This window comes from Artibeus jamaicensis, unplaced genomic scaffold (assembly GCF_021234435.1).
Source record: "Artibeus jamaicensis isolate MK-2021 breed Jamaican fruit bat unplaced genomic scaffold, CSHL_Jam_final contig_447, whole genome shotgun sequence".
NCBI classification, from domain to species: Eukaryota; Metazoa; Chordata; class Mammalia; order Chiroptera; family Phyllostomidae; genus Artibeus; species Artibeus jamaicensis.
Window position 1 is genome coordinate 2,096,911 of NW_026521834.1, and position 137,106 is coordinate 2,234,016.

General features: G+C 48.6%; 8 protein-coding genes and 1 non-coding gene across 26 annotated transcripts; 4 read left to right on the forward strand and 5 right to left on the reverse strand.

Moving 5' to 3' along the window:
- The first annotated feature begins 5,897 nt into the window (after nucleotides 1-5,897).
- On the forward strand, nucleotides 5,898-8,796 carry GLMP (glycosylated lysosomal membrane protein). Of its 2 annotated transcripts, none has more exons than XM_037132585.2 (6): nucleotides 5,898-6,049; nucleotides 6,496-6,753; nucleotides 6,947-7,147; nucleotides 7,273-7,491; nucleotides 7,935-8,191; nucleotides 8,292-8,796. In XM_037132585.2, the coding sequence occupies exons 1-6, from the start codon at nucleotides 5,933-5,935 to the stop codon at nucleotides 8,455-8,457; spliced, it is 1,218 nt and encodes a 405-aa protein (XP_036988480.2). In that variant the 5' UTR covers nucleotides 5,898-5,932; the 3' UTR covers nucleotides 8,458-8,796. The 2 variants fall into 2 exon arrangements, with proteins under 2 accessions (XP_036988480.2, XP_036988481.1); XM_037132586.2 differs by having other exon boundaries at nucleotides 8,082-8,191.
- Nucleotides 8,797-9,063: 267 nt separating this feature from the next.
- TMEM79 (transmembrane protein 79) lies at nucleotides 9,064-15,371 on the reverse strand. 2 transcript variants are annotated; one of them, XM_037132588.2, is made up of 4 exons: nucleotides 14,378-15,371; nucleotides 12,771-13,571; nucleotides 12,288-12,501; nucleotides 9,064-10,053 (listed from the first exon to the last, which is right to left on the reverse strand). In XM_037132588.2, exons 2-4 carry the CDS (start codon nucleotides 13,528-13,530, stop codon nucleotides 9,846-9,848), a joined length of 1,182 nt encoding a protein of 393 aa, XP_036988483.2. In that variant the 5' UTR covers nucleotides 13,531-13,571; nucleotides 14,378-15,371; the 3' UTR covers nucleotides 9,064-9,845. The 2 variants fall into 2 exon arrangements, with proteins under 2 accessions (XP_036988483.2, XP_036988482.2); XM_037132587.2 differs by having other exon boundaries at nucleotides 12,771-13,697; nucleotides 14,378-15,370.
- Nucleotides 15,332-43,678, forward strand: SMG5 (SMG5 nonsense mediated mRNA decay factor). Of its 4 annotated transcripts, none has more exons than XM_037132584.2 (23): nucleotides 15,332-15,349; nucleotides 21,820-21,918; nucleotides 22,429-22,552; nucleotides 22,926-23,082; nucleotides 23,596-23,676; nucleotides 25,029-25,118; nucleotides 26,068-26,157; nucleotides 26,853-26,931; nucleotides 29,096-29,221; nucleotides 29,328-29,396; nucleotides 29,859-30,067; nucleotides 30,696-30,833; nucleotides 30,987-31,574; nucleotides 32,496-32,671; nucleotides 33,759-33,834; nucleotides 34,541-34,716; nucleotides 35,632-35,790; nucleotides 39,579-39,638; nucleotides 40,069-40,228; nucleotides 40,638-40,728; nucleotides 41,555-41,629; nucleotides 42,031-42,169; nucleotides 42,335-43,678. In XM_037132584.2, the coding sequence occupies exons 3-23, from the start codon at nucleotides 22,454-22,456 to the stop codon at nucleotides 42,416-42,418; spliced, it is 2,922 nt and encodes a 973-aa protein (XP_036988479.2). In that variant the 5' UTR covers nucleotides 15,332-15,349; nucleotides 21,820-21,918; nucleotides 22,429-22,453; the 3' UTR covers nucleotides 42,419-43,678. The 4 variants fall into 4 exon arrangements, with proteins under 4 accessions (XP_036988479.2, XP_036988475.2, XP_036988476.2 ...); XM_037132580.2 differs by lacking the exon at nucleotides 15,332-15,349 and adding an exon at nucleotides 16,107-16,326; XM_037132583.2 differs by lacking the exon at nucleotides 15,332-15,349 and adding an exon at nucleotides 16,325-16,343.
- A 2,079-nt stretch (nucleotides 43,679-45,757) lies between these two features.
- On the forward strand, nucleotides 45,758-49,100 carry PAQR6 (progestin and adipoQ receptor family member 6). Its single transcript, XM_053666209.1, is given in 12 exon segments — nucleotides 45,758-45,829; nucleotides 46,221-46,351; nucleotides 46,399-46,549; nucleotides 46,552-46,603; nucleotides 46,744-46,784; nucleotides 46,787-46,868; nucleotides 47,262-47,362; nucleotides 47,575-47,667; nucleotides 47,669-47,726; nucleotides 48,069-48,195; nucleotides 48,197-48,288; nucleotides 48,291-49,100. Coding segments are annotated over 12 exon segments (1,035 nt in total). The 3' UTR covers nucleotides 48,326-49,100.
- BGLAP (bone gamma-carboxyglutamate protein) lies at nucleotides 49,101-51,574 on the reverse strand. The gene is made up of 4 exons (XM_037132603.2): nucleotides 50,006-51,574; nucleotides 49,737-49,775; nucleotides 49,480-49,549; nucleotides 49,101-49,368 (listed from the first exon to the last, which is right to left on the reverse strand). The coding sequence occupies exons 1-4, from the start codon at nucleotides 50,067-50,069 to the stop codon at nucleotides 49,239-49,241; spliced, it is 303 nt and encodes a 100-aa protein (XP_036988498.1). The 5' UTR covers nucleotides 50,070-51,574; the 3' UTR covers nucleotides 49,101-49,238.
- Nucleotides 51,575-51,664: 90 nt separating this feature from the next.
- On the reverse strand, nucleotides 51,665-77,126 carry PMF1 (polyamine modulated factor 1). 2 transcript variants are annotated; one of them, XM_037132602.2, is made up of 5 exons: nucleotides 76,929-77,126; nucleotides 55,487-55,592; nucleotides 54,227-54,327; nucleotides 52,502-52,636; nucleotides 51,665-52,163 (listed from the first exon to the last, which is right to left on the reverse strand). In XM_037132602.2, exons 1-5 carry the CDS (start codon nucleotides 77,087-77,089, stop codon nucleotides 52,124-52,126), a joined length of 543 nt encoding a protein of 180 aa, XP_036988497.2. In that variant the 5' UTR covers nucleotides 77,090-77,126; the 3' UTR covers nucleotides 51,665-52,123. The 2 variants fall into 2 exon arrangements, with proteins under 2 accessions (XP_036988497.2, XP_036988496.2); XM_037132601.2 differs by having other exon boundaries at nucleotides 52,502-52,697; nucleotides 76,929-77,123.
- A 168-nt stretch (nucleotides 77,127-77,294) lies between these two features.
- Nucleotides 77,295-95,493, reverse strand: SLC25A44 (solute carrier family 25 member 44). Of its 10 annotated transcripts, none has more exons than XM_053666272.1 (7): nucleotides 95,340-95,493; nucleotides 93,587-93,712; nucleotides 93,201-93,247; nucleotides 89,087-89,724; nucleotides 82,869-82,996; nucleotides 79,709-79,896; nucleotides 77,295-78,540 (listed from the first exon to the last, which is right to left on the reverse strand). In XM_053666272.1, exons 2-7 carry the CDS (start codon nucleotides 93,587-93,589, stop codon nucleotides 78,525-78,527), a joined length of 1,020 nt encoding a protein of 339 aa, XP_053522247.1. In that variant the 5' UTR covers nucleotides 93,590-93,712; nucleotides 95,340-95,493; the 3' UTR covers nucleotides 77,295-78,524. The 10 variants fall into 10 exon arrangements, with proteins under 10 accessions (XP_053522247.1, XP_053522251.1, XP_053522250.1 ...); XM_053666276.1 differs by lacking the exon at nucleotides 95,340-95,493 and adding an exon at nucleotides 89,844-89,930 and having other exon boundaries at nucleotides 93,587-93,627; XM_053666275.1 differs by lacking the exon at nucleotides 95,340-95,493 and adding an exon at nucleotides 89,840-89,930 and having other exon boundaries at nucleotides 93,587-93,627.
- A 1,247-nt stretch (nucleotides 95,494-96,740) lies between these two features.
- On the forward strand, nucleotides 96,741-96,870 carry LOC119039816 (small nucleolar RNA SNORA30/SNORA37 family). Its single transcript, XR_005080692.1, has one exon. It is a non-coding gene; the product is annotated as a small nucleolar RNA SNORA30/SNORA37 family (small nucleolar RNA).
- A 7,473-nt stretch (nucleotides 96,871-104,343) lies between these two features.
- Nucleotides 104,344-129,149, reverse strand: SEMA4A (semaphorin 4A). Of its 3 annotated transcripts, none has more exons than XM_037132653.2 (15): nucleotides 128,766-129,149; nucleotides 126,854-127,021; nucleotides 124,930-125,090; nucleotides 123,608-123,667; nucleotides 123,253-123,351; nucleotides 122,928-123,033; nucleotides 122,008-122,124; nucleotides 121,511-121,635; nucleotides 121,198-121,364; nucleotides 119,999-120,152; nucleotides 110,621-110,801; nucleotides 108,678-108,796; nucleotides 108,427-108,584; nucleotides 106,063-106,163; nucleotides 104,344-105,695 (listed from the first exon to the last, which is right to left on the reverse strand). In XM_037132653.2, the coding sequence occupies exons 2-15, from the start codon at nucleotides 126,990-126,992 to the stop codon at nucleotides 105,103-105,105; spliced, it is 2,280 nt and encodes a 759-aa protein (XP_036988548.2). In that variant the 5' UTR covers nucleotides 126,993-127,021; nucleotides 128,766-129,149; the 3' UTR covers nucleotides 104,344-105,102. The 3 variants fall into 3 exon arrangements, with proteins under 3 accessions (XP_036988548.2, XP_036988547.2, XP_036988549.2); XM_037132652.2 differs by lacking the exon at nucleotides 128,766-129,149 and adding an exon at nucleotides 127,825-127,991; XM_037132654.2 differs by lacking the exons at nucleotides 123,253-123,351; nucleotides 128,766-129,149 and adding an exon at nucleotides 127,825-127,993.
- Nucleotides 129,150-137,106: the final 7,957 nt, after the last annotated feature.

Below are 137,106 nucleotides of genomic sequence, written 5' to 3' on the forward strand. Positions count from 1 at the left end.
TATCATATCGTAGCCTGTACAGAATTCATCCTGTCTTACCTGGAATTCTTTTTCTCTGTCTCCTAATGTTCTAATCTATATTTTGTCTTCTTGGCTTACTGCCACAGCCTGCTTTCTCACAGTAGGACCTCTGCCCTCCCTGCTAGTTGAAACTAAATAATTTAAAACGCATTTTGCACTTTGTTTTTATCAAGTAAAAAACTTCAGTAGTGGCCCTGGGGTGTGGGAGGCTAGGTGGATCTAGCCTTTAATGTCTTCAATGTCCTTCCTCCTGGTTGTTTGGCCTTTCACCCTTTGTCCTTAGTGAGCCTTTATCCTCCTTCCTGACCATAGGACTTAGTTGTATTAAGTTGAATGCTAGGTAGAATAATAGTGCCTACTGTGTAGTAGACATATTTTAGTCACTTTACGTGGGGGCAACTTCTTTGAGAGTCCCCCTGAGTGCCACAGACACAAGAATGAATATGGCCAAGACATGCTGAGATCTGTTTGGGGAGGAGAAGTGGGCTGCGGCCAGTTTCTCGGGAGACAAAGGCCAGCAGTGGCCAGTTTCTCCTAGGAGAATAAAGGCCCTGCTCCATAGCCTTCTATTGGGTTGAATACACAGGAATACAGGGCAGCAAGGATCAAACAGTAGATAACACTTCAAAGATATCTGAGGGCTTTGGAGTCTGAGTCAGTGTCTTGTCAGGAAGAGAGTTGCAGAAACTTTGGGAGACATACTCATTTCCTCTTGGACCCTTATCATATGAATGAAAGCACTCTTAGCAGAGCAGATTTCACAGGTTTATCAGCAAGTCTTTGTGATGCCAGATTTTTTCCCCAGGACATGCTCTAGCAAAGCAAGCACCTGCACTTCTCCCCAACAGGTGTTCAGGCTTAAGGGGATTAGAGCCAGAAAGTGCTTCTCCCAGAGAACATGGGGGCTCAGGCTGTGTCAAAGCGGGGGGGGGGGCGAGAGTCCATTGCTCCCTCTTTGTTGCAGCCCCCCCGAGTCCTTCCATGAAGGCCTCCCAAGCGATGTAGTCTGGCTTAGGTTGTCCCCCTCTGTGAAGGGTCTTACCCGTCATTGACTTCCGACCAAGCTTTGGGGGCAGGGAGAGGAAACTGAGGCAGCCTTTTGCTACCAGAGACAAGCTTTGTCTCCTGTGGCTCGCCCTTAGCCACAAGGGATCGAGATACAATTCCTAAAACTAGGCAGAGCCGGCTACAACAACTTTACATGTATTAATGAATCTTCACACCAACCCTGTAAGATAGGTAATAACCCTCATTTAAATCTTTTTTAAAGATCTTAAATTTATTAGAGAAATAAGGGAGGGAGCAAGAGAGAGAAACAGCCGTGTGTAAGAGATACATCGATCATTTGCCTCCTGCACACTCCCACCTGGGAACCTGGCCTGCAACCCAGGCATGTGCCCTTACTGGGAATGGAACTGGCAACATTTTGATTTGCAGGGCAGCATTCAGCCCACTGAGCCACACCAGCCAGGGTTCTTTTAAATTGTTTTTAAGGTTTTATTTATTGGGAGGGGAAGGGAGGGGGAAGGAGGGAGAGTAATATTGATTGGTTTCCTCTTGCATTTCCCCAACCAGGGACCTTTCAGTTTGTGAGATGGCACCCAGCCCACTGAGCCACACCAACACCAGTCAGGGCACGTACTCCTGTTTCATGATGGGAAACCTAAAGCACAGATAAAGAAGCTTGTGCAAGGGTGACAAAGTGGTTAACTAGAGACCTAGACTTACTTTGTAGGCAGTCTGGCTATAGAAGCCATGCCATTAGACCTGGATATGCTGGCTGGATTGAGGTATAGGTTGGAAAACGTCTTGTGACAGAGCCTGTGGAGACTTTTTGCTCCGTTCATACCTAGTATTTAGCTTCCTCTTTATCCCAGTCAAAAGTCCTAGCTTTTCCTCTTTTGTAAGGGGCTCTAAGATAAGCCTACCTACCTTTTGTTGAAGTCCTTGCCTTTGTGATGTTAATAATTCCCTTGAGTTTTAAAACCTTAGGTTAATTCTGAAATAAGTAAAAAAACATCTTGGAACAGGTAGTGCTTGTGCCCTGACCGATGTGGCTGAGTTGGTTGGGTGTCAGCCCACAAAATGAAAGGTCACTGGTTCAATTCCAAGTCAGGGTACGTGCCTGGGTTTGGTCTCCTCGGCACATACAAGAGGCAACTGATCATTGTTTCCCTCTCTCCCTCGCTCTAAAAATAAATAAAAAATTTAAAATACCACCTTTATAAAGCAAAAAAAAAAATGAAACCATAAGAGTACTAGAACATGATTTTAAAATACATTGTGGGGGAATAATAAATGCAGCTACATTAAAAGGTTTGCATGGCCAAGACTAAACGGGACAGGGAGGATGTTTCAACAGTATGAGTTGATTTCCTGAATCAACATTTAGGACTTGGCAGTTGAAAAGATAGGGCATCTAGAAGAATAGACAAGAGTGGATTCCTGGCCAACATGGAAGCACAGGTAGATACACTTTGCTTCCTCACACAGCTGAAAGAAGAACAACAAACAATTTGGGGGGGAAACCAACCCAAAACTGCCAGAAAATCGAACTGTATGGAAGTTCAATAACCAAGGAGTTTAAAGAATGTAACATTCATCCAGACTGGTAGGAAGGATAGAGAGGCAGCTGGGGCAGAGAGGATGCCCAGCAAGGTGGTCCCACATCTGCATGTGGATAAACTGGGAGGAGCAAGTGGGGAGTGAGACCATGCTGTCCAGGGTTCCAGCGTGGGGAAACAAAGCCTCAAAACCTCTGGCTGTAAAAACCTGTGTAAGTTGAGGCAGCAGGAGAAACTCCCGGTCTCACAGGTGAGTCCCTTGGAGGGGACCCACAGGGTCTTAGAATGTACACAAACCCACCCACCTGGGAATCAGTGCTAGAAGGGCCCAATTCATTTGTGGGCAGTGGAGGAAGTGACTGAAAGTGGGGTAAGAGCCCAGCGAGCAGCACTGTCCTCTCTCTGACCCCTCCCCCCACCACAATGCCACAACATAGTGCTGTGGGCTACTCCACCCTGGTGAATACCTGAGGCCAGATCCACCCCTTACAATGTAACAGGTGCTCCAAGACAAAGAAATAAGACCCAAATGAAAGAACAGATCAAAGCTCCAGAAAAACCTGGGTAGTGTGGTACAGTGGATTGAGTGCTGGCCTGGGAACCAAAATGTGGGTTTGATTCCCAGTTTATGGCACATGCATGGGTGCAGGTCAGGTTCCCAGTAGGGTGCGTGAGAGGCAACCACACATTGATGTTTCTCCCTCCCCTTCTCCCTTCCCTTCCTTAAAAATAAATTTAAAAAAAAATTATAAAAAGAAAAACTCCAGAAGAAGAACTAGACTACAAGGAGATGGCCAACCTATCAGATACAGAGTTCAAAACACTGGTATCAGGATGCTCACAGAAATGGCTGAGTATGGAAACAAAATGAAGATGTGAAGGCTATGCAAAGTGAAATAAAGAAAAACATACAGGAACCAAGAGTGAAAGGAAGGAACCTGGGACTCAAATCAACCATTTGGAGCAATATGAACAAATAAACATTCAACTGGAACAGAATGAAGAAACAAGAATTCAAAAAACTGAGGAGAGGCCGTGGAATCTCCAGGACAACTTTCAACATTTCAACATCTGAATCACGGGGTGCCAGAAGGAGAAGAGGAAGAGAGAGATATTGAAAACATATTTGAACAAATAATGAGGAGAACTTCCCCAGTCTGGCAAAGGAAATAGACATCCAGGAAGCTCAGAGAGTTCCAAGGAAGTTGGACCCAAGGAAGCACACACCAAGGCACATCATAATTACATTAGCCAAGATTAAAGTTAAGGAGAGAATCTTAAAAGCAGCAAGACAAAAGGAGAGAGTTACTTACAAAGGAGTGCCCATAAGATTATCAGCTGATTTCTCAAAGGAAACCTTGCAGGCAAGAAGGGGCTGGAAAGAAGTATTCAAAGCCATGAAAGGCAAGGACCAACATCCAAGATTACTCTATCCAGCAAAGCTATCATTTAGAGTGGAACGGCAGATAAAGTGCTTCCCAAATAAGGTCAGGTTAAAGGAGTTCATCGCCAAGCCCTTATGACATAAATTGTTAAAGGGACTTATCTGAGAAAAAGAAGGTGATAAAAAATATGAAGAGTAAAATGGCAACAAAGTCACTACTATCAAAGACTGAACCTAAAACAATAACGACAGTAACTACTAAAACAAACTAAGCAAACAACTACTAGAACAGAAACAATCACAGAAATGGAGATCATGTGGAGGGTTATCAGCAGAGAAGGGGTGGGGGGAGAATGGGGGTAAAGGTACAGGGAATAAGAAGTATAAATGGTAGGTACAAAATAGGGTTGCCCTGGCTGGTGTGGCTCAGTGGATTGAACGCTGGCTGGGAACCAAAGGGTCACTGGTTCTATTCCCAATCTAGCGTAGGTGCCTGGGTTGCAGGCCAGGTCCCTAGTAGGGGGGGGCACAAGAGGCAACCATACATTGATGTTGTTTTCCCTTTCTTCTTCTCTTTCCCTCTCTAAATAAATAAAATTCTTTTAAAAATAGGGGGTGGTTAAGAATAGTATAGGAAGTGGAGAAGCCAAAGAACTTATGTGTACAACCTATGGACATGAACTAAGTGGGGGGATGTTGGAAGGAGGAGGGATGGAGGCTGGGCGCAGGGACAAAGGGGATAAAGGGAAGAAAGAAAATGAGACAACTGTAATAGCATAATTACTAAAATATTTTTTTAAATAAGCAAAGGGTATAAATGGCTTCAGAAAAGCAAAAATAAATAAATAAAACATGAAGAGAGGCTTAACCTTATTCATAGGGATATGCAAATTACACAAGTTTTATAAATACTTGGCAAGGATGCAGGAGAATGGGTCTCAACACATGCTTTGAGCAGCAATTGATGGGCCTCAGGGCTGTTTGACCTGGCAATTCCACTCCTGGGTGTTTATCCTATGGATTCAGATTCACGTACATATGAAATACTGTACATACTGGGATATTTCTTTCAACATTGTTTGCCACAGTGAAATGTTGGGACTAGGAAGGTTCTGGCTAAAGAACATCCGTGGAATATTCCCCTGCAATGAAAGACTTATGGTGAGTGAGACAGCTCCAAGTGCATTGATGTAGAAGAGTGTTCAGTGTTCAGGTGGAACAGCAAACTGCTGACCAATGGATGCTCTTTTATGATGTTCACACCTACATATGTAATAGGTATTATATACTTGAGAGTGCATGGAATATCTTTGGAAGGACACAAAGTGATAGTGGTTGTCTCAGGAAGGAGCCAGGTTGCTGCAGAATAGATGTGATACCCTGTGGCACCTTGAGAATTTTGTACTATGTGCATTTATTATTAGTGAAAACAATTTTAAGATTGAGAGGAAAAAAAAAGAACAAAGGGTTCATTAAGCCGGGCATAAGCTCTTTTCGACAAATAACATGTTTTGTTCTCATACCCTATTTTCAGAGGTATTCTTTTTCTTCAGCTCTACCTGGGGGCTCAATAAATAATAATTGGCATAAAGAACCTTCTAGAGTGTGCTGTCTCCCCCACAGAATTCCTTTGAATTCCTCTCTGCTTTCCCTAGCAGAGTCAATTTTGGGGATCCCATTTGGATCTTTATACATCATGCCCACTTATAGGTATCTAACTGTTCAGTGGGATCAGTTGGGTAGGAGAGGATAGGAGTATGTCTACTTGTCTCTCTAGTCTGGGATGTCTTTCTTGCTAGCCAGGTTGGAGATGACAAACTTCTAACCTCTCTGATTCTGTTCTCACTGAAGCCTAAATCTGGGTTGAGTGAGGCGGTCTCTTTAAGAACTGGCGTAATGGTCCCGCCCTTTAAAGAGATCATCTGAATGTAAGTCACATGACTCGGTGTCTTCCGATCTCTGCATGCGCAGCCGTGAGGAACCCCACCGGGGTTGGGGCCGCTGTGACCCCAGCCCCATTCTCTTCCTGAGTCTTTTGTCCACAGCTCCACTTGGCCTGCTGGGGGAAGAGAGCCGTCAGGTGAGGGGCTGGAGCAGCAGAGGTTTCAGGAAATGCTACCCTTGAAGCCCGTTTGGAATCTAGGGCAGCGGGCGGGGGTCAGGAAGTGGCTGCAGAGAGAAGTTCTTCATCTTGGGGCTGGGTGTGAGGGCTTCCTGTCTTCTGGGAAGTCTGGACCCTGATTCAGCCCTGAGTGACCCAGATGCAGCAATATTAGTTTTTTTCTTCTCTTATCTCTGTGTCCTGATCTCTTAACACGGGTCCAGGCAGTTCTGGCTCTTCCTCTCCTTCACCCACCTCTGCCCTTGCACCAAGATTGCCTTAGCCCCCACACAAATTTCTCTTGTCTAGGCCCCACCCTGTCCCCAGCATTTCCCAAGTTCCCTTCTTGTCCCCACAAGCTTCTCCTTTGCCCTGTGTCTCTTCCTAATCCTGTTTTCCTCACTCTCCACTACGTCATGTTCTAGGTGTCTCTGGTGGTCATCCCTAGCAATGTGGGCCCCCCCCAGAACCTGCTTCATATCCGGGCAGTGGGCACCAACTCCACGCTGCACTATGTGTGGAGCAGCCTTGGGCCTCCAGCAGTGCTGCTGGTGGCCACCAATACTCCCCACAGCATCCTGAGTGTCAACTGGAGCCGCCTGCTGTCCCCTGAGCCTGACGGAGGCCTGATGGTGCTCCCCAAGGACAACATCCAGTTTTCTTCTGCCCTTGTCTTTACCAGGGTGAGGATATTGGGGGAGAACCAAGGGGAAGAGGAGAAGGTTCATCAAATTGGAGGCACGGAAGCCTGGGTGGGTGAAGTAGAGTCAGGTGTGAGAGTCTCGGCATGGGTTTCAGTGAGTGCTGGGTGGGGGGCGTGCTTCAGGAGAGAGCTGGACTCAGGCAAGCCCCTCCCCACGCTACTCCACCTGCCAGCTGTTTGAGTTCGATAGCACCAACTCATCTGATGCGGCAGCAAAGCCTCCGGGGAAACCGTACCCCCCATACGCCTTGGCTGAGTTCTCCTGGAACAACATCACCGACTCATTGGATCCTGCTACCTTGAGCGCCACATTTCGAGGCCACCCCAATCATGACCCCACCGGGGCTTTTGCCAATGGCAGCCTGGCCTTCAAGGTAAGGGTGTGGCAGTAGATGGACTCAAAAGGCTGGTTTATGAGGGTGGGAGTTAATGATGGGGGTGTCTTTCAAGCACAGGCAGCCATCTGCTTCCTATGCCCCCACTGCCTCATCTGTCCTAGGTGCAGGCCTTCTCCAGATCTGGCCGACCGGCCCAACCCCCTCGCCTCCTGCACACGATGGACACCTGCCAGCTAGAGGTGGCCCTGATTGGGGCCTCTCCCCGAGGAAACCGCTCCCTTTTTGGGCTGGAAGTGGCCACCTTGGGCCAGGGCCCCGACTGTCCCTCACTGAGGGAGCAGCACTCCATCGACGATGAATATGCACCTGCTGTCTTCCAGGTCAGGCTTCCAGGGGAGAGATGGGTGGGGGGAATGTAGGTCGAACCTCAAGTAGCACCTCAGACAATCATTCAACCACTTACCAGTTAGCAACACTTTATTTAGCTCTTTTAAGTGCTGGGCGCCATGTTGATGAATTTGGCCTGGACAGAAGGCAGGCAGTACAGGTGGAACTCGGTGCTCTGACAAGTGGGATGTGCAGGGGCCTAGAGGCCCAGAGGAGGAAGTGAGCACAGGCTTGCAGAGAGCACGGGGCTAGAAAAGCACATGTGTTCGTTCACCCAGTCCAACTCCCCTCTCTACAGAGGAAAGGTGGAGTTCTAGAACCAGACCAGGACTCAGGACAATTAGTGTGACAGGTGGAGTCTGAGAAAGGGTGGGGTACAGAAGGGGCAAGCACAGGGTGGTGCTCCTTACCTTGTCCTGTGTGCCTTCCTCCCTAGTTGGACCAGCTGCTATGGGGCTCCCTCCCATCAGGATTTGTACAGTGGCGACCAGTGGCTTTCTCCCAGAGCCAGGGGAGCCGAGAATCAGCCCTTCCCTGCCAAGCTTCCCCTGTTTATCCCACCTTGGCATACATTCTCCCCCAGTCACCCATTGTTCGAGCCTTCTTTGGGTCCCAGAACAACTTCTGTGTCTTCAATCTGACCTTTGGGGCTTCTACAGGACCTGGTTACTGGGACCGACACTACCTCAGCTGGTGAGAGTTTGGTCCTGGGCAAGGGTTCGGGAGGTTGAAGGGGAGGAGGGCTGGGCCTCTCAGCCTTCCCTCCTAAGCCTACTTTCTTCTCTTTCTCTAGGTCGATGCTCCTGGGTGTGGGTACCCCTCCAGTAGATTCCTTGTCCCCGCTAGTCGTAGGAATCATGGTGGTGGCCCTGGGTGCTCCAGGGCTCATGCTGCTGGCAGGAGGTCTGTTTCTGCTACTGGGCCCCAAGAGGTACTCAGAATACCAGCCCATAAATTGAAGCCCACTCTTTAAAGGGAACCACACTACTGGACCTGTGTGCTGTGCTTCAAACCCCTGCAGGTTTGAGGGTCAGTATTCCCAGCCAGCTTCTCCCCTCTTGCTTTACTGCAGAAACTCAGAGGCTAGCCTCAAGTCCTGGGAACCGCTGGGTGGGGCTTCCTTCAGACCCTAGAGAGGGACCAGGGACAGGGTTATTGCTGGAGAGAGGGTGCCCTTAGAGTTGGCTCCCTGCCCCTCCAGCCCCCACTTCTCTAGGATGGGACTCACAGGCCGCAATGAAAGGCTTTCTGACAGCTGCTACCTTGCGGGCATGAAATAGATAGACTTTTTCCACAGGGCTTGCCTCTCTGCGAGTGTTATTGGGTTGATCCCAGGGAATGAGAGGGCTAAGAGATGGGTGTGGAAGGCAGGTTTCTGTGTCTGGCCCCATTTTCTCACCAGGTCTATTTCTCTGTCTTGACATGAGACCGAGGTTCCCGCCAGCCACTCTCCATCATGTGCAGCAGGCAGGCTTCTGGGGCAGTAAGAATCAAACAAGGAAGGGACACTTGAGACTAGGGTGCATACATGAAGAAGGAAACCAAGTAAGACTGTGGTAGTCGTTTATTGTTACACCCACCCGCACGTACACCTCACATGGGGCCGACACCAGCCATGTGCCTCTCAACCCCTCCCCGGCCACCACATGCGTGGACGCAGACAGATGGGCACACACACACACACACCTCTTGGGTTTTCCTGTCCGCTCATCTCTTCTGGGCAGTTTGGAGGTGGGACTTTACAGGGGCCTAGTTGGTTGGAGGGGAGGAAGCAGCAGCTCTGGGTTGGGGAAGGTGTAATAGTCTTGGCTGAAGCTAAAGGACCTGTGAGGGCCAGTCATGAAGGGTCCTCAACGCAGGCTCCCAGGATGGTTTTATGGGACATGAGGGTCCTATTTGACCTGATGTCCAGCCTTTACTTTTGGGCATGACCAGTATTTCCAGTCTCTGTGAGGCCCTCTGCTTAGACAACTGGCACAGAAATGGTCAGAGTTTTGGCTGCAGCTCTGCCCACTGCCTCTCAGGAGGCTGGAGAGTGGAGCCAAGTCCAGCAGGGGTGCACCCTAGTGGCTGTGGTGGGAGGCTGCTCAGGAAGGAACCGTGCTTCTCCTCCCAGTCCTGGCCCTACGCCCTCAGCATCCTTAAGGAACATGGCTGTGCACCTCCTTCCCTGCAAGACCATGTCAGTCCACCTCCCCCACTCATGACCATCCCAGGCCCAGAAGGTAAAGGGCATCCTTGACTGGGGAAGAGAGGTGGGGCAGTCCAAACTCTGATTGGATGGGACCCTGTCAGATCAGCAGGGTTCATCCCACACAGGTACCCAGGCTGGGGACAGGATAGCTGCTCAGCCCCAGGGGCGGGGCCTATAGTCCGAGCGGGCGTAGTCAGGGTAGTCCAGGCGGCTCTCTGTGGCGGTGAACATGCGCTCAGGCTCCACCACGAACATGTAGTACAGGTTCCACACTAGCATGGACAGCAAGGGCAGGAACGTCAGGCCGTAGCCAAAGCCTCGGAAGGAGCGGCCCACGGCGAAGGTCAGCCAGTATATTAGCCTGCCAGGGCGAGAAGAGGTCAGTCTACTCCCAGGGCAGCTAACTGGCAGTAGGCTAAGGTGGGGAGAACAGAGAGCCAGGGAGGTAGATGGGTGCTGGTAGATATGACTGGTACTTTTACGTGGTTCAAAATTCAAAGGTACCAATGCTTGTAGTCAGATGTCTTCCTCCCTCTACTGACCCCCAGCTTCCTGTTTGCTCCCTTCCCTCTAGTCCACTTCTACTCCCACCCCTGTCATCCAAAATTACGTACAGGTTTTTGTGCTAGACGTGGTTTTTTATGTGTATATGAGCAAAAAGATTTGTTTTCCTCCCTCCGCCCATTTTTCACATTGACTTTTTTCCCATTCTATATACCTTAGAGATTATTTTTATCAGTATATAAACACCTTCCTCATTCTTATTTCCCCTTTTGCAGATGAAGAAACTTGATTCCAAAGGGGTTAAGTGAGATTGAAGTCACACATCTGGGAAATAGCAAAACCGTGATTTGAACCCAACCCTGTTCATCACCCTCTCCTTCCATTTCAGAAAGGCAGAAGAAAAGAAGAGAGTAAGGAAGGCAGCTTCAAGGGGGCTTAAAGCCCAGAGGGATAAATAAGCCATAACCACAGCTCCCCTCTTAGAAGATCCACTAGAAATATATACCCCTCTGGGGGAGGGCAGCAGCTTCCTCTTAATATCTGAAGGACAACTTATTACATAATTGATGTACCTGTAGGTTTTCACCTGTTAAAAAGGGAAGAGTAACTGCTGTTTCTCTACTGCATCAGAACACACTGCCTTCTGGGGCAGTAGAGATAATGAAAATTCACATTTAGCAAACCCTTCCCCAGTGCCAGGCTACTGTACACACTCTACATGAATTAATTCATTTAATCCTCACAATGGCTCCATTTTATAGACGATGTGGATGATGAAACCGAGACATGAAATGTGTAAGTAACTTGCCCATGTTAGAAAACAGAGGACCTTGAATAAGGGAGGGAAAGGACTGGGATTCAAGTCCTGCCTTTTCTGCTGGCTAACCTGAACAACTCTTCTCCCCCAATCTGTCGTGATTCCCTCTCTATGAAATGGGTCAGATGGACCAGACAATCACTGAGTCGCCTTTGGCTCCCTGATGGTTCTTACTGCTTAAGCCAACTTGTATCTGAGACCAGCATCCCCTATAGGAAGGTGGAGTTACGTGAGCTGAACATTTATCTCAGGAAACATCTAATGCAGGGCTGGCTGACAGGAGGGTAGAGGGGCAGGTGACCACCAGACTACAATCAGAAGTAACAGGAAGACAAGCCCTGGCTGGTGTGGCTCAGTGGACTGAGTGCCAGCCTGCAAACCCAAACCTGAAGTAACAGGAAGACAAATTTTAGCTTGATAGGAAGAATGTGTTAGTAGTTAAAGCAATCTGGAGTTGTATATAAAAAATGACAAAAGGAAACATACTACAGAAAAAAAGGTAAAGACCTGCATTTATTTGGCTTCAGAAATTAAAAGGTACCTTCTGGGCTAACCGTAGTTCACATAAAAGCACCCCTAAGGGTTTCAGGTGACTATAAATTCTAAATGAAAAGAAAGTAACGTGGCTGCCATGAGAGCTAATGTGGATTTGGTTTGTACGAACAGAAGGACAATACCCTTGACAAGCAGGAGAATTTCCTGCCCAAAGGACCCAGGACAGTGAAGGGATCAGGGCCACTTGGCAGAGTAAACGCTAGGGCAGCAGGCTGTTGGAGTGGGGGAATTTAGAGCTGTTGTCAGATGTCCAGATTTGTCCTAGGCAATTCCAGAAATCAGTCAGGGTAACAGTTTTTAGCACAATATAAGGAACTGTAATAACGAGGACCCTTGAAGAATGAAACAGACTGCCTTATAAAGAACTGAACACTTGGATGTAGGGGGTGTTCATCTAGAGGCCAATGGCTACCTGATCAGACTGACAGGAGTGGCTGCAATAGGTGAGGGGTTGGTCTGCATGACATATGAAAGCCCTTTCAGTTCTAGATGGTATAAGTGTCTCTGAAATCAACTTCCAGTAGGGAGACATACAAGCTGATCACCTGCCACTAGGTAAGATAAGATGCAAGGGATAAAGTGAACTCACCTTTCCAGGGCACACAATTGGGCTGATGAGGGGTCCAGAGTGCTCCCTGTCCCTGGCTCTCCAGACATTCAGACCTGGGTCCCTCTAGCACCGTGACCTTCCCTGTGCCCCATCCCCATCCCCAACTCACCGGGAGACCGCAAAGAGGCCAGTGAGCAGAGGGAGCAGTTTGAGGGTATCTTGGGGCAGGTAGGTGGAAAGCACAGCCAGGTTGAAGAAGTAGAGGATGAAGAGCTGGACTGACTGGGCCACGTACTGCCGGTGGATCTCGACCTCCTGCCGTGGCTCCCCAAACGGCCGCAGCGCAGAAAAACACAACAGGCTCAGCCCATACACCAGGATCCCTGGGTTGGGGGTGGGAAGGTGGAGAATAGAACGAGGTCAGAATAGAACCACAGGCAGGAAGCAAGGGCAGGGTTTGTAGTGGAGAGCTCATGGGTATGGGCTGTCCACAGTGGGTCCTGGGAGGGGACGGGCACACAGGATGGCAGGTTGTTTGAGGCCCTGAGGATCCAGGCTGAGTGAAGGGAAACTCTCCTGCTCCCCAAGCCAGGTAGGCTCTGACCTCAGGTCCAGTTTTCAGACGCCCCCTTCTCTCAGGGCCCCAGCTCACCCAGCACGATGGGGAAGGTGGCGAAGACCCCGCAGCGCAGCGTGTAGATGAGGCGGGAACTCATGGTGGGCAGCCGAGGGGCATCAAAGGGCAGGAAGGTGTACGCTCCATATAGCAGGCAGGGGAACAGGATGAGGGCGGCTCCCACTGAGGCCACCGCCCTCAACCCCTCAGGACCCCCGCAGCTCCCGCAGCTGCTACAGGCATGTCCTGGTGGCCTTACCGCAGCCTCGGCCCACTTGCGCTCAGAGGGCTCCAGGTGGGTGGTTCGGGTGGGCAAGAAGGTCTGGTGGTGCTCTCCCTCACCTGCCTCACGGCACACAACGAGGTCCTCCTGAGGCTGCCGCTCAATGCATTGCAGGTCGATGGGCACAAAGGCCCGAACAGCCTTTTCAGGCAGCAAGTTGGCATCATCTTCAGGCAACTCCTCTAGCTTACTGAGTGGCTCTGACTGCAGGGGCTCAGGCTCAATGTCCCGCCAGCCAGGGGGGTCCGGGAATGGGGCACTGAGCTGGGGGCCAGCCCCCCAGGGCAAGGTGGCAGCCTCACTTACTGTGCTGTCTAGACCATCCTCAGCCCCCTCTCCAGCTGTGGGAGACCCAGCTGAAGACCCCACTCTAGAGGACTCAGCACTGGGGGATTTGGCCCCGCTCTCTCCTTCTGGCTGCTGGCCATTGGGGACCAAGGCCTGGGGTGGGCTCTTCTCTGGGGCCTCAGGCCCCTTCACTTCCAGCAGGGCCAGGGTCTCGGGTTCTGTCATCTTGGGACCTCAGTTCTGGAGGCTATGGTGAGGTCATGTCACTGTGGAGGTTAGCAGAGGAAAGCTCTGTCAGAAGCTCCTGTCCTCTGGCCCTTCTGATGGGTTGATAGAACTGAAACTCTGCATGCAGGGCAGCTGGCCTCAGGAGAGTTAGCCCTTTCTGGGACCTAAGGGAGAACATGGTATGGAGGAAGGTGATGAAAGAGAAGGCAGCAGGATGGAAGTAAGCAGCTGAAATGGAGACACCTTTTCAACATCAAATGCAATCCAGCAGAATAGGGTGCGTCAGGAGGCACAGGCCCTGGCAGCTTTGCCCTCAGCCAGTCCCCACCCACACCTTCTACCCACCTCCACCAAAACCCCTAGGGTCACTGCCACCCTAATGCAGGAATGGGAGGAAGAGGAGGTGTCTAGAATTTTATTAAGAGGTCCTTTCCCACTAAGGATCTTCTTGTGGACAGAGAGACTGCCCCCTTGACTTTCAAACCTCCCCTTCTCCCTGCAGATCCCCACTCGGAACTCTCTTGGCAACTGATAACAGTGATTTGCTGACAAATCTGTCCCAAGGAACTGGCGATAGAAGTGTACCCTATTCTTTAGTCTCCAGTCTGGGTACTGGGCAATCTCTAAACTCCTCACTAGCTCACCTCACCCATCTCCAGAGGGCCTAGGTCTGTGCATTCTGACTTCTAGGTTCGACCGTGGCTGTTTCCTATATCTCTGCTCCCGTCTTTCTCCTCCCCCGGCCATTCCTTGTCTCACTGCTTTTTGATGGGGCTGACCCCCTCCCTCCACCTCCTCAAAGGTCTCCTACCCCTTGGCATTTGGACCCATGACACCCTCTTACTTTCCATCTGGAGAGAGGTGGAGGGTCCCCAGCTTCTGCGAAGGAGCTGCCCAGCTCCCTGCTGGCTCTGCAAGTATTCCTTTCTTTCACTTTACCTGTGTCTCCAAACCAGTCTGACCAGAGCAGGTGGGGCCCAGATTAAAGGGGCAGGTCCTGCCCTACTGAATCAGCCGACAGAAAAAGCTTTAGAGGAGGAAGTACGTCATCCTTTCTGAAAGTGTAGGTGCAGCTAGGCATAGAAGTTAAGTGTGTGTATTAGGCAAATGGGATATATAGGAGCTCCCAGCTCAGGAAAAGAAGAGGAGGACCATCATGTTTGTGCATCAAAGGGTGTTTGGAGTAGGTTGGAATACCCAGAAAAGAGGGAATTTCTACACTTACTCATTCAATATTTATTGAGCACCTATTTTTAGCTAGGCACTATTCTAGGCACAGAGAGGGGAGAGAACAAGATGACAGGCAAGAACTCTGCTCTTGAGGAGCTTGTTCTATTGGCGTAACATAATAAAGAAGCCTAGCAACTAAATCAGTAAGATTAGCCCTGGCTGGTGTGGCTCAGTAGATTGAGCACTGGCCTGTGAACCAAAGGGTCACAGGTTTGATTCCCAGTCAGGACACTGCCTGGGTTGTGGGCCAGGTCAACCCAGTGGGGTCCTCAAGAGAGGCCACCACACGTTGATGTTTCTCTCCCTCTCTTTCTCACTCCCTTACCCTCTATAAAAATAAATAAATAAAATCTGAAATCAATAAGACTACTTCAACTACTTCAGTAGGAAAAACCTCTTTGCCAGGGTGCCATTTGAGTTGAGACCTGAAGGGAAATGAGGAATGTGAACGTTTCAGGCAGAAGAACAGAAAGTGAAAGACCAATGATTAGGAAAGACTTAGGCTATTTCAGGAACAGAAAGAAGGCTGGTGGCTGGAACCAGGAGCACAGCAGTGGAAAAGGGATTTATGTTCCCATGACAACAGGTACACAGGGCTCCCAAACTCCTAGCTCTTTAGCTTAGGTTTAAGGTCAAGGAAGCATTAGGAATCCAAGGTGATCTTTCCAGTGGGAGGGCCGGGGGGCAGAACCGTGAGGGAGTGGCTTTTCATTCCTGTGGGACCTTGCCTCTAAAGTCATTTGAGCTTTGTGAGGCCGGTAGAGTGTCTGTCTGGGTTGCTCATCTTTGTGTCTTGCGAACCCAGCATTGTTGCTGGAGAACACAAGGTGTTCAATAAATGTTTGCTAGACTGTAAATCTTTGGGAGGGAGAGCTGAAGGGCTCAAACACTTGTACAAGTCATCTCTTGGAAGGTCTTACTCATGTTCAGCCCTTTACAAGAAAACTTTCACATACATTTTTTGTTTATTTGCTTGTTTAAATAACGGGGAAAAAAAGGGAGACTTGGAATCACTCTAACCAGTAATCTGAAAGAGACTTGGGAGGAGCTGAATAAATACAGCCAATAACCACCCTGGGACAAAGCAAAGTTAGGATCCCAGTTCCCGGCACGAGCCCATCTACCACTCAGCTTCAGCCCCTTGGCTGGGTCCACTGTCCGCTCTCTGGTCAATAAAGGTTTTCTTGAGGGGTTGAAAAAGCCGGAAAGAGGATATGATGCCCCGAGTTAGTTCGGGCAACTTCCCGGGAGGGAAAATGAGTTTCGCGAGATTTGGTGGTAGCAGGCCACTGGCCCACTACTGTGTAGCTGCTATCGCGAGACTTGGTACGCGGAGGAGGAGCCGTCGCGGACAGCCGCCTCACAGCGATGGCGGCCAAGCAAGGCCGGCCGTGGTGGCGACTGGGGCTACGGTCGGAGGCGGCAGGGGTGGCGGTAGCGGTGGGTGGTGGGGGTCTGTGACCGGGAGTCATCCCCGGGCCCTGGCATCATGAGCCAAGGCCCCGCCACAGGGGAGAGCATCGAACCCGAAGCAAAAGTCCTCCACACTAAGCGGCTTTACCGGTGAGAGGGGCCAGTGAGTGAGTGCAGCAGCGGAGGGAAATAAGGGGCAGCAAGGGGTGGGGCCTCTGGGCGGGCGGTGCCTCGGTGCGTGAGGAGGTGGAGGGTGCAATTTTGGAGGGAACAGGGGGCGGGGTCTCGTAACCCGGGAAGTAGCTGAATGAAGGAATTGGGTGGGTGGGAGGTTTGGAAGGAAGCACGTGGGGAAATCCCCTCCGCGGTGCGTAGTGAGCTCGGAGCGGGTACCGAGCTTTGCGAATTTGGGGTAAGGCGGGAATTGAGGGGATGGGAAGGTAAAAGGTGAGGTCAGAGTTGGAGAAAAACCAGGAGGGGAATAGTGTTTGGAACCTTGTAGGACTTCTGGGAAGAGCTCTGAACTGAAACCAAGAGAGCCAAGTTCAGGGCCTTACCTTGCCATCTCTCACTCTGTGACCTTGGGCAGGAGCGTCATCATCCTTAAAAGGAGAGATCTGGATTTGATAACACCCTGAAACCCCTTACGGGTGGATCTAGTTTTGGGGAATCTGGATGAAAAGAAAGGCCGGAAGACTGTGTGTTGGACTGGAAAGGCTATGATGGACTTTGAGTCCTGAGTATTCTTAGGTCCTGGGAGCCCATTTAAGGGCACCTGGGACTCCTGATTCCTGCCTTCTGACCTTATGCCTACAGTCTTTTGCTAGGCAGCTTACATCCTTGGTTTCTGATTTCCACAGTGCCACTCATTCCAACATCTTCAGCCCTCTATGTTGGGAACAGGCCAGTATGAACTCTCCCACCCTGGGTCAAGGATTTTTTGTATGGAGCAGCTGGAACATGGGCTGTAGAACTGAATCAAAATAGAATGATTTTGATCAAGCATAGAGATCAAGCTGAGTTTTTTGCTTTTTAATAGGGAGTAGGGCTTGCAGTTTTCATTTAGCTCAGGCTCTACTGAACAGAACTGTTCACATGAGAAGACTACCCTATGAGCCCAGGGGCCTGTCCTGGCAGTGAAAGAGTGAAGAGCAGGTTGTGCTTTTTCCTTTGAGTAGGCATCCCGCCTTCTCTGGCTTCATAAGTCAGAAGACTGGGGAGTATAGGCTTTTCCCAAAATAGAAAAGTGATCCAATCCAGCAGCTCCTGCGCTTCCACTGGGCTGCCTCAGTGGTGAGGAGGTGTCTGGGCGTGGGTCATATGCCTTGTCATGCCGTCAAGTGTCAGTGCTGCCCATCAGACAGTATGGGCAGTGTCTGCAGAACTCCTATGTCTCAATAGTGAATGAGACGCAGGTAAAGGCAGTGGTCATCTTTCTGATCATTGTCAAATGTAGCTCTTCCTCAAGTCACAGCCTTCATAGGACTGACTGACTTAAGCTAATGTGTTTGCACATGTGGTTAACATGGGTGTCTCTGCCTGTAGTTGTGTGCTGTTGGCTTTGAGTACAGCGGGAATCAGAGTCAAAAGGTCTCTCTTTTTATTCTTTTTTTAAAATATATTTTATTTATTTTTAGAGAGAGGGAAGAGAGGAACAAAGAGAGAGAGAAACATCAGTTGGTTGTCTCTTGTATGCACCCTGACTGGGGACCGAACCCTCAACCCGGGCATGTGCCCTGACTGGGAATTGAACCAGCAACTGTTCACTTTGCGGGTTGCCTATCCAAATGAGCCACACCAGTCAGGGCTCTTTTTATTCTTCTTTTTAAAAAATATTTAATTTATTTATCTTTAGAGAAGAAGGGAAGGAGAGAGGGAGAGAAATATCAATGAATGGTTGCCTCTTGTATGTCCCCTGCTGGGAACTGGCCTGCAACCCAGGCACGTGCCCTGACTGGGAATTGAACCGCGATTGTGTGGGTCGCAGGCCCGTGCTCAATCCACTGAGCTACACCAGGCTCTTCTTTTTTTTTTTTTTTTAAAGGATTTTCTTTTTTTTTTTTTTTTTAATATTTTATTTATTTATCTTCAGAGGGGAAGGGAAGGAGAGAGGGAGAGAAACATCAATGTATTTGCCTTCTTCTCCCCTGCTGGGAACTGGCTGCAACCCAGGCATAGCCCTGACACGATCCAGGCCCGCGCTCAATCCACTGAGCTACACCAGCCAGGGCTCTTTTTATTCTTTATTATAACACGGAGGGTGTGACTTTTCTGCCAAAGATAAATTTGTTCCTAGACTACAAAACTGTCAGTCTGAGCTTTGTAAATTTGGGACATTCTCACAGTGAAACTTTTCAGAAATGAAATTCTGAGAAAAAAAATTTTTTAAGATTTTATTTATTTATTTTCAGAGAGAGGGGAAGGGAGGGAGAGAAACATCACTAGGCTGCTTCTCGCTTACCCCTAAATGGGAAACTAGCCTGCAACCTAGGCATGTGCCCTGACCGGGAATTAAACCTTTTGGTTTGCAGGCCACTCAACCCACTGGGCCACACCATCCAGGGCTGAAATTCTGAAATGTTTTAAGCCCCTCAGAAGAAAAAGCAGCTGGAGAAGAGATGTTGGAAGGGATACAAGCACCAATTAATTAATTATCCCAATTAACTTAACATATATATGCGTATATATATTTTAGAGAGAGGAGGGGAAAGAAGCATCAATTTGTTGTACCACTTATGCATTCATTGATTAATTCTTGTATGTACCCTGACTGGGTGGAGATCAGACCCATGACCTTGGAGTATCTGAATGATACTCTAACCAACTGAGCTACCTAGTCAGGGAATATTTTTCTTTTTTTTAACACTCTGCTTGTCCTGGAATCACAATAGCGAATGAGACACAGGACAGTTTTTGTGGTTTTATTCTAAAGGAGACTACAGTTTAGTGCAGGAGCTTGGGATCTGATGCAGAATGGAGAAAGATATCCTGAGTCCTCTCAGGTTTAAAAATTTGCAATTATCACCCTGGCTGGTGTAGCTCAGTGGATTCAGCGTGGGCCTGCGAACCAAACAACCACGGTTCTATTCCCAGTTGGCACATGCCTGGGTTGCAGGCCAGTTCCCAGCAGGGGACATAACAAGAGGCAACCATACACTGATATTTCTTTCCCTCTCTCCTTCCCTTTCCCTCTAAAGATAAATAAAATCTTTGGGGGGAAAAAAAAAGAACTTGCAGTTATCCCTGGCTGGTGTGTCTCAGTGGATTGAACTCTAGCCTGTGAACCAAAAGGTCGCCAGTTTGATTCCCACTCAGGGAACATGCCTAGGTTGCGGGCTGAGACGCAACACATTTATGTTTCCCTCACACATTGATGTTCCTCTACCTCTCGTTCTTTCTCTCTTCCACTCTCTAAAAATAAGTAAATAAAATCTTTATTTTTAAAAAAATGATGAGTGACTTATTAAGAGCACTGATAGAAGGAATGGCAAGGAAGGAAGAGACATAGGAAATATTTAAATATTTTATTTATTTATTTATTTTTGGAGAGGGGAAGGGGGGATAAAGAGAGGGAGAGAAAAATCAATGTGTGGTTGCCTCTCATGCACTCCCTACCTGGGACCTGCCCGAAACCCAGGCATATGCCCCAACTGGGAATGGAATTGGCAACCCTTTGGTTCACAAGCCCACACTCAATCCACTGAGCCACACCAGCCGGGTGCAATAAATAAAATATTTTTGAAAAAGAATTTGCAACTAGAATGTCTTAGAATAGTGGTTATTAACTTTTTTGCATTGAGGATCCAAGGAGAGCTCTGAAGCCTGTCCATAAAAATACATGCACATATACACACGTGCCTTTCACCTACTTTGGACTGCCCTGGGGACTAAGCTGGTATAGAATAAATCACTGATAGCTGCCTGATGCTGCCCCTGCCGTCGAGGGCCGGGCTGAGAAGTGCTTGACTCCTATGTGTAGGCATTCAGTTGGTAGAGTGTCATCCAGAAAGTGTTTGAAGAAATGCTGAGCTCTCAAGATTGCTTGTGAGAAGGCCTTGGGTACCTATTGTCCTACCCACTCATCTGGGTTCTGGTGGTCACTTTGCCCTGTAAAGGGCAACTTTAGCAGTGTACCACCTGAGGCACTCGGGGTGCTCGCCTGCTGTGGCCCATCTTCTGTAGCCCAGAAGCACATGTTTCAGTATTCTGAAACAATCTTGGATTGTTTTGGGAATGATTGCTCCTTGGTTTTTGGTTGCTTTTGTGTTCATAGTTATAGCCAGTTCAGCTGTTCTCCCAGCTGCTGTCTGTCATCCTCTGGGTTTTACCCTTCTGGAGATGACCTCCATCTGGCACTTATCAGCCATCTGTGAAGTTTCCTTGGCCTTTTCTGTTAGTGGCTGGAGTCTCTCGGTCTTTTAATAAGAAAGATGGAGACTCATACATATTGAGCATTTAATACATACGAGGACCTGTTATGAATGGTTTTTGTATTGACTAATTTAATCCTCACAAAGTAGGTGATAATGTTATTCCCATTTTATAAATGGGAGAACTGAGAAATAAGGAAGTTACGTATTTTGCTCAGGACCACAAAACTGGGAAGAATTAGAGCCAGGATTTGAACCTAGGCAGTGTGGTTCCAGAGTCTACACTCTCTGTATTGAACAAACAATTCCTTCAGCAGAATCCAGGAGACCTTGTGATAAGGAAGCTCAGGAAGCCCCCCACCCTATTTTCCCATACCCCACTATTCCAAAACAGAATTTTATATTATGAATACCTTTCCTTTCTGTCAGAGATAATATGTCCTTATAGTAATTCATTCATTCCACCATTATTGAATGGCTACTATGTACCAGTGCTATATAAAAATTATTTTATTTAACCCTGACAACAGTCGTTTGTGGTAGCTGCTATTATTTTCTCCATTTTTATGGATGTGGTAACTGAGGCTAGAAGAGGTTAGGTAATTTGCTGCCTGAAGTTAGAGTTAGTAAGGGATAGCTAAGGTTCACGCCCTAGATTTTCTGCCTGGCATCACAGTCGATGCTGTTTCCCTTGGGAGGGTCTCCTTTCCCATATCACAGGGTTTCTCTTCCTTGACACTTTAAATTTTGGGTGGGGTAGTTATTGTGGTGGACTGTCCCGTGTATTGTGGGGTGTCTAGCACTCTCTAAATGAGTTGTGACAATCAGAAATGTCTCTGTCATTGCCAGATATTCTCTGAGCTGGGGGCTGCTGTATCAGGATGGAGACTGGTGATCTTGTTTTCCTTTTTAAGAAGAAACATTTTTTTTTTTAAGATTTGATTTTATTTATCTTTAGACAGGAAGGGAAGAAGAGAGGGAGAAAAATATCCGTGTATGGTTGCCTCTTGTGTGTCCTCAGCTGGGAACTGGCCTGCAACCCAGGCATGTGCCCTGACTGGGAGTCGAACCTTGATCCTTTGGTTCACAGGCCTGCGCTCAATCCACTGAGCTACACCAGCCAGGGCTTGTTTTTATTTTTAAAGAGCTCATCCTGCATCCTTCTCATTTCCCCACCCCTAATTTTTTAGCTCTTCCTTTAGGGTCAGTGCCTTAGTATGCTAGGCGGATCATTTACATGGCTCAGGGGCTGTTTTCCTGTATTTCCCTGCAGGGCTGTGGTGGAGGCTGTGCATCGACTTGACCTCATCCTTTGCAACAAAACCGCTTATCAAGAAGTGTTCAAACCAGAGAACATTAGCTTGAGGAACAAGTAAGCTGGAGATACTAAATCATAGGTCCTTACAGTTTCTCTACCTCTCTTGACTAGAAACCATCACGTATAGATTCATGTTCTTTCTTACCTCCTGTCCTTGTGGTACAATTATGGGCTGTGGAGCCTCTGGTCCTCCTAAGAGAGGAGATGGCGATCCTTCACTCTCAGAGGCTTCTACATCTGATAGACTGGTGCCATAGAGTGGCATTTGAGTTAGGGAAATTGGCCATAGTACACAACAGAAGGAAAAAAAGGGGGGATAAAAAGGAGGGGAGGATGCACGGGAAGAAGGTGAAGGTTATTAAAGTTCTTACCGCTCCTGTCTTTTGGGGCTCCTGCCGCCTTCTAGCACAGATACTGTCCTGGGTCATAATGACTGAGCCTGGATGTCTCCTGGGAGGGCCAGAGCTTTGTTGGTAGGGTATTGGCAGATACCTCCTTGCTTTCATTTCTTGTGTTGTTCATCAAGGAATGGGTAGTCTCTCATGGTCCTTTGCACCCTTCCAGGCTGCGTGAACTCTGTGTCAAGCTTATGTTCTTGCACCCAGTGGACTATGGAAGGAAGGCTGAGGAGCTGCTATGGAGAAAGGTATACTACGAAGTCATCCAGCTTATCAAGACTAACAAAAAGGTAAGGGAAGATCCTGGCTCTTGGGAAGAAATTTTTTTAAAGAGGGGAAGCTAAGGAAGGAAGAGACAGCTAGGAAAGTGGGCCAGAGCATAGCTGGAGATAGGGGAGCCAAAGAAGAGATGGCAGAAGGGAGGGAGGGCATTAGATAGAATTAGGAGTAGGGAAGGGTGGGAGCCTGATAGCAGAAGGGGAGACCTCAGGGCAGAGTAGATTTAAAGATGTGGGGATTGTTCATAATTACGAGGAGTTGTGGATTAATTTCCAGAGCCAAGAAGAGAAGTTTATTTCTTCACTGAGATGAAAAAGGTTAGGGAGGGAGAAGCGGTGCTCTGAGCTTGTTGCTTAGCCGTCACTTCCCTTTCCAAATCTCTAGCATATCCACAGCCGGAGCACCTTGGAGTGTGCCTACAGGACACACCTGGTTGCTGGTATTGGCTTCTACCAGCATCTCCTTCTCTACATCCAGTCCCACTACCAACTTGAACTGCAGTGCTGCATCGACTGGACCCATGTCACCGACCCCCTCATAGGTTAGTGAACTCTGAAAGGTGAGCTTAAGGGGCATGTTCATATGCCTCCACCTCTGGTCTTATCCCTCAGGGTTCACATAGCTTGTGACCTGGCCAGGCAGACAGGGTTCTGGCAAGACCTATACATGCTGCATGAAGTTTGGATTTACCCAAACAAGTATATGGATTAGGGTGAAGGTCTTAAGAAAAAAGAGAGCCTTCTGATGTCTGAGGTTGTAGAATGATGTAATCATCTGGAGTCAGTCTGGCACTAGAAGATGGTATTAATAGCGTTTGTTTTCTTCGCCCAGTTGTATTTCATTGGCACTGTTTCTTTTAACTTCAGAGATCATTTCCCAGGGTTTGATGAAAGTATTGAAATTTTCAGAAATGTTGGATATTCTTTCAACATAATGCAAATCTCTTTTTTAGCCATCTCGGGTATTGGCAGCTATAGTTTACCTCCCTTTTCTATAGTTGGTAGTTTGCTCTCCAATTCAGCCTCCCTTTAGTGCTCCTCCCCTCTTTCTCCAGACCCCCTGCCTGACCAGGACATGGACATTGCGCGCCAGAGGTGGAGGTTTTGTTCGTGCTGCCGCATGGAAGCATTTTCTGGTCAGACGCCCAGCACTATATTTTGAGCATTTAAAACCATCATTTAAAAATAAAACAACATTCATCTGAGACAGCACACATAGGCTTTATAAACCAGATGGCCAGAGGGTTTGTAGCCTAAAAAAAGATTAAGAACCTTTACTTCAAAAGGTTGGTTCCCCAAACCACTTTAGTTTTTTCTCCTTTATTGATATTTTCTCCATTCCACCAACTAAGAAATGTCTCTCTAGAAACATTAAGAAGGGTTTTTCAGAACGGGAGCTGCAAACCCAGGAGAGTGGCTGCAAGGTGGAGTAGCTGAGAGGGTGCTCTCTAGAGCCAGACTTCCCTTTGAATCCTGGCTCTGCCACTCACTAACTGTTTGACCATGGTTTGTTCGACTGTGGTTTCCTTAGTTGTAAAATGGGAGTCAGAAGAGTAACTATTTCATGGTGCTGCTGTGAAGCTCAGCTAAGTTGATATTGTAAGACACTTAGACCAGTACCTAGCACACGGGAGACTGCCTCCCAATGAGCTCAGGCTTTCTGAGCTGCAGTTTCAAGAAGGTGAAAGCCCAGTCACCACCATCCTCAGGCAAAGGCAAACTCACCTTGTCTCCTTCGTGCTCAGACTGTCCAATCTGTTGCCACCTCCTCTATGGTCCTCTTCTCCTAGGCAGGAGCCAGGAGCATTTACCTTGGCCTCATTCACATTCCATTTTTTCTTTCTTTTTTTTTTTTAAATATTTTATTTATTTATTTTCAGAGAGAGGGGAAGCGGTGGGGATATAGAGAAGGAGAGAACATCAATGTGTGGTTGCCTCTCAAGTGCCCCCTACTGGGGACCTATTCTGCCACCCAGACATGTGCCCTGACTGGGAATGGAACTGGTGACCTTCGAGTTTGTAGGACAGTGCTCAGTCCCCTGAGCCACACCAGCCAGGGCCCACATTCCATTCTTCCTGGAAGTTTCTATTCTTTACCCAAACCTTTTACCTTTATATGGGAACCTTCTACCCAAGGCACCCATAACTGTCCTCACACTTGAGCCTCACCTCTTCTTCCTTTCTAGAAGCCTTCTTAGGCTTTCTAGAAGGTCTAGATGACCTTTCACATGAACTTCCTCCGGGGGCTGTCCTAGGTTGAGGACCCTAGTCGTCCTCTTCCAGTTCTTCCTGTCCTATGAATGAGTCCTACCTACAGACCTGTGTGTTTCTACCTATGTCCTGTATGAGCGTCCTCTGTACCTTAAGATAGTGTTCTAAGACTAGCCCTGGATTCTTGAATTCTTTTGTCCACCTAGGAAAGAATTTCCTCGTAGCTACGTAGGGGAAGAGGCATGGGCTCATAAATCTCTCTCTCTTTTTCTCTCAGGATGCAAGAAACCAGTATCTGCCTCAGGGAAGGAGATGGATTGGGCACAGATGGCATGCCATCGATGTCTGGTGTACCTGGGGGATTTGTGTAAGAATATGAACTTTTCCTTTTCTCTGTTTCAGGATACAGGACAGGCTTAAGCTGCTTCAGTTGTTGGTACCACCCGTTATGGTTATTTGAGAGCAGGATGATTATTTTGGCCTCTGATAACATTTTCCTTTTCGTCTGCTTACAGTGTTCACTTCTTTTCACTGCTCTTCCATAAGTCAGAGAAGATCAGCGAATACTGGAAGAAGGAAAATGTCTTTGAGCTTTGAGAAAGTCAGGTTGATAACTCAGTTTCCGAAGTGCATTAGCAAGATTTTAATTTCTCCTTTGGGTTTTTTTCCTCTCCATGGACTCCTGGAGGAAGTGAAGTCAGGCCTCAGGGAGGACTTACCTGACTGACAGAGGTTTCCCAGAATGGAAAATGCTCTCTCTGTGATTCCTGGGTCTCCAGTCCTAATAGACAGAGGGTCCTCATTAGGCTGCTGGTGTGTGGCTGTTGGGGGCATTACCTTTCATTGACCTGAGGCCCCCTTCTCTTCCTGCCCCAGGCCCACTCCTTGAACCCTCAGAGGCAGGTTGCACAGAGAGAACGAGCCATTTCACATTAGACTGAGTGTCATTAGTAATGTCTTCGCTCTAGAATTGAGCAGTTGCATTCCAGAACCAAGTATCAGAGGTCTTTCCAAGTAATTATATATGCTGCTGCTTCTCTTCATTGGGAAGAGATCATGAAAAGAGCTTGTTTATTTTACAAACAGTAGATATGCTCTACATACAATAGAACTTACCAGCAAGGAGGAGAGAGTTGAACCGTTCACCCATAGTCATGCACGTTTAAGACTGTTGGAGGCCCACACAGCTGGCCTCCTAGTTCAGGTGTCTTCCTCCCAGCATCTTACTGCAGCTTCTCAGAGTGGACTCCCAGGTGAGGGGTGGGTTTTCTAAAACAGGGGACCATTGCATTTCTTTCCTCCTCTTTCTCCTGCAGCACGATATCAGAATGAATTAGCTGGTGTAGACACCGAGCTGCTAGCTGAGAGGTTTTACTACCAAGCCCTGTCAGTAGCTCCCCAGATTGGTAAGTGGACCCTTGCTTGGGCCTCCCAGCCCAGCATCCATTTCCCAAGAAGAGGATGATGTTGAGATGGCAGGCAGGCCCTACTCACTTTCCCCTGGGTCTTTCCCTCAGTCAGTTCTCTTGTACTTCACCTTTGTTATGCACTCTCCTCCTTGTAATATGTACTAATAAGATGGTAGAAGGGGAAGAGAAATGGGAAAGTCTTGAACTAAGAAGGAGGGAGGCAGAAGAAAAGGAGAGAACATGGCTTCCCTGTCCCTGAGATCTGTGTAGGAAGAGGAGACTGTACTTCATCTGCCCCCTCCTCCTCCCTAGGATGCACAGTGAGAGAACGGATTAGGTTCCATTACAGGGAGAGATGGGGATTAGCAGAAGGAGATCTCAGAGGTGAGAAACTGAGCTTGGTTAGAGGAGAAGGCCCCATGGAGTTCTGTCAGCTGTGGAAGAGTCCCAGCTGCTGCTGAAGGAATGGCACCCATCAGTGCTGAACTCCTTGGCAGGCCAGGTGGGAACAGACTGAGTCTGTAATCATTAATCCCCTGGAGGAATAAAATTAAGCTGCTAATCACCTAGACACCTGCAGACCCAACTCTTCTCCCTACCAGTTCTAATGCTTAGCTTTGGTTGAGCCTGGCAGCTTTGGGTGAGTAGTGTGGTGCAGGCTGTGTGACTTCTCTCCCCCCTTCCCCGCTCAGGAATGCCCTTCAACCAGCTGGGTACACTCGCAGGCAGCAGGTACTATAACGTGGAAGCCATGTATTGCTACCTGCGCTGGTGAGTATTTGCTGCTGCTTTCCCAGCCCTGTTCTCATGTCCATGTTCCTACTTTTCCCAGCCCTGTTCCTACTTTGTTTTCTCTCTTCTCATCCTCCCTTCTCTAGCTTCTGGCTGAAGTGCATTGGGAAATGCTGAGATTGAGGGGTCCCTCCTGTCGGGGGCACCCTGACACAGTTCTGCTTTTCACACAGCCACCTGGATTTGTAGGCACTTGGGTGGCTAATATAATTGTTGGCTATCTTATGCAAAATACAGGATTGTTGTCTTGAAGGAGGAAGTAAGTTTGACAAAGTTGATAAAATGTCACCAGAGTAGCCTCTGACAGGAACCTCAGAATTGTAGAGTTTCAGCGTTTTGAGGTGGCAGGGATAATAGTGTGGGGGACCAGCTTCCTCAGATCTGACAGTCAGCTCTTAGGATAAAAAACATTTTAAAAATAATTTTTTATTTTTCAGTTATAGTTGACATACAGTGTTTTAGTGTCAGGTAAACACTTTTACAGGGCACCCAAAGTTGATTATGCTACTGAGTCACCATCACCAAATGCACATGAGACCAGTAGGTAAACCAGAATGCCATCAATTACATTCTGGTAAGAAATAAATCGCCAGGGAAGCTAGGAGGCTCACTATTGCCACCCAATCAGGGCTGGAGTCTACTTGTGGACCTAGTTATTCTAGAAGAGGTTATATAGTAAATTGGACTTCAAAATAAGGGAATAGGGTGGTTTTCATAGCTCAGGTAGTCAAATACTAAAGTGGAAAGAAAAATACTTAATTCTGCCTTATAATTCCATGTGTCACAATCCTGGGTTTACTTGGTCAAGGAAACCTAGTCCCTGTACCAACAAAGTCTGTGCTCTTGTAGTGCCCCGCCTCCTTTTCAGTACAGACTGGCGGCCTCTGTCACTGTGTTTATCCTTGAATATGATTGTCTTGGATCCCTCATCACACTCATAATCATGATTTAGGGTGATTCACTTCCAGAGAGAGTCAAGCACATCCAGGTGTGGAAGGTGTCCACAGAGGCTCTACCCAGCTCTGCTAAGACAGTTATAGCTCACAGTCTGGGGCTTCGGCATTTGGGTAGGGTTTAGTTGGGCAGGTCTCCTTCTGGTGTCACTGTCCAGGGTTCCTCACTGGTATTCAGCTGACCTGGAGGTCTCACATGTCTTAAGGGCTGGCCCAACAGGATGGACCTCTCTCCCTTTCCACATGGTCTCTGTCTCCATGTGGTTTCTTTCTCAGAGTAGATGGACTTCTTTCATGGTGGCTCCAGGCTTCAACAGTAAACAATGACCCAAGAGACTTGGAAGAAGAATCTACCAGTCTCTTAAGCCTGGGCCTGGAGACTGACAGAGTTACTTCTGCAGTGTTCTCTCAGTCAGAGCAGTGTGTAGTCCTTCCCTCCCCCAGCAGGCCCTCACCCAAGGCCACACCAGGATTTAAAGAGCTGAGGAGACAAACCCACTTCTCAGTAGAAGGAATATCAGATTTAATTCACCACAAACATATTTTTTCCTTATTAGACCTCGTTTTTTATAATTAAAAGGTGTTGGGTTTGGTGTGTTTTTTTTGAAATTTTGAAAGTATAGCATACTGTTAAGGTCATAGACTGCAGTGAGACAGACTCAGCTCCACTGTGTATTTAGGCTGTGTGACCTTGGCTTCATTTCCTCACTGCGGACAATATTACGGTACAATGCCTGACCTGTAGCGTGGTGGTGCTCAATATATATTTGCATTTGAATGAGCATTATGAGGCTCAACTGAAATGGTATGTAAATATCCTTGCACATGTTAAATGCCTGTTAAATGCTGCCTGGTAAGTGCTCAGTGCTTTAGAAAAGATGAAGGATAATGTATTTCAGGGATAGTAACTAAGTTAAGTTTGTAACATAAAGTAGGATTAATTGTCTTATTTCTAGATATAGAGGAGATGTAGATATCATCTTCACTCTGATTAATCTGGAAGCTGTAGTGTGCATGTGTGTGTGTTTCATCAGGAGAAATAGCTTTCACCCCCTTAGTTTATATGGAAGAAGAGGCTGGGGCAGTCTGTATTTATTAGAAGCATTGTTCCATAAAGCCCTGGCAGAGTTCCCCCTTCTCCCCTCCGTGTCCCTGCTGAGACTCAGTAGCTTCCTCTGTGTCTCCTTCAGCATCCAGTCAGAAGTGTCCTTTGAGGGGGCCTATGGGAACCTCAAGAGGCTGTATGACAAGGCGGCCAAAATGTACCACCAGCTGAAGAAGTGTGAGACTCGGAAACTGTCTCCCAGCAAGAAACGGTAACTGAGGCCAGTGGGGAGGAAAGGCTCTTTCTGTATCTGCTGCAGTAGCACCATAGGGACTATGGAGCTGCTCGCCCTTTACCCCAGACTCCTCTCATTTCAGATGTAAAGACATTAAGAGGTTGCTGGTAAACTTTATGTATCTGCAAAGCCTCCTGCAGCCTCAAAGCAGGTGAGTTGAAGAGAGCCTAAGCAGAAACCATGTCCTGTGGTCCCATCCATGAGAGCTCCTTTACGGAGGATGCTTGAAGAAGAAGGGGTAGGCTGTTCAGTTCTGCTCAGGTAGAAATTTTCTAGCTAGTTAGCCTTTTCTTGGCATCCCTCACTGTTTTGGCCAAGAGTTCTGTGTCCATTCTCCTGAGTAGCTCTGCCTCTGGCACAAAATGGGCTCTTAACTAGATGTTCAAGAGAGCACCCAAAATGGAAAGCCCACTCATATCTCTTCCACTTAGTGCCTGCCCTTCCTGTATTTTCTCTTTTTAAACACCTGCCCAGCACCAAGTCCCCCTTCTGTGCTGTCTGAAGTCTCCCCTGCAGGACCCCTTAGTCTTTTTTTCTGAATACTCTGTTTCCAGTTCTTTTCGCCTGCCCAGCCTCCATCACTAACCTCCCCTGTTACTCCTGCCTTTCACAGCTCTGTGGACTCAGAGCTGACATCACTTTGCCAGTCCGTCCTGGAGGACTTCAACCTCTGTCTCTTCTACCTGCCCTCCTCACCCAACCTCAGCCTGGCCAGTGAGGATGAGGAGGAGTATGAGAGTGGATATGCTTTCCTCCCGGATCTTCTCATCTTTCAAATGGTCATCATCTGCCTTATGGGTGTGCACAACTTGAAGAGAGCAGGTAACTCTTCCTGGGTTCCCCTTTTCTCCCCGACTGACTGCCCTTTTCTGAAGCTTCTCATTCTTAAACTTCCTTCCACAAGCAGCTCCTTAACTACCGTGTCACTGCTTGGCTGTGGGAAAGTACAGAACAGGGTGCCTTACCCTAAAGGATCTGCTGAAAAACGAACAAGGCCACAGCATATTCCCTTTCCCTTCCTCCTCACTCCCTCCTACAAACACACACACCCTCGGCTAGGACCCAGGCAGACACACGGTCAGTTCTGCAGACTTCCCTGGCAGAGATGTGTGTAGAGCAAGGTTAGAAGGAAAGAAGGGAGTGGCAGGGCTGGATGTGAAGGTGCTTGGGGTTTGAGGAGCCCGTATGAAGGCATCAGAGCTGGGGGGATGAGGCAGGATGAGAGGATTCGCTTACCTGAGGGGGCACTGGATGAGCTGGCACACTCTGGATTACAGAACCACAGTGTGGGGACCTGGGATTTTTTTTTTACTTTAGAAGAAACTTTGAGAGAAGTTCAGTCCTTGAAAAGGCTGAAACTAGGAGAGTTGGGGCTGGAATTATTGGTGCCACCTCCTCAGGGTCCTGGGCCCTGGACCCCTAACACCTACCTGGCTTTTCCTGGCTTTAGGATCCAAGCAGTACAGTGCAGCCATTGCCTTCACCCTGGCCCTGTTCTCCCACCTCATCAACCACGTCAACATAAGGCTGCAGGCTGAGCTGGAAGAGGGGGAGAATCCCGTCCCGGCATTCCAGAGCGATGGCACAGGTGCAAGAATGGGGGAGGATGTGACTGGAAATGTGAGCATACGGATCAAGGAAGGGGGAGCACAGGCGTGACGGTGGCAGTGTCTAAGGGTACCTTCCAGCTTCCAGCCTCCAATTTGTGCCTAGGCCCCACCTGACCATCCTCTTTCCACAGATGAGCCAGAATCCAAGGAACCCTTGGAGAAGGAGGAGCCTCCTCCTGTAGAACCTCAGGTGGGTGAGGTCCGAAAGAGCCGGAAGTTCTCCCGCCTCTCCTGCCTCCGCCGCCGCCGTCGCCACCTGCCTAAAGTCGGTGATGACAGTGACCTGAGTGAAGGCTTTGAATCTGACTCGAGCCGAGACTCAGCCCGGGCCAGTGAGGGCTCGGACAGTGGCTCTGACAAGAGCCTTGAATGTGGGGGAACAGCCTTTGATGCTGAGACAGACTCAGAAATGAACAGCCAAGAATCCCGATCAGACCTGGAAGACATGGAGGATGAGGAGGGGACACGGTCTCCAGCCCTGGAACCCCCTCGGACCAGGTCAGAGGCTCCCGAGTCCCTCAATGGCCCTCTGGGCCCCAGTGAGGCTAGCCTTGCCAGCAATCTACAAGCCATGTCCACCCAGATGTTCCAGACCAAGCGCTGCTTCCGACTGGCCCCCACCTTCAGCAACCTGCTCCTCCACCCCACCACTGAACCTCACGGCTTGGCCAGCTGTAGGCCCTGTATCAATGGAGATGTGGATAAGCCCTCAGAGCCAGGTACTTGGGCCTCTGTTTATCATTCTGCTCTGGTCCACACGTCCATGCCATCGGCACTTACCTGAGAGAGGCCACCTCACTGTGCAAGCACTTCTCACCCTGACCCTCGCCGCCTGTGAGCCTCTTGAAGGCAGGATGGTCCGTGTTTTATCCTTGGTGTCTGACACAGTACCTGGCATGTGGGTGGGCTTAGGAAATACTGGCTGAATAAGAGAAATATGGAAGCTGATGCTGAGGTGGAACGACCTGCTCAGTGTTCTGACCTGCAAAGTTGAAGAGCTAGGAGCTGGAAGTAATTTTTTTAATTCTGTGCCCTTCCTCACTGTGGCTCCCTTATCTTTGCCCTGCCTTCTAGCACAGAGTAGCACTTCATAAATAACAGTTGAGTATGGCTATAGACTAGCCTCACAAATCAGCTTGAATGAAAAAGAATCATATTTTAAAGGGTACCAGGCTCTTGGTTTAAAAGGTGTCCTTCCTGTGGTCTCACGCCTTCTCTTTTTTTAATTCTTCAGCTAGTGGTAAAATTCATCAAGGTTCGGTGGCCCCTTTCATTCCCCATGGGACCAGCTCTGTGTTTCCAAGTTCCCCAAAGCCCTCCTTGGCCTCTGTTCATTTTCTATCAAATCCCTCTGGGCTTGTGACTCCAGCCTCAGGCCTCCCAAGTGCAGTGCATTTCTTGCTCACTGCTATCTCCCTACACTGCTCTGGCTGAGGGCCTCCTCTGCCCTCTCTCCCCAGAGCAACCAGTTAAAAGTAGTCCTGGAAAAATTAGGCAGAGGTCTGTAAGAAAATTCCCTATCTTTCATATCAAAATTCTTCAGAAGAGTCCAGACAGGCTGGGGCATACTACCCCCACAGAGCCGAAACCTGTTGCCGAATGCCTGTGAGTTCATCCCAGTTCTCTTCACCCACCCCCAGCCTCTGAGGAGGGTTCTGAGTCGGAGGGCAGTGAGTCCAGTGGGCACTCCTGTCGGAATGAGCGCAGCATCCAGGAGAAGCTGCAAGTCCTGATGGCTGAAGGCCTGCTTCCCACAGTGAAGGTCTTCCTGGACTGGCTGCGGACCAACCCCGACCTCATCGTCGTGTGTGCACAGGTCTGCTGCTCCCCTGCCCTGGTCGGGTCTCAGGGCGTTGGGGGCGGGCATCAGCCAGGATGGGACCCAGGACTCCCACTGATGGTCTGATGAAGATAAGAATTGTTGCCAAGTGCCTGCTCTGTGCCAGGTTCTTACACTTTCTACAGGAAGATTAGGCCTGGTCTTTGTCCTGGGAGAGGCTGTGACCTGGAATACAAATTGTGTGGATGGGAAAGTGAGAGAGCAGCTTACTCTGCTCTGTATCTCCAGTGTCGGGCGTGGTGCCTGCCATTAAGATTAGTGTTTGTGCAGAGTCTCTGCAGAAAGGAGAGCACACTAAGTGGTCACAGAAGAGATGGGATCTAAGGAATGGTGGGATTTTCCGACAGGGGCTGTGAAGGTGCTCCAGGTGAGGGGAACAGCTTAGGGAATAGCTTAGACCTGCAGCCACAGCTGATGGTGTCAGAGACCAACAGCTCAGCAGGCTGGCTGGGGTGGTGGCTGCCTTATTCTCAGGTTCCAAGTCTCGGTCTTGAGCCTCTGGTGCCCTGAGGCTTTTTTCAGCGATGCTGTACCCTGTATGGCACACTTACCCTGCATAGACGTCCCTTCTTCCTGCAGGCTGCCCTAGATGAGAGAGGGGTCAGGTGCCCTTGGGTGTGTGCTTATGTCTGATGACAGCCTAGTGACTCAGTCACTGTCAGTCATTGAGGGAGGTGTGGTAAGAGGGACGTCCCTGAGAAATGTTCCCATGTGGGCATGGTGCGAGTTCGTGCTAGATGGAGAGAAGCCTCCTCCAGTGTTCTGGCTTTTCCCACCACTAATATCCAGAAAGTCCTTCCTGTGGTCTCACGCCTTCTCTTTTTTTAATTCTTCAGCTGGTGGTAAAATTCATCAAGGTTCGGTGGCCCCTTTCATTCCCCATGGGACCAGCTCTGTGTTTCCAAGTTCCCCAAAGCCCTCCTTGGCCTCTGTTCATTTTCTATCAAATCCCTCTGGGCTTGTGACTCCAGCCCTCAGGCCTCCCAAGTGTAGTGCGTTTCTTGCTCACTGCTATCTCCCTACACTGCTCTGGCTGAGGGCCTCCTCTGCCCTCTCTCCCCAGAGCTCTCAGAGTCTATGGAACCGCTTGTCCGTGTTGCTGAATCTGTTGCCAGCTGCCGGTGAACTCCAAGAGTCTGGTGAGTGAGTCCCTGGCATTACTTTCCCTTCCCCTCTCCCTCATTGGTCCCATAAAGCCCATCCCCCCCTCCTGGTAACCCAGCCCTTTGGGTAAGGAGGTTAATGGGATTCCCTGCCAAGCCTCCCTCACACACAGCAGTCATTGTGGACTTGGCCTCTCTGGTTTCTCACCCCAGCACTGCCCCACTGGGCGAGTGCCTGGTCTGCCAGGGAGTGTGCTCCCTGGGGATAGCAGTGAAGTGGGCAAGAGCAGAGTGAGGGGAGCCTGGAAGCCACCCCCAGTTGCTGGGGTCACACTGGTGCATTGGTCATTGAGAATCAATCTTGACCTCCAGTACTCATCTGCCTGGCTTATTCCCTCCTGCACCTTCTGGCTGGGAATCTCTACCTTCTCCTATCTCTGGACTTGCCCAAAGGCTATTCATTCCTCCCTTCAGAGTCCTCCTCTCACTTTCATCCTCATGTGATTGCCCTGCAGTCAGGGAGCCTTTGTCTCAGCTGTCCTGGTTCTCCCCACCTGCGCTGTACCTCCAGTCCCTCCAGCTCCAGGTTTCTAGAGCTCTGCTGCACAGCCCCATGCACATCTCTTTCCTTTCCTCCCTTCATCTCTCGTCCGATTCTGGTGCAGGGGTATGTCCTATCTCATTAGCCTGAGAATTCTCAAAAGGCAGGGCAGGTGGTCTCACGGGTCCTCTTTCTCCCCAGGCTTGGCCTTGTCTCCCGAGGTCCATGTTCTTCTTGAAAGTTGTGAACTGCCTGACCTCCCCTCTACCCTGCTGCTCCCAGAGGACATGGCCCTTCGCAGCCTGCCTCCCCTACGGGCTGCCCACAGACGCTTTAACTTTGATGTGGACCGGCCCCTGCTCAGCACCTTAGAGGAGGTGAGGACATCATTTCTCAGCTCTGCTGTTAGTCAGACACAGCAGCCAAGTAAGGGCTCAGTGTCAGAGGGGCAGGCGAGAAGCCCTCCTATTCCTTCCTTAGGCATTGAGCCCCTGGAGCTTTCTTTCCTTCTTGGCAGGATGTCCTGCTGTGGGTGGCGTCTCCTGTTGTAGAATGAGCCTTCTTCCCCTTACCCACCTTCTGTAGAGGGCAGAGCAGGTGGATTATTAGGGCTTCGAAATCTTTTATCAGGCTTTCTTCACTGTGGGCCCAGGCTCATCTGAGCTGAACATCAAACAGTCAGAGTTAGAGGTGGAAGGGTATGAGCTACCTTAGTCCAGTGACCTTCACCCTTGTGTCACTACATGGGCCATCTAGGGGCAGCAGAAGAAAGCCAAGCTGATGGGTCTCCCAGGCTTGCTCTCCTACCTCCCTGCCCCAACGCACACTCCTTTTGTTTGCTCCCTCTCTGTCCAGAGCAGCAGTTTAGTCTATTTAATATTTTTGGGTTCTAGACAAGATTTGTGTTTGATGGGGAAGAAGGGTTCTGCTGACAAAAAAAATAAGTTGGAAATGTTGGTCTAGTTCAGTCCCTCATTATACACCTGAGGAGCTGAGACTTGGAGGAGAGAGATGGCACTAGAAGCTAGGTCTCCTCAGTCCCAGCCCGGTGCCCCAGCTCACTTTTCTCAGCCCAAGTCCTAGCTCTGTGGTCCCATGAGTCTCCTTGCCCTTCTTACTCCTTTCTTACTCTAGAGCCTTTGGGCCATGGAGCTCCTCTCTTTCCCTGCAGACTACAGGCCTCTCCGAGGAGCACTGTGGCTGAGGGGCCTGGTATGACAGGGAGGCAGGAGGGCGGGAGCCCTGGCGGGCAGTCCTGCTCATCTGAGCTGGGCTCCCATGTCTGTTCACAGTCTGTTGTGCGAATCTGCTGCATCCGCAGCTTTGGCCACTTTGTCGCCCGCCTGCAAGGCAGCATCCTGCAGTTCAGCCCGGAAGTTGGCATCTTTGTTAGTACTGCCCAGTCCGAGCAAGAGAGCCTGCTGCAGCAGGCCCAGGCCCAGTTCCGAATGGTGAGTTGGCCCCCTCCCCAGGTCCCCTCTGTTCCCATTGGACTCATTGAGGAGCCAGGGTAAGAGGCTCAAACTAGTGGCCCATGACTGAAGAACATGGTGAGGGGTCTGGGGAAACCAAGCTTGGGAAAGAGGAGGCAGGGGCGGGAACTATGGGATGAGTTGATGGACAGGAATGAGAGCGGCTTTGAGCAGAGGCAGTGTGGCACTGCGGTAGTAGCCAGGCTGCCTGAGGGTTGAGGGCCATCTCTGTCACCTCTTTGTTTGTGAATTGAGCGAGTCACTTACCTCTGCTAAATCTGTTGCCTTATCAGTTATGTGGAAATAACAGAATTAGCTTTTGGGGGTGTGTAATGATAGAATGATAGTACCTGTGGGGCACCTTGCCCATTATCACAGCAAATGCTCCCTTTCCTCCCCTTTCAGAGGGGTGAAGACTGAGCAATGGAAGGGAGTAGAGGGACCCTGGTATCAGACACTGCGTAGGAACCCGCCCATCCCAGACTTGACGTCATCCCACAGAGGCCCCGAACAGGAGGAGATGGCCTCTGCTGCCCTCTTCCGCTCAGTAATTCATTCCATAAGTGTTTGCTGAGAGTCTACTCTGTGTCAGTATTCTAGGCACTGGGGTTACAGCCCCGAACAAGACATCTTTCTCTGGTGAGGCTGACACTGTGAGCAGGAGTCTAGGTTCCGCAGCAGGGCCGCACAGCCCTGGGGCATGTTGCCCTCCTTGTGCTGAGTGGCACCAGTCCATTTGGGGGTTGGGGAATGTCTGGCACAGGAGGTATAGCCCACGCGGCTCGGCAAGCCTCGGGCTCTTCTTCATCCCTAGCTAATCCCTTCCCCCCTGTTCTTCCTTCCTTAGCCCCGGGCTTCCCATCTCTCTGACTGTCCTCTTCTGCCGACAGTCTATGGGAAGGGGCACAGGCTCCCCAGACACTCCTTCCTTGCCGTCATACAAGCAAAGACATTTTGTTAAAAACAAACCCTTTCTCTTTTTTTTTTTTCTTTTTTAAATATTTTACTTGTTTATTTTCAGAGAGAGGGGAAGGGAAGGAGAAAGAGTGGGAGAGAAACATCAGTGTGTGGTGGCCTCTCATGGGTCCTCTGCTGGGAACCTGGCCTGCAACCCAGGCATGTGCCCTGACTGGGAACTGAACTGGCGACCCTTTGCCTCACAGCCGTGCTCAATCCACTGAGCTACACCAGCCAGGGCTAAAACAAACCCTTTCTGTTAAGGCTTTTACTACCCTTTCATAGGGGAAAACACAAGGGAGTTACATGGGGAAGTTATGCAGCTTCAAAAATATTAAAGTTTTTGCAGATATTTCCTCCAGTCTGATTTTTTTTTTTTTAGGATTTTATTTACTTATTTTTAGACAAAAGGGATGGGAGGGAGAAAAAGAGGGAGGGAAACATTAATGTGTGGTTGCTTCCTTTGCACCCCCTACTGGGGACCTGGCCTGCAACCCAGGCATGTGCCCTAGACTGGGAATCGAACTGGTGACCCTTTGGTTCTCAGACCAGTGCTCACTCCACTGAGCCACACCAGCCGAGCATAGCCTGAAATTCTTGACGACTCCTCCTGGGGGTAGGCAGTACCTGTGGACATGGGCCACGTTGCCTGCTGGGGCTGCTTTCTGCTGTGCCTGAGTCATAGGTTTGCACCCATGGAGTTTATGCCCTAACAGCAGCATGGTCATCATATTGCTATGCTATCTCCTGTCATTTGTTTAGAGCTCTCTGTGTGCAAAGTCTGGTTTGCATGTGACATCTCAACCCTTATAGCAGTCTTGTGAGGTGGGGGCTGGACCCTCATTTTGTAGATGAGGAAGTTGAAATTGGGCAGTCCAGGCTCTTGTCCTTGTTCTAACCTAATGTGGGGCTCAGCTTTTTTATAGGCCAGGTGGGTACCAGAAGCCGCTTCAACTTTCTGGGTTCCAGCAGCTGTCTGGTTTGGGAACCCCTCTTTCCTGATGGGACCTTCCTTGGGTTTCCCCTGAGGAGCACATCCCACTTCTCTGAACTATCGGACCAGTGATAGCAGAGCCCGAGATTCATGCAGCTCTCCTCTCCCTGGGCCCAGGTGGGTCCCCACTCACCTGTACTGGTTGTCTGGTGGAGCTTACCCAAGTGCCCACATCCCCCTCTCTGGAACATGGGGTTTCACAACTTGAACTTTAGCGTAAAAGTAAGATTCCTGGGCTTGATTTCTGCAGTGAGAGGAGGGGCAGTTTGTCCACAGAGCTCCACTTTCTTAGCAGCTGGCCGACAGGGCCTGTTAGGAAGCAGCTCTCACTTAGGCTCCAGTCATCTTTTCTTTTGCCAGGATTTCTCACAGGGGACCCTCTTGGCATATCAGGCAGGACCACTCTGTGGTACACGACTCTGCGGGGGGTGGATCTCCCATAACCTTAGTGTAATTATCAAAACTAAGAAAGTAAGGAATGGTACATACCACTAACGATAGTGTATTCAGATTTCACTATTTTCCATTAATGTCTATTTTCTCTTAAAGGGTCCCACATTGCATTGGTTGTTCTGTCTCCTAAGTTTCCTGCAGTCTGTGTCAGTTTCTCTCTTTTTTTTTTTTTTAATTTATCTTTAGAGGGGAAGGGAAGGAGAGAAGGAGAGAAATATCAATGTATGGTTGCCTCTCGTGAGTCCCCCGCTGGGAACTGGCCTGCAACCCAGGCATGTGCCCTGACTGGGAATCGAACAGCAACCGTGTGTTTTGCAGGCCCGCGCTCAATCCACTGAGCTACACCAGCCAGGGCTGTCTCTCTGCCTTTCACAACCATGACACTTCGGAAGAGTATTGGTCAGTTATTTTGCAGAGTGTCCCTCACATTGGCTCAGTCTAGACTCATGTTACAGAGTACCACTCTGATGCTGCCACTTCATTCCCCATGGAGCCTTCAGGGGCTCCCCATATCTTTTTAGGGTAAGTCCCTGTCCGCAGCCTCATCTTTCAGACCATATTAAGAAATTTGGACTTCACCCAGAAGACAAAGGAAAACCAACCAAGAACTTTTAGTCAGGGCTGTGATGGACACCGGGTGGTTTTTAGAAGATGCGTGGTTACAGGTGGGAGAAATAGATTGGGTTAGAGGCAGAGACAGTAAGGAAGTGGTTACAGTAGTCCAGGTGGGAGCTGCTGGCTTAGACTAGGCTCGTGCAGTGGAGATGGAGATGTGGAAGGGTTTGAATGAGTGGCTTTTTAGGAGGTGCAATCGACAGGACTGGGAAGCCAGTAACTGATGGAGCTGAGAGAGAAGGAAAAGTCGAAGCCAACTCAGCTTTCTGACTGGCAGATGGTGGTTCATTTACCATGTTGGGAAACACTAGAGGAAGATGACCAAGTACGGGGGAGCAGAGGAAGCCGCCGAGCAGGCGTTTGGGTGTGTGGGTCAGGGGTGGTCAGGCCTGGGCTGAAGCTGCAGATTTGGAAGAAGTTGGCAAGTAGATGGTGATAGAAGATGAGGGGAGTATATGGTTTCCCCTGGGAGGGAAAACAGATTGAGAAGAGCAGAGGGGCAGAGCTCAGACCCTGAGGACAGTCAGGCACTGTGCTGTTTGCTCCCACTCGTGGGTCCTGGGACAGAGTGAGGAATGTGTTTCTCCCATGTGCCTTTTTACTTAGAAGATTGACACAGAGCTGACTTTGTATGAGGCCATACCTACTTCAGGCCTCAGAATACATCCTGGTCTTCTTGATCTTGGGAGAAAGAAATATGGCCCCAACCCTTCTTCCCAAGCTTAGCACTTGTTTTTTCCCCTCATAGGCACAGGAAGAAGCTCGGCGGAACAGGCTCATGAGAGACATGGCACAGCTGCGACTTCAGGTAGAAAACTGGAGCCCAAGTACTCCTGCTTTTGATCTGGTTATTGCCTAAAGCCCTCTGGCAGACCCTCATCCTTCAGCTCAGCACTGCCTCCTGCTCACCTGTGCCCCCACACACACTTTGCCCAGAGTACCTTCCTGGCCTCCCAGGTCCCCCTCCTGAAGCCCATTTGTCACAGAGCCTTGATGTCCTCTTGCTGCTTCCACTTCTCTTTCCCTTCTCTTCCTCTCTACCTTCTCTTCCTCTCTACCTTAACCTTTGATTCTGTTTACTTTTCTTTCAAGGCCACTGTTTGAAGGAATCCCCTACCCTGGGACATTAAGAGGAACCCCTTAAGAGCTCCCTTGGGTACCATCTCCACCCCCTACCCTCGCCCCAGCCCAGGCTGCGGGTCCCACACAGCTCCACCCACTCTGCCTTCTCTCAACAGCTTGAGGTCTCTCAGCTGGAAGGGAGCCTACAGCAGCCCAAGGCCCAATCAGCAATGTCACCCTACCTCGTCCCTGACACCCAGGCCCTTTGCCAACACCTCCCCATCATCCGCCAGCTGGCCACCAGTGGCCGCTTCATTGTCATCATCCCAAGGACAGGTGAGCATACTGGGGAGGTGGGAGGACAGATAAAGTGTGATTAAAAGACACTGTGGGCTTAGGGTTGAGAGAGCCTTACTTGGGGTCCAGTTTATACACCGTGGCCTTGGTCAAGTCCTACCACTTCTGAACCTCAGTCATTTCATCTGTGAGATGGGCATGATAATCCCTGGTAAACTCTGGCTCATGACACGGTTGGGAGAAACAGATGAGAATGTGTAAGCGAAAGCACTTGGTAAACTGCCAGGTGCACGGCTGGCAGAACGTCATACCTTGAAGACTCCAGGGGCCCTGTCACACCCACGGTCCCCTCCTTTTCCTGCAGTGTGTGCTGGAGGGGCACAAACACTTGCTGCACAGCCCCATGTCACAGTAGTCTGAGTCCTTCTGTTTTGTCCTTGCCCACTAGTGATCGATGGCCTGGATTTGCTGAAAAAGGAACACCCAGGGGCCCGGGATGGGATTCGATACCTAGAGGCAGAATTTAAAAAAGGAAACAGGTGAGTGAGTGTGGGCCTGCCAGACTGTGCTGAGCCTGCACCTGTCTTCCAGGCGACAAGTGTTTATGTGTTACTTGTTACCTGTGACACACGGTTGCAGTCCCTGCTCAATTTGCTCACTGCTGGGGGAAAAACCCAAAGACGTAATAAGTCAAGGTCTTGGCTGCTGAAATAGAGGGTTATCAGAGGAGCCAGGAGCCCTGTGGGGGAGCACTTACCTGCTGTCCATTTGCCTATGGGGCAAACGTGAAATCAGTCTCACAGAGCGAGGGGAGCAACCCCCCCCCCCAGCTCCGGGCTGTGGATGCCTTTGCTGGAGTTTCTCCTGCTTAGGGTTAGGACTGGTGATCAGGTTTGCCTAGGGTAAGAGTGCTCTCCATGGCGCGCCTAGGGCTCCCCACCTCCCGCCCAAGCCACGGTGAGCAGACTGCAGCATGTTGGTGCTCAGCCCCGTGCAGGCCTTTCTTTCTGACCTCCCTGCTAGCTGACACCCTTCACGCCCCACCCTACCTCCACGTCTGCCCTTGCCTGCCCAGGAAGTTGCACAAAGCCTACTTGTTTGGACCTTGTCTCCAGAAGCCCTGACTTGAAATACATCTGCTGCTCTCTCCTCCCAGCTCCTCCCCCTGGGAGGAACGGAGGAATTGATGTTATCAGTAAGAAAAGCCAGCTGGCCAGGAAACTTCAAAATGACTCCCAGTAGACCTGCAATGGAGAGATGCCCCCCCTCACTGCTGTAGAACTGGGCCCCTGAGCTACAGTGGTCTGCTTTGTATCTGGTGCCCTCCCTTTGCCCCCCACCTCCACTCTCCTGTGTCCTTTGCAGGTACATTCGCTGCCAGAAAGAGGTAGGGAAGAGCTTTGAGCGACATAAGCTGAAGAGACAGGATGCAGATGCCTGGTAAAGTTTCAGCCCCCACCCCTAGAACCTCAGTTAGGCTGCCTGCCTCACTCCTCTGTGCCACCCCCCTGAGAGCAGGACAGGGCCAAGGAACTCTGAAATAGGTGGTGGAACCAGCCTGGGGCCTCCTGCAAGTCTCACCTTGGAGGAAGAAGCTGTTTCAGCACCCGAGTCCCTGGGGCCTTGAGATATTCAGGCTTGGTGTCCTCCAGGTGCCCTTGCCCACTCCCTGTAGCACGGCCTCCAGTGTCAGTGTCCAGGACCCGCTGTCGCAGCTGCCTGCCTTCTTTTGCTCCCTGCTGCCCCCTTCCCCATCCCTAGCTTCCCTGTGCCCTGGAAATGCTGTGTTCAGACTGAGCTAATGCCATGCCTTGGCCTGCTTTCCCTCTCTTCCTCACCAGGACTCTCTATAAAATCCTGGACAGCTGCAAACAGCTAACTCTGGCCCAGGGGGCAGGTGAGGAGGACCCAAGTGGCATGGTGACCATCATCACAGGCCTTCCACTGGACAACCCCAGCGTGCTCTCAGGCCCTATGCAGGTGGGTTACTGGATGAGGTGAGGGGACTGGAATGGGGAAGAGTTACCAGAGCAGACTCCTCCTCAGATTTCCCAGACAACTGCCCTTTGCTCATCCAGCCCCTCAGTGACTTGTCCCATGCTCAGTCACTGGACTCTTGCCCATTTGTTCTCTCCCCTTCTACAGGCAGCCCTGCAGGCCGCTGCACATGCCAGTGTGGACATCAAGAATGTTCTGGACTTCTACAGGCAGTGGAAGGAAATTGGTTGAGATTGACCCCCAAGCCCTGCAGTGGGGCTGACTCCAGATCTCTCCTGCCCTCCCTGGCTGCCAGGACCACCTGTAGTCACCCCACCACATGCAGACTCACGCACGCACGCACTCAGAAAGGAAGCCCAGCTGCACAGGAGCTGAGGGAGGGCCCAGGAGCCACCTGGGAGGGTGGGGTCCCCCTGTTGCCAAGATGAAGTCAGGAAAGTACTTGGAGCAAGAGAGGCCTGTGGGCCCCTAGTCAGCCTTTCTGCCTCAACCCTCCTGCTGTCCCTAGAGGCAGGTGGCAGGCATGGGTATCTGCGTTTCATTGGAGTGATTCCTGGACATCCAAGGGGAACGGATGGCAGGAGAGGCCCTTCTTCCTCATCCAAGACACAGGGTGGTTGGGGCTAGGAGTTTAGACCCTCTAGCCCTGGGAGAAGAGTGGGTAACAGCCATCTGAGTGGTTTTCTGCAGACCCTCCTCAAAGACCACCCACTGTCTCAGTTCCCCTTGAGTGGGTTGGGCAGTTCTGGAACTTCAGGGACTCAGGAGTGGCGTGGAGCTGGCTGCAATCACAGCAGGGCCTGGCCTTGTACCCCGCCTCACACAGGGGGGCCGCACACCCAGTTGCCCTGCTTCTGCTTCTTGTCTCCCTCTGTCTAGCTTCCAGGGCCGGGGGCAGGCCCCTGCCGACGGTCAGGCCTCTATGCCAGTGAGGGTTCCTGTGCCCACCAGACCTGCAGTCACCGTGCTTTGTGCTCTTGGCTGCTGTGCTGGGGCAGAGTGGGATGCCAGTAAGGGTAGGGGGTGCAGTCTGAGGCCAGCACCCCCCAACTGGAGAAAGGAGAGGCCTCCTGAAGCTGCTTAGTCAGGGGTCCTTGTCCTGATGGGCTTCCTACTGTGCCCTTCCCCAGGCCTGAAGGCCTAGTGGGGCGGAGCATAAGGCTAGTATTGGAGTGTGGAGGTGACTGAGCAGAGATCATGAATAGCTCAGAGCAGTGAATGGAGCATCCAGAGCAAGGCCGCGGGGAGTGGCTTTAGCCAGGATTGCCTTGGCCCCTCCCCCTGGGGGTGGAGGGTGGGGAATCTCAGCTCTGCTGTCCCTCACCCCCATGCTAGCCTAGCTTCCCAGGCTGTTCTCAGAGGAGAGCAGATTCCTGCCTCCTTCCTCCAAGATAGCAAGTCTGGGACAACCTGAGGTGGGGGGTAGGGTCACCCCACTCCCAATCTCTGACAGAGACTAAAGCATCGCTTAATAAAGACCCCTGGTGCCCACACTTGTCTCCTGGTACCTTTCTGTACAGTTTTATTGGGATGTTGGAGATGGTATGCAAAAAATGGCATTTTGGAAAGGTTTATTTAAGGTAGACTCATTGAAGCAAGATGTTGGCAATTCCAGCAAAAGCTCCAGAGATGGTTTTGTGACATTGTCAGGGTCATTGATCTTGTGAACTGAGTTGGTGCCTTCAAAAGGGTGATGGGTGAAGCCAATATTTTGAAGGCCACAGTGCTTCCTGGGTTTGGTTGGCTATCTCCAGCTGGGTCCTCCGAATCAGATAAACTCTTCCTTAGGGGGGAGGAAGGGATGAGCCTTGAGAGGAGCCTTAATCCTATGTCTCCGCAAGGACTGGCACCTCAAGTGTGTCTCTGGAGGGTAAGCTTGGCAAATCCCTTGTGCTTGAACCAACATATCTGCTAAAGGCATTTGCTCCAGACACTGCTGAGTACCAGGTGCTAGGAGGTAGTGAAGCACAGTGAGGTAGTTCCTGAAGTCCAAACGCAGGGTTTAGAAATCTTTGCCCAGCCTGTGGCAGAGCTCACTGTCAGCTCCTGATTGAACCAGAATGGTGGTGGGGCCTGTTCTAAAGGGGGCTTGCAACACACTAGCTGCATCCCAATGGGCCACAGCCTGTTCTGGCCAGTCTGATCTCAGTGGGTGTGAGTCAGCTGGAGGGGCGACTGTGCAGAAGGCCCAGTGAGCTGCCTGCTAATGCGTTTGGGCCACCCTCTGTTCCCTGGAGGCTGCACAAGGCTGGGATTGTTCCTGGCTCCCCTTTGTCTCCCACTCCCCACCCAGGCCAGGCCAGCTGGCCTGCCACGCTCTTCTCCCTCTTCTTGGCCTGGCTGGCAGGAGGACCCCGGGGCCTGCTGACCCGCCTGCTTAGGATCGCCAGCCAAGCTCTGGGTAAGGAAGAACTCCCCTAGGACTCTGCCATCCATTCTGGGGAGTTGGGACCCGCTCCAGCCGCCCCACCCCCACCATCTCCAAGACTACAGCAACACACACTCTACACAGACCTCTAAACCCTGTGTTAAGCAAAGGGACCCTGAGGGCAGCTAGAGCCCAGGCAGCAGCATCTTTCCCACACCTCCCCCAGGTCACTGGGCAGCACTTGGGATGAGTCAGACCACCCTGATCCTGCTCCTTTTGAGGCTCTTACAACTTGACCAGGGTGCAGGGACTAGGGTCCAGGGTTTTCTGGTGCCCTGTCCAGCCCAGCCCAGCCCAGCCCAGCCCAGGAGCACTGAGCCCCCAAACTGGGGGTCAACCAACTGGTGGTGTGAGGCCCACTGTACACCAGTGAAGCTGGCAGCAGGAAGAGGAGTAGGGCTAGACTCTAGGGTTACAGTAAAGGTTTGGCCCTAAGAGATGGCGGGGAGTGTCCTTTTCTCCCTCCTTCTGGGGTGGTTCCACCGACCTGGCAGGCCCAGCCACTGTCACCCGGAGGCAGCACACAGGTCTAGGGTGGAGGGGCCTGGGGCTCAGGAGGGCCAGGGACCCTGAACATCTCCAGGGGCACATGTCTCCTCAGAGAAGAGCCAGGCATCTCCCTAATTCCTTGACCCTGGCATCTGGCCCCTTCAGGAATTCTCCCTCCGAGGACCAGGAGTTTTCTGTGCTCAGCCTGCACACTGTGGGCCAAGGGCTTTCGGTGGTGGGGGACAAGCTTGGTTGGGCTCTCTGTGCGCTGACCTCCATGAGTTAGGCTTCTCCTAAGACGGAACTGGGGCTTGGGGACCTCTACCCAGAGTCTGGGGTTACTAACAGGCAGCACTCCCTCTGGGGAGGAAGCCCCTCCACTCTGCTGGGCTAAGGCTGACCAGCCACCCAATAGGGAAACTGGATGCCCCCAGGCTAGGATCGGGAGCAGTCAGGGAAGCTGGGCCAGCCTCCCCTGGCTTGAGGAAAGCAGCTTGGCAGCCAGCTACCAGCTACCCCAGCACCCCAGCACCCCTACACACACAACCCACTGGGGCACTCAGTGACCAGGTGTAGCCTGGATCTGGGGAAAAGGAATCAATGAATGCGTGCAGACACCTGATTTCCCCCACCCCCGCTCTGCCTCTAGGTCAATGTGGAGGTGTCCAGCCACCATACACGGTCTCAAGCTACCCCAACTCCTTCGAGTCCACCAGGTCCCCCGGGTGAGGAACTACCCTCTCCAACTCCTACTTCCCAGGGGACTGACTGGGGCTGAGGCTCTTCTCTTTCAGCAGTGGGGAAGTTCCTCCTGCAAGCCAACTCTTGTCTCTCCCATTCCAGTGTGAGACTCTGAGGAGAAGCCTGTGACACCATTCCCTAGGCCCAGAATTCTCCTTCAGTCCCCTTCCCCAGAGCACCCTGTCTTCGCCCCTTCTGCTGACTTCTGTTTCTCTTCTGCTTTCGGGGTGTTGGAACCTGTGCTAAGAGGGAGTCAGCGTTAGTTTGGTTTGGGCCATTGCGACCTCCAGCCCATTCTCTTTAATCCTGCTTCCACAGCTCTCTCCTGGAGAGAGCTGATCCAGCGTAGTCACCCCGCTTCCCACCCACCACTAGGTGTTCTGGGAAGATTGCATCATGTCTGGCTACCGCAGTCCCACCAGCCTGGCCTTGGACTGTGTCCTCAGCTCCTTCCAGACGACCAACGAGACTGTCAACATCTGGACTCGCTTTCTGCCCACCTGGTGAGGAAGGCTGTCCCCGGCGCTGGTGGGCATCGAGCCCCCCCCTCCGCGGCCCTACTGGTGCTTGCGGGGGGGGGGGGGGGGACGGGCTTCCGGGCGGAGCCCTACCGCCGGCCGCTGCGCGTCTTCCTGCTGCCCGCCTGTCTGTACCCTTTCGCCTCGTGCTGTGTGCACACCTTCAGTTCCATGTCGCCCCGCGCGTGAGGCACATCTGCTACTTCCTGGACTATGGCGCCCTCAGCCTCTACAGCCTGGGTGAGCCCCGCGGGAGACAGGGGCGCGGGACAGCGGGTGCTAGGGAGGGGGAGAGGAGGGTGGGACGAGTCCGGAAGGGGGTGGGCTGTTCCTTCCAGAGCACGCCCTTCGGGCCTCGGTGCCTGCCCCGCGCCCCTCAGGCTGCACCTTCCCCTATGCCGCCTACTGCATGCCGGCCTCCTGAGGCTGCACAGCCGCCTGCACTGGCTCTTTGTGCCTGCCGCCGCACTCAATTCCTTCCTGTGCACCAGCCTCTCCTGCTACTCCCCGGTGCTTTCTTGGACTGTGTTGAAGGGGATGACAGAGGGACAGAACAGGGCGCCCACAATCACACTTGCCAGTTGGGATCTGTGGGAGGCCAGCAGTCCTGTGCCTGCGCTTCAGTCTCTGGAACAACATAGAGAGCAACAGGATCATTTATTGAGACTGACTGTGTGCCAGAGCCTGTGTGCTAGCAGCATACCTGCACTGTCTCCTTTAATTCTCCCAGCCACCTAAGAGGACAATGTCTTTACCCCCATTTTGCAGATGTGGTCATTTAGAGAGGGGGCACACGTCACTAAGCTACAATGACATTCCACCTTAGTCAGTGGCCCCCTGCCTTTCTCTGACCCCCACCCTAGCACCAGGATGGTGACCAGCTTTTCCTTCCTGCCTCCCAGGTTCCCTGAGCTGGAAAGCCCTGTGCTTAGTAAGATCCTCCGTACAGGAGCCTTTGCCTACCCCTTTCTGTTTGACAACCTCCCACTCTTCTATCAGGTAAGGGCGCCTGGGACCCCTGCCCAGGCTCCTGTTTTCCTGTCCTGGGCCTCACAGTGCCCCTTCCAGTCCTGCCACCTCAGTCCTTCACCTCAGCCCTGCTGCCCTCTCTCCAGGCCCAGCACCCACCCTGGCTGTGCATTCCCCAAGCCCCCATTCTCACTAGATCCCAGACAAACCCCTTCCGTTCCACCCTGCTTTTCCTTTGCCAGCTGGGACTGTGCTGGGACAGGGGCCACAGCTGTGGGCAGGAGGCGCTGAGCACCAGCCATGGCTACCACCTCTTGTGCGCCCTGCTCACTGGTTTTTCTCTTCACCTTTCACCTGCCTGAGCGGCTGGCGCCAGGGCGCTTTGACTATGTCGGTGAGAGCAGGCCCGCCTGGCCCAGAAGGGGAAATGGGAGACAGCTCCCCAGAACACAGAGTGAACTGAGTAAACGGTGTATTACAGCCAGAGGACTGGAGGGTCCTCAGGGTCCAGGCCCACCCCCACTTCTCAGAGAGCAGCAAAAGTAGTAGCATGTATGCCAGGGCATGTGTTTTATATATACCAGCTCAGTCATTCTTTCCAAGAATCAGGTTTTCTTACTCCTAATTTTAGGATAGTAGCAGGCCCAGAGGGTGGGGTGACTTGCCATGGGTCAGAGGGTGAATTGGGGCAGCCCTAGCAATGGGGATGTGTCCTGACCACCCACCCTCCCCACAGGCCACAGCCATCAGCTGTTCCACATCTGTGCAGTGCTGGGCACCCACTTCCAGCTGGAGGTGGTGCTGGCTGATATGGGATCTCGCCAAGCCTGGCTGGCCACGCAGGACCCCCACCTGAGCCTTCAGTGGCTTAGCAGTGGCTGGGAACCTGCTCATCATTGCTGCCTTCACAGCTTCCCTATTCCGGTCCCCCAGTGCTTGCCCCCTGCTGCAGGGTGGCCCACTGAGGGGGATACGAATGCCAAACAGCAGTGAGTGAGGCCTCATTGCTGAGCCTGTCCCTGGAAGGAGGCAAAGGCCAGGCCTTGGTGTTGGGGAGTAGCCCAGACCCAGAGCTGAAAAAGTGAGAGCACATCGGAGCCTGGAACCGAGAGGGACTGAGGGGAGAGTGCAGCTGATAAAAGGCAGAGAAGGGGGAGGAGCTGGAGGGGCTGGTAGAAAGCAGGGCGTCCGTGGGGGTGCTCTTGATGGGGCTTGAGGAAGTGCTGAGGGTCTGAGAGTAGGGGTGACTTTGTCCAAGCTGGAGAGCCCCCAACCCAGCAGAGGCTGAGATGGCAGGGGGCCCTTTCATCTAGTCCTATTTCTGGTGCTCCTGGAAGTCTTTGCCCAGTCCAAGGAAGAACCAACATGACCAGCCTAGGCCTACCCCGAACGCTCGTCAGCCAGGCCAGGAGGCCCACTACTACCCCTGCTCCCAAACCAGGCAGTGCCTTCTGCTCTCCTTGCCTGTAGCAATGAGTCTCTCCTGGCCACAGTCACGTACTCGAGGTGTCCAGGCCTTTGGGGCCTGGGTCTATTTGGGTGCGTCATGGATGGTGCAGTTGGCTAGGGTGAGGGGAGGATGCTGGGTCAGAGGGGAACCCCAGTTAGACTTTAGAAAGCCACTTCAATGCTTCTGAGGCAGGTACAAATAAAAAAAATCAGACTTTGGAAAGCACTTTTTGGGACTCACCACACCACATTGTGTCAGTAAACCTCCACCCCCCAACTCCATAGATGGACAGAGTCAGAACCCACCAATTCCTCTTCTGGAGTTTATTCTGGAGCAGCTGGGCGGATGGTGACCCCACACTTGTAGGGCAGGGAGGTCAGGGCGAGGGGAAGAGAAAGGGTCATGGAGAAGAGCCAGAGTGGGAAGTGGGTTGGGGGGCCAGCAGGGGTGCAAGCTCTAGGCTGTGCCGTAGAAGCGCCAATAGGCCTCTTGGAAGCCGATGTGGTCAGCCAGCTCGTCGCAATCCGGATTGAGCTCACACACCTCCCTCTTGGGCTCCAGGGGGTCTGGGTAGGGGGCTGGGGCTCTGAGACCCAATACAGTTGCATCAGCCTCCACACAAAATGCCCACCCCTCCCACTGCTCCGGAGTCCTCCCCGGGGCCCACCCTGTCCTCCCGGCACCTCTTTTCTCTCACCCCAACCCGTGATCCAGGTAGCGCCGGAGTCTCTTCACTACCTCACTGCCCTCCTGCTTGGACATGAAGGCTGTGGAGCACAGGGGCATGGGGTCAGGTGGCTGTGAGTTTGGGGGGATGAGGAAGGGGGCAGGCTGGCCTTTCTGACAGCCAGGCAGGAGCCAGCAGGGTGGGGGGGATGAGATGGGGACCAGGGTGAGGGAGTGCTGGGCGGCTGAGTGATATGGCACACGGCCCCCGTCAGGCCTGCCTCCTACCTGCACCTCTGCCAGACTCTGCACCGCTGGGCTTTGCATCTGCAATGAAAAGAAGCTTGGTTCACCCCTAGGCCCCCCTCCTCCCCTCCTGCTCTGGCAGTGTGCTCCTTCCCCTCTCCCTCCACAAGGACAGGATTGGGGGCAAATGGACTGAGCCTCTGGGAGGGTGGTTAGACTGCCAAAGGGACTGCCAGTGGAGGGGGGAAGGGAAGTGAGGCGCTGGCGTTCCCTTCCTCACTGGCTGGGGCGGCGGAGTCAGGGACACTCACCTGCCTGGCCAGCAAGGGCGAGTGCGGCCAGGGCCAGGAGGGCGAGGAGCATGAGGGGCCTCATGGTGTCTCAGAGCCTGTGTTCGGTCTGCTGCTGGGACTCAGCTGGCCTGTTTCCATCAGCCACCAGCACCATTTATACTCTCTGGGCTGTGCCCTGGAGGCCAGGGTGGGTCACAGGGGAATCTGCCAGAGCTATTTGGAGGTCATCCGCCCAAGATCTATAGGCCAAACCCCAAAGGATGTTGTGGTTGGAGCTGGGGCAGCCTAGACAGGCCCCGAGAGTGAAGGGTGGGGGGTGGTAACCAGGATTCCCAGCCTCTAGATGTCCTGTCCCCCACCCCTCCCTAAGGGGTCACCCACAGTCCCCCAGTCCCTACTCACTCCCTCTTGGAGACCCAACCTCAGCTTCAGTTTAAGCACCAGCTGAACAGACCAGGAGGGGTGTCGGGGGCCCCTTCCCAGAGAGGAAGGGGCCCAGATGTCCAAAATAGATTGGAGCAGAGCTGGGCTACAGCTCTGCAGATTGTGATTTCCACTGTCAGCCATGGGCAGGAGCCAAACCCCAGGGAGGAGTGCCCAGCGATGGCCTCGCTCACCCCGGAGACACCAGAGGCAGGCCTGGTGTAGGCCAGCTTCACTCTGGTCAGGCCCTCTGTGTCGGGACAGGAGAAATGGTCAGGCAGCACAAGGCCAAGCGCTAAAAGCCAACACAGGTAGGGCTGGTTGGGCATGAGATTAAGGACAGCCCTTCGTGGGGCAGGCCAAGTGGTCGATGTGGTGGGGGCACCCTCCTCTGTGCCTCTGAGGAGCAGGAGGATGGAGAGCACCTCCGGGCTCATGCCCCTCTCTTGCCCCTGCAGCCTCCCCAGTGTGGAAAGCCTGGGAGGCCTGTCCTCCAAGGGATAGGACATCGAGCCTGAAAAACCCTGTCCCACACCTGAACTCTGCCTCTGCCTCAGATCAGTCTGGACAGGAAGGGAGGGTGGCCCCACTCCCTGGTGGCTGGGCAGGTTGAGGACTGCGGATCCAGGGGCAGAGAAAGGGCCATAGGCTCAATTTAGGGGTTGGGGCAGGGGTGCAAGCAGGGTCCACCTGGTACCTTCCTGAGTGTCCCAGGACTCCCAGATAGGCCCACCCATACCTCTCTCCATAGAGTTAGGGTGAGACCCTTACCAGGGAAAAAGTCTGGCCCGCTCATCTTCTCCTCTTCACTTTGTGGTCTGGAGGAAGCACCCACCCCACTGTTGCTGGGCCCTCCTGGTGCTCTGCTGGCCCCAGCTGAGTGAGGTGTGAGACCCCAGAGGACTAAGCGCCCAGCTATGTGGAGGGCTGTATGTGTGCACTGACCAGATGTGGACACAGCGGCCCGCCATGGGCCCTCTCTCAGAATTAACGCAAACTGGAAAAGAGAAGAGTAGGCTCTTCCCTGAAAGCTTGTCCCGGCTCAAGGAACTCAACTCAGGGGTCCTGGTTTCCATGACAAGGGCCTTCATTGCCCTTCTGCACGTGATGGTCAGATACATGCCTTCGACCCAGCCAAGACTGGCAGCTCTCAGTGGGCTGTGATGGAGGCCATAAGGAGCCCAAACTCAGGAGCCAGGAGGGGTCTCAGCCCACAAGTGCCCCAGGCAGAGGAAGCATCCTCACAGATTATAGTGCAGTGCAGGAAGTTTATTTACGGATGTGGAGAGTACATGGCAATCAGTGGAGATTGAAAACAGATTCCCCAAGCCAGGTCCCAGGGAGGGCCCAGGAAGAGGCAGGGATGTGTGGGGTGGGGTGGAGGTAGGTGTCGGCCAGAACCTAGAGGAGAGAAGGCATGATGGCTGATTCCCAGGTGGGACCCGGCCAAGAATTCTCGTTATAAGGAAACAGAGGAATCTGAAGGTGTGTGTGTGTGTGTGTGTGCGTGCATGCACGCGCATGTGACACCTTGAGTCCCAAGGCACAGTGGCAGTGGGGACTGCTCAGATGTCGTCCCCCAGCAAATTCCATCCCTGCTTAGGGGTGGGGCAACGTTTTAGCTGTTCTCAGGGGCAGCTTGCCACAGGATGACTTTGACCTTGACCACCTTTTGCTCCTGGGCTTGGCTATCTTCCTCTTACTCAGACTCCCTCAGCACAGCCACCAGTTCTTTCTGTCCTCTGTGGAGAGCCTGCCACTGGTGGGAGAGAAGACACATTTGGAGAGGAGGAAATCCAAACCCTTCCCATCTACTGTCCTTGCCCACAGGCCGGGGTTCCCCCAGAATGGTATGGGTCTGTAGCTCATGTCACAGACTCAGCATGGCATGTGCAGAAGTCCGCTCCCCGCCCCACTTAGCAGGGGCTTATAGCAGGCTGGGTGCCTTGGCGACCTAGGCTGGGCCTCTCCAGAGTCGGACCCATCTTCAATAAGAGCCCCAAAGCATGCCCCTCACCCTCTGACCTCTGTTGGTCTGTTTGCTCAGCTGCAGCGGGGGAACGGGGCCGAGGGCGGGGCCAAGGCACTCACCTGCCAGGCCTGCCACTGGGCCTGGCCCTGCAGCTGCAGCTCCTCCACCTGCCTGCGCCCGGCCAGGACGGCGCCTGCCAGTTGCCTGTTCTCAGCCTCCTGTTTCCGCACACAGCGCTGCAGGGCATCCCGCTGCTGCAGGAAGTAGGGCATCAAGGTGCTGCGCAGGTCTTCCTCCGGTTTCCCACTAGGGCGCCTGGAGGGCAGCAGGGAGCACGGGATGGGACGGGAGATGGGGGACAGCGTGGGGTGAGGGCTCACTTTCAACTCCAATCAGTGACATTCCCACCTCCAATCTCAAGTTGGACTGACTTTCAAGGTCTCTCCTTGGGTCCCTCTCACCTCCTAAGACCCAACTGCATAGCTTGTGCTCCTGATAAAAACGCTAACCTCCTGCCCCTCAACCTTGGTGCCCAGGAATCCACTTCCCCCCTCACTCTGCCAGTAGCCTCACCTTCCCAGCCGTACGCACACTCTCCTCCTCCTGTCCACATACACTCCCCATCTCTAACACTCCAGGGCTGGAGGTGACTTTTCAGCATTTGCGTCTGTCCTACTGACCAAGCTGGAGAGGTGTGGGGGTGGTGGTGGCAGGATGAGCCCTCCCAGATGAAGTGGCTGCCTGACAGTAGGCTCAGACCTGGGGAGACCCTGGTATGAATGAGCTAACAAGCAAGTATAAGGAAAGACAGGTCTGGGGAGGCAAGATTATAGGTGCTTCTGAATGTCCAGAGAGGAGATGGGTCAGTTCTGACAGGCAATGGGGTAGAAGCCACTGTAGGTTCTTTAAAATTTTTTTCCAAGCCCTGGCTGGTGTAGCTCAGTGGATTGAGCGCAGGCCTGAGAACCAGACAATCACGGTTCGATTCCCAGTCAGGGCACATGCCTGGGTTGCAGGCCGGTTCCCTGCAGGCCAGTTCCCAGCAGGGGACGCATGAAAGGTAACCATACATTGATGTTTCTCTCCCTCTCTCCTTCCCTTCCCCTCTAAAGATAAATAAATAAAATCTTAAAAATTTTTTTTTCAGTTTAAAAACTTAATTTTTAAAGTATTAAGGTCACAAAGCATTAAAGGAATTGGAAAGCACAAAAAGTGTTTTATTCCCTCTGGCCTAGCATCTTATTCAGGTGGAAGGGGTGGCAGGAGCTCAGGCCTCGGCTCTCCTCTCGTCTCAGGGCCTCTTCTCCTTCCTGCACAGGGTACTCCAGGCGGCAGGGCTACCTACTGAAATGCCACCTCAAGGGGGAGTAGGTCTTCTGTGTCTTGTTCACTGTTAACTCTTAGGCATCTAAAACAGTACTGGGTGTACAGTTCGTGCTCCCTAAATATCTGTTGAATGAACAAATGCATAAAAACCAGACGTCTGGGCCAGCCTAACGAACATAAGACTCCAAGCATTCTATTCTGTCACCTCCTACACCCCTCCCTCCCTGCCTTTTCTCCCACAGGCTAGATAAACCCTGAACCACCCCCAGGAAGGTTTTCTCGGTCCGCCACAAACCCTGGACAGTGTGTGCCTACCTCAGGACTCTCTTCCTGCAGAGCGGGCTATGCACTTCACTGTTTCGGGTTACTATCTGGTGCCTGCCCTCTCTACCTGTCCCTGTCACAGGGTCCTCTCCATGAGCCCAGAGTCTCATGCATATGGTCCCATCACAAAAGCTCCTTCAAGATCCTAAAATACTCCCTGTTCCTCCATTAGCCCTCCTGTAGCCCTTTCTCACCAGGCAAGCTCCTTGCGGTCTTTGCCTTCTTCCGCAATTGTATCCAAAGCGTTCAAGACAGCCTCCAGGTTGCCCTCTGCTTTGATGTCGGAGATCTCCTCCTGAAGAGAGGAGAAAGCTACAATGTGACTGCACAAGCCAAAGTGGAAATATGCTAAATTGCTAACAGTACTTAGTAAAATTTGGGCTAAATTCTATTGTCTTTTTACACAAACATTCCAGTTTCTCTACATGTGACTTTTACATAAAGAAAATAAAGGACAATATGGGAAACATTTTAAAAGAGCCTGCAGTGCACTAACAAGTGTGGCTCAGTTGGTTAGTTGTTATCCAGAAAAGCAAAAGGTCTCCAGTTTGATTCCCAGTCAGGGTGCACACAAAAGACAACTAATCAATGTTTCTCTCTCACATCAATGCTTCCCTCCCGCTCTTTCTCCCTCCCTTCCCCTCTCTAAAGATAGATAAAATCTTTTTTTTATTTTTTAAAAGATTTTATTTATTTATCTTTAGAGGGGAAGGGAAGGAGAGAGGGAGAGAAATATCAATGTATGGTTGCCTCTTGTGTGTCACCTGCCAGGAACTGGCCTGCAACCCAGGCATGTGCCCTGACTGGGAATCGAACCTCGATACTCTGGTTCGCAGGGCCACGCTCAATCCACTGAGATACACCAGCCAGGGTTAAGATAGATAAAATCTTAAAAAAAAAAAAGAAAGAAAAAGAGCTTGAAACAATCAAAAAATATATTTTTCAAAAGAGCCCACAGCAAGCCTTTCCTTCTGCCCATCATTTGAGCACCAGAGGCCTTGCCGTTACCCCAACATCCTTGCTGGTACCACACTCGGGTGCTTAAGAGGCCCATCCTGATGTGTAACAGCAGGGCAGGTTAATTCTCAAGAGAGATCATGAAGGGAATACTGTCTTTTTTCGTATTCCCTCTAGCACGCAGTTCCATTGGATTCAACAATCTGTTAAAGGCCTCCTCTGGGCCAAGCACTGCACGGGGTGTTGAAGACAGAGGAGTATGACCCAGTTGTGCTCTCGCTGAACTCACAGGTCTGGTGGGCAGATAACGTATAAACACAAAGTTACAATACAGAACAAGGGGCATTTAAGACACCCACATTGTTGAAGGGAGGGACAATTGCCACTTCAGCCTGATGCACACAAAGGACAGTTATAGGACCTGAGGATAGAAGGGGGGTGATGGCATGGAGGCAGGACCCAAGCCAACAGTACCTGCTGGGCTTCCTGCCACTCACCCGGACAGATGTCTGCAGCTGGGTCATGAACTTGTCATAGATTCGCTGTGTCATCTCAGGTTGCAGCTGGTAAAAGCACTTGTAACAGTCTGTGAATCTCTGGTAGCTGGTGGGAAGGAGAGAAGGCAGAGGTGGGGAGGTTCACACACACAGTCGGTCATCATCATCAACTTTTGCTTGGGCGCCCCTGCCCGCCATCACAGGACTCTGGGCCACGTCTTCATTGCCCTGGTCATGAGCAGTGCCATCTGCAATGCCAGTCGGTCACTGCCGACGGCTCACCCTCCCTGGTCTTCACCAGTCTCCCCGTCTCCCCTCTGCAGAGTCCCAGCTGAGTTCAGGCATTCCCCTTGAAGGGTGAGTCACAATTAGTCCAGCCACATTTTGTGGTTCCTATAACTTCACTGAGCATCAAATCACCAAGAGGGCTTTTTAAAATTTAGGTTGCAGGGCCTCATCCCAATGGTGTCTTACAAGCTCCCCAGTGATGCCCGTTTTGCCAGGCTGGGCACCATACTGGGCGAACCTTGGTCATTCCAGCCCCTTTCAAGGCTGGATTAGGACAGGGCATGTGGCCTCTGGGAGAACTTTCCTTGTTCCTAAAAAGCAACCCAGGAAGGAACTGATGCCTTTCCCACAGCCTGGGACTATGTTCAGGTGATGCCAAGTGCTTACAACCACGGAGGTCCAGCCTGAGGGCAGAGTTTACCCCCAAGGAGGCTGAGCAGAAAGAGGGAAGAACTGGGGTCTCTGAAGATACTGTCAAACTGCTGAAAACAGCACCTGAAGCCACCCCTACCTTGGGGCTTCCTGTTAGTGAAGAAATGGATTTCTCTTGTGGTTTAAGTCATTTAAAATAGGCCTCTGTTCCCAGCAGCTGAGAGCGCCTCATTGATACATCCCTTGTATCCAAAGGCACTCGGGACACTCCCAGTGGCTGTTCCTCTCGGACAAAGAAACCAAGTGAGTCTGATGGACTCCCCTGGCCATCTTTTCCCCTCTTTCAGGACCTTGACTGAGTGCCCGCTGGGTGCTGGTCGCCCACCAGGCACTGGGCGGTGTTGCCCCCGGAGCTTCCATCTCCCCTAGGGGTGTCCAGCCTTCTGGTGTCTCTGGGCCACAATGGAAGAGCTGTCTTGGGCTACACATTAAATACACAACACTAACAAAGACTGATGAGCTCAAAAAAAGATTGATGACTCAAGAAAAAAAGGGGGTTTGAGTAAATTGATGATTTTGTGTTGGGCCACATTCACGGCCATCCTGGGCCTCACGTGGCCCGCAGGTTGGACACCCCTTGGAGAGATGGCAGCGAGCAGCTAACCCCACATGTGAATGTGGTGGTGACCACTTCTGGAGAGCGCCTCTGGGATTACAGAACTAGGCATGTATCATGGGGATCGTCTTGGGGATCTTCCCTGTGTGGGGGAGGAAGTTGGGGGACACAGTGAAGGCCTCTGTGATGAGGCAATGTTCCAGTGACCTACAGAAAGGAGGAGTCCTCAAAGGCTCTGAAGCTGCCCAGCAGTGCATGGCAGGCTGGCGGACCACCAGACAAACAGGACCAGGTACTTGGGGCCCAATGCACAGCCCCCACTTCCTTCCGCACACAGGGAGTTACTGCTCGGTCTCCCTTTCCCATGGCTCTCTAGGCTCCCCACCCTACACAAAAATTCCTTCCGCGTAGCAATGTTTTCTGAAACAGGTGAAGAGTAAGAGCAGTAATGGGCCGAATGGAGCCAGCTCACAGCAGCTTGCCAGAGATATTGTTACATTTTCAAGAAGTATGTGTGAACCAGTTGTTAAATACAGCCATTGTTGACAATTAAATTTTATAAACTTACAATAAACTATGTTAAAAACAGGTACTGCTAAACTAGTCAAAACATACAGCCTCCCACTTACTCTAACACACTTTGCTCTGCCCTGGAGGCTGCCGCCTGCTGCCGTGTCTGCAGGAGCCCCACGCACAGACGTGCTGCTGTGCTGCCGTCCGCTTCCTCCCGCTCTGCACACGGTGACACGGCGGTGGGAGCGATCGGGAGTGTTCACACCTCGGAAACTGCCAAACACTGGGCACCGGGGCTTTATTTTGAGAGCTGGTTGTAAGCACTGAGCAGCACACCTCTGGGTAAGGTGACATCTCTCACCTTTTTGGCAATACACATTTGATGTCAGCACCCACTGGACGGTGACCTAGTCACAAAAGGGCAACACAAAGAACAGACAGTCTTTGACGCTCAGAGTCCCAGACGCCTTGTCTTGCTGCCAGCCCCACTAGCCACGCAGTCTGTGGCCACACAGAGGGTGTGGGGGGCACATGATGCCTGGCGAAGCGGGGCTGCAATCAAAACCAGGTCATTGTGGCTGGAAATGGGTTTGGCTGGGACACAGGAGATCCTGCTCCTCCTCCCAGCCCACTCGGCAGGCGGAGGGTCTGAGCTGGACACATCTCTCCTTGGTCTAGGCAGCGAGCAGTGGAAGAGGCCCAGGGCAGGGCGAGAGCAGTTCTGCACACTGGTGCTGCCCACAAACTCTTCTGGTGCCCCTTTGGGGTCTGAGGACCCTGTGAAAGTGAAGGGCCCCAGAGGCACACACATTCGTGTAAGATGGGGAATGTTGCTGTAAACACTAAGAGGGAAGGCAGCCAAACTGGAGGCCAATGTCAGTCAGCAAAGCGATTCTTTTCCTTTTTTCCAGCTTTATTGAGATGTCATTGATGTCCAGCACTGTGTAAGTTTAAGGTGTATAGCATAATGATCTGACTTACATGTATTATGAAATGATTACTACAGTAAGTTTATTAGCTAACACCCATTATCTTTTGTAAATACAAAAAAAAAGAAAGAAATTAGAAAAAAGTTTTTTCCTCATGATGAGAACTCTTAGGATCTACTGTTACTAGCTGTCAAATACACCACCACACAGCGGTGTTAACCAAAGTCATCATGTCGTACATCACATCCCTTCAACTTATTTATCTTATAACTGGAAGCCTGTACATCTGACCACCTTCATTCAATTTCCTCTCCTCCTATCCCCCAGCGATTCCTTTGAGAGCCAATTCAGACTTGGGAATGGTTTGAATGCCCTTGTGAACTTCCTGAAAAAATATAATCAGGGAAGCACAGAAAAGGTGAAGTACTTCAGAAAATATTCATGACCATACAGCCCCCCCCAGAACTGCCCATCCGTCCTCTCCTGTAAACTGCAATAGTCTTGTGGATAGGGATGCCGTCCACAATGTCACGGTCATCTCCGGGTTTCCCAGAACAGTGCTGGATACATAACAGCGCACAAAACGTGACGTACGTAGACCAGGCGTCTGGGACTGAGGTGAGGCCGGTCCCCCTCCCGGCCATCTCCCCTACCTTGGACCCCCAGTGCACCAAGGCCTGAGTTACGTGGGTAGAGGAATACTCCCCCAAGAGCATCCTCAGAGGACTATCCAGCAAGCACCCCTTTGTCCTCTGCTGGAGTGCTCTTCCAGACCTGGCCTTCCAGGACTGCATAAGGGGCCACCCAGCTAGGCACTGGGTGAGTACACTGGCTCTGAGGACAGGCTGCCTGGGTTCAAACCCTGCCTCTACCACTCACCAGGTAAGTGACCTTGGACAACTGCTTTACCTCTAAAGCTTCAGTTCCTCCTTCGTCAAATGGGGCAACAACTGTCTATAACTCATGAAACTACTGTGAGGATTAAGTGATGTTACATATATAAATACAGTTCACGGCACATTGAAATGCTCCACGTTAGCCACAATTACTATTACTAGTCTTAAAAGAACAATCTTCACCTGTTCCTTTTAAAAATATATATTTTTTAATATTTTATTTATTTATTTTTAGAGGGAGGGGAAGGGAAGGAGAAAGAGTGGGAGAGAACATCAATGTGTGGTTGTCTCTCATGTGTCCCCTGCTGGGAACCGGCCTGCAACCCACGCATGTGCCCTGACTGGGAATGGAACCAAGTGACCCTTTGCTTCACAGGCCCGTGCTCAATCCACTGAGCTACACCAGCCAGGGCTTTAAAATATATTTTATTATGTCATTACAGTTGTCCCATTTCCCGCCCTTCATTCCCCTCCACCCTGCACAGCCCTCCCCCACCATCCCCCCTTTAGTTCATGAACATGTGTCTCAAGTTCTTTATATTCTATATTTTCCATACTATTCTTGCCCTCCCCCCTATCTATTTTCTGTCTACGGTCTATGCTACTTATTTTCTGTACCTTCTCCTTCTCCTACTCCCCTGTTGCTAACCCTCCATGTGATCTTCATTTCTATGGTTCTGCTCCTGATCTAGCTGTCCTCTTAATCTGCTTTTGTTTTAGGTGTGGCTGTTAATAACTGAGTTTGCTGTCCTTTCACTGTTCTTATTTTTTATCTTCTTTTTCTTAGATAAGTTCCTTTAACATTTCACATAATAATGACTTGGTGATGATGAACTCCTTGAACTTGATCTTATCTGAGAAGCACTTTATCTGTCCTTCCATTCTAAATGAAAGCTTTGCTGAATATAGCAATCTTGGATGTAGGTTTTTGGATTTCATGACTTGGAATACTTCTTTCCAGCCCCTTCTTGCCTGTAAGGTCTCTTTTGAGAAATCCACTGACAGTCTGATGGGAACTCCTTTGTAGGTGACTGTCCCCTTATCTCTTGCTGCTTCTAGGATTCTGTCCTTCATTTTAATCTTGGCTAATGTAATGATGATGTGCCTTGGTGTGTTCCTTCTTGGGTCCAACTTCTTTGGTACTCTCTGAGCTTCCTGGATTTCCTGGAAGTCTGTTGCCTTTGCCAGATTGGGAAAGTTCTCCTTTATTATTTGTTGAAATAAGTTTTCCATTTGTGGCTGTTCCTCTTCCTTGTCTGGTGCCCCTATAATTCGGATGTTGGAATGTTTCAAGATGTCCTGGAGGTTCCTAAGCCTCTCCTCATTTTTCTGAATTCTTGTTTCTTCATTCTTTTCTGTTTGGTCATTTTTTTCTTCCTTCTTGTCCACTCCTTTGATTTGAGTCCCAGTTTCCTTTCCATCACTATTGGTTTCCTGTGCATTTCCCTTAATTTCAATTAGTTTAGCCTTCATATGTTCCTCTAATTTGTGACTAAAATCAACCCATTCTGTGAGCATCCTGATCACCAATGTTTTGAATTGTGCATCAGATAGGTTGGCTGTCACTTGGTCACTTAGAAGTATTGGCTCTGGGGCTTTGAGCTGTTCTTCTTGAGCCATAATGTTTTGGTCTGTTTGTGCCTGTTACATATGAGGGGTGGAGCCTTAGATGTTCCCCAGGGCGGGGCAACCCAGGTGTATGTGGGGGTGGGGTCAGAGAGGGGCAATGGCGCTTGTTCCATGCTCTCTCTAGGATTTCGGTCCCCTCTGCTGCTTCCTGCAAGCAAATTGGGCCCTTCTAGTGCTGGTTCCTGGGTGTGTGGGCCCGTGCACCCTCCAGGACCCTGTGGGTCTCTCCAACGAACTCTCTGTGAGCCTGGGAGCTTCTCCCGGCACCTCAACCCCAAAAGTTTTTTCCAATTGGTGCTTTTAGGCTTTAATTCCTGTTGCTGGGGCCCTAGCCTGCATGGTCCGTCTCACTGCTTGCTCCTTCGCCTGGTTTATCTGAGTGTGAATGTGTGACCATGGTCAGCCAGCCACCTTGCACCCTCACAGGGTCTGCCTGTTGCCACCCCACACCCGGGATCTGCAAACTGCTGCCTGTGAGCCTGGGCCTGTCTGGCCACTTTTTCCTGTGTGACCCTGCTCTGCCAGCTGCTGATTCCGCGCCTCTTACCGGTTTGGATGAATGGCTCATTGTTGTTGGACTTCCGTAGAGTTCAATTTTCTGTTTTGGCTGCATTTTTGTTACTAAAACTTTGTTGTCTTTAAACTTGGTTGTGCAAGGAGGCACAATGTTTCCACCTACGCCTCCATCTTGGCTGGAAGTCCCTCGCCTGTTCTTAAAGGGACAGTCCTACACCCTCCCGGGAGCTACAGAACATAGTAACTTAACCTCCTAGAGTTAAGAAGGGTTACAGCAACCCAGCTGCAGGAAGAACAGATTGGCTCCCAGGAGAGAGAAAAGATTAAATTGTGCTCTGTCCCTAAAAATGCTACATTTTCCCTGGCTGGTGTGGTTCAGTGGACTGAGCACCAGCCTACAGACCGAAAGGTTGCCAGTTCCATTCCCAGTCAGGTCACAGACCTGGGTTGTCGGACTGGTCCCCAGTTAGGGGTCTGTGAGAGGCCAACCCATCAATGTATCTCTCCTGCATTGATATTTTTCTCCCTCTCTTTCTCCCTCCCCCATCTCTAAAAGTCAGTAAATAAAATTAAAATACTACATTTATCATCAGTGCAAGTAACTTTTAAAAACTGCACTTACCGAGTTTCAAAAACATGATTACATTAACTGAATTTTTAATGTATTTTTTCTCTTAAATAAATATGCAATATATGAGATGCCTTCATTGTTTTTAAATTCACTTTGTCAGCATCTCATTTACTATACTTAAAAGCTCACTATAAAGTTAGTTTTCATAGAAGTTTAACTTTAAATTTAAAAAATACATTTATTGATTGGAGAGAGAGAAAGAGAGAGAAACATCAATGTGAGAAAGAAATATCAGTTGGTGCCTTCCATATGCGCCTCACCTGGGGATTGAACCCTGCAACTTAGATATGTGCCCTGGCTGGGAACCAAACCTGCAACCTTTCAGTGTGTGGGAGGACGGGCACTCCAACCAACTGAGCCACATGGGCTAGGGCTAAGTTTAACTTTTTTTTAAAGATTTTATTTATTTACTTTTTAGACCGAGGGGAAGGGAGAGAGCAAGAGAGGGAGAGAAACATCCATGTGTGAAAAATACATCAGTCAGTTGCCTCTCACACACCTCCAACTGAGGACCAGGCTGGCAACCCAGGCATGTGTCCTGACTGGGAATCGAACCAGTGACCTTTCAGTCGGCAGGCTGGTGCTCAGTCCACCGAGCCACACCAGCAGGGCTAACTTTTGAAAAACTGACTTCAGAATATTTAAGCCAAGAATCAAGTCCTGGTGATGTGTCTGTCAGTTTATATATGCAAACAGACTGTGCAAGGAATGGAAAGATGAGAGGCACAGACAAGTAAACATGCGCTTCAGCAGTGGTGCTAGGGAGCCCCAGCTTGCCTTCCTCTGCCCCTGTAACTTGCTTGTTGTCCAAGTGAAGGCCTATTTCATAGACTGTCCACCAGAGGGCAGACAGGGACTGGCACTTCAGTGAGGTCAAGACCAGCTGGGGATGGAGAAGACAGGGATCCTTGTGACAGAAATTGTTGCTCTCTGCCCCTCACCCACCACCCAAATCCTGCTCTTTTCATTAAGAAATGTTTCTCTGGTCTTTTTCCGGCTTCTCTTCTCATCCTGTGTAAACTAGGCAGCCCCAGGACTGAGAAAGGGAAAGGGGGACAAAAACAAACAGAAATGTCCCTTGAGGAAAATAAGAGGTAAGTGATTTATGATGAAGACTGTATTAAAAAATGTCTTTTAGCCTTGGCTGGTATGGCTCACTGGATTGAGCACTGGCCTGCTACTCAAAGGGGCACTGGTTCAATTCCCAGTCAGGGCACATGTCTGGGTTGAGGGCCAGGTCCCCAGTTAGAGGCATGCGAGAGGCAACCACACATTGATGTTCATCTCTTTCTCTCTCCCTGTCCCTCTAAAAATAAATACATAAAATCTTTTTAAAATGTCTTATAAAAATTAATCTCAATTATGTCTTCAGGTTATCAGGGCTCTTGGGCTAATTTAGGCTTCTTTGGAAACTGCTAGAAACTTACTGAGAATTTGAAATTGGGATGCTTTTTCTGAAAAAGAAAGAAAAAAACTTCGGATTTGATAAATATTAGCATGGAGATAAAAATACCATCACAAGCCCTAGCTGGTGTGTCTCAGTGGATTGAGCACTGGCCTGTGAACCAAAAGGGCACTGGTTCGATTCCCAGTCAGGGCACATGCCTAAGTTGAGGGCCAGGTCCCCAGGAGGGGTCGTGTGAAAGGCAACAACACACTGATATTTCTCTCCTTCTCTTTCTCTATCTCTAAAAATAAATAAATAAAATCTTTAAAAAAATACCATCATGATAACTATATTCACTTACTCATTTGACAAACACTGAGCACTGACCTAGCTCAGTGGTACAAACCCAAGTACAATCCCTGCCTTCTAAGGGGGTACAGTTTACAAGGAAAGCATCAATCACTGAAAAATGAGGATAGAATACCACAGGGGGCCTAACTGGGGCTCAGGAAAGACTCCCTGGAGGAAGAAACATCGGAAACCTAAGAGAGAAGTAGGAGTCGGCTGGAGGACAGGGCTGGAGGACAGGGCTGGAGGACAGGAGAGGTCCGGGCTGCATAGCTGAAGAGTGGTGTACATATGCACACCCATGTGTAAAGACGTACAAACAGGAAATGGCTATCGACCACAGACTAGAACCAGGCACTGTGCTAAGGACTCTACATAGAGGAACTCATTTAACCCTCACAATTACAAGGTAGGTTCTACTATCATCATCCCCATTTTCAGAAGAGAAAGCTGAGGCAGAGAAGCTTGCCTAAGGCCACACAGCTGAGAGATAGATGGTGGAGCCATCTGGCTCTGGGTCCGCCGCCCTAGGCCTCCATGGCACATAGCCCACAGGTTGGGTAGGCAAGCAGGGAAGGGCCAGACACACAGAGGCTGGACTGTCATGACAAAAGGAGCTAGAAGGGATTTAAGCAGGAATGGAACATCAGATGTGTACTTTAGGGAGCTCCCTCAGGCTGCTGTGTGAAAATGGACTCAAGAGGCACAGCTGAGAAGATGGCAGGCTCATGCAGAGCAGACACAGTGGGGGCAGAGGAGGGGGGGACGCGGGGGGACTGGAAACATGAAGAACGGAATCAGCTTGATGGGGCTGAAGCCGCAAACCACAGTCTGATGAGTCATACCCACACTTCAGAAACAAATCACTGACAGCAGCAGGCTCAAAAAAGGAGAGATATTGTATTTCTGAGGCATTTATTCAGAATATTTTATATATTAAACCACTCTCTTTCCTGTAAAGAACTGTTTCCTATGAACACCAAGTGTTTGATGCTAGTTTAAAACTACCAACCAGTTCATGTACAAATGCAGTTAGTTTTCTTTCCCTGGTTGCTGTCAGAGGTAGGCTTTAATCAGCTTATTATACAAACCATACTCTGCACAGGACATTCCAGGCTGGAATTCCGGACCAGGACAGGCACGGACACAGTCTGCCATCCAAGAACCTAAGAACTGTCAATTGCCTCTGGCTCCCTCAACCCCATAAACTGACACCACCTGAGGCACAGCTGCTGGGGTGCCATGGGTAGCAGACCCACCTTTCCTCTTAACAGTGCTAACTGGTCTGCAGCCAGGGCCCTGCCAATACCACCTCTGGCCAACGGCCTCTTTTGGAGGGTCCTGATCTGTAGCAAAACATAGAAAGAGGATAGCCTCACTGCTTGCTTTAGCTAAAAAGAGTGGTTGCTTCTCAGAAGGTCCAGGAGGCTGTGAGGGCAGAAAGAAACCCTTCATTTTCAAAGGACAAGGCAGAGGTCACAAATGGTTAGCTCCGTCAGGGACACATTTCTTAGTTCTGAAGCCTGAGAGGGCAAATGCCTGAATCTTTGCCTCAGCTGGTCCAATGGCATGAAGAAGCCCCAGTGGAGTACAGTAAGGCACAGGGTCTGTGAGATCTGAGAGCTCAGCGAGGTGATTATCTCTGTCACTTCGAAGTGCATCATATAATTTGCCCTCCTAGTCAAGCAAGTATGTACATGAAAAATATGCTAAGTTCTGGGGAAAGTCATTCTGGGGTTTAAAATATCCCTTTGGATCACTGGCATGTGAATAAACTAGCTTTTACTATGTAGAGACTTCTGTCCTGGGTATAAGTATTTGGTCTTTGAGATTGAGTTTTAACTAACTAGCTGCTGGGGTCACTTTCACTGAGAGGCTACAGGTGGCAGGGAAACAGAACTGGCTTGGAGTATGAGACTCCTGGGTTCACTGAAGCACCATTTCCCACCACAGGTGAGACTGCAGGGCTGCTCAGCAAGCTGGGTGTAGGGACAAAGGAGTACAGAGAAAACACTGAACTTGGGGTTTTGACAGTGGTTGCAAGGATGAGGTAGCCAAGGAGCTAAGAAACAGAAGTGCAGCTGCCTTTCAACTCCACCTGAACCTGTTCGAACAGATGTCTTAATTTCTAACCCCAGACCTGTTCGTCCCTAAACTCTCCGCTGGCTGGGTTTCCTTCCCATCTCAGTAGGTGGCGCCACCCCCCACCCAATCACGATCATGAGGAATGGGCATCCTCCTGGAGTTCCCCTTTCCCTCACCTTCCCCTCCAAACCATCCTCCCTCCCATCAGCTCACATCCACCCACATCTCTCTGCTGCGCCATGTCTCTTACCTGGGCCTCTGTGGCCCCACCATGGGCTTAGCACCCCAGGCACAAAACTTTTGGCTTGACAAGCTTTTCAAGGACAAACAAAACTTTAGACCTAAAAAAATCAAGTGGCTTTAAAAATAAAAGCTCCAAATTGAACATTTATCGTAAATGAATATACAAATATAAAATGTAATATTATGTCAACTGCAATGTTAATTAGATAAATATTATATTTAATATGATATGGATGTTTTTCTCTCCATAACCTAATTTAAAAATTTACCATTATAACATGATCATTTTTCCATATGCCGATATTAGTCAAAATTGAATTTTTAGGAATTTTACTTATGCAATATTTTATTGCATAAAGTTATTATATTTATGTCACCACCATTCTTCAAATGTTGAACATTTCAGGTGGTTTTCAATCATTTTCTACTATGACACCTTTTGTACAAAGACTTTTTTGAACTTTTTATTCTGAAGTAATTAGACATTTATATGAAGTTGCAAAGAACTATACTCTCCCCAGTGTTAACATCTTTTTTGGGGGGGTTTTATTGATTATGCTGTTACAGTTGTTCTATTCCCCCTTTCATTCCCCTCCACCCTACCCCCCATCCCCACCATTACCCCGCCTTTAGTTTATGACCATGTGGCTCAAGTCCTTTAGATTCTATATTTCCCATGCTATTCTTGCCCCCACCATCTATTTTCTATCTACTGTCTATGCTACTTATTTTCTGTACCTTCTCCCCCCTTCTCCTCCTCCCACTCCCCTGTTGCTAACCCTCCTTGAGATCTTCATTTCTATGTTTCCACTCCTGATCTAGCTGTCCTTTTAGTTTGCTTTTGTTTTAGGTGTGGTTGTTAATAACTGTGAGTTTGTTGTCCTTTCACTGTTCATGTTTCTTTAACTTCTTTTTCTTAGATAAGTCCCTTTAATATTTCATATAAGAAGGGCTTGGTGATGATGAACTCCTTGAATTTGATCTTATCTGAGAAGCACCTTATCTGTCCTTCCATTCTAAATGAAAGTTTTGCTGGATAGAGCAATCTTGGTTGTAGGTCTTTGGATTTCATGACTTGGAATACCTCTTTCCAGCCCCTTCTTGCCTGTAAGGTCTCTTTTGAGAAATTAGCTGACAGTCTGATGGGGACTCCTTTGTAGGTGACTGTCCCCTTATCTCTTGCTGCTTCTAGGATTCTCTCCTTCATTTTAATTTTGGCTAATGTAATTACGATGTGCCTTGGTGTGTTCCTTCTTGGGTCCAACTTCTTTGGGACTCTCTGAGCTTCCTGGATTTCCTGGAAGTCTATTTCCTTTGCCAGATTGAGGAAATTCTCCTTTATTATTTGTTCGAATAAGTTTTCCACTGGTGGCTGTTCCTTTCCTCCTTCTGGTACCCCTATAATTTGGATGTTGGAGCGTTTAAAGATGTCCTGGAGGTTCCTAAGACTCTCCTCATTTCTTTGAATTCTTGCTTCTTCACTCTTTTCTGTTTGGCCATTATTTGCTTTCTTCTGGTCCACTCCATTGATTTGAGTCCCAGCTTCCTTTTCATTGCTATTGGTGTCCTGTGCAATTCCATTCATTTCAATTAGTTTCGCCTTCATATATTTGTCTAATTTGTGGCTATAATCAACCAGTTCTGTGAGGATCCTGATCACCAGTGTTTTAAACTGTGCGTCTGAGAGTTTTGCTATTTCTTCATTGCTTAGATCTATAGGTTCTGGGGCTTTGAGATCTTCTTGCGCCATTTTTGGTCTGTTCGCGCCCTTTAAGTATGAGGAGCAGCGCCTTGGACTCCCAGGTTGCCGAGTTGTGACGCTGTATGTGGGGGAGTGGTCAGAGCAGGGAAATGGCGACCCCCTCTGCTGTTTCTCACAGCTGGGTGAGGAGCAGCACCTTAGTTGGTTCACCTGGGCCAGGCCACTCAGAGTCGCTGGGTTATGACGCTGTATGTGGAGGTGGGGTCAGAGCAGGGAAATGGCGGCGCCCTCCCTGCTGCTTGCCGCGGGGACCCGCTGGGTCCCGGTCCAATCGCCCACTCCCTCGCCTGTCCACCCACGCACAAATGCGCGACCACAGTCAACACACAGCCCTGCTCCCCCACTGTCTCCTCCGCGGTGCTCGCCTGGTTGCTCGCTTGGTCGCTCACTAGGTCCAACCCTGCGCCTGGATTCTGCACACCTGAGTCCGTCTGACTGAGTCCTCCTGTACAACCCCTCACCAGCCGCTGGTTTCGCCCCTTACCGGTCAGGCTGAAGAATTTGTTGTTAACGGACCTCCAAAAAGTTCAATTCTCCGTGTTCTGGCTGTGTTTTCTGTTGCTAATATTTAGTTGTCTCTAAACTTGGTTCTGTGAGAAGGCACGGCACATCCACCTATGCCTCCATCTTGGCGGAAGTCCGTGTTAACATCTTATATAAAGTACAACATCAAACCAAGAAACTAACATTGGTGTAACCCACAGAGATCATTCAGATTTCAACCATTACACAGATGTGTGTGCACGTGCGCACCTTTGCAATTTTACCACGTGTGTGGCTGTGCACAACCACTTCAGTTGAGACACTGGGTGCTTTCTAAATGCATTTGATGTGATATGCATTGGGGCCTCACAAAAATCAGAGTCTAGAGCCTAGGAAGACCTTAGATGGGCTGGTCTACAATCTATTCTCTGCACAGTGCAGTACTTTTTAAGAGACCTGTCACTGTATTCAGAGCACTGCAAATAAAGGTTTTTAAGCAAGTAGAGAGGGCAATTTATCAAACATTCTAAAACAATAGTTTTCCATTTCTCTCAAATAATAAATTCCCTTGCTGCTAATAAAAATAATAACCCCTACATATTTAATGCAACACAGACAGACTATGGAAAGAAATAAATATAAGCAACTATGATCAGAGATTTTATAATAGAAATGGATGGCTCAATCAAGAATTTAAAAATGAGCCCTGGCCAGGGGGCTCAGTCGGTTGGAGCACTGTTCTCGGTTAGGGCACCTACCTAGGTTGCAGGTTTGATGCCAGGTCCTGCAAAACAAATGATCGATGTTTTGCTCTCGCATCAATGTTTCTCTTTCTTTTCTTTCTTTTTTTGAAAAGATATTCTTTACTTATTTTTAGAGAGAGGGGAAGGGAGGGAGGGAGAAAAAGAAAGAGAAAGATGAATGTGTGGTTGCCTCTCACCTGGCCCCCAACTGGGGACCTGGCCTGCAACCCAGGCATGCGCCCTGACTGGGAATCAAATTGGCGACCCTTTGGTTCACAGCCCGCACTCAATCCACTGAGTTACACCAGCCAGGGCTTGTTCTTTCTCTAAATCAATAAATGTATCCTTGGGTGAGGATTGAAAAAATAATAAAAATGAGCATTTAAAAATTTCAGTAACATTTAAAAGCTCAAACTAGTAAATAAATATAGAATTTTACACTCAAGAAACAGAAAATTGCCACCCTGACTGATGTGGCTCAGTTGTGGCACTCAATCCACAGAGCTACACCAGCCAGGGCAAAAAATAACTTTTTAAAAAATATTTTATTTGTCCCTGGCTGGTGTAGCTCGGTGGATTGAGCGCAGGCCTGAGAACCACACGATCGCGGTTCGATTCCCAGTCGGGGCACATGCCTGGGTTGCAGGGCGGTTCCCTGCAGGCCAGTTCCCAGCAGGAGACGCACGAGATTTTTAAATAAAAATCTTTAAAAAAAAAAAAGAAGTTTGCTTATAAAAAAAAAAAGATTTTATTTATTTATCTTTAGAGGGGAAGGGGGGAAGGAGAGAAACATCAATGTATGGTTGACTCTCGTGCGTCCCCTCCTGGGAACTGGCCTGCAACCCAGGCATGTGCCCTGATTGGGAATCGAACCACAATCCTCTGGTTCGCAGGGCTGTGCTCAATCCACTGAGCTATACCAGCCAGGGCTGCAAAAAATAATTTTGAAAAAAGCAACAGAAACTACATTCTTTTCAAGTACATGTGTACCATTTACGAAAATTGCCCATATACTTACACTATAGTGTCAAAGTGCAAAATTTAAAAAAAATCATCAGACTGTTATCTGACCATAAGGCAATAAAATGAGAAATCACACCAAAAGGATAAGTTTTTAAAAATTACATGTCTGGAAAAAATAACATACTATTAAATAATCACTGAGTTAAAGAGAAAAATCATAAGGAAAATTACAAAGTACATAAAATTAAGTAATTATGTTCACATGTAAAAGAATGAAGTTGGACACCTTTTTCTTTTTAAAAAATTTTTTATTGATTGATTTTTTTTTTTTAGAGAAAGAGGAAAGGAGAATGAAAGAGAAAGATCAATTTGTTGTTCCACTTATTTATGCATTCATTGGTTGACTCCTCTATGTGCACTGACCAGGGGACTGAACCTACAACCTTGGCATATCGGGATGATGCTTCAACCAGCTGAGCCACCCGGCCAGCACAGGACACTGTTTTAATACTATATACAAAAACTAACTCAAAATGAATCGAACACCTAAATGTAAGAGATAAAGCTATAACACTCATATTAGAAATCATAGGTTTAAATCTTAGTGACTTTGAATTAGATGAGTTCTTAGATACAACACTAAAAGCGCAAGCAACCAAAGAAAAAATTATTTGCAATTTTTTATCTAAGTGATAAAATCTAATTTGGATGTCTCAAAATTAAAACTCTTACAAGTTAACAATAAAGACAAGCCAATAAAAAATGAGGGAAGTATTTGAATAGACATTTCTCCAAAGAAGATAAACAAATGGTCAATAAGCACATGAAATATGCTCAGCATCATTAGTCATTAGGAAAATGCAAGTACAAGCCACCATGAGATACCACTTTATACCCTGTAGGATGGCTATGGACTGTAATTAAAAAAAATAAACAGACAAGCTCTGACCAGTATGGCTCAGTTGGTTGGGCGTCATCCCTCAAAGCAAAAAGTCGCTGATTGGATTCCCAGTCAAGGCACACATCTGGGTCGCAGGTTCAGTTCTGGTTCCCAGTCAGGGAACACCTGTGACAATCGATTTTTTTTTTCCTCTCTCACATCATGTTTCTCTCTCTTTTTCCTTCTACTCACCCCCCCCCCCAAAAAAAAAAACAGACAAGCTCTGAGGAGTGTGGCTCAGCTAGATGGACCATTGTCCTGTAGCCAAAGGGTTGAAGGTTCAATTCCCGGTCAGGACATATGCCTAAGTTGTGGTTCAATGGCCTCCTGAGTGCGTACAATCCCCAGTCTGGGCACATACAGGAGGCACCAATATATGCTTCTCTCTCACATCAGTAATTCTGTCTCTCCCTTCCTCTCTCACTGAGAGCAATGGAAAAATGTCCTCGGGTGAGAATAAAAAATTTTTTTAATAAATAAAAATAAAAATAAGAAAGATTTAAAAAATAAAAGATAGACAATAACAAGTGTTGGTAAGGATACAGGTAAATGAGAACCATCATAAACTGCTAGTGGGACTATAAAATGGTACAGCTGCTTTGGAAAACAGCTTGGCTATTCCTCAAAGAATTAAATATGGAGTTACGATATGATCCAGCAATTTCACTCATAGGTAGATCCCCAAGAGAACCAGAAGCACTCATTTACAGATGTTCATAGCAGCATTATTATCAAAACAAAAAAAATCAAAATAACTCCAAATATCTATTTAATGATGAATGGATAAAAATGTGGTATTACCCATACAATGGAAAATTACTCAATTATAGAAAATGGATGAACCATGAAATAATCATTATGCCAAGTATAAGAAGCCAGGTAGATAGTGCCGCATATTGTATGGTTATATTTATATGAAATGCCCAGAAGAGGCAAATCCATAGAGACAGATAATAGATTAGGGGTCACTACCAACTGGAAGATGGGGGTGAGGAATGTCCAGTGACTGCCAATGAATACAAGGCTTCCTTCTGGGGTGATGAAAATGTTCTGGAATTAGGTAGTGGTGATAGCTGTACAACTTTGTGAACATACTAATTGTATACTTTAAAGGGTGAATTTTGTGACATGTAAATTATATCTCAATGAAAAAACTGAAATGACACCCTGGCTGGTGTGGCTCAGTGGACTGAGCCTTGGCCCATGAATTGAAAGGTCACTGGTTTGATTCCCAGTCAGGACACATGCCTGGGTGGCCGGGCAGGTCCCCAGTTGAGGGAGTGCAAGAGGCAGCCTGTCGATGTTTCTCTCACACATCGATATTTTTCTTCCTTTCTCTCTCCCTCCCTTCTCTCCAACAATAAATAAATAAAATCCAAAAGAATTTTTAAAAAGATAACATACTATACAATTTCACTTAATAAAGTTAAAAAAAATAGCCAAAACTAACCCATGGAAACAGAAGTCAGGAAAATGGTTGCCCTTTCAGCTTAAGGTAAAGAGCGAATGGAGCACATGAGTACCTCCTAGGGCTCCGACTAGGTGCTGGTTTCACGGGTGTGCTCATTTTGTAGAATGTTATCAAGCTGGGCACCTATGATTTGGGTACTCTGAGGGAGGTTAAACTTTATTAAGACTGGAGCAAGACTGCTAGATACAAAATAATCTTACAAAATCAGTAATTTCTCTAAGGCATCTACAACTAATTTTAGAAGAAAATAGAAAATAAGAGCATTCACAATGGTGACAAAACTATAGTGTTAGGCAGCACCTAATAGAGAATGCATGAGTTCTCTAAAGACCTTTAGAACTTTATTGTACATTGCAGAGACAGCCAGTTCTCCCAAACTGATCTATAAATTCTTTTTAGCAGTTTTTTAAAAAAGGTTTTTTATTTATTTATGTTTAGAGGGAAAGGGAAGGAGAGAGGGAGAGAAACATCAATGTATGGTTGCCTCTCATGTGTCCCCTGCTGGGAACTGGCCTGCAACCCAGGCGTGTGCCCTGACCGGGAATCGAACTGCGATCCTGTGGTTAGCAGGCCTGTGCTCAATCCACTGAGCTACACCAGCCAGGGCCTGATCCATAAATTCTTTACAACCCCAACCAAAATTGCAGCTAAATGTTTTGAGTAATGAGAAAAATTCACTTTAAAGCTTACAAGGAAAAATCAAGGTCTCCCTGGGCCAATTTTAAAGAGAAGGGGATTTATTTGCACTACACTTAAGGTTTTCTATGAAGGCCTGGTGTTACGAACCCACATGCATAGGCACAAAGATGGCCGACATATCGGTGGCACAGAAGAGAAGCCGAGGGGCACAGTAGGCAGAGGGACTTGCCACGTAAGAGGGCTCCATAAAGCAGTGGGGATGGACAAACTGTTTAGTTGACAACGCCTGGGAAAACAAGATAAATGAAACTGGCTAAGACCACCACTTTCACCTTAATCTAGAAAGATGAAAGATTTTAAGTAGAGAGTAAAATGATAAAATAGCTAACAGAAGAAAACACTGGAGACTATCTTAGTGACCTAGGTGTGAGTATAGCCTCTATAAACAAGACCCCCAAAGCACAAAACTACAAGGGGGGAAATGTAATCACATGAAAATTAAGAGTTTAAAAAATAGGTTAGGCAGTACTTAATTTACCATGACTGTGGGATGCTGAGTTAGTCTGGAGGCTGAGAAAGGAGAGTCATAAAGATCCAAACAGCCTATGAGGGTGTCCACTGGGATTACTGCATTTCTCTACTTTATTCTCTTGGCGTCAGCTGCAAAGTACTGTAATCTGTGGGGTTTTTATTTGAAGATTCCTGTTCCTGCCCTGGCTGGTGTGGCTCAGTGAACTGAGCACCAGCCTGCAAACCAAGGGACTGCTGGTTTGACTGCCAGTCAGGGCACATGCCTGGGTGGCAGGCCAGGTCCCCAGTTGGGGGCATGCAAGAGGCAACCACACATTGATGTTTTTCTCTCTTTCTCTCTCCCTTCCCCACTCTCTAAAAATGAATAAATAAAATCTTTAAAAAAAAGATTTCTGTTTCTCAAAGGACATTACAGACAAAGTTAGCACCTAACAAAAAGATAATCCCTCCTTTGGTCTAAAACTGATAGATTGATTTCTACACTATACCAGGAACTGCACCAAATCAAGATAAAAACTTCCAATTTAAAAAAAATGGGTCTGAAAAAACAACCCTGGAGGAAATGAGTAGGCAGTTTGCAGAAGAGGAAGCCAAATAACAAACAGGTATATGAGGAAATGCTCAAACCTCTGAGGGAATCAATAATATGCAAACGCAAACAATAATGAAATACCCCTTTCACAACTCCAGAATAGCCAATACTAGAATGGTGGATACCCACTGACAGCAAGGCTATAGGAGATAGGAACAGCTTTTCTGGAAAGCAATCTGACAAAACCCTTAGGCCCAGTGATCCCTCTCCATTATAGACTCAGAAATTCTAGCACTACCTCTGGCTGGTATAGGTCAGTGGAATGAGCGCAGGCCTGTGAACCAGACGATCGAGGTTCGATTCCCCATCAGGGCACATGCCTGGGTTGCAGGCCCATTCCCAGCAGGGGACACACAAGAGGCAACCATACATTGATATTTCTCCCCTTCTCTCCTTCCCTTCCCCTCTAAAGATAAATAAATAAAATCTTAAAAAAGAAAAAGAAATTCTAGCACTACTCCAGGAGGGGATGTACAAGGACATTCATCCTGATGAAATTTATGGAGGCAGGAAGTGGAGGCCAGGAGGTGTCCGTGAGAGACAGTGGGTAAAAGTGGGACACTTATCATGGAATGACAAGCAGCTCTAAACCACATGCACTTGCCATACATGGTGAGACCTTTTTTAAAAATGGCATTGATGTGACAGTGCCCTTCAAACTAGATGTGTGTTCACTGCATGTTATATAATTTGTGGTTCCTTTACTCGACACGCCTACTTCAACTTTTTCCTCCAAACGATGACATCCTGGGATCCCATATTGCACGTCTAGTGCATAACTATTCTAAAGGACCTTGTTTTGTGTACTTATGTATAGAATAGTGTACACCGACATGTGATGTAAAAAGTCTACATGTTAACAACGCAGCCAACTATCCAAGTGTCATACCAACTAAAACACCAAATAAACCTTGAACAGTGCAAAACAGGTGTTGAGTGAAAAGAGATATGTAGTAAAATGATCATTTATATAAACTTAAAACAGACAAAACATGCTTTACAAGAATACAAATATATTAAAATGTCACTTCCTTGCACTCACACTAAACCAGACCCTTCTCCTATTCCTTTCTATTCTCTTACCTTGATTTCTTTGTCTTTTTCAAAAAAAATTTTTTAAACATTTTATTTACTTTTTAGAAAGAGGGGAAGGGAGGGAAAAAGAGAGGAAGAAAAGCATCAATGTACAAGAGAAACATCTGTCCACTGCCTCTTGCACAGCCTGCAACCCAGGCATGTGCCCTGACTGGGAATCGAACCAGCAACTCTTTGGTTCACTGGCCAATGCTTGATCCACTGAGTCACACCAGTTAGGGTTATTTTTCTTTATGGCACTAGAATGTCTACTCCATGAAAACAGTACCTTCCTGTCTTGATCACTGTTATAGCTCCAGCTCCCCGGACAGAGCCTGGCACATTGTAGATGGTTGATAAATATTTGTGCCTGAAGAAATGAATAAATGGTGGACACAGAGCCAACAGACAGCAGGCCCTATGGGGAAGGGAAAGGAGGGCAAGGATGGGTAGAGGAAAATCAACCAATCAAAGACAGGACACACAAATAATAGTGTGTCATGAATGATCCATAAAAATAATTACAATTATTTTATCAAATTCATTACTATTGAAATTAGATCCTGCATGATAAGGCTATCACCTGGCTCTCCAGCTTCCTCTGATTTTACCTATGTTGTAGCCAACCAGGCCTCCTTCTGCCAGTTCCTAGAATGCCTTCACTGTCTTTGCGCCTTTGCCCAAGCTTTACCCTTTGCCTATATGCTTTTTCTCTAGTTCTTTCATTCTTCTAGTTTCAGCTTAATATCATTTCCTCAGAGTGGGCTCCCCTAATCATCCTAGCTAGTGTCTTCCTTTCCTCCAAATTGCTCTTATCACATCACCTGTTCTTTACCTTACCAAGCTCTGTGATTATTTTGTTTACTGAACGTCTCTATCCATGGAATATAAGGTCCAAGATGGGGGCTCCATCTGCTTGGTCTTATCTCCAGCACCTGACACAGTGGCTGGCAGAGCAGGTACTCAAATAATTGCTATGAGAATCAACAAGAGAAGAGATAGATCATAACAGCTCTGCCGGAAAGGAGGGAGGTAGGAAAGCTGGGAGAAAATGGGAATCCTGACCGGGTCAAACAACAGGAGTGGGGACATGCAGGGTTGGAGGGAGAACAGGCTGCGGTCAGAGACCTTGAAGTTCTGAAAACAGTGTTTCAGCATTAACATTTTGGGTGGTGGGATCATGGGCAAAACTCTCCCTTTAGAACCCCAATATTATTAGAATACTGTCCACATAAAATAAAAATCAGGACAGAAGTGTTTCTATGGTAATGCACTAAGTCCTCACCACCACTCAGTGAAGGCATTATTATTCCCAAAATAACACTTGAAATCTAATGTTTTCCATGTGGCAGGCACTGTCTAAGCGCCTTTCATGCATCTACTCATTTAAATCTTAAAAGGACCCTTTGAGAAAGGTCCTATTGTTGCCATTTTACTGATCGGGGACGAGGCACAAAGCGGTTAAAACTTGCTCACATTATGTTGGGCCATGATTCCAACTCTGATCAACTCCAAAGCCTGTATCTTTCTTCTCAACCACCGGAAGTTCAGGTCCAAACTAGACTAGCTGGCGGACCCAGTAACTAGTCTTTAAGGTTTGCTCCGTAACTTACGTAAGCACACATCACGTGACCCGCCCCCGGACCCCCCCCACCCCACGTGATGAACTTTTTTTTTTCTTCCATCGTTTTACCGCCACGGTCTCATCTCGCGGGATTTACACTAACGGACCAAACTCGGTCCTCTTTGCTTCTGCTAGATGAGTTCTCATCTCCGTATCCTCCACCTTACCTCCCGGCGGCTATCAGCTTCTGGAGAAAAGTATCGACTGTGGTGTCGAGGAGCTTCAGCCTGGAAATGGTAGTGCTGTGGGGCACAGATTCGGCAGGCGATCCGTCAGGCCCCTTTTCCTCACAGCCGCTTCCTACACTGGCACTGTTTGCTTCGGCCATGTTGAAGTCGAACCGCCAACTCTAACTGGCCCTGTTGCCCCACCCACCGAGGCCTCCGATTGGCCGCCCTCGGCACGGGTGCTTCCTATTGGAAGCCGCGACTCATAGGCTGCTGGAGGATGACGGTTGACCGCTGATAAAAGCAGTGCTGTAGTGCGTTGGAGTACTTCCTCCGCAAGCCGGCAAAATGAGTGCCAGCCACAGCTCAGGGGCTCAATACAAACTTTTAATTACACTTCACAGACTTGGTACAGTGCAACAGTGAATGAATGTTTGCAGTTATTATTCACAAGAGTCACTTTATCAAATGTTACCGCATCGGTTTTTTCGTTCCTCTGTCCCTCAATACTCGCATCAGTTTTTCTATCTTGCTCGGTCTCCCGAGTTTCTTCCAGTTTTGGCTATGGACTACTACATTAAAACTGCTGTCTATGGTCCTGGGAAAACGGAAGCCCACTGTCCCATTCCCACCAAGTCATGTTTTAATGGAACCCAATTAGATGGGAAAGTAGTGACCAGGGGTTCTTTCATTATAAAAAAAAAATAATAATAAGCTCATCATCCTTTGAAACGAGAGAGGAGAGGGAGGGAGGAAGGGAGAGAATGGCTAAAAGGCTATGAAATACTGTACAAGAAAATAGAACAAAGGAGAAACATTCTAAGGCATGAAAGGCAGGAGACTGTGTCCTGACCATGATACTTTACCCACTTGGCCATAGTGGGGACAAGTTTCTAGGGAGGGGAAGGAGTTGAGCTGGAATACAATCTCCAAAGGTGTCACTAGAATGAGTTTAAAGAGAGAGAAGGCTAGCTTCTATTTTGTTGGGGGTTCTAAGGTAAAGGGGTCACTGAGGGGCAGGAAAATTCAGAATGATCTATGGGCCCAACCCTTTGGATGACCATTTGTAGACAGAAATTGAACTCTTGATAAAGTGCAAGAAAAGGCAAATAAAAATAAAGATAAGTTAAAGGGAAGATAACCCTCAAAGATAAAATCCCAGGATGGACAGTGGTGGTAGTAAAAGTAGAAAAATGTGGTCTTCAGATTCTGATCTGAATCTGGCCAGGGTGACAGAATGTGGGGCAGCCATAAGAAATAGAAAGGCTTCAGAAGGTAGCTAGCACCTTTCAAATTGGCACCATGGCCCTTCCCAGGGGGTGGGACCAATAAGAAGGTTTGAAGAATCATTCTGGCCAAATGTCTCAAGTAGAAGTGTAGGGTTTCATATGATTTCTTCTCATCCCGTTTCCTGCATCTCTCTTCACCTGCACAACAGGCTTGGTAGACGAGGTGGGGAGGATGAGGCAGGGAAGCAGCGTTCATCATCTAGCTCCTGAGAGCATCAGCTAATCTCGGCAGTATCAGGCTGGTATGCAGTGGTCCTGGTATTGGGTGATTTCCTGACCAGCTCTTTACTCTCTTCCAAGCATCCCTCTAAAGGGTACCATGACTGGCATGAGTTCATGTTGGGGAGAAGAAAACACAAACAGTTCCATGTATCAGAGATTCCCATTATGAGACAACAGCTGTTTCCATGAGTCCAAGTGATTGGGGTACATACACGTTATGTTATCATTGCTTGGGGCTGAGAACCTACACTGCCCTCTCCTAGGCCTGGCCCAGCTGGTCTGGGGAGATGGGCTGGGGCACACATACCCTCTTGTTGTTTTCCAAACCAGCTCCACTCTCAACCTAACTTTTCAGGGTAGTGCTCCAAGTTCTGTGTGCCCCAGATAGCCCGATCCACTTAGAATTATGCCTACCATGAGTCATTTGGGTCAGGGGAAGACAACAGCTTATATGTCCTGGGGCTAAGAAACTGAAGGGACATGGAAGGAATAGGAAACTGAGATTGAAGGGAAAGCTACATTACATTTTTCTACCTGTCTGTGGGAGGGTTAAACACTGACTGTAGGATTGTATTGGTGCCTTAGCAGGACAAAGACGGTACCTGGTTCACAGATGTTAAAAAATATAAACACACAAAATAAAGTATTAACACTTCTCCCCAACCTAGTTACTCCAAAGAGAGGATGAGTACTCTGAGGTTTTTTGCTATTTCTCCTCCCTGTGCAAAAGTGCCTGGCACCTTGCCCCCAGTGGCAGGAAAAAGTATAGTAGTCTGGTGGACAAATCAGTCCCAAAATAAAAATAAGCAAGCCTAAGAGATGAAGCGGGAAAGGGTTGGTGGCAGCTGCTTGGAATCTGGGCTGAATGCCCAAGTAGAAGAACCAGTGGTAGTAAGCAAGCTCTACGTACAGCTCTTACCAGGATCTCAGGGACAGAGATGGAAGGGGAAGCCAGAAGGGTTAGCAGGGGAGGGGTGAAATGGGACCGGCGGGGAGGGTGGGTTTCCTTAGGACAGGATTGAATACAAGGACTGAGTGAGGGAGCCCAGTTTGGCAAGAAAACTAAAAATAATCGGTGCAGGAGATGCAGGTGTGGGGCCTCTTCGGCGAGAGCAGTTCAGTCTCTGTTCCTGTCCCAGACAGGGCACCTGGCCCAGGGCAGGGCTAGGTATGTGTCAGGGGCACTTGGAGAGGGTGCTATCCTCCCTCCTCTGCCCTAGACCCAGAGTAGTGTGGGAAACAGCAGGCTTCTCTCCCACCACTGGTTACCAGTGTCTCGAGTCCACCAGCTCAGGTCGGAGGCTGAGTTTCTTGAGGCTCTCATAGCCCACCACAATGACAATGGTAGAGGGCGTGGCTGAGATGATTCTAGCTGAGAGGCCCTTCATGAGGCCCCAAGGCCCCTCTTCTGCCATCAGCTGTCTGAAGGTCAGGATGATGGAGTTCTTGCCCTCAACCTAGAAAAGTCAACACAGTGGAAGGTCATACATAGTCTACAGTCAAAGCTCCTTTGCTCATTCCCCCTCTGCCTTAGGGTGAATTTGAATCCTGCTCCCCAGTTTACTAACACATAACCTCAGGTAATTTACTTAACTCTTTGTACCTCAGTTTCCTTGAATATAAAACAGTGATCATTGTTCCTATGCCATGTGGTTGTTCTGAGCAGTATACAAAAGAATACTAGTAAATGTTGAGAACGGGGCCTGGCAGACAGTAAGTGTTCAATAAACATTAGCCATTACTTAATATCATTAGATGAGCTACAAAGCTATCAGTCTTTGGACTGTGTGCTTCTCTCTGTTCTCAGGGCAGCTGGATTAAATCACCTCTAAGGTCCTCTGCAACTCTGCCAGTCTGTGATTTTGATTCTGACCATCTCAATTCCTCTGAACCCCCTTGGCTAGAGTCCTTCCCTCTGACTGGTGTCTCCCAGGCACCTATCTTCCATATCACATTGGAAGCCTGGCTAAGGCAGGAATCTCTTTTCTTTCTCCACAGTCTTGTCCCCTTCCCCCTGTCCCATACCCTGCCACCAAACCACACCTTTAGAGGCTGCCCACTCAGATCCCTGGTCAAGGCAGGACAGATACACTCCTTGTTATACACCCCCCTGTACTGTGGGACCTTCACAAGGTGATCTTATCTATGGCTAAGAACCTTTCCCTACTCGTCATACCTCTCCCACACTCCTCTCAGGAGTACTCTCATCTGACCATCTCTGCTCCCCTAACCCTCACACTCATCCAAGGCCATGTTGCGGGCTTTATAGCTATAACTCTGGCCCTCATGTGCACTTCATCTCCTCCGGCCTGGGAGCACCCCACAGTAGGGACCTGTCCTTTCCCTGGACCTCCTTGTGGAACACCTAGGATAAGGCTCAGGAGAGAAGAAAGATGGAACCTATGTACCTTATTATTTGCAAAGCAATCATCTGATTTTTCCAGATAGGAAAAAGTTAAAAGAAATCATCAAAGGAACTTTTTTAAGAAGAAGGGAAAAAAAAAAGATTTAAAAATATGTAAATAAAATGGCACTAAATACACACCTAATTACTTTAAAGGTAAATGGATTAAATGCCCCAATCAAAAGACACGGGGTGGCTAAATGGATAAGAAAACAAGACCCACACATATGCTGCCTACAAGAGACCCATTTCAGATCAAAAGACATAGACTGAAAGTGAAGATCTGGAAAAAGGTATTATGTGCAAATGAAAATGGGAAAAGAAACTGAGGTAGCAATACTTACATCAGACAAAGTAGACTTTAAAACAAAGCTATAACAAGAAACAAAAAAGGACTCAGCAATTCCATTTCTGGGTATTTATTGGAAGGAATCCAAAATACTAGTTTGAAAAGACATGTGTATGCCTATGTTCATTGCAGCATTATTCTCTAAAACTAAAATATGGAAGCAATCTAAGATATGGAATCTAATATTCCACATACAATGGAATATTACTCAGCCATAAAAAAAATGGCCAGGAGGTTCAGTTGGTTGGAGCATCGTCCCATACACCAAAGGGTTGCAGGTTCAATCCCTGGTCAAGGCATATATGGGAGGCAACCGATCAATCCCTCTCTCTCTCTCAAATTAGTAACTACATTGAAGATTAAAATAAAAAAAAAAAAGAGAGAATGAACTTGGCCATTTGCAACAATATGGATAGATCTAGAGGTAATTAAGCTAAATGAAATAAGTCAGACAGAGAAAGACAAATATATGATTTCACTTATATGTGCAATATAAAAAATAAACAAACAAACAAAATAGAAACAGACTCCATGATACAGAGAACATTTTGATGGTTAGCAGATGAGAGGAGGTTAGAGGCAGTTGGATGAAAAAAGGGAAGGACGCTGGTCTGTCTCTCCATACCATGCCCCTCTCCTTTCTTCGAGAGTGAATAAAATCTTTACTCTCTTAAAAAAGGGGGAAGGAATTAAGATATGCCAATTGCTGGTTAGAAAAACAGTGCCAGGGATGTAAGGTACAGCATAGGGAATACAATAACAACCAAATGGTGTCAGATGGGTACTAGGTTTATCGGGATGATCGCTTAGTAATTTATACAAATGACTAATCATTATGTTGTGCACCTGAAACTAATATAATATTGCATGTCAGCTGTAACTGAAAAATAAAAAATTATTTAAAAACGACACCTAGATTGACCCTGGCTGGGTAGCCCAGTTGGTTAGAGCAGGGGTCCCTAGCCTCCCTTCCTCTGTCGTGTGGACACCACTCCCATTAGCACTGAGCTCAGCCTCCTGTCTCCCCTTACTCCACCCCAGTCTGTGGAAAAACTGTCTTCCACGAAAACGGCTGCTGGTGCCAGAAAGATTGGGACTGCTGGCTTAGTGTCATCCTGAAACACCAAGATTGCGGATTTGATCCCCAGTTAGGGCACATACAAGAATCAACCAATGAGCCCTGACTGGCGTGGCTCAGTTGGTTGGGCACTGTCCCGCAGAGTGAAGAGTTGATGGTTTGATTCCCAGTCAGGGCACATGCCTGGGTTGTGGGTTTGGTCCCCAGTTGGGGGTACATAAGAGGCAACCTACAGATGTTTCTCTTGCACATCAATATTTCTCCCTATCTACCCCCCTCTCTAAAAGTAAATAAATAGAATCTTAAAAATAAAAAAATAACCAGTAACTGCATAAACAAGTGGAACACCAAATCAATTTTTAGACAGTAATACTCTCTAAAAATCAATAAATAAAATTTTAAAAATATTGAAGGGATCAACAAAAAAAAAGAAGAAAAAAAGAACTCATGGACATGGACAACGTGTGGTAATTGTTGAGGGGAGGGAGGTGGGTAGAGGTGGAAGGGGGTATAAGGGGATAAATGGAGGTGAAAAAAAATTGTTAAACATACCTAGTGGCTCGTGTGGGAGGAGGCTGGGGGAGGGGGCTGGTCTTACCTGCACTCGGGTTCGGATGACATCCATGGGGTTGGTGAGGATGGAAGCGGTAGCTGCAGCCAGTGGCCCTGAGATGGCTTGAAAGACAATGTGAGGGCACTCCTTAGGGCAGAGGTGTGAGAGCTGCTCTGGAATGGAGGGCAAGACAATGCCTTAAGACATGAGGTGCCACCCCGTCTGCCCTCACACTGCTCCTACCAGTCGGCCCAAACCCTCCATCCTTAACCACCTTAGACCGATCCCTGCCCCATCCCTACAATTCCCGTCTTTTTTTTCTTCTTTGCATCCTTCTGAACCAACAAAACACTATACATCTCTGGCTCTTTCCAGAAGGAAATTTCAAAACCTCTTTTCTTGCTTATTCCTTTCATCTGATGAAGTGAAATCTTTCCTGATATAAAAATATTATGCCTGGCCCTGGCTGGCATAGCTCAGTGGATTGAGTGCGGGCCTGCGAACCAAAGGATCGAGGTTCGATTCCCAGTCAGGGCACGTGGCTGGGTTGCAGGCCAGTTCCCAGCAGGGGACACACGAGAGGCAACCATACATTGATATTTATCTCCCTCTCTCCTTCCCTTTCCCTCTAAAGATAAATAAATAAAAATCTTTAAAAAAACATTAAAAAAATATTATGCCTGGACCCTACTCCACCCAACTCATAGGCTAGAAAAGCACATGCTACATATTCTCTATGCTGTGCACTGGATGACTGGTAGGACACACTGAAAACCGGTAACGCTGCCTGGAGTGCGTCAGGGGCCTTTTCACAGTACTCCCCATCTTCCCTTTTGAATTTTGAACCATGTAAATGTTTTTACATGTAACAACAATTACAGTTAAAAAAAAAAGTCATATCCTACAGTGAGAACTTTTCTCCAGCCTATATCGAGAAAGAAAAATTCATTTTTCAAAACGTTAATGAAGAATATTGAATAATACCCAGATTCACCCATTTCCAGTACCACTGGGAAGTTCATCTGCAACTGAATCGTTCGCTTTCCCCTGTCTGGAGGTGAAAGACAAGATTCATGCCTTTACTCAACGAAGACATATCAAGTGGCTACCGTGAGCCAGTCACCCTGGCTTCTCAGGATATAACAGTGAATAAAAGCACCTCAAAATCCCTGCCCCTATAAAATTTACATTTTAGTGGGGTAAAACAGACAATAAACAAATAAAAAACAAAATACAGAGCTTTATCAGAAGGTGATGTGTGCTAGCTATCAATAAAAATAAAGCAGCAATGACGGGCCTGTGAATCAAAGGGTTGCCAGCACGATTCCCAGTCAGGGCACATGCCTGGGTTGCCGGCCATGTCCCTTGTTTTGGGTGTGAGAGAGGCAACCACACATTGATGTTTCTTTCCTTCTCTCCCTCCTTACCCCTCTCTCTAAAAATAAATAATTTTTAAAATCTAAAACAAAAAAATAATAAAGCAGGAAAGGAAGACAGGAAATGCCAAGGGTAGGGGATGAAGGGGTTGTCAATCTAAACAAGGCAGTCATGAAAGCCCTCTTTAAGAAGGTGAAGTTTAAGCAAAGTCCTAAAAAAGCATGCAAGCCATATGGCCCTGTGGGAAGAACTTTCCAAGCAGAAGTAACATCCTATGTAAAGGCAAGAACACACCTGAAGTCTTCGAAGGGCAGCAAGGCCAGTGTGCCTGGAGCAGAATGGGAAGTAACAGTAGATGAGATCCAACTGGTAAGTCATTTAGGACCTTGAAGCCATTGCAAAGCTGTGGCTTTTACTTTAAGTGAGACTGGATATAAAACAGACTTATCATCTCGAAGATCCACTCTCAGTATCTCTCTACAATTCCACCATCATAATACCTTTCAGAGTTTTTTCTGAGGCTCCGAGTGTGGGTAATTTGTGGTCGGGCAACTAAATATTAGGAGGCAAGTATGATGGTGGATGCTGGCAGGGCAGAAGTGAGAGCCTCGAAGTCCTGGCAGCAGGCAGAACTCCTTAAACCCTACCAGAACCGCCTGTCCCTGATTTCTGATCGCCTTCTTCCCCAGGGTCAGCATACAAACAGAAACGGAGTAAAGCAGTGGCTCCACCTCATGGGTGTCCTGTTTCTCTAGAGGAGAAAGCGTTTCATAACCACTACTAGGGAGGCTCTGGACTGGCACTGCCGGCCTCCTTGGGCCTGTCTGCACTGGCCCCAAGCCTGTGCGCTGCAGTAGGACCCAGATTCCAATGCTAGTCATGCATACATGCCATTTTCCTGGGGCTTGGAGAGAAGATGGAAAGTCAAAGGCAAGGCGGTGGGGGAAAGAGCCCCATGTCTTTCCTTCTCCATTATTCATTCAGTAAGTGTTTACTGGACACCTACTATCTAACTTGGTTTAAGTCCCTCCTGGCTAAATGACTTTGGACAAGTAATATGAATAAATATTTATTTAATGCTTACTAGATGTCTGGCACTGAAATAAGCACTTGACATAAAACAGAGAAATGAACAGAGAAATGCCTTCATGGAACTCACAGTCTAATTAAGGAGCTGGGAGTTGGAAATAAGATTACTACAAATTATAACAAGTGCTCTTATGGAAACAAGGTGCTGAAGAAGAAAAGAGTCCTCTTTCCAACTGGGTAGTTAAAGAAGTTCACTTTGCAAAGGTGACATGGAAGCTAAGGCCTGAAGCATGAGAAGGACCAGCCATACAAAGAATGGGTATTCCAGGCAGAAAGAGTGTTATCTGCAAGAGCTTTGCAGTAACAACAGAGCTTGGTGTGTTTCAGGAACTGAAAGACAGTGAGGATGGACCCGAGTGAGAAAGCGGAGAAACACAAGATGGGGCTGAAAAAGCAGACAGGAGCCAGATCACGTAGACCTGTGTTGACAAAGGGAAGCACTAGATTTTATTCTAAATGCCCATAAATCAGCATTGGTAGATTTTAAGCAAAAGGGAGTGATGAGAACCAATCTATCCATTCAACAAATATTTACTGAGCACTTCAATTCCCTGGGCCCTGAGACACACAGTGTCATTATATACCAGGTCACAGAGCCTGGTATATAATGGGTATTCAACAAACGTTAGTTTCCTCCCCCTTTCAAAAAAATATCCAATCAATTGTATCTAAAATAGCTGGAAAAATGTGCATTAAAAATAAAAGAACATTTCCACATTGTAGAAGAGATAAGGCACACACAAATAACATCAAGGCAAATGTTATAACTGCCTTAAGCAAGATACAAGCAATATTATGGTGGTTGAAAGGAAGGAAAAATCACTTCTGGGTTAAGGGCTACATGGAGAGGATGAGGAAGACAGTAAGAAAAGATTAAGTCAAGTTCCGCCTGGGGAAGTGTCCCTGGAAGGCGTCTGGGCAGAGGAATGATACAAACAAGCAAAGGCAGGAGGAACGGTGCATGTCTGGAGCACTGTACGTTGGCTGGCCCGGCTGCAGCAGGGACCGTACGAAGGGGAGCAGCAGGAGGTCCCACTGTAAAGGGAGGTTGAAGCCAAGCTGACAAGTTTGGATTTTTACTCAGCAAGCAGTGGATCCACTGAATATCATGACAGGTTTTAAAAAGTTAATTGTTTAAGAGGTGAGTGAGGGATTGGAAGGCACAGACAGAGAGAACAGATGCTGCTGTCCAGCAGGGTGTTATCAGTAACATGGTTTCCAGCAAAGGCAGCAGGAACAGAGAGAAAGTTGGGAAAGATATTCTGGGTCACAAGGACTACATGTGGTAACAAGGAAAAGGGAGTGGCCAAGCACAACCCCCTAGGCTTCAGTCTCAGTGATGTGGAGAATAACGTGGCTGCTGACGGACATAAATAAGTCAGAAGGGAATGAAGAATAGTTCATTGAACAAAATTTCACATGAAAACACATGCATCCAGATTGAGAGGTCAGTCAGAATGTTTGTCGGGAGCTCTGTACAGGCTAGTCTGGGAATAGAAATAGAGATTTTTGGACATGTTAGAGAAGTACAACTCAATTGTAAATAAAATCAAATGAGGAAAAAAGGGCAAAGATAGATTGCAGAGGAAATATTCATATTTCCTAGAAAGCTGTTTTTAACATTAAGATTGCTAGGATCACCCTGGCTGGTGCAGCTCAGTGGGGTGGGTGTCGTCCCGAAAACTGAAAGGTCGCAGGTCCAGTTGCCAGTCAGGGCACGTGCCTGGGTTGCAGGCCAGGTCCCCATTTGGGGGTGTGCGAGAGGCAACCAATCCATGTTTCTCTCACGCATTGATGTTTCTCTCTCTCTCTTTTTCCCCTCTGTTCTCCTCTCTCTCAAAATAAATAAATAAAATCTTAAAAGTAAAAATGAAAAGATTGCCAGGATTCAATCCTAAAGATCTGATACAAAGGATCAGAGTTGGAGTCCAGGTATGTGAATTGGACCAAATACTCTATTGTGTTATATAGAGTAAATATTGAAATATTATAAATAGTAAATAGATGAAATATTGTGTTAAACAGAAGAAAAAGAAACAGCTAGCAAAAAAGGAGGAGGAGGAGGAAGGAGAAGAGGAAGAAAAGGAGAAGAAGGGGAAGAAGAGGAACAAGAGGTACAGTCAGAAAACAGGAGAACTAGAAAAGTACAGTGCCGTAGAAAAACAATGATCATAGGTCAGGAAGTCCTCATACAATATGGTTAGAAAAGTCCCAGACGCCATGAGACAGAATGTCCACTGACATTCTGGATGAGAAGGGTGAGAAGCCAGCAGCAGGGTTAGGGAGGCTGCTGCAAACACATACTGCCCTAACTAGAATTTGGTAGTTAGTCCTCAGTGGGGGGCACTCAAGAGGCAACTACACGTAGAATCTGGTAGTTACCCAAAGCTGTGGGTGCCACAGAGTAGTGGGCATACTCCGATCCTGCTCTTGGCATGTGTTCTGTCCTTTCAGAAGGCAATCTGGCAATGTTTACTGAGGCCCTCAAAAATCTTATCTTTTGACACAATAATCCCACTTCTGGGAAATACTTAAAAAGAAGTAAAATGTGTTATGAACAAAACTACATTATAGCCTTGGCTGGTGTGGCTCAGTGATTGAGTGCTAGCTAGCCTGTGAATCAAGGGGTCACGGGTTCGATTCCCAGTTAGGGCACATGCCTGGGTTGTGGGCCAGGTCCCCAGTTGGGGGTATGGGAGAGACAACCAATCGATGTTTCTCTCACACATCAATGTTTCTCATCCTCTATTTCTCCCTCCCTTCTCCTCTCTAAAAATAAATAAATAAAACTCAGCCAGGTCGCATATCAGCGACCCTGGCTGATATGGCTCAGTGGATTGAGTACTGGCCTGCGAACCACAGAATCGCTAGTTCAATTCCCAGTCAGGGCACATGCCTGGGTTGCCGGCCAGGTCCCCAGTAGGGGGCACATGAGAGGCAACCACACATTAATGTTTCTCTCCTTCTCTTTCTCCCTCTCTTCCCCTCTGTCTATAAATAAAATCTTTAAAAAAATAAAAAATTAAAAAATTAAAGTAAAAAAATACATTACGGGAATGGAGAGGTTCACGGTTCATCACATCTTGAATTTAACATTGGCAAGGAAAGGCATCCAACTCTAACACTCACTATTATTCATTAATTTTACCTTCAAATACCAAATACCCCTTAGTGTTGTCCTTTCCTATCTTCCAATTCTTGCCAATATTCCACTAGCCCTAGTTGATTCCAATGCACCCAGAACACACTCTGTGTTCTACATTCATCTAATTCATTTGTCTGATTTCCCCCCACTCTAATATAAGTTCCTTGAAGGCAAGAACTATATTTTTTTTACAGTTTTAATAAATAAATACTTTATTTATTTAAAGAGGAGAAAGACTCATTTATTATTCATTTATTAACTAACATTGATTCAGTGCTGGCTGTGAAAGTTAATAAAATATGGACTCTAAAAAAAAAAAAAAAAAAAAGAGGAGAAAGAGAGAGAGAAACATCAATCAGTTGCCTCTCGCACACCCCCAACTGGGGACCTGGCCTGCAACCCAGGCATGTGCCCTGACTGGGAATTGAACCAGCAACTTTTCGGTTCACAGGCCAGTACTCAATTCACTGAGCCACACCAGCCAGGGCAATTACTATGTATTATTCATCTTTGAATCCTCTTGAATCAACTGTTTGCTGAATGAATGGCCCATTCTCCCATTAAATCTCCTATTATCACATATATAGAACAATGGTATCTTAGCCAGATTAGTAAACCCAACCTCCACCCCACTCTCCTGGTCCCCACTTACCTGCGTAGAAGTGATAGAAGGGCCACCAAACAGCGCTGTTTGGGATGTAGGTAAGCAGCGAAGCCACATAGCCTCGGTAGAAGCCTCGAAGACCATCAGCCCGCAGGATCTGCTTGATGATGTCCTTGGTTTGACCAAAGGCAACTACCCCTTGTCCCTCTGGGTTCCCTTGCACTTGGAAGCGGCCCACTTTCTCACCCTTACGCTGCATCATCAGGTGCTGGGAGACCACATCAATGGGCACTGTGATGCTCTGGGCCACAAGAGAGGCTGAGCCGCCAGCCACCAGCGACTTGACTGTATTGCTCTGGCTGTAGTCAGCTACAAACTTCCGTGTGAGCTCATAAGTGGTGACATAGCACTGGCCCGAAATGAGGGTAAAGGTGTTGACCAGGAAGCCCCGATAGAGGCCAGTCATACCATCTGCTCGCAGGATCTTGATGAAGGCGTCAAAAGTCCCATGGTAGAGGCTCTTGCCTTTCTGAACCTGCAACCGAGTTCGGATGAGGGTGAATGGATAGACGCTGACACGGATCATCATTGTCATTGCCACACCAAACACATAGAACTTCTTCTTGTCCAGGTGTTCCCACTCGATGATCTGGATGTTGCGTTTGTCTTCCATTGTGCCTGAAGTCCTGGGGATTTGAACAGGGTGAGGGGATGTGGGGAAGGAGGTCAGAACTTCACACTTTCCCCTTCTGGCTAGGCTCTGAAGCCTCATTCTCAGGCTTCATCTCCCAGGGTACTCACCTACCCAAAGCTCCGACTTCACCCAGCCTTGTTCTGGGTCTTCCTTCACAGGTCAGGAGACCATCCCCTTCTCTCTCTTTTTTCAGTGCTCCTGAATTCCAGAAACCCTGGTTTCACTCCCAGCTCAGCTCCCTACCCTCTGCTTGTCCGCTATTCTGTTCTTTCTGCCTCTGTTATGTCCCATTCTCCTTCTCTGGCTCATCCAGGCAGAGTTCAGAATGCCGTGGACAAACCAACCACCTGGCAGGATGCAAGGACTTGTCCTTTCTGTGGGCTAATGAGATGTCACTAGGTGACATTTCAGAGGTTCTGAAAGGCTGAAGGGAAGAGTTCCATTTTCGATGCTCTAGGCTCACTGAGGAGGCACTGCCTTGGCCTGGCCTCGCATCTTCAGGAGGATGCCTTTTATCACCATTTACCAGCTCACTCACCTGACTTTACTTCTGGTTTCCATGCTGGCCCCTCTGAGCTCTCCTGGCCTGCACTAACTACCCTCAAATTTTCTTCAGTTTGCATTAGAAGAAAGCATGGTGTTACAATAGCATGGATGGAACTGGAAAGCATCATGCTGAGTGAAATAAGCCAGGCGGTAAAAGACAAATACCATATGATCTCACCTTTAACAGGAACCTAGACAACAAAACAAACGAGCAAGCAAAATATAACCAAAGACACTGAAATACAAAACAGGCTGATAGGGACCAGAGGGGACAGGGGAGGGAATTTCAGGGGAAAAGGGGAAGGGTTTACAGGAACACGTACAAAGGACACATGGAGCCCTGGCTGGTGTAGCTCAGTGGATTGAGCACAGGCTGTGAACCAAGGGGTTGCCAGTTCGATTCCCACTCAGGGCACATGCCTAGGTTGCAGGCCAGGTCCCTGGTACAGGGCACGCAAGAGGCAACCACACATTGATGATCCTCTCCCTCTCATTCTCCTTCTCTTCACCTCTCTCTAAAAATGAATAAATAAAATCTTAAAAAAAAAAAAAAGGACATCTGGACAAAAACTAAGGGGGGTGGAAATGGGAGGGAGGTGGGGAGCACTGGGGCGGGGTGGGCTGGGATGGAAGTAAAACACAGAAAACTGTACTTGAACAACAATTTAATTAATTAATTAAATTTTTTTTAAAAAAAGTATGGTGAAGAATCTCAGTGGGGATTTCATACCACAGGGCATCCCCTCACACACCTCCCCTCTCTCCAATGAGAGTAGAATGTCAGGGACAAGGCAAAGGTCAGAGTCCTCTCTGGTTATTAGATAATTCACTTTAAAGAAAGAAAACCACCACCTAAAGAGTCTTGAGAACTACAGGGAAAAGATCATGCTTGACCCCTTTCATTCCTAAGCATATAAATCATAAAAATCATGGAACTTCATCATCAGTTCCAGATAATGAAGGGAGAGTTGAGTAACACAGTATAGGTTCTGCCTTCAAGAAACTCAGTGTGTTCAAGAGATACAGTATCTCTCTGGAAAATGGATGTCAGATATAGAGGTAAAGTATCCAGGGCAAATTAATGTACATGTGACCCTCATGTTAAGTGCATCCACTGCCTAACAAAACAAAACTAAAAAGTTTACTAATGTAATAATTGCATAAAATCAGAACCTTCCAACTGAAGAACTGTCAAATGAGAGAACATCATATATCAGACATATTCCTAGTAACAGTGTAATATGCTCCCGTGTGGGGTACTAGACATTTTCAAACAGAAGGGAAAAGTGGGAAGTTCAAGGGGAAAGGGGAAAGAAGGAGTGAGAAGTCAGGGGCTCCCCAGGGTTTGACAGAAATCCTGAGGGCTGGGAAAGGAGGTGCTATATCAAAGGCACAACTCCAGAGGGTTGAAATGTTCTACACAAGCAGTCCCAGCGCTAATGCAGAAGTCGGTGGAAAAGCAAGGTTAGCTTTTCCGTGTTCCCTCAGCTGGACTGTATAACTTTCACTGAGCACAGAATACCTGCAGTGCACACTGAGTACCTCGTAGGCGAAGAAAAACCTCACCTTCAAGATGAGTCATTGGTGAGGTACATGTAACCAAGACAGGCTTCCTGGAGGAGGACAAAGCAGTTTGAATGATGTGGCCCCCAGTGAAAATGAGTTTGACACCCCCGCTCTAGAGAAACCAAGAGCTGCCCTGTTCTCTCAGTATGCTCGTGGAGCGATCAAACTGAGTGGCTAGTCACACTGTCACAGGACAAACACAGCAGGGCTCATGCAAAGTGTGTCCTAAGCAGGGCAGAGGCAGAGCAACAAAGGATTCTGTCCTAGGACCTGGCTTTGTGGGCACTACAAGCTGAATCACACAGTACCAGCGTATCCTGATGAGAAATCCTAAGGCAGGAGCCAGTGCCTGTTTTTCTCCATCTCTGACATGCGCCAGTCTGTTTTACTCTTTTTAAAAAATCCTCACCCAAGGATATGTGTATTAATTTTAGAGAGAGAGGAAAGGAGAGAGAGAGAAATATTGATCAGTTGCCTCCTATAGGAAGCAACCCCAACCAGGCATCAAACCTGCAACCTGGGTATGTGCCCCGACCTGGGCAATTGAACCCAAAACCTGTTGATATATGGGAGGATACTCCGAGCAGCTGAGCATTGGCCAAGGCTGTGCCTGTCTATTTTAAATTCCAAGAGGGAAAAGGGGACTCTCCAAAGCTGAAGCAGGTAACTTCTGCAATTGCTCTGGTGACAGAAGAAGCCACTCAGAGTCATGTCTCAGAGGGATAAGCCTCTATATTTGAAGAAGGAGGGGGGCATTGCATCCCCTCCCCTCTTCCCTTCAAAAAGTAGGACTGCTCCTAAAAGGTGGAATCTCAACCTGCTCTTGATTATATAACCTCCAAACTTCCTGCTGAAGTATCAAAACTAGTTCTTCTTGTTTTACCCTTTGGAAAATACTCCTTGCAGATAGCTGCATGTACACTTCCTTCAGCCTCCCTCCCCGCAACGCAATCAGCCCAGGTTCATTATGGCTCTTCCCAGACCCTTACTTGTATACATAACTCCAGTTCTAAATTTTCCCCAACTTTTAACACTGCTCGGGTATAAACGCTGAAGTGCTTCCTATAGAGATCCAACAGATAACCCAAGATGTTCTGAAGTTATTAAACAAGATGTCGGAGGCAGAATCCCCATTACCAAGCCCACCAGTGGAAAGGAGCAAACTGGGGGGTTCACCACACCTTCTCTCCACGTCTACTTTCCTTGTACCAGGAAAATCACACTAGACTATTCACTAGGTTATGAGGTAAGACTCTTGCTCCAGACAAGCAGTGTCACATGGAAGGCAAGGTCAGGCAGTGGAAAGGACACTAGTAATCAGGAGGTCCAAGTTTGAGCCTTACTCCCATTACTTACTGGTAGGACTGGAACCAAGTCACTTCACTGAAATTCCGTCTCCTCATCTGTGAAATGGGTATAATAAAGCCTGCTATAGCTATACAGTCATGTGCCACTTAATAACAGGGACACATTCTGAGAAATGGGCCATTAGGTGATTTTGTTATTGTTCAAACACCATAAAGCTCGCTTACACAAACCTAGACTATATAAACTACTACACGTAGGCTGTATGGTACAGCCTATTGCTCCTGGGCTACAAACACTTAGAGCATCATTATTATACTGAATACAGTAGGCATCTATAACACAATGGTAAGTATTTCTGTATCTAAACATACAAAAGGTACAATGTAAATGCAGCATAAAATATAAAAAATGGTGCATCTGTATAGGACACTTACCATGAATGGAGTTTGCAGGACTGGAAGTTGCTCTGGGTGAGTCAGTGAGTGGTGAGTGAATGTGAAGGCCTAGGACATTACTGCACACGGCTGTGGGCTTTATAAACACTGTGCACCTAGGCTGCACTAAATTCATAAAACGACATGAGATTAAATCAAGCACAAGAGAAAATAATTCAATCAAGAGACTTGGTAGATATGAGATGGGTGAGGCCGCTGTCTGTGTAATACGGCATACGCTTTACAGCAAGCTTTTTTTAATAAGTAGAAAGAGTACACTCTAAAATAATGTTTAGTCCTGACTAGTGTGGCTCAGTTGGTTGGGCATCATCCTACATAGCAAAGGGTCACTGGTTCCATTCCAAAGGTACAAGGACATGCCTGGGTTGTGGGTTCAGTTCCTGGTCAGGGTCCCTACGAGAGGTAGCCAGTCTATGTTTCCCTCTCACATCAATGTTTCTCTCCCTCTCTTTCTCCCTCCCTTCCCCTCTCTCTAAAAATAACTAAATAAAAATAATTAAATAAAAATTTAAAATAATGTTTATAATAAATACATAAATCAGTAACACAGTAATAGTAACAATTATCAACTATTATGTATTGTACATAATTGTATGTTTTTATACCAGCATCACCACAAACACATGAGTGAAGCATTACATTACGAGATTAAATTAAATTATGATAACTACAGCATCACTAGACAGTAGAAAATTTTCAGCTCCATTATAATCTTATGGGACCACCATCATATATGTGATCTGTCGCTGACTGACATGTCATTATGTAAAGCATGATTATATAACAGTGTGGTGTGGTGCAACTGATATGAACTAATATGTGTGTAGCATTTTGTTACCAGCAAAGCACTTCTATCATTGCAGAAAGCTCCTTTGGACAGTGCTGCTCTAAACCCTTGCTGTTCAAAGTGGTAGACAGACCAGCAGCATGGACATCACCTGGGAGCTTGTGAGAAATACAAAATTTCAGAATGCACCCTAGATCTGCATTTTAACAGCCAACATTTTAACAAGATCTGGAGTGATTAATGTGTGTGTCACAGTTTGAGAGACATTACTGCAAATATTAAGGACTGTCAGTACTATAACAATGATAACTACACTCTAAAAGCCCACGACCACTGTGACTAGGTTAGGAACGCTGACTCCATCCTGACTTGTCACCAGAACTTGGCCAGTAATGTCTACTAGACTCATTCAGATCTTTTCAGTCAACCACCCCCACCCACCAAGTTAAATCACCTTCTATAACTCCTAAGAAGATACCCACGGAGTTTGATCCCCACTGCTCAGCCGGAAACAAGATCTTTGCTTCCTCCTATTCCTCTGTTCTCCCTACTGCATCTGCATCAACGCTCTGCATCCTGGGAGCTATCCACGTGAACGTGAATACCTTTACATGCTTACTCATCTGTGTTAATGAATATGCATTTCCTTACAGAACTCCTTGGTGATATCTCCGACCCCTCCCTCCAGAAAATCTCCCTTGGATTACGTGAGATTCCCATCAAGCCTTCCTTTGGTCTTCAATAGGTACCCATGTGACCCCTCATCACAGACACCACGTGACAATCTTCTCCACCTACTGTACAGGACACCCCCTTATACACTTCTGTTCCGGCTCCCACGGAACTGCAGCCAGGCACTGCAGACAGACACCCGTTGCCTCCTTGACAGGTCCAGGTCCTCGGAGATCTTAAGTTTGCAGGCACCCCAAACCGATGGTTTCTTACCTTCTCAGATCAGGGCGGTTCCGCCGCGTCTGAGGCGAACTCCGAGCCCGGACCGCTAGGCCGAAGCTCCCACTTTATCCGCGGTTCCTGGCGACTGCCAGCTTCGGGGTGCATTTCCCCCCATCTTGACCCGGCTCCCGGTACTACAGGAACCGGAAATTTGGTCGCTGTCATTCCCGCCCCCTCCGGGGACATGAATGAACGGTAGGAAACTCCACCAATGGTGTTCTGAGTCCTGAGCGAAGGAGGACAGTCCTAATGGCCATCTTGAATTTGGTCACAAGCCACGCCTGTATTAGCTTCACCATGCCCTCAGCTCTACGGCGCATGCGTATTTTTAATTCGCGAAACCGTTTAACCCGGGGCTTCTCGAAGATCCGGATCAAAATGTGTCATCTGGTGTTTGTGGTCTACTGGAACTCGTAAATTAAAATCTGATCTTTAACTTTTGTGTAACTTTTCTCATCTATGGAGCCAAAACAGTAGAGGCCAAAGTGCAGCAGGAAGGACTAAGGGTACACAACCAATTTAGAAGCTTGGAAACAAAAAAGTGCAGAAATAGGGGGCATCCTGGGGTTGAGGTAAATGACGTTAAGCGTCTCTTCAACCCTGAAACTATTTACCTATGCATGGATTTAACAAGAGGAATAGTTCTTTAAATGAGGGACTGGAAGTGGAGAGTTAATTTATTTCAAAATACATAGATATTTTTATAATTCAATGACAAAGAGACAACACAATTTTTAAAATGGGCATTACTGACTGGTGTGGCTCAGTGGGTTGGGTGTTATTCCGCAAACTGAAAGGTCACTGTTTTGATTCCTGGTCAGAGCACATGTCTGGGTTGCTGCCCACCAGGTCCTGGTTGGAGGTGTGCAGGAGACAGCCAATCAATGTTTCTCTATCTCACATCGATGTTTCTTCTCTTTCTCCTTCCCTTCCCCTCTCTATAAAAAATAAATAAATGTTTTTAATGGCCAAAGGATTTGAATAGATATTTCTCCAAAGAAAATATACAAATGGCCAACAAGCACATGAAAAGGTGGTCAATATCATTAGGCATTAGGCATTAGGGAAACACAAATTAAAACCATAATGAGATCCTACTTCACTAGGATACCTATAATTAAAACAAACAAATGAAAACCCAGATAGTAACACACATTAGCAAGGATGTGGAGAAATTGGAACCCTCAGACACTGTTGGTGGGAATGTAAAATGGGGCACCTGCTGTGGAAAACAGTTTCGTGTTTCCTCAATAAGTTAAACAAAATTACCATATGATCAAGCAATTTTACTTGAATATATACCCTAAAAAATTGAAAACAACTGTTCAAACAAAAACTTGTACAGGAATGTTCGTAGCAGCCCTATTCATAGTAGAAAAAGAATAGAAATACTAAGCACATTCACAGGTCCTCCCCCAGGCAGTGGGGCCAGGCTTTGGTAGCTGGTGCTGAAAGAAAAACCCTTGGGTGCATCCTTGCCCTGGGACTGTGCCAGGGGCAGCTGTCACTCAAAGGCACAGAGGAAAAAAAAAAAGAAACAAACAAACCATGGTATATTCACACAATAGAATACTATTCAGTGATAAAAAGTAACAAAGTATTGATACATACTACAACATGGATGAATCTTGAAACCGTTATGTTAAGTGAAATAATCCAGACATAGAAGTCACATATTATGTAATTCCATTTATATGAAGTATGCAGAATAGACAAATCTATGGAGACATAAAGCAGGGTGGTGGTTGCCAGGGGCTGGGGGAAGGAAGAATGAGGAATGACTGCTTAATTAGTACAGAGTTTCATTTTCAGGTGATAAAAATGTTCCAGAAGTAGAGAATGGTGATGATTACACGACATTATGAATGATTAAATGTCACTAGTAGTAAGTCTTACATTACATGTATTTTACTACAATTAAAAAATTGATACATCTAGGATAGATCCTTCCCAAACACTAGATTAGATATTCAAAATATCTAATGGAGATTTCAAACTTAGCGTGATGGTTAGTTTTATGTCAATTTGGCTAGGCTATATATAGTACCTAATTATTCACTCAGACACTAATGCTGTTGCTGTGAAGTATTTTGTAGGTGTGGTTAGCATCTACAATCAGTTCACTTTAAATAAAAGAGATTACCTTGATCATGCAGGTGGGCCTTATTTAATCAGTTGAAAAAACTTTAGGCAAAACTAAGTTTTCTATGAGGAGGAAATTCTACATCAAGACTTCGGCATCAAAACTACATCCTGGGCTCTGGCTGGCGTAGCTCAGTGGATTGAGCACAGGACTGCGAACCAGAGTATCGCGGTTCGATTCCCAGTCAGGGCACATGCCTGGGTTGCAGGCCAGTTCCCGGCAGGGGACGCATGAGAGGCAACCACACATTGATGTTTCTCTCCCACTCTTTCTCCTTCCCTTCCCCTCTCTAGAAAAATAAATAAAGAAAACAAACTACATCCTGGAAGAGGCTGAGGAAAACTGTTCCTCCTGCCAACACTCAACCATTCTAGACCAGATGCAGTGGCAGCTGCAGCAGCCTCATCAGAAGACCCCAGGGACCAGAGAGCCTGCTCCAAACGCATGTGCCTGGAGACAGATATGGACACCAGTTCAGGTGGGAAGTCGGCTCACTATTAAAAGGCCATCTCCACAGCTCACATAACTCTCATTATCTACTGTGCTTGTGGGAAACAGCCCTCCCTGGCAGTGTCCCAGGTGCCTCCCCAAGCCTCTAGTCCCAACCTAAGATCTGTCACCCTTCTGATAATTCCTACATCTTGTTCTGTGGGAACAGACAGCTCCATCTGACTCAAGTGGCCCTGGGTCAGGAGGGTGGGCACCTTGCCCAGCTTCCTCCCCAGTCAGCACACTCTGAAGCCAAGGGGAGCCCTTTGAAAACAGTGCTTACAAGGTCTTGGGCTTGGGGAACAGTAATGAACCTGACCATGGGAAGAAGGGGTTGGCAGGCCAGGCTCATGTCCAGGGGCTGCAATTCCCAGAGCTCACCGCCTTTTTGCCAGGGCCTGCAAGATGCCAGGGAGAACACCATAGCTTTCATGGAACTTATATTCTTGGAGTGGGGGATGGGTGGGAGGAGGAGAGGGAAGGAGGTTAAATAACTAAATAAATGAAGATGATTTTGAACAGTGAGAAAATGAACACTGGTAGAAATTGAGATGGGGTGCTGGGATGGAAAATGACTGAAGTATGATCTAAAGCATGACAAAGAGCCAGCACTGTGAGCCACCCTCAGGGCCACCAGCCTGGCACCTGATCCCAGGGTGGGGTCAGGATGTCCCAGCATGACAGGCAGGGGCTGCACATTGGCTGCTGTCATCTTGGTTTACATACAAGTGTGTGGGTCACCGAAGAGCATGAGACACAGAACAGGGGAATTCAAGAACCTAGGTGGAATCTGACAACCTGAGAGCAAATAGAGGGAACAGGTGGCCCTAACTAGTGTGACTCAGTGGATTGAGTACTGGCCTGCAAACCAAAAGGCTGCTGGTTCGATTCCTAGTCAGGGCATGTGCCTGGATGGCAGACCAGGTCCCCAGTCGGGGGCTTGAGAGAGCCAACCCAATCTGATCGATGTTTCTTCAGATCACATTGATGTTTCTCTCCGTCCCCTTCCCCACGCTCTAAAAATAAATAAATAAATAAATAAATAAACAAACAAATAAATAAATAATTTTAAAATGGGGGTAGTTTTCTAAAGAAGGGGCAGAAGTGTGCAAAAAGAAATGGAGTATCATATTTGAACAAAAAAAGGGAGATATTATTTATTGAGCAACTACTACATACCAGGCCTATGTTATTCCCCAGAGATACAGAAAAAAGGGGGGTGGGGGTGGCTCTTGCTCCCTAAAGCAGTCATACACTCCAGCAGGAAGTGTGGTCACTGGTGTGAGTGAGGGCATGTGTAGGTCTAAGAGATGCGTAAGGCTGCGTGAAACACTAAATCAGCCCATTTGAGGAAGTGTCTCAAAGCTTTCAGATGGAAATTGCTGAATGTTCACTAACATAAAAAAGCCCTCGCTGGTGTGGCTCAGCTGGTTGGGCATCATCCCGCAGAGCGAAAGTTCTCCTGTTCAATTTGTTCAGTTCAATCTCATCTACTGCTCTCACGCCTGCCCCAGGGCCTCTGCGTTGGCAGCTGCTTGTTCCTGGGGGCTCTTATTGCAGGCAGGCACATAGCTCATATTTTCATTTATTTTGTTTCTTTGTTCAAGTCATTGTTCAAACTTTGCTTTCTCAGTGAGACTCATTCTAAATTCCATGTTCAAAACTGCAGGCACCCCTCCTATTCTCCGTCTTTCCACTCAACTTTTTTCTCCATAGCACATCACCTTCTAATGCACCCTGCCTGCTTTACTCAGTTCAATACATAATCCATCTGCCACACTACAATGTGAGCTCATGGCAACAAGGGTTTTGTCTTTTTGTTCATTGATGTGCCCTCAGCACTTAACAGTGCCTGTCATGTAGCAAATGCTCAGTTAATATTTGTTGAATAAATGAATGGATTTCAGCTTTGAGGGAGTACCTATCATATGCTAGGCACATGAAAGCACAGTAAAGCAGCAACATTGCATAACAAGAGTTATACTGAGGTGTGCACAGGGCACCAACTCTGATTGGGAGATTAGAAGAGAATCCACAAAGGATGATGATCTAGGTGGCAGAAATAGCAAGCCCTAAGGAACCTCATTGTCAGTTCCTTTAGACTGGATGGTATTCATTTCTGTGTAACCAAGGCCTGGAATACTGCTGGGCATGCAGTAAAGTTTTCTAGGACATTGTATAGAGGGGCTCAGGAACTACAAGTATTGCCAAGGAGTGTATGGAGGAGCTGGTGGAAAGGCATGCTAACCCAAGGGGTTTTAGTTTTTTATTTTGAATAATGAAAAGCCATTTGGAGTTTTAGGCAAACTTTTTTCTTAGAAGCCTTCCCTTGGCCCTGACCAGAGAAGGTGCATGAATGGAAGTGGGAAGAGGTGGGGTTTGGCTATGGTTATCTTAGTGAAGTGGCCTGAGACTGATGGGACAGGAGAAATGCTCAGAAATGTCAGGGAGAGGGAGGAGGAGGAGGAGGAGGAGGAGGAGGAGGAGGAGGAGGAGGAGGAGATGGGACTGGTGGCCCATTAAATGTGAAGGGGGTGAGAGAAGAAATGTGGGATGAGCCCCATGCTGCTTCACTGCAGTGCGATTGACTAGTGTGGGGAACAGGGAGGAGAAGCAGGTTTGGAGGAGACGATAAATTCAGTTTGGGACATGTTGCATTAGACATGCCTATTAAGTGTCCAAGTGGAGAAACCAGTAGCTACAGGGGAAGCAAGAAACCTGAGCTAGCGAGACACTGCCCCACCCAGCTCTGGTTGTTGCCATCCTGTCCCACTGCTGGTCTGTGAGCCCCATACTGGCAGGAAGCAGGTCTTATTCAGGTGTCTCCCCAGCTGTCTAGGCCGGATTCTCAACCATAGCAGGCACTGAGTTCCTATTTGCTGCTGAGTGAATGAATGAATGGGAGCCTTTAATAATAGGTGAAAATGAGAGCAATAGGCATGGAAGACATGAATATTTATTTATTTATTTATTTATTTATTTATTTATTTATATTATGACCCTTAATTTCTTTTAAATATTTTATTTATTTATTTTTAGAGAGAGGGAAAGCGAGGGAGAAACAGAGGGAGAGAAACACCAATGTGTGGCTGCCTCTTGTGCTCCCCCCACTGGGGACCTGGCACGAAACCCAGGCACGCGCCCGGACTAGGAATCAAACTGGAGACCTTTCACTTTGTGGGATGATGCCCCACCCACTGAACCACACCAGCCAGGGCTAATTTTTTTATTGTTGTTCAGTTACAGTTGGTTCCCTTTTTTCCCCATTACTCTCCCCTGCCCTACCCACCCCTGGCCACATTCAATCTCTCCCTGACCCCTGCCATTGTCACCAAGGGGAATTTTAAAGGGAGATAAGAGAAGAGGAGTGCTTGGATCTTTTTTTTTTTAATCTCTGATTGGTGTTGCTCAGCTGGTTGGGCATTGTTCTGCAAAGCAAAGGGTTGCAGGTTTGGTCCCTGGTTGGGATGCGTACAAGAGGCAACCAATTGACGTTTCTCTCCCTCTCTTTCTCTATTTCTTCACCTCTCTCTAAAAATAAGTGAATACACTCTTAATAAAAGAGAAGAGGAGCCGTTGGAAGAAATGAGAAGCAGTGGCCAGCAAGGTAGTAAGGTGGCAAGAGCACTGCAACCAGAGGCCAAAGGAAAAGAGTGACCGGGAAAATTTACCACCAATTTTAAAGCCTGCAGAGAGACCACATGACACTGACCAAGGTTTTCCTCTCGTAAAAGGTAAGCACTTCCTAAGGCCTCCTTTTGCTATAGCATAACGCCCCACACTGAAGGCTGTGGAGATGAGGTCATTATACCTCCTGTCCCCAGATTGCTAACAGTCTAGCAGGGGTTCTCTCTACACATGTGCCACCCACTCTGCATCTTACACTCATATGGTCAGGTCTAAGTGCCTCGTGAGTGATACAGACAGTGCGTGCTGGGAAAATGAAGTGTGAGGGGAGAGTAATCACCAGCACTGGGGCAGGCTGGGAGCTAACACGAAGGAAGCAGTCTCTAAATCTTATCTGACGGAGAAATGAGGAAAAAGTACCTTCCAGAGTGATGTTGGGGGGAGGCAGAGAAGGGGAAGAGGTCTACACTGGGCAGTGAGAGATCCACAATGATTAAATCAGAAAGAGCTGACTTCCCTGGACAGCATGGCTCAGCTGGTTGGATGTCACCCTGAAAACCAAAAGGTCACTGGTCCAATTACCAGTCAGGGCACATGCCTGGATTATAGGATCTGTGTTCTGTTCCCGTTGGGGCACTTGCAGAAGGCAGAAGACAACCAATGTTTCTCCTTCACATTGATGTTTCTCTCTCTCTCTCTTTCTCCCTCCCTTCTGCTCTCTCTAAAATAAAGTTAAAAAAATACGATTTTATTTATTCACTTTTAGAGAGAGGGGAAGGAAAGGAGAGAGAGAAACATCAATGTGTGGTTGCCTCTTGCATGCCCCCTACAGGGGACCTGGCCTCCAACCCAGGCATGTGCCTCAACTGGGAATCAAACTGGCGACTCCTTGGTTTACAAGACAGCACTCAGTCCACTGAGCCACACCAGCCAGGGTGAATTCTTTTTTTAAAAAAGAGCTTCCTGTGCATTTCTTCCTTCCCAGAGGTAAAGAAGTTGAGGCGCAGACTGGGAAGGCTGTGTGAGTCTACAGCAGCCCAGGAGGCTCCGGGAGCCCAGTGCTGACCCAGTCAGTGCCCTTTGCATTGCCCCATGTTGCCCCACTGCCCTTGGCTTCGAGGTCAGCAGGGGGCCATTGGAGAGGAAGTCTGGGAAGGGTACTTGAAAAGTGAAGGCCAGGCCTCAGGATAAAATCTATCAGGGGAGAAAGAAAGAACTAGAGGAGCCAAATAGCTCCAATAAAGGAGACATAGCAGACAGAGTGTGGAAGAGAGATCTGCACACCCGTGTTCACTGCAGCATATTCACAACAGCAAAACATGACACAGCCCCAATGTTCATCAGCAGACAAATAGATTAAAAAAATTGTGGTATATATAGATAAAGGAAACCTCAAATTCAACCTCAAAAGGCAACAAAATCCTGTCACATGCTACAACTCAGATAAACCTTGAAGACATTATGGTGAGTGAAATAGGCCAGTCACAGAAGGGCAAATAGTGTATGATTCCACTTACATGGAGTACCTCAAGTAGTCCAACCACAGACAGAGAGCAGAGTGTTGGTTGTTGGGGGCTGGGAGGACGGGGGTTGGGGTGTTGTTTGAGGGACGCAGACTTTCAGCTCCGCAAGGTGAAAAAGTTCCAGAGATTCATTTCACAACAGTGTGGATATAGTTAATGCTACTGAATTATATACTTAAAGTGGTCAAGAGGATACATTTCATAGTATGTGCTTTTTATCACAATTAAAAATTGAAAAAACAACAAAAAAGAAAGAAACATAGTAGAAGAGAGTCATGAGGAGATTTGGGTGGCCAAGGTATGAAGTCTGCATAGAAGTCAAGGTCAGTTAGGGTTTATGGGTAACTGTGGAGAGTCATTTGAGCAGAGAAGTGGGGGGAAAGTCGGATCACAGGGGATTAAAGAGGGTGAGGGTGACTTTGGGAGTGGGGTGGGGTGTGGTAAGGTGGGGTGGGCAGCCAGCACAGACCCTCTCTGGTGTTTGGTGGTACCACGAAAGAGAGAGCAAGTAGGGGAAGAGGGCACAGACTCAAAGATTGGGGTTGGGGAAGGTTATTGCTTTGTTTTTTTCCTACAGAGAACAACTGGCACAGCTGAGGATGGGAGAGGGGAGGGTAAGGTGAGGGGCAATGCTGGGGGTCTTTGCAGAGAGAAGGGGAAAAGACACCGGCAGCCTTGGTTGGGAGAGGGACATGTGCCTTTGTGAAAGGAGAGTGAGAGGGAAGGTGGTGCGGGGGGAATGGAGAGGGCACCATTTGTCAAACACTGGAAGGGCGTGGCCAGGATGGGGGCTGTTGCATGGTCCTCCAAGAGTTGAAACCAACAGCTGCAGTGGGGAAGAGAGGCAGAGTTGGAATCACGAGGAATGTGGGAGAGCTAGGGACACCAAGTGCAGGGCTGCAGCAGGGACACCTGCCAAATCATCGCCCAGAGATGGGTAAGGTACTGCCTGGCTAGCAGACACAAGCTGAAGCTGGTCAACGCAGAGTGTTGGCCTGAAAAGCAAAGTCTGAGACACTCTCTAGCAACCGCCAGAGTGGGAGAAAGGGCTGTTGGGCTGGTTCTGAGTGGAGCTGGCAGGGCAGAAGAATTCTAAGGAACAATCAGCTCACAAACTTGGCCCTCCTCCCACCCATGTCCTCGGTGCCTGCTCCCCTTACATCTTGCAGTCCTCTGCTGGAGAACTCTGCTCTGACAAAAATAGCACCAGTCACAAGCTTTGTCTTTTTAATAAAAAATAAACCGTCTGTCACAAGCAGTTTTCTGAATCCCAAAAGCAAAGGAACTGGGAAAGGACAGAGGTCACAGGGTCAGCTAGGGTAAAGGCATGAACAAGGCTCAGATTATCCCTGTTGTTCCAGTTGGGCCAGAAGGGATCACAGCCTCCACCAACTGAAGCAAAAAGGAAGGTGGTCAGACTTCAGGAAAACCTCCTGGGGAAGCAGTGGTACACAGTTGGTAATGGGAGCAGGACAGGGCAGCTCCCTGCAGAGCCCTAAAGATCCCTGGGAAATGGGAGTGTTGGTGTCCAAGGTGGTAGCTGCTATCGGAGTGGAGTCTCCAGGAGCAGCCCGTTATCTTATGGTTGTTTAGATGTTTGGTGTTTAATACCATAGGATCCTGGAACAGTCCGTTTTAGGTCTCCTGGAGCAGTATGTTTCTGGAGGTCCTGAAATGGCCAGAACTGAAGGATCCTCTCTAGGTCCTATCATAGCCTCGGTCCAGGTCTGGAGCAGCTCCTCTTGAGAGTCCATGTGCTTGGTAGAAGGGAATCCCGTAGGGCAGCCAGCCGCTGTGCCCAGGCCTGCTGAGTGCTACTGGTGACACAGAGTGGCGGTGAAGCCACTCTCATGAGAGGAAGGTGATCTTTTGTGCTACTCCCACACTGGTCAGGTCTGCAGTGCTCCAGGCTTCTCGGTCGGCACGGCCAGGTGCCACGTCCTTCCCCACAGCCCCAGTGTATGTCCAGAGTTTAAGCCACCTCGGTGCCCAGGTGGTTGTTATCAGCATCCACATCACTGGCAGAGGTCCTGCATTCCTTGGGAAATTGGAGGTGCTGTTCTCTGCTCAATGGAGCCTTCTCTCCCGGGGGCTTGGTCTCATAGCCCTGGACCTTGCCCCGGCCTCGGAGTGCCCCCAGTGGGGAGGCAAGGAGGAAGATGAGGGCTCCTGAAAGCACTAAGGCAAACAGCACAGTGACAGTGAGGAAGTGGGGCCAGTAGGACCGCTGGGCGGCCACGGCAGCCCCGCCACCCATCCTGGTCAGCGGGGCCTCCATGTGCTCTCGGGGAATGCCTGCCAGTTCAGGGTCCAGGGCCAGGGGATGATCCTGGTTATCTACCCAGTACGAGACCACAGGGTATGAGAAGCCATTCTCAGTGGCCCAGCACTGGTAGAGACCCCACACCCCATCCTGCAGTAGCAGCAAGAGGGAGCCATTGCAGACCATGGAAGAGGCTTCTGGGACTGTTGCTTTTCCGTGACTCCAGTGGTAAGAGGCCAGCGCTGAAAGGTGGGGGCAGGGGAGCTCCAGGATAGAGTTGGGGACAGCCAGGACCTCTTTAACTGTAGGTGAAGAAAAAGGGGAAAAGGTTAAAGGATTTGGGGGAGAAGAAAGGCTCTGCCCTACTTCCAATCTCTACTTCAATTCTCAAACTCAACTCTGACCCCCCTCTATCTCCATTCTGGACCCCAAACTAACTTCCAGCCCATCTGACTCCAACTCTGACACCGAAACCAACTTTACCCTCAATCCTGAATCCCACCTTAGAACTCCTACCCCTCTCCCAGCTGCCAGGACCCAAATCCATCTCAACTCTGGGTGTTCGGGTTTCAAGCCAGGCAGGTGCTGGGAGAAGATATTGAGGCAAGAATGCCTACCCCTGCCCAGAATTCCCCCAAGTTTTTGCACTTCCCCTGGTTCCACACTCACTGATGTGGGGGCGACTCTGAGGCCGGAGGCTCCTGCCAATGGGGCCATTGGCACACGCCCACTGTGGGTTCCCTCTCTCCAGATCCTGTCTCCAGGACTCCCTGAGAGGGCAAGGAAATAAAAAAACCATCCCTTCAAACATACAAAAGTGGGAAGAGCAGAGAGGAAGCAGTGGGAAGAAGGTGGGCAGGGTGAGCAGGGGGGATGGAGACAGGGTCACAAGGTAGAACAGAGAGAAGGAGAGACCCAGGATGCTGCGGCAGCTTCTAAAGTGCTGGGTGAAACCCCACCCCTGGAGGAGCTCACCAAAGGAGTGGGGATGTTGAAAGGAATGTTTCAGACTTTTGACCAAGATGGAGGCGTAGGTAGACACACTGTCTCCTCACACAACCAAAAGAAGGACAACAACACATTTAAAAACAAAAAACAACCAGAACTGACAGAAAATCCAACTGTATGGAAGTCCGACAACCAAGGAGTTAAAGAAGAAACATTCATCCAGACTGGTAGGAGGGGTGGAGACCAGTAGCCAGGCAGAGAGGACTCGCGGCAAGGTGGCGACTGGAGGACCAAGCAGTCCCACATTCGCATGTGCAGATAAACTGGGAGGAACAACTGGGGAGTGAGACAGACCGCGCAACCCAGGGCCCCAGTGTGGGAAAATAAAGCCTCAAACCACTGGTTGAAAACACCTGTGGGGGTTGAGGCAGCAGCAGGAGAAACTCCCAGCCTCACAGGAGAGTTCGCTGGCGAGACCCACAGGGTCCTAGAATGTACACAAGCCCACCCACCGGGGAATCTGCACCAGAAAGGCCCAGTTTGCTTGTGGGAAGCAGGGGAAGGGACTGAAATCCGGCAGAGAGTGGAGCAAAGGCCACTGTTCCTTCTTGGACGCCTCCCCCACATAGAGTGCCACAACCCACTGACTGGGTTGCCCCACCCTGGTGAACACCCAAGGTTCTGCCCCTTGCTACATAACAGGTGTGCCGAGACCAAAAAAGAAAAAAGAAATGGCCCAAATGAAAGAATAGATCAAAGCTCCAGAAAAAACACAACTAAGCAACAAAGAGATAGCCTATTAGATGCAGAGTTCAAAACGATGGTAATCAGGATGCTCACAGAAATGATTATGGGCACAAAATACAGAAGAAAGTGAAGGCTATGAAAAGTGAAATAAAAAAAATGTACAGGGAACCAACAGCGACGGGAAGGAACCGGGACTCAAATCAATGATTTGGACCAGAAGAAAGAAGTAAACATTCAACCAGAACAGAATGAAGAAATAAGAATTCGAAAATATGAGGAGAGGCTTAGGAACTTCCAGGACAACTTTAAAGTTCCAATATACGAATCACAAGGGTGCCAGAAGGAGAAGAGGAAGAGCAAGAAATTGGAAACTTATTTGAACAAATAATGAAGGAGAACTTCCCCAATCTGGCAAAGGAAATAGACTTCCAGGAAATCCAGGAAGCTCTGAGAGTCCCAAAGAAGTTGGACCCAAGGAGGCACACACCAAGGCACATCATAATTACATTACCCAAGATTAAAGATAAGGAGAGAATCTTAAAAGCAACAAGAGAAAAGGAGACAGTCACCTACAAAGGAGTGCCCATCAGACTGTCAGCTGATTTTTCAAAAGAGATCTTACAGGCAAGAAGGGGCTGGAAAGAAGTATTCCAAGTCATGAAAGGCAAGGACCTACATGCAAGATTGCTCTATCCAGCAAAACTTTCATTTAGAATGAGAAGGCAGGTAAAGTGCTTCCCAGATAAGGTCCAGTTAAAGGAGTTCATCATCACCAACTCCTTATTATGGAGATGTTAGAGGGACTTATGCAAGAAAAAAATTAAAAATATGAACAGTAAAATGACAACAAATTCACAATCATCAACAACAGAACCTGAACAAAACAAAACAAACAAACAACAAAAAACCCTAAGCAAACAAGTAGAACAGGAACAGAATTGCAGAAATGGAGATCACATGGAGAGTTATTAGCAGGGAAGGGGAGGGGATGAATGGGGGAAAAGGTACAGGGAATTAGAAGTATAAATGATAGGTACAAAATAGACAGGGGGAGGTTAAAGAGGTTAGTATAGGAAATGCAGTAGCCAAAGAACTTATATGTACAACCCATGGACATGAACTAAGGGGGGAGGAATGCAGGTTGGAGGACATGTGCAGGGTGGAGGGGAATGAAGGGGGAAAAGGGACAACTGTAATAGTATAATCAATAAAATATATTTTGAAATAATAATAAAATTTTTAAAAGAAAGGAATGTTTCAGTAGCCCCTAGAGAAAGGAATTACAGGAGCACAAGCCAGGTAGAAAGGGCCCTGGTGCCATCCAGGACCGGCACTCACGGGTTGGAGGTAGGCAGGAGGCGGCAGGTTCCAGACTCAGGGTCCCAGGCACAGTGGGGGTCCTGGGCAAGGACACAGTCCACACAGCTCCCATAAACACTACAGTTGGCCCGAGGAATCCTCAAGACACCTCCTGAAAAGCCTGCAAACAGTGCACCCTGGAAGAGAAACGGAGAGTGTCAGGGTGCTCCCACCACACCTAGCAAGAACACAGCACCCTAGGCCTGCTCCATTAGAAGGTCTCTACTCACCTGGGTCAGGGCCAGCTCCAGGTTTCGAACAGGTTCCGGGTCGGGGAAGAGCTGGATCTCCTCTACCAGATAAGCTCTGCTGTCCGCACTCACCACAGCCTTGTGCAGGAACCCTGTGGCTGCAGAGAGACAGAGAGAGCTGACATTGCCTCGCCTCTTCCACAGACCCCTTCTTTCTCCCTCCCTGACTCCACGTGGCTTCCCAGCTGCCAGGAAGTTCTTTCTGAAGTGTCACACACACCGGATACAGATCTGTGGGACCATTTCCTTCTCTGCCAGGGAGATGGAGCACTCTTATAAAAGGCTTGACATTGCTGCCCCTCTGTCCTTCCTTTGTACCACCTGATAAAACTCTGTCCCTGAAGGGACTCAACTGTCCACATTCTCTGTGGATATGAGGCAGTCAAAAGGTGAGTAATCGTGTGGAAAATCACATCGCCAGACTCCCTCACCTCCATCAAGTGTTTCTACTCAGAGACATTTTATTGAGGTGTATTCTGCCTACCCGTTTAAAAATTTCAGCCTGGCTGGTGTGGCTCAGTGGATTGAGCTCTGGCCTACAGAGGTCACTGGTTTGATTCCTGGTCAGGGCACATGCCTGGGTTGCCGGTCAGATCCCCATGGTTGGGGGCATGTGAGAGGCAGGTGATCAATGTTTCTCTTCCACTCTTTGTTCCCTCCCTTACCCTCTCTCTAAAAATAAATAAAACATTAAAAAAATTTTCTCAACCACCCTGACTGGTATTCCTGATCCCCCATCATGTTCAACTAATTTTCTAATCTCATAACACCTGACATTATTGACTCAGTATGTGTAATGTCTATTTTCCTGCACTCCACAAGGACAAGTTTTCTGTCTCTTTGGTTCTCTACTGTATACCCTGTAAATCATCCACCCCATCAGGTCCTCAATACATATCCTTGGCAATCTTCTACATTCTCTGGTGACTCTGTCCTTCTTTCCACAGTGACTATTTGAATCCACTCCTCTCTCCTCAAACCTCCCAGCTTTTCCACCCCCATTCCCAGCTCACAACCTCCGTTCTCCTACTTCATAGAGAACACAAAAGCCATCACATAAAAACTCCATCTGCTTCCTGCCCACCCTCCAGGCTACACCCCTCCCCAGTCTTATCCCTCTTCTACTCCTGATTCCAACTCACTCACAGCCAGTTGCTCCATCTGTGTCCTGGACTCTGGCTTCTTGTGCCCTCTGCAACTTCACCTGCCAATTACCCCCTTGCCTGCCCATTTCTCACCAAATCCCTCGCTATTGGATCCTGACACTTCCATATTTAAAAAGAGAATACTGGCCTTGGCTGGTGTGGCTCAGTAGACTGAGTGACGGCCTATGAACCAAAAGGTCGCTGGTTCGATTCCCAGTCAGGGCACATGCCTGGGTTGCAGGCCAAGTCCCCAGTAGGTGGCATTCAAGAGGCAACCGCACACTCATGTTTCTCACCCTCTCTTTTTCCCTCCCTTCCTTTCTCTAAAAGTAAGTAAATAAAATCTTAAAAAATAAAAAAATAAAGAGCATACTGGCTGGATCCCATACCCTCCTCCAGTCACCCTCTTTCCTCTCTTCCCCTCCTCAGCCAAGTCTCCTGAAGAAATGAGCTCTGCACTTGCTGTGTCCAGCTCCCCTCTCCCTGTTCACTCTTCACCTCTCCAACATGGCTTCCCTCAAAAGATAAACAGCTCTCGCTAAGGCCACCAAAGTCCTTCTGTGTGTCTCCTCAATCAGACTGAAAGCTCAGAAAAGGTAGCGACTGGAATGTTTTGTTTCCCCACTGTATTTTCAGAGCCTAGCAGGGTGTCAGGCACATAGGCACATAGTAGGTACTCAAAAAACACTTGTTGAATAAATGCATGAGTGAATAAACTCAGAGATTTCCCTCCTCTGCTCTAGTACCCTGAGGGATGTCCTAAAGCACTTTACTCACTGGTACCCAGGTACATGACCACATGGTTCTTCCCATTCAGGCCCTGGATTGCCTCCACTGCAAGTCGTGTGTACTCCACACCAGATTTCACCAGCAGGGGCGTTCCCACCACCTGTTCATCCATCAGGAAGTGGTCCTTCATGAAGGTCAAGGCTTTATCAGAGGAGGGGCCCACCGAGCACTGAAGGGGAAAAAGGCAGACCAGGTCAGCTTTGCCCTTCCTATATGCTCGCCCATTGCCTCTTCCCGCCCTTCTTCCCCCTCTGCTAATCTCCTTTGCCTCCTTCCTTCAAGGCAGTGCTCATCTCCAGATGGTGGTTAAAGTTCAGACTCCGGAGCTGCCTGGCTTTGAATTCCAGCCTCTGCATGCCTGAGATTCCTGAGCAGTAAAATGGGCATATTACCAATACATGATAGGGTTGCTGTGAGGGTGAACAGTAAAATACATGACAATTAGAACAGTGATTATTATGAATTAAGGACTCAATAAATATTAGCTATTATGATTTTCCTCCTCCTCGCCTTCATCAAGGACGCCTGGCAGCCAGCAGGAAGCAGGGTGAGGACCCTTTGCAGGCAAGGGCCCTGTTTTACTCGCGTCTGTAGCCCCAGGCTTAGTGCTGACCAGGATATGGCACACAGTTGGTGCTCAATAAATGTTTGCTGAGTCAGTGATTAAATGAAATATGTCACATAAAGGGGTGGTGTGGCAGGGAGTGTTTCTCCTCAAGGTTTTGCATGAACTTGCTGCGTGACTCTGGGAGAGTTTCCTCTCCGTTCTGAGCTTCCTTTTCTTGTACATAACATGAGGGGTTGAACTGGCGGCTCTCGAAGGCCCTGCCAACACCGGCATGCTGGGGCTCTTGGGACATGATCTTTAGTCAGAATCCTTGCCTTTCAGGCCCAAGAACATTGTCTTAGAGCCAGGCCCAACACTGTCACGGGATTGAGTGCGGGCCTGTGAATCAAGCTGTGTCCTCAGACAAATTACCCCGCCTCTATGAACTTCAATTTCTTCACCTATAAAGTGAGGTAATAACATCTACGTCTCATTTTGGTGCCAGAATAAGCATATGCACCTACTCTTGCTTCCTCCCAAAGGGATTTTTTTTGTAAGGCAAACCTACAGGGATGAGGAAAACAGGAGAGTAAGCAAAAGCCCCACATTTTTTGGAAGCTGGAAACCAAACGAACAAATAGCAAAAAACTTAGCAGGAAAAAAAGTCCTCTTAAGATGGCCCTGAGTTGACCAAAACTATCTGATTTATAAGACAGTTTTAAAGTTCATGAATTAGTGGCCCCAGTCACCTCTGGAAGTCGGGTAAAAGGGGAGCTGAATAAAGAGAATTATTTGAAAATCTGTTTTTCTCTGGCCAGTGTGGCTCAGTGGATTGAGTGCCAGCCTGTAAACCAGAGGGTTGCTGGTTTGACTCCTGGTCAGGGCACATGCCTGGGTTGCAGGCCATGTCCTCAGCTGGGAGTGTGCAAGAGGCAACTGATCAGTGTTTCTCTTTACACATCAATCTTTCTCTCCCCTTTTCCCTCCCTTCCTCTCTCTCTGAAAAAGAAAAAAGAAAAAGAAGCCCTGGCTGGTGTAGCTCAGTGAATTGAGCGCGGGCCTGAGAACCAGACAATCTCGGCTCGATTCCCAGTCAGGGCACATGCCGGGGTTGCAGGCTGGTTCCCTGCAGGCCAGTTCCCAGCAGGGGATGCACGAAAGGCAACCATACATTGATGTTTCTCACCCTCTCTCCTTCCCTTCCCCTCTAAAGATAAATAAATAAAATCTTTAAAAAGAAAAAGAAAATCTGCTTAAAAGCAGGCAGATCTCCTCCCAGCCCCATCCACCTGAGTGATTACCCGTTGCATGCCCTGGCTCAGGACTGGAGGTTTATCCCCTGGATAGAGGACAACAGGCACAGTTGGGGAGGGACACCACATGCAAGTCAGGGATTGAGGGTGGGCAGGCACAGTGCAGGCTGAGACTTTTCCCCACACCCAATCCTCTTCCTAATACCTCTTGGCACCCTGACACCAGGAACCAGACCATCTCCCTCCAAGCAGAAGACTACAAGAGTCTGCTCTGAGGAGACTGACTAGAGGTCCCAGAGGAAAGACTTAAAGATACTAACGTTGAAGGTCCCCAACAAAACAGCCCGGCTACACCATCCGCGGTAAACCTACAATGGAGCTCAAGTTGCCAAGTCGTACCCATGGGCACAGAGTTTCCAAACAGCTTCTTGGTCCCCTGCTCTTAAATATGTGTAGATAGCCAAGGATTACCAGACATGTGAGTAAATCCATGTTCATGAAACAGAACCAAACAAACAAATAGGGAAAATGAACAAAATCAAACCTAAGAGGACACAGAAATGATTTGGAGAAAAGAAACCTTTGCACCAAAGTATCATTACTATCCTAAGTGAAGACAGTGTACCCATGAAACAAGGTGTAATGTTACAAAAAGAAGAGATCTTACTTCAAGAGGACAACTGGACATTACGAATGTCCTTAAGGAAGAACACACTACCGTGATGAAGCGGTCTTCCCCACCCCGCTCAAACTTTGATCTGATCAAGTCTCTAGATCCAACCACCAGTTTATAGAGAATGTTTGTATCCCACCACTGTGATACAAAATCATCAGATCCAGACTGTGGGAAACTCTACATGACAAATAAATTGCAAGAGAATAAATGAAGATAGAAAGGGAACATCTAGATTAAAAGAGACTTAAACAAACGACCAATCCAAATTTATAGATCTTATTCAGATTTTGACTCAAGAAACAAACTATGTTTAAAAAACTCTTATGATATTTTATGAGGTTATTAGAAATTTGAAAATTAAATGCATATTATATTAAGGAGTTATTAACTTTTTGCTGTGATAATCGTACTATGGGTAACTTTTAAAACCCTGTATTTTTGGAGCCCTGGCTGGTGTAGCTCAGTGGATTGAATGCGGGCCTGCGAACCAAAGGATCGTGGTTCGATTCCCAGTCAGGGCACATGCCTGGGTTGCAGGCCAGTTCCCAGCAGGGGATGCACGAAAGGCAACCATACACTGATATTTCTCTCCCTCTCTCCTTCCCTTCCCCTCTAAAGATAAATGCATTTTAAAAATCTTTAAAAAAACCCAAAACCCTACGTTTTGGAGATACATACTAAAATACTCATGGATGATGTGGTAGGTTGATGGTGCTCTCCCCACCACACCAAAATAAATATGTCCACCTAAAACTTGCAAATGTGATTGTCCAGGTCCAGCTCTTGGGTCAACCAGAGGTCACATTTCCTCGATGTCCTCCTCCAACACTGTGATCACTGCTCATGCTTAAAGATGACCTATTCTAGGTATCACTCAGTGATATCCAGGTTAGATGAATTCCTAGATATCATTCACACACAGTGGGAGGCTGTGTTGGCCAAAGGGGACTTCAGAGTGAAGGAAGCACCTAGAGCCCTACTGTGTTGCAATCTTTATCTTCACACAACTTCTGCTTCTGCTTCTGTCACGTCATCAATATTTGGTGTGAAGAAGAGACACCATCAGCTCCTTTAACTACTAGTTACATCTTAGTACATGGTGGTGTCGATAGTCTGAGTTGCCACTGCCTGAGTTGTCAGGTTGAAGGAAAGCCTTCGTCATGGCAACGGGCCCTGGGCGGCCTGCCCCTGCTCCTCCCTCCAGTCTCATTCACAGTTAGATAGCAGGTGGAAGCAGACATCTCTGAAGCCATGATCCACCCAGAAGTCTACCAAGATTCCCAGTCTGTCCACTGCTCCAGATCTTCCGTTGCGCCCTCATGACTGCTGTGAAGCTCTCTCAGGAGCCCTAACCTACATCTCCTCTGTTATCGCGCTCCAGTAAATTGGAATCACAGAACACTGGTAGGTGATCTTTTGCATGTCAATAATTTTACAAAATTTGATCAAATTTTTGCTTCTCGAGGACTTCCGTCAAGATGGAGGCATTGGTGGAAACCTTGTGCCTTCTTGCACAACTAAGTTTAAAAACAACAAAGTTGCCCTGGCTGGTGTAGCTCAGTGGACTGAGCACGGGCCTGTGAACCAGAGGATCGCGGTTCGATTCCCAGTCAGGGCACATGCCTGGGTTGCAGACAGGTTCCCTGCAGGCCAGTTCCCTGCAGGGGATGCACTAGAGGCAACCATACATTGATATTTCTCTCCCTCTCTCCTTCCCTTCCCCTCTAAAGATAAATAAATAACTCTTTAAAAAAAAACAACAAAGTTTTAGTAACCAAAAACCACAGCCAAAACACAGAAAATTGAACTATACAGAAGTCCGACAACAAGGAACCTTTCAGCCAGACCCAGCCAGACCAGTAAGAGGAGCGAAGCCAGAGACTGGCGGAGCGGGGTTGCGCAGGAAAGATCCACCGGACCGACCCATGTGCACAGACAGTGGTTGGCAGATCCCAGGCGTGGCGTTACCACGGGCAGACCCAGTGAGGGCGCAAGGCGGCAGGCTGACCACGGTCACACATTCACATGCAGATAAACCAGCAAAGGAGCGAGCATTGAGATAGACCACGCAGGCCCCAGCAGCGGGAAGCAGCAGAGGGGATCGCTATTGCCTCTCTCTGACCCCACCCCCACCTACAGCATCACAACCCAGCGACCTGGGTGGCCCGCCCAGGTGCAACAGACCAAATCACTACGGCTCAAGAAGAACTCAAAGCCCCAGAGCCAATAACTCTAAGTGACCATGAAATAGCCAACCTATCAGATGCACAGTTCAAAACACTGGTGATCAGGATGCTTACAACACGGGTTGATTTTAGTCACAAATTAGAGGAACAAATGAAGGGTAAATTAATTGAAATTAATGGAAATGCACAGGAAACCAATAGTGATGGAAGGGAAACTGGGACTCAAATCAAAGGAGTGGACCAGAAGGAAGAAAACAATGACCAAACAGAAAAATATGAAGAAACAAGAATTCAAAAAAATGAGGAGAGCCTTAGGAACCTCCAGGACATTTTTAAACATTCCAACATCCAAATTATAGGGGTACCAGAAGGGGAAGAGGAACAGTCATGAGTGGAAAACTTATTTGAACAAATAATAAAGGAGAATTACCCCAATCTGGCAAAGGCAATAGACTTCCAGGAAATCCAGGAAGCTCAGAGAGTACCAAAGAAGTTGGACCCAAGGAGGAACACACCAAGACACATCATCATCACATTAGCCAAGATTAAAATGAAGGAGAGAATCCTAGAAGCAGCAAGAGCTAAGGGGACAGTCACCTACAAAGGAGTTCCCATCAGACTGTCAGCTGATTTCTCAAAAGACAACTTACAGGCAAGAAGGGGCTAGAAAGAAGTATTCCAAGTCATGAAAACCAAAGACCTGCAACCAAGATTGCTCCATTCAGTGAAGCTTTTGTTTAGAATGGAAGGACAGATAAAGTGCTTCTCAGATGAGATCAAATTCAAGGAGTTCATCATCACCAAGCCCTTATTATATGAAATGTTAAAGGGACTTACCTAAGAAAAAGAAGATAAAAAAGATGAACAGTGAAAGGACAGCAAAGTCACAGTTAGTAAGAACCACACCTAAAACAAAAGCATACTAAGAAGACAGCTAGATCAGGAGCGGAACCATAGAAATGGAGATCACATGGAGGGTTAGCAACAGGGGAGTGGGAGGAGGAGAAGGGGGGAGAAGGTACAGAAAATAAGTAGCATAGACGGTAGGTAGAAAATAGAGAGGGGGAGGGCAAGAATAGTATGGGAAATATAGAATCTAAAGAACTTGAGACACATGGTTATAAATTAAAGGGCGGATGATGGAGGAAGGGGTGTGCAGGGTGAAGGGGAATGAAGGGGGGAATAGAACAACTGTAATGGCATAATCAATAAAATTAAATTAAATTAAAGAAAAATTTTTTGCTTTTCATGCAAGAGGACAAATGTTGTCTTCCAAGAAGTATATAGGTCAAATAAAGATGTGACATTAAAATACGTGTCAAAATTACATCTTTAGATATTCATACATTGCCCAAAATCACCTGTTTCTAAAATCTCTGTATATCAATAAATAAATAAATATCTAAGCCTTTTGCCAAATAAACAAGGAAATTAATTAATTAAAACCTATATGACTTTATTTGCAAAAAGGGTCCTTGTAGATATAATTTAAAATCTCAAGATGACCTCATTCTGGACTATGATGGGCTCTAAGTCAAATGACATGTGTCCTTATAAGAGACTAGAAGGAAACACACAGAGAAGAAGGTGAAGTGCTGACAGAGGCAGAGACTGGGGTGATGAGCCTACAAGTCAAGGAGCAGCCTGCTGGGAGGTAGGAGAGAGGCATGAAATAGACCCCCCCCGCCCCGCCCAGAGCCTGCAGGAGGAACAAACCCTGCTGACCCTTTGGTTTTGAACTCCTGCCTCCAGAACTGTGAGAGAGAGCAAGTTTCTGTTGTGTGCAGCCACCGAGAGCACAGTGGTTCAGTGTGGAGGCCATAGGAGATCACGATGAAATGATGTGATGTCCAGAATTTGCTTCAAAATAATAAGGGAGAAAGTGGGTGAAACAAGTTTAATTGGCTATGAGTTGAAGCTGGCTGATGGGTGTGTGGAGGTTTAGTATACTATTCTGTCTACTTTGGACATATTTGAACTTCTCCGTAATGCAAAATTTTTTAAAGATTTTATTTATTTATTTTTAGAGGGGAAGGGAAGGAGATAGGGAGAGAAACATCAATGTATGGTTGCTTCTCGTGGGTCCCCTGCTGGGAACTGGCCCCACAACCCAGTCATGTGCCCCTACTGGGAATCAAACCACAATACTCTGGTTCGCAGGCCTGCGCTCAATCCACTGAGCCAAACCAGCCAGGGCTATAATACAAATTTTTATACAAATGATAGTAAGGCTCAAAAAGTCTAGGAAATTACATATTGTAGCAGAAATTAAAAATCTGATAGAAGGATCAGAAGATAAAATTGAAACACTCTCTCAAGAAGTAGAACAAAATTAAAGCCTTAGAAAATGGGAAAGGGCTTTAAAAGTTAGAGGACCATCCAGAAGATCCAGAAAAAAGAGAAAAAAACATTCTGACATTAGAACAGTGCTCCGTGAGGGAAGGAACTTGTTTTATTCACTGCTCTATCACTGGTGCCTAGACCAGTAAGTGGCCTCAGAAAATATTTGTTGGATGAAATAGGAGGAAATAGTTCAAGAACACTTCTTAGAACTGAAGGAACTAAATTTCCAGTCTGGACAGGGCACATAGAATGTCCAACACAGTCAGTGAACAGAGACTCACCAAAGTGCAATAGTGTGAAATTTCAGAACAGCCAGGGACCAAAAAAAAAAAGGCCCGAGACTCCTGTGAGAGAAAACCAGGTGACACCGAAGAGTAAGGGATCAGAATAGCTTGGAACTTCTCAACAGCAGCACCAGAAACTAGAAGATAATAGAGCAAGCTTTCAAAGTTTTTTGTTTGTTTAATGTTTTATTTTTTTAAATATTTTATTTATTTATTTTTAGAGAGAGGGGGAAGGAGGGAGAAAGAGAAAGAGGAAAACATCAATGTGTAGTTGCCTCTCATGTGCCCCCCACGGGGGCCTGGTCCACAACCCAGGCATGTGCACTGACCAGGAATCAAACTGGAGGCCTTTCAGTTTGTGGGATGATACCCAGCCCACTGAACCACACCAGTAAGGGCAAGCCTTCAAAATTTTTTAAGGAAGGTTATTTCTAGTCTAGAATTATGGGTACCTAGCCACCCTATCAAATGTGAAAGTATTACAGAATAAAGACATTTTCAGACATTCAAGTTCTCAAAAGACTTTACTACCAAGTATCTCTATCTAGGAATCTACAGAGGCTATCTCCACTAAAAAAAAAAAAAGAAGAAGAAGAAGTCATGAGGTGCAAGAAACATGAGATCAGCACAAGAAAGAGGCAAAGGGAATGCCCATTATGATGAGAAAGGGAGATTCCAGAACAGCAGTTGAGCACAGATGTACAGCCCGTGGATGTACGGCCACCCGGGCTGCAGGAGGCTGGAAGGAACTCCAGGAAGATGAAATTATCTTTGGAAGAGATTCAGGTAATTTGGTAAGAGTTTGGGGTTGGCTGCTTTGTCTGTGGAGTAGCCACTCTCTGTCTCACTAATAAGCTCTCTTTCACTAAAAAAAAAGAAAAAAAAACCATTTGGGGTTAGATTAAAGATAAGAGCTTAGAATACAAAGGGAGCAAAGAAACATCAACAGAATTAGTATCCCTGGGGAAAATAAAAATTTATGCAAAAGGAAAAGTAATCATGGCTTTAGTACTTGGCTGATCTGTGAATAATAAGACTCATAATATAAATATTGATCTAACAAAATTACTATAAAACTGTGCTGAGTGGGTACAGTAATATGTTGGTAAGGCAGCTCTGGAGTGAGGGGTTGGAGGAAGCCCCGATTTGCAGTGTTTGCTGAATTTCATAGTTTATGCTCTCACATGGTTGATTTCAAGTTACCAATGTAATGTTACTAAACATGAATTTGGAAAGCGATGTGCAAAGAGTTCTTGCTAGTTGCTGTAGGCCAGCTCTAGCATACCCCTGGGTGGGGGAACACACGTTTCAGAAGGGGAATTCAACAGATACTGCCTGAAACCAAAACATCAAGATGTAACCATAGCCCTGGCTGGTGTGGCTCAGTGGACTGAGGACCTGACTGTGGAGCAAAAGGTTGCTGGTTCGATTCCCAGTCAGGGCACATGCCTGGGTTGTAGACCAGGTCCCTACTAGGAGGTAAGTGAGTGGCAACCACACATTGATGTTTCTCTCCCTCCTTTTCCCTCTCTCTAAAAATAAATAAAGTCTTTTTAAAAAGTAAATAAATAAAAAGATGTAGCAATAAAAGTATATTATTTAGGATTGCTAGAAGAACTAAAGCTGGTTTTCTCTAGAAAGGGAAAGGTGGAGGGTAGGGAACAGGGCTGTTCTTTTTGTAACCAATGATGTAAATCTGTATGGTTCTTTAAATGGTGTACACATACAACTCTGATCAAAAAACAAAAGTGAAATGAGAAATGCAGGTGAAGATGCTCAACACAGTCCCTGGCACAGCCAACGCTCCCTTGTTTCCTCAGTGCGACACCCAGGCGTTGTGTGCGTACTTAGCTGGGATGGAAGGGGCTGCAGTATGTGTAGGATGGGGTGGGACCCCTGTGGAATGTGGGTAGCTGGACCAGACGTACGTCTGAGCACATGCGACTGATGGCGGTGGAGGGGAGCATTCACACTACTGGGCATTTATTGTGCTATGATAAGTACTTTGATAAATGCATTATGTATATGTCTCTGTGGGGGAGGAAGGACTTTGCTTCAGTGTTGGGGTGGTACTCACACTGCCTGGCCGAGGACTGATATCATCAGGAACCCCATGAGTAGTCCACCGTGAAGTCTCTTTGTTCAGCGCTTTGAAGTTTCCCTCAAAGACACGCTTGATGTCCTTGAGAGAGAAGGCACAGACAGCGGAGCTCTTGATCCCTCCAACCTGCCTGAAGACAGCGGGGGGGGGGGGGGGGGGGGGGGGGATTGTGATCTCCTTTGCTATATAAGGAAGCTACTCCTCTAGCCCTGGCCCACCCTTGGTGGAAAACCCCAGGAGGGCAGAAATGTGGAGGGCTGGGCCAGCCTCCAGATGCTCTCCTTCCTCTAGCTGTGGTGGTTAGGGCTAGGAGGGTCCGGGACTGGCCCACCTTAGAGTCTGAAGTGTGATTGTCCTTAAAGAGAATTAACTGGGGCTCAGGCCCTAGGGTTATAGCTATGGGAGGGGCAGTGTACCAGTTCCTCACAGCCTCCAGAAGAAGCTCTCCTCCTTTAGGTCCCACGAGTCCCTGGTCCTCAGATTATGAACCAGAGCCTGACTACAAGAGTATTTTTATTCCTTCAGCCCTGGTCTGTGGAGACAGGTACGACTTTCTTGTTCTCTCTAGCTTGACTGTGGCACACACCATGCTCTAAGTTCTGGATGCCATAGATACCGGACACCAGATCTTTGGGCTGATGTATTTTCAGTAGGTGTCTAACACACTGTGGAGCCAGACCACAGCCAATCAGTTAGCCTTCCTTAGTCTCCAAGTAATGGCTACATTTTTTATCTTACGATGCTGATGGTGTTTCCCTCCTTGCTCTGGCCATTAGGAAGCTCAGAGCTAAATATGTGACTGGCACCCAGGGACCGTACAAATGACAAGCATTTGTAATGTGTTGATACTATCCTTGGCTTCCCTTATTCCCTTTTTATTCCCATTTCTTTATTGGTACTATTTTATTTTGTTTTGTTTGAAAAATGGTTGCGTTTTGTAAGCTTCCTCCTATCCTTTTTGGAGGCAGGCAGGACTATAAACTACTAAGAACCTCTCTGAGCTTTATTTTTCCCAGCTACACGAAGAGCATAAATCGAATTTCTGGGAGGCGGTGAGGATCTGTGCTCCACTCACATCATTTCCTACACCCCCCTCTCCGTGGCGAGCCAGGGCAGCGACGCGTACAGGTCTCAGATCCTGCATTCAGCCCCCAAGTTCCCGCCCTGGGTCTCACCACTGAGAGGTGAAGACTGCGTAGACGTGGGGATCGGTGGAGTCCGGCAGCAGGACGGCGTGGCGGATGACATTGAAGGGCAGCTGGCCGCGCTCGGAGCACAGCAACTGGGCCTTCAGAAAGGTGGTCCACTTCTTCTGCAGAAGCTTTTCACCGCCGGTGTCGTTCTAGAAACCACTGCGAGTCGGTGGCCTGCTCGGCTCCACTAACCCGCCTTTTCTCTCCCATTGGGCTCTAGGCTCTGAGCCCCGCCTCTGCCATCTCCCCATTGGCTCCTCCACAGTCAGCCCCGCCTCCCACCCTGGAGACCCACCTTGCAGATTCTGGCCACCCGGGAGGTGCGGAGCTTGTCGAAAAACTCAAATTCGCTGGCGGTCTCCTCAAAGAAGAAGTAGACGACCTGAGTAGAAGGGATGGCTGCCACAAAGGAGGCGTCCGCTGCGGCGGGGGTTGGGGGGGAGGCAGATCGGCTTAAGGACTGAGCACCTGGATGCCCCGGGTTTCCCTTGGTGAAAACCCTTGAATTAGCTCTGGAGGCTAGGAGCCTGGATGCCTCGGGTCCCACAGCTGATCGAGGGTAGCCGTGGGGGTGGGGGTGGGGGAAGGGGACTGGTACTTCTTTATTTAAGTAAGATGACACCTTCATGAGAACGAGAGCTTTGTCTCCTTCCCTGCTCTACCCCCACCGACTAACAGTACTGCCTTGAACTCAGTTTCCCCACAGTACATGAGAGTTGAATTGCCAGGTCTCTGGGACACGGGGGAAGAGAAGAGGACCAGACCAGTGCTGGGTGGGGCTCAAGTTCTTACATTGCAGCCAGCGGAGGAAATTGTCCGTCCTGAGGACAGGCTGGGATCCCAGCGTGCGGATCAGGATGGGCTCGCTGCCCAGGAAATTGTTCATGGTGCCAGAATAGAGCATCCCGTCTGGTGGGGAAGGAGGCGTAGACTTCATCAGTTGGAAGGTGCCCTGCCCCCTCAGACCTGCCTGCCTGGGGCCAGCATTCACGTCAGTCTCGTTTGTTCTACACCTTCCTGTGGACCCTCAAAGCCCAACTCACAGTCCCCACTGAGCACCATATTTAGGTCCTTCTGTCCGGAGGAAATGGCCAACCCTCCTGGCCCTCTGTGTTTGGGCACTTTCCAACTCTTTTTCTGGTTACTCCCCAACATACCCTGCTGAACCACTTGCCAAGTAGAATCACTCACTGTTCCCCTGCCTCACTGGGTTTTCTGCTTCCACACTTTGGGTCCCACCCTTCTCTTCCTGGAACAACTTCCCCTCCCATCTACCTATCTTTCAAGGTCCCACTCAAAAGCCAGAGGCCACCTCCTGCAAGAAGCCAGGTTGGGAAGTCTGTCATGGTTTGTGTCCAGGAAGGCGCAGGGCTGATTTCTTGTCTGTAACCCCTACAAGTTGTTAGCATAATGCCTGGCATACCGCAGAAAGTGTTCACACAGTGCCTATTTGTTGAACAACTGGATGAATCTTGTCCTGACCTTCCTGACTCTGTGAATCTCTCCACAGCCATTTCTCTTCACCTACTTTGTAGCAGCTTTAGCAGGAGCTTGTGGTTGGGGTGCCTGATTCTCCCTCTGATCTTGTGCTCTGAGATCCCTGGCTTTCCCTCCCTCAGTCCCCTGCCTTTCAGAAAACTGTCAGATTTCATATGTTACAGAGTGACCTGGGAAAGCAGATGTTGTGATGGACCAAGGAACCTGATACTTACCTACCAAAACAGCTGTGTGCTTGTGGGAAGGGCCAAAGGGGCTTTGGCCTTTCCCCTCCACAACCTTGTCCTCCAAAATTGGCAACAGGAAGGAGTTTTGAAGTTCCTATGGTGGGGAAAGGATGTGTGACTAGAATGCCAGAATCTCATGTCTGGAAAACAAAGGGTATTGAGGGAGGAAGGGAAAGGGACGTGGAGGGAAATGTGTCTGGGACCAGGAAGCTCGCAAGTGTTCTGCCTCTGAAAGACCAGAGGTTTCCAGAGCTGCAGCAGATAGGCTGAGAGGGAGGCTTGGGGCCTGACAGCGGGGTGCCAGGTAACTCACAATGAAGGTGCAGGCAGGGCTGAAGGCGAAGGTGCCACAGGCATAGAGGTGGGTTTCATTGAAAGAGACGAGGACACGAATATAGTTGAAACACTGTGTCTGAAAGAGATAGAGAATTCAGGCCTCCAGGCCACTTGCCCTAAACTCCTGGGCCCCCAAACTCCAATGCTCCCTTACTTCCTAGTGGGGAGAAGAGCTAGGCAATGCCGAGGCAGTCTGCATATGTCTTCATAGAACATGATGCAGGCAGTAATCATGCAAGCAAACAGCCTCTCCTGCCTGCCCCACTGGAGGTGATGGTCTGGGGTCACCAGGGTTCTCTACTCAGGGGCCTTATATCCCCACCTCTGCTTACCTCATTGCTCTTCTTAAAGGCACATTCACTCTTTTTTTTGTCACTGGCCGGCCAGGATATCTGAAGAGGGGAGGTGGGAGGAAGGAGATGAAGGGAAATGAGGTGTTCACCTCTAGCTTTGACTTGCCACCCACTCCTTGGCTCTGGTGTGATATCACCAGCATGCATGGTGGTTAGTGACCTACCGATAGGTTATAATGACATCAGTTGGTGACCACAATTATTACTTTAATGTTACTGTTATTCATTAGGATCAGTTCCATACCAGAACATGGCCTGTAGAATCAGACCTGAGTTTCAATCTAAGCTCAGACATTTACCAATTATGTAATCGTGGTCAATTACATAGGCTTCTGGAGGCACAACTAGGTGGCATATGTAAAGCACCTAAGGCAATGCATGGAGCAGCAGTTGTCAAACCACACATTTCCTATGGAAATGGTTAAACACACCCGTTCAGAGAATGTACATTTTTAACCAGTATCTATGTGTGAACCCGCAGACCACACTGATGCACACGGACTGCGGAGGTGCTCCCTCCTCACCACGAGCCCCCTCCCTCCCCCCCTTTTTCCTTCTTCCTCCCTCTCTCCCTCACATTGTTGCCATTAGCAGGATGACTAAAATTTACCACAGAAGTTTCAGCGATTCCTACCAGTTGATAGATATCACATTATTGATACCATTTGAGTACGTGTTTCTCTCATGTGTCAATATTTTCCATCACAGCCATTTTAGCAATTAGTATTATTCAACCAGTGATCATGATACCAATGAACAGTGAGGCCACAATAGTATTTCTGGTCTGTTATACGAACCAGATATACATAAAAAGAGTTGCTGATTATAGCTGAATTCAGTTGACCCTTGAGTAACATTGGGGTTAGGGGCACCAACCCCTCTGCACAGCAAAATATCCACATATAAGTTTCGACTCCCCCAAACTTCACTATAGTTGCCCCTCAGTATCCATGGGGTATTGGCCCCAGGACTCCCATGGACGCTCAAGTCCTTACATACAATAAAGAGGGGCAGGACAGGGCATCCCGTCCTCCTTCTGCATCCAGGTTCCCCAACTGCAGACTGAAAATGCTGGTTGAATTTGCAGATGGAAAAGCCTGGGATACAAAGGGCCTGCTCTATATTTATTTTTAAAAATCTGCATATGAGTTGACCTGCATAGTTCAAGCCCATGTTGTTTAAAGGTCAAATGTATAGATAATAGAAATTGGGCGATTATTCCCCCACAGGCTGCCCAGGCACAGGACGCTGCCGGCCCCTCCTCACTTTCAGCCCGCGCCCTCTACCCCTGGCCTCCTCACCATGCTCTTTAGCTTTGGCACACCTGGGTCCTGGATATTCAAGGCCAGGATGGCTTCTCGGGCCCCCACATAGAGAGTGCCTCCGTCACCACTGAAGAGCAGAGTGTCAAAATCCTGGAGGTTCTTCTGGTGGAAGAGGCTGAGAGCCCTGCGTCCATCCCCTGTTGAGAGGTGGGGAGAAGGGGTGAGTGGGGAGCAGAGGCTGGGGAGGCAGCTGCTTCTTCTGGTCACCGAACAGCTGATTCCTGAGATAAAAGTGGGGGAAGGGAACAGGTTGCAGAGTATGTTCCCCAGGGCTTGGGGGCTGGACCCATTCTTCCTCAGCAAGCCGCCCCTTCACTCCCCACCCTGCTGGCAGCCCCAGGACCTTTGTGTGCTGAGCCCACAGAAGAGAGGAGAGGCAGACAAAGACTGGGTCATGACAGCCTGGGGCCAGGGGAGGGTGGTCCATACCCAAGAGACAGACAAAGGGACAGGACATGAAGTGAGGCAGGAGCAATGCTCTTCCAGGCCTGGGGGCTGCAGTAGGGGGAGAAATGGTGGTCCTCACTGGCAGGGGGAGCAGAAGGCATTATAGATAGACAGGAGGATGTTGACGGCCACAGGCAGGACAGCTGGACACAGACAAAACTGTGTGTCAGAGTAGCTGTGGTTTGTAGGGTCCCACTCACCAACCCCACTTCCTTCCTCTCCTCCACTGCAGGAAATTTCCACCCCTGGAATCACCGCCATAGGCTGAACAGAAGGAAAAGCCCTTTCATCAAAGGCCCCGAGGGCATGCCTGGATGTCACTGGGACAGGAGACAGGAGCCTAGGTGGCTCACCTAGGTCCTCTCCATCACCTTGGTGCAGCGATGGGGTATGTGTGTTTTCCTGCCCCACTGGCCATCAGTGAGGGGGAAGGAGCCCCTCAAACCCTCTCCCATGGGCACATTTGCACTTTGTACTAGTTAGAGGACTGATAGCTAATTATTACCTTTGAAGTCTCAGAGTCTTAGACAAGACCAACAGGAGGAGTTGGGGAGAGAGTGTGGCAAAGCACTGGAAGGGCCGGTCTCCTTCACAACTGTGTAAACCCCTCTGTTACGGAAGGGTCACTCTGCAGCATGACTGACTGCTCTTTGGCTTCCCCTCAGACTACATGTACCTGCAGTGCAGGAGCTGAATCTTGATTGCGTTGGTAATCCCAGCACCCAACACGGAGCAAGCCTCTCCATCAATGGGTAACACGCGTTTCCTTTACCACAATGCCCCAGAAAGTTGCTAAGTGCCCAGGATCCTCTGTCCCTACTACTCTTACAGGGCCCAGGTCCTTCCTTGAATCTTCTCCCTGGAGGTGAGAGGGCCAGCAGCGCCACAGACTCAATGAGAAAGCAACTGAGCTGTGCCCACAGGGTCCTGGGACCTGCAACCCGGTGGGTCACCCTAAGTTTTCATATTGCTGGTGTCCATGGTACTGGACACAGCACTGTCCAGCATGATCTGTGTGGTCATAGACCTAGAGTGTCTTGAGTCACCAGGTCCACAGATGATCTCCTAGCATGGGCCTTGCCTTTGCGGGGGGCACCTAGGGGTGTGAAAGCAGTTTCAGGTTTGAGGTGCCCAGCGTGACGTTGGTGACATTTAAGGAGGGAAAGAAAACCCACCAATTTTGGAGAACCAGAAGGAGTGGTGCCCCCGCCCCCTCTTCTCTCTTTCCTTAATCTTCACCCCAAGTGGTTTCATCTCTCACTTCTCTCTGTCTCAGTCCGAACCTCTATTTCTGTCTGTCTGTCTGTCTCCGAGGCCATCTATGTCTATCCAGCATATCACTCTGTCTCTCCGAGTCTGTTTTTCTCCTTCTCCCCTCGTTCTTCTCTCCTTCCGCCACACCCCTCCAGCTCTCTGTCTCCATCCCCACACTTCCTGGCCGTCGCACACTTACCTGCGTGGTATCTGACCCTGGGCACGGGCCCCTGCCCGCCACCCCCCGATGTTGTTGTCGGCAGCAGCAGGAGAAGCACTTGGAAGAGGAAAAGGCCGAGGAGGCTCCATGGGTCCAGGCCCAGGGCTGGTAGGGCCATGCTCAGCCAGAGGCCGTCACCAGATGGCTCTGAGAAAACAGGCACAGGGGCACTCTCTGAGGTAACAGTCCTTACCACATCCCCCCACTAGGGACCAATCAGAGAGCCCCAGGCAGCAGAAGTACGTAAGGGGAGGGTGTTAGGCAAGGGGACGGTTTCCTCTCCAGAGGGCCCTGGAGAGTCTCACTTCCATCATCCTCACAGGCCTCAGTCTGTTACCTCGCTCTTCCCTCTGGGTGAGAGTCCGGTTGTTCCCCATCCTAACCCTCTGATCTCTTCTCACCAATAGCCCGGCTCTGCCTTTTCTCACCTTACTCTCAGGGAAGTCCTACTTGCTGTCTGTTCTTTGTCTGCCTCCTTCCCATCGCCAAGAGCCCAAACCATTGCCTGGCCCTAGGCAGGGAGGGGACTTTCTGGGATACAGATTCCTATGCTCAAATATAAATTCCTCAGACCTAACTCTCTTGGCTCTTTCAGATCTGTTGATGCCCTGTCTCTCATATTTACCCCTCTCCTGTGATGACCCACGCAAGCACAGGTCTGAATCAGCTGCTCTGACCTTGTCTCCCCCCCAGCCGGGCTTGGGTCTTTGCCGCTCAGGCCCGCCCGGCCCTCTTCTTGTAGAGAGGCCAAGAGAGTACAGCCCACCAAGCCTGGCTGAGAGCATCGCCCGGGAAGTGGCCCGGGGCAGGCAGTGGCAGCTGTCTCCCAGCCTCTGCAGCGGCCAGCCCTCTCGCTGGACTCTGTGCTGCTGCTGTCTGTCTCCTTGGGTCTCCAAATAAACTCCTCCCCAGGACCACTGACCCCAAGCCACCCGTCTTATCTCACCTACCCTTGAGCCAGCCACGGTGTAGAACCCAGGTGTCTGGACTCTCGAGTGGAGGTGCCATCCAAGAGCAAGAAGGTGAGTAGGGGTTCCAGGCCCCAGAGGCAGGGGACAGAGGCTCAGCCCAGCTGGGCCAGGAGTGAGACCCTGCAGCTACCCATGGTGCCAAAGCTAGCACTGGGAGTTCTGGGCAAGGGAAACCAGAATTTCCACCTCTCGAGTTGTGACAGATCCCAGGCTTGGGCGGAAGTTGATAAATTGGGAGGGGAATGAAAGGAGACACACCTCTCTCTTTCCCCCTCCTCTCACCTCTGTCTATCCAGAAAGTCCAAAAGGCAAGAAAGTTTCTAAATCATTTCAGCTGTTTTCCTGTTCCTCTATTATGTCACATACAGTCTCCCCAGCCCAGTAGTGGCTTCTCCTCTTGCTGAAGATTTCCCAGAGACAGGAGACAGACACTCTCTTTCATTTTCCTTCTTACACTTACCCACAAGGTCGGGTCTCTCCACTCCTACCTACTGGGAAGTCCCTGCGGTGGTCTAACCTTCAAACCTCCACTTCCAGCTGAGCCATAGTCTCTTAAAAATAAAACAATTGCACTGGGCTCTTATCTGTGCCTTCGATGAACTCCCCCATGCAGTCTCATTTCCATCACTGCTAGAGCAGCATCAGGCTAGTAGAAGGCCCAGAAAATGTTCCATGTAAGCCTATGCTTCTGAACACGCCTCTGAGGCACCCAACACCCACCCCCCGCCATAGTGGCTGCTCACCCCTCCCTGACAGCTCCAGGGGGAGCCTCATAACGCAGGGTTAATAATGCATCTAGCACCACGGGCTCCATGACCTACAAAGGGAGTAGTTTCCTGCCCACTCAGCCCCAGAAAGCTGACTACTAGTTAAAGAGCACAGCCATCCCAAGGCAAATCCGACTCCAATAAATAACCCACCTCCTTTTTAAGTGTACATTCCGTCCAGTGAGGAAGTCCTTCCTGTAGTGTAACTTCCATCCCTCTCATCACAGCACCAGCCCACAGGGTGATGGTACAGCCTGAGCTCTTCCTTAGAAGAATTTCTTGTTGAAGGCCATTCGGCCTTCTTTCCTTCTTCTGCTCTCATTTCCCCTCATTTTCCCTGAAGTGTGGTCTCAGCCAGACCCCTCCTGACAGTTGTTTCTGTCAAGACTTGCCGAGGGCTCCCTCAGACTCTCCCGGAGTCTGGATGCCTGGATGCCGGGTCCTTGGGAGAAGCTATGAACCAAGCCCCCAGAGGAAGTCCTCCTGCTCCTCAGAGTCAAGGGAAACTCCCACCCAGACCCCAGCTCAGAGTTGGGAAATGACCCTGCCCCTGGGCCTCTTCGTTTGAACAGATTGGCTTATCTGGGTTGCTGGGAGAAGTTCTGTTGGGGGGCGATGAGGTGGGGGAGAAGGTTCCAGGCCCCCATCCCAGCCTGAAGCCCTGTTCTGGCCTCTCTGGAAGCGTTAGATTAATTCCCTGCTCCTAGTTCCTTCTTCTCCGGAAACCCAGGAATTCTTCTTCTAGTCCCAGACGTCCTTTTCCCCAGCCCCTCCAGCCAATAGCAATCATTTGCATTATCAGGCTGTGGTTTACCCAACAATTTTAGCAGAGAGGTACCACCAAGATCTCATTTTACAGATGAGGAAGGTGATTCCAGGAGGTTACACAACTGAAAGCCAAGTTCAACTCAGATCAGCCTCATTCAAAACCAATTCCTTAGTGCCCTGACTACTGTGGCTCAGTGAGTTGGGTCGCCAGTTTGATTCCTGGTCAGGGCACATGCCTGGGCTGCAGGCCAGGTCCCTGGTTGAGGACAAGTAAGAGGCAACTGATTGATGTTTCTCTCCTCCATCAATGTTTCTTTCTTTCTCCTACTCTTCTCCTCCCTCTAAGAATAAATAAGTAAATAAATAATCTTTAAAAACAACTAATTCCTTAGCTGCACTGTCTCTCCGGATCCTACTCCACTTTAGTCCAGAAAACTCACTCAGCCTCTTGGGCGGAGAAAACAAGCGGGAGTGGGCAGCCAGTTCCAGCCCCTCTGGGGTAAGAAACAGTGTCTCTGCGGTGGTTCCTGACTCAGGAGGGAACAGAAACCTCTGTGAAGAAAGGCCACCAGATGCCACCTCCTGCGTCCACCGGGCCCACTGGTCCTGCCCCGTGACCGAGCCTCAGCGGGGAGGCAGGGCTGCCTGCCCCCTACCCACTGCCCCTCTTGCACTCGAGCCCCTAGAATCAAGTTCAAAGCCACACTGCCATCCTGCCGCTGCAGCTGGCAGAGCCCACCCCCAGGGCTGGCTTTGTGAGCACGTGACTGGAGAAGTTGGCCACACAGGGGCTTGCTCAGAAGGGCCCACCACGCTTCATCCAGTGCTCTACTGCAGCTGTCTTGAAGGTCTTGATCATTTTTGAAAAAGGGGTCCCACATTTTCACTTTGAACTAAACCCCGCAAATGATGTGGCAGGTCCTGCCTACAGTGTAAAGAAAGCTCTGAGCTAATGGGGCCCCATCCTGTCACTTGTACAAATGAAGAAACCAAAACCAGGAAGTGAAAATGTCTTGGCTGGGTTGCAGGCAGGCAGTGGTGGAGGTAGGGGGCTGGGGGGCAGGGGTCAGATGTTCAGGGACCACGCTGAGGGGGCGCTGTCTGTTCGGAGCCTAATGCGGGAGTTCCCCAGCTCCTTTCTCCCCAAGCCCTGGAGCCCAGCATGGGGATCCCCTTGACAACAATGCTGAGTTCGACCCCACCCCCCACCCCAGGGTCCAGCTCTTCTAGGGACTCTTCCCACACAGCTCCTAGACCACATCAAACAGTAGCCCCTTCCTGAGAGGTTTCTGGCCCAGGGCAGAGATCCAGATGGGGGTGGGGTGGGAGGGGAGAGTCTATGCCACCCTCACCCCTGCCCCATGCTCACCCCAGGGCTCTGTCTCTTCTGCACCCCTGGAGCATGGATACCTCACTGCAAGAGGGGCTCCTGGAGCCAGGAGAGAAGCCACTCCGGGCTTCGCCCAGCAGGCCCAGTGTCCCCTCCCCTGCCTCCCTTCCAGCCTCAGGGCAGCCCCAGAAGAGCACAGTCCTGGAGAACATCGGCTTCCTGCTTCCCCTTCCTTAGCCCCACCTGCCCTGCCTCTCGTTGCCCTCATTTTATAATCACATCCTAGTCAAAGGAACTTATATTTCTTAAGTGGTTTCTGTGTGAAAAACACTAGGGTTGTCCCCAAGCCTCTACGCCCTCAGGATCCCCCCCACTGCCTCCCCCGCTATCTCTCAGATTTCTTGCCACCTGCCCAGCCCAACCCCTCCAACCCCTTACCCACCCAACACCTCCCAGGTTTCCCCCTCCGGTCTGACTAATGCTGGAAGGCTGAGCTGAATATCACACACAATGGCCAGACCTCTCTGCCTGCCCCTTCTCGGGGCAGAGCCCGCGCCAGACAATGGCCCACCCTCTCCTTTCAGAACTGCCAGTTCTCCTGCTTCCTTACCTGGAGCTTGGGGATGCTGCAGCGTCTCCCTCCCCCTGGAATGCCAGGCTCTCCGTCTCCCACTGCTTAGTCCTGCCACACCCCCACCCCCCATCCCCAACCCCATCCCACCTCACTGGTCCTCAGTCACCATGGCGACCACATCTCTAAGTGGGAGGGACTAGAATCTCCCCATATTCTTCCTCCTCCTACCCATGCCCCCCTGCACCCCACCTTCTGTAGCTTCTGGATCCACATGTGGAGGAGGCAGGGCTCCAGACTCGGGGGGAGGGGGGAGGGGCACGCCAGCCCCTGGGGGTCATTGTTCAGCTCCCTCGCCCATTGTCAGGCAGGCGCCACAGCACAGATATCCCCAAGCTGGGTTCAGGGTCACCTGGGGTCAATTCCCATCATGGTCAGTGCCTCTTGTTTTCCATCTTCCTACTGTGTATGCGCAGGGTGGTCATACCCAGATGCCAGCCAGCCTGACCCATGAAAACCGAGCCAAGACACAGGGTCTCGGCTCTGTCCAGAAGCCTAAGAAGCCCTCTTCTGTTAATATTATCCTGACTTCTGTGGAAGGGGAACACCTCCAGGCTCGGGGTCAGCCACCTTACCAGGAAGATGACTTCTCTGGAAGTCTTTGACTGACCCCCTGAGACCTATTAGGAAGGGACAGTTTGTGCTGCAAGGAGACTTCAGGATGGACTTTCCAGAGGTCTAGACTAGATAGGGGTAAAAAAGCAGACAAGCCTGATCTGGGTCCCTTCCCATCTGCGAAGGAGCAAAGGCAAAGAGGGGTCTAGGTGGGCACTTGAGGAACTGGGCGGTGCGTCCTCTGCCCCCGCTGATCCCGAGGAGCCCGAGTTAACAGACATCTCTCCCGTCCTCACTGGACTTCTTCGCTGGTAACAGAGAAGTTGGAAAAGCCCCCCTTGCAGGCTGGCTCCTATCGGCTTGCAGGAAGTTGTGAAAGAGACACTGTGAGGCGGGAGAGCAGGAGCCCTGGGTCCCAGGCCAGACTGCCTCTTAGTCGCTGTGTGATGGGGCAGAGGGCTTGCCCACTCTGCCTCACGTAGGTGAGATGGTGTCCTTGCAGCCTATCTGGAAGCAGCTTGGCTCATTTCTAAACGTGATAGTATTTTTTAGAAAGAAGGAAGTGAGTGCTCTGGTTCCAGCCCCAGGCAGAGGGTTTCACAGTTACTCTGGCTCCTTTTTAAGTCTAGGTTGGGGTGGTGGGTGAGCATTTGCACCTTGGGGCCAGGCAAGGAGGACATGGCATGTGTTGAAAGCAGAACTGGACTCTAAGCAGAGCTGCTGTCACATCCCCCACCGCTCCTGACTCCATCCTTGCTGCCCTCAAGCACCTAGGCCTTGGGGCTCAAAGAGTACCTTCTCCCTTAGGCCTGGGCCGCATGGTAGGAGGGGAAGAAATCATTTGGAATTTAGACGACAGGGACTAGAGGAAACTGGTGTTGTAATGGGAAGGAGGACTTCACACCCAGTGGATGTCCTGGGGTCCCTGAGCCCCCTCGCCCCTGTTTCCTTCCCTTTTACAGGAACTGGACCTAGTCTCTGGCAGAGTTGAAAGGGGCTGCATCTCTGAATAATCCAAGAGAGTAGAGTCAGGGAGCCTGCGAGCTTCCCTGGCTCCACCTCATCCCAGCTACACAGGTGGGCTCCTGGGAGTCTCTCCTGGCCTTGACTGCCCTGATGAGGGAGCAGGGACCTCATCTAGGTGGTGGCTATGGCTTGGTTCGAAACTCGCTGGGGTAAGCTGGACACCCCTGTTCCCTGTGTCCAGTTCTCTGGGGTGGAGAAGGAGGAAGAAGCTTCCTGCAGTCTAACCTCTATTTCTCCTGCTGCCTCACACACAGTTCCATTTCCTTTGGTTTGCTGTGCCTTGGTTTCCTCACCTGTGGGAAGCTGGGGTGTCAGGGCCCTACGTCTCTTGTTGCAAGAGGGACAGGACATGGCCAGTGGAGTTTAGCAAATGAGGGTCCTAGGAAAATGATACGGGGGAGTGGAGGGTGAGGCGACCCGTACATCCTGCCCCTCTAGGCTCTGCCCCTCACTATCTTCTGCCACCCTGCCAAGTCTGAGGCCAGAGGACCACCCGACCAGTTATCCACTGAAGTTGGCACTCAGACACACTCCATGTCCACAGAGCTAGGAGACTGGCACCCCACGCCCCCACCCCAACCCAGGGACCACAGTCCCCCTTCCCCACCACTTTCCAGCCTTACCCCCAGCCCAGCAGTGGAGACCCTAACCCAGGCGTCCAGACTTCCAGCAGAGTCTGTACCCAGCAGGGGGAGGAGCAGAAGCCGGCATGGCAGGGTGAGCAGTGGGGGCTCTGCCAGCCCCCTCCAGTGCCCCAGTTCCCAGGCAGCTCTTAAAGGGACCAAGACGAATTAGTTAAAGGGAGCTTAAGGCAGTGGGTGAAGAACGTGGGTGGTGGGGGATGATTAGGTTTGCCAGGGGCATGAGGGCCAGAGTGGGGAGGCTTGACACCTCCTCCACTCCCCTGGAAGCCTCAGACTCCCCAGTCTAGACTTTCACTCATCCCATGTGACCCCCATGTTGGTACCCAGCTTCTGAGTACCACCTCCTCTATCCTGGTCTCTTGGGCCCCAGCCCACTTCCCCCTCCCACCCCCATATTCATGCCACCTCAGTCTCCGGTGAGAGCTGCCAGCTGGCACTGACTGGTACTAGGCACGGAGAATCGGCCCAAGGATTGTAAAGGTCTGAGGCCTGGCCCTGGAGGGGGAAGGGAGACCAGCACTTCAGAGTCCTTCAGGGCTGTAGGAGCTGTAGGAGCGGAAGGCACCTTCCGCTCCCAACGGCCGGGGACAGGAGAAGGGGCACTGAGGTGCTGGGGAGGCTGAGAGACACGGGTCCTGGCTCATGGCCGCCCTTGACTACTCCCTGGTAAGGTCGTCAGGGTGGTGACATGACAAAGAAAAATGACTTAGTTACTTCTGGCCGTGGAAGGGCTGAGGATAGCTGAGAGAAACACACAGATAAAGAGAGACAAAGAAATGGAAACTAAAAGACGGCAGATGGACAGAGGGTGACCAGCAAAAAACTTCAATTCTCACGTCACTCTTTTGCTCAAAACGCCCCTGGCCCCCCAGTGCCCATGGCATTGACTTCAGACTGCTTGGCAGGTGTCCTTGGCACCTCCCACTTCTGCAGTGTGCAGGCCCTACCCCAGCCCATCTGGGCCCTGCCTATCCTTACGTTTCAGTCTATATGTGTATTACATCTCCTACCTGGATGTAGCTGTGTGGAAATACCTAGAATGTCTCTTCATTTTTACCTGATAGAATTGTTGCTATTCTTCCATGCCCACCATAAAAGAACCCCTTCATCCATAACCCCCCTGGATCCTCCTGCAGTATTCTAAGTTGCCACAGGATTTCCTGGCAGTCAGGAGTCCAGCGGTCCACTACCAATAAGCTCTCTTTACTGGGTCTCAGTTGCCCCACTTGAAATGGGAATATTGCCCTGGCTGGTGTGGCTCAGTGGACTGTCAGCCTGTGAATTAAAAGGTCACTGATTCAATTCCCAGTCAGAACACACACCTGGACTTCAGGGCAGGTCCCCTGTTGGGGGTGTGTGAGAAGCAACCAACTGCATGCCAATGTTTCTCACCCTCTCTCTCTCCCTCCCTTCTTATCTCTCTGTGAAAATAAATAAATAAATTTTTTTAAAAAACACCACACCTTATTATAGTGTGCTAATAGTCTGCCCACTGATGGTGAAAGTAATTTGGCAACAAGTAAAAGTGCTCACACTGAGAGAGTCCGTTTCTGAGTCTATACATTTACAGTACTTGTAAAGTTCTTACTGTGTTGTCAGGTCCTGGGGACACAGAATGAATAAAACAGACAAAAATACCTGCTCTCTTGTGAATGTGTTCTGGTATGTAAGGCGGAAAATGAGCAAATATACACATGAAATATGTACAGCCCTGGCCAAGTAGCTCAGTAGGTTAGAGAATTGTCCTGATATATGAAAATTGTGAGTTCGATCCCCAGTCAGAGCACATCCAAGAATCAACCAATGAGCCCTGCCTGGTGTAGCTCAGTGGATTGAGTGCAGGCCTGCAAACCAAAGGGTCACTGGTTTGATTCCCAGTCAGGGCACATGCCTGGGTTGTGGGCCAGGTCCCCAGTATGGGTCGAATGAGAGGCAACCACACATTGATGTTTTTCTCTCTCTCTTTCTCCTTCCTTTCTCCTCTCTCCAAAAATAAATAGATAAAATTAAAAAAAAAAAAAAAAAGGACTTCTGCCAAGATGGAGGCATAGGTGGAGACGCCGTGCTTTCTTACACAACCAAGTTTAGAGACAACAAAATATTAGCAACAGAAAACACAGCCAGAACACAGAAAATTGAACTTTTCGGAAGTCTGATAACAACCAGTTCTTCAGCCTGACTGGTAAGAGGGGCGAAGCCAGCAGCTGGCAGAGTAGGGTTGCACAGGAAAACTCAGCAGACGGACTTAGGTGCGCCGATCCCAGGCATGGGGTTGCAACAGGCAGACCCAGTGAGCGACCCAGTGAACGACTGGTGACCCACCGAGGGCTCAGGGCGGCGGGTTAACTGTGGTCGTGCATTTCTGCGCAGATAGACCTTCGAGGGAGTGGACAGTGAGACGGGACCGAGCAGGCCCCAGCGGTGGGAGGCAGCAGAGGAGGCCACCATTTCCCCACTCTGACCCCCCTGCCCATATACAGCGTCCCAACCTAGCGACCTGGGCGGCCCTGCCCTGGTGAACACCTAGGGCTCCGCTCCTCATACTTAACGGGTGAGAACAGACCAAAAATGGATCAAGAAGATCTCAGAGCCCCAGAGCCCATAAATCTAAGTGATGAAAAAACAGCCAAACTTTCATATGCACAGTTCAAAACACTGGTGATCAGGATGCTCACAACACGGATTGATTTTAGTCACAAATTAAAGGAACAAATGAAGGCTAAACTAACTGAAATGAAGGGAATTGCACAGGAAACCAAGAGTGATGGAAAGGAAACTGGGACTCAAATCAAGAGACTGAACCAGAAGAAAGGAAAAAATGACCAAGCAGAAAAATATGAAGAAACAAGAATTCAAAAAAATGAGGAGAGGCTTAGGAACCTCCAGGACATCTTTAAACATTCCAACATCCGAATTATAGGGGTACCAGAAGGGGGAAAGGAACAGCCACAAGTGGAAAACTTATTTCAACAAATAATAAAGGAGAATTTCTCCAATCTGGCAAAGGCAGTAGACTTTCAGGAAATCCAGGAAGCTCAGAGAGTCCCAAAGAAGTTGGACCCAAGGAGGAACACACCAAGACACATCATCATCACATTAGCCAAAATTAAAATGAAGGAGAGAATCCTAGAAGCAGCAAGAGCTAAGGGGACTGTCACCTACAAAGGAGTTCCCATCAGACTGTCAGCTGATTTCTCAAAAGAGACCTTACAGGCAAGAAGGGGCTGGAAAGAAGTATTCCAAGTCATGAAATCCAAAGACCTACAACCAAGATTGCTCTATCCAGCAAAACTTTCATTTAGAATGGAAGGACAGATAAAGTGCTTCTCAGATGAGATCAAATTCAAGGAGTTCATCATCACCAAGCCCTTATTATATGAAATGTTAAAGGGACTTATCTAAGAAAAAGAAGATAGAAAAGATGAACAGTGAAAGGACAGCAAACTCACATATATTAACAACCACACCTAAAACAAAAGCAAACTAAAAGGACAGCTAGATCAGGAGCAGAACCATAGAAATGAAGATCACATGGAGGGT

What these genes read in the sequence shown, in the direction of transcription:
- GLMP (XM_037132585.2), top strand. Translation starts at nt 5,933, where the DNA reads ATGCGCAGCCGTGAGGAACCCCACCGGGGTTGGGGCCGCTGTGACCCC. An exon ending in ATGCACCTGCTGTCTTCCAG is followed by an intron (nt 7,492 to 7,934) that starts GTCAGGCTTCCA and finishes CTTCCTCCCTAG; the next exon opens with TTGGACCAGCTGCTATGGGG. An exon ending in GACCGACACTACCTCAGCTG is followed by an intron (nt 8,192 to 8,291) that starts GTGAGAGTTTGG and finishes CTCTTTCTCTAG; the next exon opens with GTCGATGCTCCTGGGTGTGG.
- PMF1 (XM_037132601.2), bottom strand. Translation starts at nt 77,089, where the DNA reads ATGGCCGAAGCAAACAGTGCCAGTGTAGGAAGCGGCTGTGAGGAAAAG. An exon ending in AAGCTGATAGCCGCCGGGAG is followed by an intron (nt 55,593 to 76,928) that starts GTAAGGTGGAGG and finishes CCTTCCCACCAG; the next exon opens with CTACCAGAGATTCACAGACT. An exon ending in CCCAGTGGCAGGCCTGGCAG is followed by an intron (nt 52,164 to 52,501) that starts GTGAGTGCCTTG and finishes CACCAGTGGCAG; the next exon opens with GCTCTCCACAGAGGACAGAA.
- SMG5 (XM_037132580.2), top strand. Translation starts at nt 16,253, where the DNA reads ATGAGCCAAGGCCCCGCCACAGGGGAGAGCATCGAACCCGAAGCAAAA. An exon ending in AACATTAGCTTGAGGAACAA is followed by an intron (nt 21,919 to 22,428) that starts GTAAGCTGGAGA and finishes GCACCCTTCCAG; the next exon opens with GCTGCGTGAACTCTGTGTCA. An exon ending in TGTCACCGACCCCCTCATAG is followed by an intron (nt 23,083 to 23,595) that starts GTTAGTGAACTC and finishes CTCTTTCTCCAG; the next exon opens with ACCCCCTGCCTGACCAGGAC.
- BGLAP (XM_037132603.2), bottom strand. Translation starts at nt 50,069, where the DNA reads ATGAGGCCCCTCATGCTCCTCGCCCTCCTGGCCCTGGCCGCACTCGCC. An exon ending in CGCCCTTGCTGGCCAGGCAG is followed by an intron (nt 49,776 to 50,005) that starts GTGAGTGTCCCT and finishes TTTTCATTGCAG; the next exon opens with ATGCAAAGCCCAGCGGTGCA. An exon ending in AGAGTCTGGCAGAGGTGCAG is followed by an intron (nt 49,550 to 49,736) that starts GTAGGAGGCAGG and finishes TGTGCTCCACAG; the next exon opens with CCTTCATGTCCAAGCAGGAG.
- SEMA4A (XM_037132652.2), bottom strand. Translation starts at nt 127,882, where the DNA reads ATGGCACCTCCACTCGAGAGTCCAGACACCTGGGTTCTACACCGTGGC. An exon ending in TCAGTCCTCGGCCAGGCAGT is followed by an intron (nt 110,802 to 119,998) that starts GTGAGTACCACC and finishes TTTCCCCTTCAG; the next exon opens with TGCTCGGTGGGCCCCTCCTC. An exon ending in TGGAGCTGGCCCTGACCCAG is followed by an intron (nt 108,585 to 108,677) that starts GTGAGTAGAGAC and finishes TTTCTCTTCCAG; the next exon opens with GGTGCACTGTTTGCAGGCTT.
- TMEM79 (XM_037132588.2), bottom strand. Translation starts at nt 13,530, where the DNA reads ATGACAGAACCCGAGACCCTGGCCCTGCTGGAAGTGAAGGGGCCTGAG. An exon ending in CACCTTCCCCATCGTGCTGG is followed by an intron (nt 12,502 to 12,770) that starts GTGAGCTGGGGC and finishes CCCCCAACCCAG; the next exon opens with GGATCCTGGTGTATGGGCTG. An exon ending in GGCCTCTTTGCGGTCTCCCG is followed by an intron (nt 10,054 to 12,287) that starts GTGAGTTGGGGA and finishes TCGCCCTGGCAG; the next exon opens with GCTAATATACTGGCTGACCT.
- SLC25A44 (XM_053666272.1), bottom strand. An exon ending in ACTTGGTTCCAGTCCTACCA is followed by an intron (nt 89,725 to 93,200) that starts GTAAGTAATGGG and finishes TCAAATCCCCAG; the next exon opens with GACTTCAGGCACAATGGAAG. An exon ending in TCATCCGAACCCGAGTGCAG is followed by an intron (nt 79,897 to 82,868) that starts GTAAGACCAGCC and finishes TGACTTTTCTAG; the next exon opens with GTTGAGGGCAAGAACTCCAT.